The following is a 115,392-nucleotide window of genomic DNA, read 5'->3' as shown; positions in this document are numbered from 1 at the left end:
AGAGTAAGGAACTTTTGAAACCAAACAATGAAACGAAACCCTCAGTAGACAGCTAATAAAGCTGGGAACTGAAGACCACGGAGTCAAAGCCGCGAAAATCCAGCGTAGCGTAGCGTAGCGACAGTGCCCAATCCTCAGCCGAGTAATTACCACTTCCTCCCTTCGATTGTTGTACCTGTTGAACTCCTGTGTGAGATTGATCTTTAATTTACGGCGAGATGAACACATTACCCCTTATTTTAAAAAGCTGTCCTGGTTTGATCTTAAATCAAGGAGAAAATATAAAATGGCTTGTTTGATGTTCAATCTCTTTAAATATGGTAGCCCTCTCTACTTAAAGGATCTTTTTCTCCCCAGTTGTAAACACACTGATGTTGTTACAAGACAAGACTCCTGTTTTTTTATGCCCCACAGTTCCGCACAGCTACAGTTTAGAAATCATTTACTGTTGTTGCCTCAAAGCTGTGGAACGATTAGCCGAAACAGGTAAAAGACAGAGCATCACAGAAAATATTTAAGAAAAGGATTGTCACCCACCTACTTTCTTGTTACCCATGAACACTGATCACGTAATTTAATAATCATTTATCTGCTCTTTGTTGTATTTAATACCTACTGTTGTGTTACAAGTAGTAATCTAGTCTTGTTTCATTTGTTAAGCTAAATCTCCTTTTTTAAGGTTGCGTTATTTATTTCTTGGTATGTTTAATGTTCGTTTTTCTGTAAGAAAAAGAAATTATTCTTTTCCAGTTTTACTATGTTAATTACAGTTTACTATGTTAATTGTACTGCTCACCACTTCAACAATTTCTATGTTCCAAAGGAGTTAAAACTCCTGGAGTAATAAATAAGTTAATTATTGCTTTTTATTATTACCTATACCCAAATAAATTTTCTGTGCTGAACATTGGTTAGTTAGTTATTGTTGATTTTAGGGTGCGTCGACATCTTAGGTCATTTTGCACCGCATCATTCCATTCGTAAAAATTCATTTTGGGAGGATCACGTCATAAACCTGAACCTGAAGGAATCTGGATATTTATTTCCTCGGAATATAAAATAATAGGTGAGAAAGGTGTGTGCGAGAATACAAATTGTGTGAGGAGGTTAGATTTCATTCAGCAGACCAATAGTTTTCAGAAATTTTATTACCCGACTAAGACGTTCAGGGTCGTCACGAAGCATGTCGTTTAGTCCTCCAACAAGGTTCATCCTATATCGCAATACCCGATATAGGTCACATTCCGTCAGGATATGTCTCACACTGATTATAGAGTCACATTCCTCACAATGAGGCGGGATTTTCTCTTCTGTGAATAGATAGGAGTGAGTCATGGCGCAGTGCCCTATCCTCAGTCGTGTGATGACTACCTCCTCTCTCAGAGTATTCCTGAGTATTCCTGACCGAAGAGGCCCACTCTGACAAGTCAGGTTTCACGCTACGGAGTTTATTTCCCGTTTGGGAACACCAGCGTTCTTTCCACTGATTTAGAACGATTCTCTTCCACGCTACCTGGAGATCACCTGCAGGTACTGGCAGTGTATTGCGTTCTATACCGGATAGAGCCTCTTTCGCCGCTCTGTCTGCCTTTTCGTTTCCGCGTATTCCCATATGCCCTGGTATCCACATGAAACTGATTTTCGCACCCCTCATTTGGAGGGAGTGGAGGGCAACATGAATTTCGTTTGCAATGGGGTAGTAGTAGTAGTATTTGTGTTTAGGGTGCCTCGACAACTAAGGTCATTTGCACCACAGACAATCTATAAAAACCAAAATTTAAAAAGATGCATTAAAAAAACATTTAAACATTCATAAAAGTTTTGAAATAAAAGGGGTTGTCAAATTATAAAAAGGTTGGAATTTAAACACTGTTAATTAGCCCGGTCTCTATTAAAAACTTTATCACTCGGCTGACACTATCAGGGTCGTCTCCTAGGATGTGCCCTAGGTCTCCTCCGATGTTCAGCCGATGGCGCACAGAGCGGTATTTCTCACATTCAGTCAGGAGATGTCTCACAGTAATGGGAGAGTCGCAAACATCACATAGGGGTGGAATTCTCTCTTCGGTGAAGAGGTACGAGTGGGTCAGAGCGCAGTGCCCAATTCTCAATCGTGCGATTGCGACCTCCTCCCTGCGGTTCCTCCTGACAGACGTGGGCCATGCTGAAATTACCGGCTTGATTGCGCGCAGTTTATTTCCGGTAAGAGAGCGCCAAGTCTCTTTCCACTTTTCTAAGGCTATCTTTTTTGTGGTCGCCTTCAAATGTTCATATGGTACCAGCACAGAATCAGCAACGTCGTCCTCGCTGGCTGCCTTCGCGGCCGAGTCGGCTTTCTCATTTCCAGCAATACCCACATGTCCAGGAACCCACAGAAAACGGATTTTCACTTTTTTCCGAGCAAGGGAAAGTACCTAGTCTATTTTGAATTTCCTGGACGATTGGGTGACTGGGAGAAAAACTGGAAATGGACTGCAGGGCGCTCATGGAGTCGCTGCAGACCATAAAGGACGCGTTGCTACACTTAATACCATCCAGAGCCATCTTTATGGCGAACAGTTCTGCCGTATAGCCGCTACACAGCGGACTGAGCTTGGCCTTGAGGGTTCCATGGTGAGACGAGATCACTGCACACCCGCACGCACGCTCCGACTTCGATCCGTCCGTGTAAACAGGAATGTGGCGGTGCATTACTTCCTTGAAGCTATGCTGGTATTCCGCGGCAGTTGTCAAAGATTTTTGATTTTTGTGGAGGACAAAGCTGACTTGTGGAAAAGGTACCTGCCAAGGTGCATTTTCCGAATTCCCAATGGGGTACACTTCTGGGAGTATGAACTCACTGTCCAGGATAAAATTATTAAAAGTAATACTTAGGGGTCTAGTTGCCCTAGGCCGCCGGTTAAAAATATTTATAAAGCGTGGGTTAAAAATAATATTAAAACTAGGGTGCCCTCTCATTGTTAGAATTTTAGCAACATAGTTGCACATAAGGATGTTTCGGCGTGCAGTCAACGGGGGCTCCCCAGAATCTGAGAAAACACTCAAGACCGGAGAAGTCCTGAAAGCTCCAGTTGCCAATCGAAGCCCCGCATTGTGAACCGTGTTCAAAGGTCTCAAATAGCTTTCACGGGCAGAGGAGTAGACAAAACATCCATAGACTAATTTCGAGCGCACCAATGCTCTATACAATAAAAGCATCGTGGAGCGATCGGCACCCCACGAGTAATTACATAGATATCGCAGGATATTTAAAACTTTCAAACATTTGATTTTTAAAAACTCAATGTGCTCACGCCAATTAAGGCGGCGGTCAAAAATTAAACCCAGAAAGCGGGCTGAATCCGTATAAGGTAGAATTCGGCCGCTCAGGCGAAGTTCTGGTGGAGGAACTTGTGCCCGCTTACGATGGAAGTGGACACATTTCGTTTTTTCAACGGAAAAACGAAATCCACTTCGATTCGACCATTCCCCAAGTCTGTTAAGGGTCAGCTGGATGACCCGTGCGGCACTGGCAATTGTGGATGATCGACAGAAAATGGCCAAGTCGTCCACGAATAAGGAGCCCATCACTGGTGTTCTGACGCATTCTGTAACGTCATTTATCGCAATGGCGAAGAGTGTGACGCTGAGTACAGAGCCTTGTGGTACCCCATTATGTTGTGTAAGAGGTCCGGATAAATGATTACCTATTCTTACTTTAAAAACACGGTCTGCTAAAAATTTTTTGATAAAAATTGAAAGATTTCCTCTTAGGCCCCACTCGTGTAACGTATTCAGAATCTTCTGGCGCCAGACTCGGTCATACGCCTTCTCCAGAAGAACACGGCTATGACATGCTGGCCCAGAAGGAAAGCCTCCTGGATAAAATTTTCGGTTCTCACGAGGTGGTCTGTGGTGGATCTACCTCGCCTGAAACCGCACTGGATATTGGAAAGAAGGTTCCGACGCTCCAACCACCAAACGAGCCGACGGTTCACCATTCTTTCCATGGTCTTGCATAGACAACTGGTCAAGGATATTGGCCTATAATTATTTGGGTCTGTTTTATCCTTTCCTTGTTTGGGGATAGGGACAACTACGGATTCCCGCCACGCTGTAGGGAAGCTTCCCTCAACCCAAATTTGATTGAGGGTATGGAGAATATCCATCAACGCGTTCTCCGGTATATTCCGAAGAAATATGTTTAGGACACCGTCCACTCCTGGCGCGGTGTCTTTGGAATCCGCTATGGCGGACTTCAGTTCCCATAAGGAAAAAAGATCATTGTATCCGGCTGCTGCGTGCGATTCGGTGAAGTTCAAGTGTGGGGAGCGTTCCCTTATAGACAAGAAGGTTGCTGAGTAGTTCTCGTCGCTGCTGGTCTTGGCAAACGCTTCCCCGAGAACGTCGCATATCTCCTTCGGTGTGTGAAATGTCACACCTTGAAATACAAGGCACGAAACGCCGTGAACATGCCGTGCTCCCGATATAACCCTCACCTTGTTCCAGACCTGAGTTAGTGGAGTCCTGTTGTTGATGGAGGATACATAATTTATCCAGGAAGCCTTCTTTGACTCCTTTATAATTAGTCGAGCCTTTGCTCTGAGTCGTCGAAATGAGGCAAGATTAGAGGCAGTTGGAAACTTATTAAAAATACGGAGGGCACGTTTCCGTTTCTTAATAGCTTCGGCGCATTCCTCATTCCACCATGGTACCGCTGGTCGACGGATTGCGCCCTTAGATAAGGGGACACTACGTTTCGCTGCGTCCACTATGCTAGCGGTTAGCACCTCAACGTTCTTTGTTCCGCCCCGAAGAGCATCGTACGTGAAATTAAAAGAATTTTTAAAAACAGACCAGTCGGCTTTGTGGACAATCCAGTTTCCCTCGCGGATAAAAATCGCATTGTTGATCTCGTCAGATTTGATTAAAATCGGGAAGTGGTCACTACCACAGAGATCCGTATGGACAGACAGTTTCAGTCTTGTAAAAATGCTGCTCGTGCATAAGCACAAATCAATGGAGGAATATTCTCCGTTAAAGGAGTTAAAGCGTGTCCTCTCGCCATTGTTCAATAAAAAGAGGTTAAAATCTCGGAAAAAGCTGCTTAAAATCCGTCCCCTTCTGTTGCGTTGGGCAGAAGGGCCGCCCCACAGAGGATCATGAGCGTTAAAGTCACCCAATAAAATATAGGGTCGCGGCAATTGACGTGTGAGGGCTTGAAGGTTATTGTCATTTACCGGAGCATCTTCCGGGAGGTACACGTTGCACAGCGTTACCTCCATGGGTGCATGGACGGTGACGGCCACAGCCTGGAATGGGGTGGTTAGCCGCACACGGGAGGTGTGTAGGGTATCCCGGACCGCTATTGCTACACCACCTTGGGCTCTTCGCCCACTCAAGTCATCCAACCTAGTCACACTATATCCCTTTAAAATTCCTTGTCTGTCGATTTAAAATGCGTTTCTTGTAGACATATACATAAAGGGTTAAAATCATTTATTAAAACAGCATCCTCCTTATGCCGATAAAATCCATTACAATTCCATTGTAATATAAAGGTCATAAAAAGGTTTAAAAAGGGTGAAAGATAAAAACAGAAAAAAAAATTGATGTAAATATTGAACCTTGGAGCAGCATTAGCCCGGAAATCTGTGGAATCATCGCTTCAAGCGACTTTTCCTTCCCTTATTCCTGACCTTTTCAATCTCTGTGTCCGAAATACAGAGATCTTCGTCTATGTCCTCCTGCATCGGTTCCATACCTTTGCCGGAGGGACCAGGAGAGGGAGTTTTCTCTCGCTGGTCAGGTTTTCTGGTGGTTTTCTTTGCTGTATTTTTGGGAGACACTACGGAGGTGTTAGGGGTGTTTTTTTTATTGTTGCTACTGTTACTCGCATTTGTTTTTTTAAATACATCTATCTGCTTTTCAGGTTCCGTCTGTGTAGAAATGGTGCACTTCTTAACTGGAGCGGAGGCGATTGCGGCAAAGGAACGCGAGAAAGAGGGGGCACTAAGGGCTTTGAACTTTTTCCTTGCCTCTAGGTAAGATATTTTATCCACAGTTTTAATTTCCATAATCTTCCGTTCCTCTTTCATTTTCGGGCAATCGCGAGAATAAGCTGCGTGCGTACCCTCGCAATTCACGCAGCAGGCCGCTTCAGCACATTTGTCCCCATCGTGCTTGTCCTTGCCGCAGCGCGGGCAGGTGGCCTTGCCCTCACATCGCGGTGCGATGTGGCCGAATTTTTGGCACTGGACAGATAATAAAAGGACAGATGCTGTGACCTTGTCTGATAAGGTACGATGCTGGCGAAATATTGAAGCTGAATTCCACGGAAATTCACAAGTCGTGAAGGTAGGTAATACTAGAGTTATTGCTGGTAGTGTGCATTAGTAATACATTGTATTAATTGTTCATAGCAATGTTGTTATTTATTGACAAAGTGTGTTATAGAGCATTAATATAATCTATATTATATATATTATATATATTATGCCAAATTACTAATTATTGGTGTTCCCTCGCAATAACAATCAAAATTCAATCAATCGGTAAACTAATTCCGCAGAAATAGACAGACGCAAACGAAATGGAGAGGATGACTGTTGTGGAGAAAGATTTACTTGTATCATTAGTTATTAAAAATAGGGATATACTAGAGAATAAAAGGACAGATGCTGTGACCTTGTCTGATAAGGTACGACGCTGGCGAAATATTGAAGCTGAATTCAACGGAAATTCACAAGTCGTGAAGGTAGCCGTGTGGTCCCCACACACACTTGGTAACAAGATAAGACTGGAGGCCCTACAAAGACGTTTTATTCGTCTGGTTGGTGTACGAATAAGTTTCGGCTATATGGATGTTCCTGTGGAAGACCTATCCAGGGATCTCAATCTTCCACCTCTTGCCCTGCGGCGTGACGTAGCCGATGTAGTCCTGTTAGTCAAAGTTATTAATGGCTACGTAAACTGCTCAGATCTCCTAGCTGAAATCGACTTCAGAATCCCAACTACTACAAGATCCCGTGACATTTTCAGCCGCAGATCCCATGCAACCAATTTCGACTTCAACAGTCCTCTTGCAAGATTTACCCACCTTGGAAATCAAGTAGCGTCCGAATGCGACCTCTTTTTTGACAGCCTCCATAAAATCCGCAGACGGGCCTCCATTCTCCTGGTTCTTTGACATGTCGTTCTCTTGTTCTTGTTTCTCTTGTTCACTTTACTTTGTCTAACCTTCTTCGTTGTCACATTCCCCTGTGATATTTTACAAACTTTATACCATCTTATGCTTCATATACCACTTTATATTATTACTGTATATTATCACTGTGTATTATTACTGTATATTATTGTAAATTATTGAATTACTTATCGTAAATTATTGTATTTCTATTGTAAATTGGCTGCTGCCGTTGGAAAATAAATAAAAGAATAAAAGGTAGGTAATACTAGAGTTATTGCTGGTCGTGTGCATTAGTAATATATTGTATTAATTGTTCATAGCAATGTTGTTATTTATTGACAAAGTGTGTTATAGTGCATTAATAGTAGTAGTAGTGTTTGGATTTAGGGTGCGTCGACGGCAAGGTCATTTTGCACCACTACTGTGCTATTTAATTTCAATTGTTATGTATAAAGTAATCTAATGCATCTGATGTCTTCGTTGAAAGTGTACATAATTAGACTTTATTAAAAATGTTTATTTCTCTGAGAAACCGAAATGTACAGATTAAGTTGGTAGGGTGGTCTCCTAAAAGGGTTTTTAGGTCTCCCCCTAGATTATTTCGCCTTCGCGCTTCGCGGTACTTAACACAATCTAGCATGATGTGTCTAATACTTAATGGACATTTACAATCCCCACATTGGGGAGGTTCCTTCTCTTCAGTAAAGAGATACGCATGGGTCAGGGGGCTGTGCCCTATCCTCAATCGTGTAAGTACTACTTCCTCTCTCCGATTACTACGAGCTGAGGAGGGCCACGCTGCTACCGTGTCCTTGATGCCACGGAGCTTGTTATTATTTAGAATCCTCCATGACTCCCTCCATTTTCCAAATACCACGTTTCTTAGAGATGCTCGTAAGTCCTCGTAGGGAACCAGCGTTGAGACTAGAACTTCGTTATTCAGAGCTTCCTTGGCCATAGCGTCTGCTATCTCATTCCCGGCTATCCCCTCATGTCCCGGTACCCACAGAAAATGGATATTCAAACCCTTTCTCGAAAGGGTCAGCAGGAGAGAGTGTATTTCTTGCACGATCGGGTGCACGGGTGAGAAGCCAGAGATGGCTTGTAGCGAGCTCCTGGAGTCAGTATAGTGCATTAATATAATATATTATATATATTATGCCAAATTACTAATTATTGGTGTTCCTTCGCAATAACAATCATAATTCAATCAATCGGAAAACTAATCACGCAGAAATAGACAGACGCAAACGAAATGGAGAGGATGACTGTTGTGGAGAAAGATTTACTTGTATCATTAGTTATTAAAAATAGGGATATACTAGAGAATAAAAGGACAGATGCTGTAACCTTGTCTGATAAGGTACGATGCTGGCGAAATATTGAAGCTGAATTCAACGGAAATTCACAAGTAGTGAAGGTAGGTAATACTAGAGTTATTGCTGGTCGTGCACATTAGTAATATATTGTATTTATTGTTCATAGCAATATTGTTATTTAATGACAAAGTGTGTTATAGTGCATTAATATAATATATTATATATATTATGCCATATAATGGCATTAATTTCCTTCACTTAGTTAAATTTTTAATAAGGTGCAATGTTTTCGATGTAGTTTTATGCATAGCGCGTAAAAATGAAATGCCGATGATGTGCGAATAAATATATGCGGCGATGTAGGAAGTACTCTTTGTTTAACGGAAGCGAATTTCATTTTAATAGCGAAATTGGAAGCAACTGAGGAAGGCACGGGACAACGTGAAAACGAAGAGGAGGAAGGCCCAAGCTCAGGCTCAGGAAACCCAGCGGAGGTTGGCCACAGGCGGTGGGCCATATGTACCGCCTGTGTGCGAGCCCAACCCTGAGTTGGATATAGCCATCCCATCACTGTCGCACTGTGAGCAGAATGTTGGGGATATGGATGGCGATTGCCTGGATTCGCCTCCTATCCCCAACACGAGCAGTGGGCACACGGAACTGAAGTATACAACAAGTAAGTATGTGCGATATTTTTTGTGGTGATGCATGACCTGTCGTTATCGAAATTATAGAATAAATTTTTCTTTTTTTCTTTTCGAGGTAACCGTCAGATGTTCCGTGTGCCACGACAGTGATGGGAGGTCCGATAAGGACACCACCCTCCTCTGGTGGCATGACCAGAGGAGCTGCTGTAGAGAGAGAGTTGCAGGACCGGCTTGAGGGCTTGAAATCTTACAACGCACACCGCGATAAGATTCAAGCCCTCAGGCAAGAGACAGCACAAGTGGAGCTGGCCACAGCCAAGCTGGTCCATGACTTACAACTGCGGAAAGTGAAGCGAGACGAAGAGACACTGGATCTGGAGTTGGAGGTCTTGAGACTGCAAAGGATGCAGCAGGAGCAGGCTCTGGCGCACCAAAAAAGAATGGATGACATTCAAATATAGATTAAGGAGCAGGAGTTGCGCCAGATGATGGTTTGCTTTACCATATTTTGTTTTGTACTTTAGTTGTAGAAGTTGTCAGGGTAATAATTTCTGTAAGGTATTTTAAAACATATTTAAAAGGAATTAGAATGAAAATTTTGTTGCTCAAGTCCATACCTTTGCTAATGTATGTTGTGAATTTAATGTGTTAACATCAATGGAAATATGGTTTCAGGCTTCATTTATCTTTACCTTCATAAATGCCTTCACTACAATAATATCCGCATTTGAGACAGGCTGTGATACCGATTCCTTTCCATGTTTACTTATTAAAGGAATATTGCATAGTTCCTATGAAATAGATGCAAAGGACGAAGTCGCATTCAAACAAATGAAAATCAATGATTTTAGCAATATTAAAATAATTGATTATTAGGTCTTATGCCTCATCCTTGACGTCCACCATAATTTATATGCATGGGTTGAGTGATTATGTTAGCTTAACGACTTCATAAACGTTTCTGATGGGCAAGATGGAACTTTTCTGTATTTCCAAAAATGAATTATATCAATATTTTGCTTTCTTTACTATGACGGTAATTATTTGGTCCTCATATTTGACGTCCGTTACAATAATATAGTTTGAGTGCTTTTATAAACTTAATGATTTTTTTTTATTATAAAATTTTATGATGGGCAAAGAGGAACTTTGCGATGATTTTCTGGAATTAAGCGTGAAAATATGTTGCTTTATTTACACTGAAGGAACCTAATTGGTCTCTATTATATTTGTACTGAAGGCTATCACCTTTCCCTACTGGTTGGCCTGTGGGACCTCATTCCGGGTTATTTCAGCTACATTTGATGTGCCTCGTAGTTCTGTGCATACTGCTGTGCGGAGGATGTTGGCTGTGATGGAAGGTGTATTCAGGAGTGTGATTACACTGCCCACTCATCAGGAGCTGGAAGGAATCGGCCTTGATTTTACGGCCAAAGCCGGCAGTAAAGCATTCTCGAAATGTGTTGGAGCCATTGATGGCAGCCATGTCGGGGTGTTCAGCCCTCGAGGCATGAACGAGGCTTATATAAATAGAAAATTGTTTTACTCACTGCAGATGCAAGTGCTATGCACAGGCAACGGTAAGATTATTGACTTCTATGCAGAGAGTACTAGTATCTTACACTCTCTAAATTACTAACGTAACTTCTAAATTAAACACGTAGGTGATCAGGACGCCAGATGTTTCGGCTACTCAGAACAACAGAGTCACCTGCTGTCTGGACACTATCCGAGCGAGCGACGGAGTTTTTTTAACGAGGTCTCCTCGGTGGGCTCGGGTCCGCGGGGGCGCGGCTCCCCAAGGGAAGAGATCACCCTCTTCCCCCGTACGGGGTGCTCTAATTTCGAGTTCGCATTCTCGCAATTTCAACATTTTTTCCCGATAGATGTCGCAGTGGTAACATCCGGAGGAAAAGTGAATGACGATACATTCGAATGATGGTGGATTGTGTTGTGAGAAGTTGTTGTAGTCACTAGCGATTTTTTTGTATCAGGCGGCGAATAACAATGAGCTAGTAACTATGACGACCCGGTGGGAGGGGCGTGGAATGTCTTTCGAGGTGACAACCTTGCCCCCGGATCTAGATTCTGCTTTGACTACGCTGACCCTGGACCCGCCGGCGCTGAGTCCGGACGCCGCAGGATGATTGGATTCAACTTCGCTGCCTTGTCCTCCTGGGCTCTGCCTGCAGCCTCACTTGTGCGGTCGGTGCAATCGCAAGGAGACAACCCGCTCGGACAGGGCCTTACTACTAATATGGACACTTTGGGGCACTTTTACCCAGATGACGTAACCCCACCCCTAGCCATGGGTGTGACCCAACTCAACCCTCGTGGGACTCTTTGGGGCACCCACCCCACCCCTACCGCCCCCACCCCCTCCATACCACTCCCTCCCGCCCTAAACCATCCCCCTCCCACCTTAAACCACCCCCACCCATAGGTAGTAGTAGTAGTGTTTGGATTTAGGGTGCGTCGACGGCAAGGTCATTTTGCACCACTACTGTGCTATTTAATTACAATTGTTATGTATAAAGTAATCTAATGCATCTGATGTCTTCGTTGAAAGTGTACATAATTAGACTTTATTAAAAATGTTTATTTCTCTGAGAAACCGAAATGTACAGATTAAGTTGGTAGGGTGGTCTCCTAAAAGGGTTTTTAGGTCTCCCCCTAGATTATTTCGCCTTCGCGCTTCGCGGTACTTAACACAATCTAGCATGATGTGTCTAATACTTAATGGACATTTACAATCCCCACATTGGGGAGGTTCCTTCTCTTCAGTAAAGAGATACGCATGGGTCAGGGGGCTGTGCCCTATCCTCAATCGTGTAAGTACTACTTCCTCTCTCCGATTACTACGAGCTGAGGAGGGCCACGCTGCTACCGTGTCCTTGATGCCACGGAGCTTGTTATTATTTAGAATCCTCCATGACTCCCTCCATTTTCCAAATACCACGTTTCTTAGAGATGCTCGTAAGTCCTCGTGGGGAACCAGCGTTGAGACTAGAACTTCGTTATTCAGAGCTTCCTTGGCCATAGCGTCTGCTTTCTCATTCCCGGCTATCCCCTCATGTCCCGGTACCCACAGAAAATGGATATTCAAACCCTTTCTCAAAAGGGTCAGCAGGAGAGAGTGTATTTCTTGCACGATCGGGTGCACGGGTGAGAAGCCAGAGATGGCTTGTAGCGAGCTCCTGGAGTCAGTGCATATCACAAAGGAGCCGCCGTGGTCATCTAGGGCTTCTAGAGCTGTCCTTATGGCATAAAGCTCCGCCGTGTACACACTGCACATCGGGTGAAGCTTTGCTCTGATGTTCCCGTGGATAGGGGAGACCACTGCACATGCACAAGCAGAGTTATCTTTCGAACCGTCAGTGTAAACGGGGGTAAGGTTGGGGTGATTCCATCGGAACATGGCAAACAAACGCTGGTACTCCGAGGGAGTTGTGGAAGACTTCGGTCGAGATCGTGAAAGAATATTCACCACCGGAGTGGGAGTAATCCAAGGGGGGTGTTCCGAGAATGAAACAGGATACACTTCAGGTAGCGTGAATTCGCATCCGCGAATAAAATCGTTAAAACGAACGCTTACTGGTCTGGTTGCTTTAGTCCTTCGGTTAAAAACATTAATAAAACGGGGTTTAAAAAGTAAACTATAACATGGGTGACTCGTCATTGCTAAAATTTTGGAAACGTAGCTACAAAGAAGCCAGGTCCTTCGGTAGCATAGAGGAGGCTCGCCTGCGTCGGTATATATACTGGGAATCGGGCTGGTCCTAAACGCCCCAGTGCATAGTCGCAGACCTGCGTTGTGCACTGAATTAAGTGCTTTCAAATACGTCTCGCGTGCGGACGCATACACGAATGAGCCGTAGTCTAATTTCGACCGCACCAGTGTGCGGTAAAGTAAAATTAAGGTGGTGCGGTCTGCTCCCCAAGATGCGTGGCTTAAAAACTTTAAAATGTTTAAAGACTTCAAACAGTTTACCTTGACAGAATTAATGTGCTCCTTCCAGTTGAGTTTGTGGTCGAGGGTCATCCCCAGAAAACGGACTGATTCCACAAATGGGAGGTTTCTACCACCTAGGTGTAACGTGGGATTTACATGGACGCCCCGAGTGCGAGAAAAGTGAACGCACTTTGTTTTCTCCAAAGAGAAAAGGAAGCCGTTATTTTGGGTCCATTTGTGAAGTTTATTGATGGTGAGTTGCGCCATACGCGATGCATTCACGACCCTAGATGATCTGCAGAAAATCGCGAGATCATCCACAAACAGTGACCCTAACACTGGCTCCTTGATGCAGTGAGCTATGTCGTTGATCGCAATAGCGAACAACGTCACGCTCAGAACCGAGCCTTGGGGAACTCCGTTGTCAAGAGGGTAAAAATTTGACAACAACTGTCCCGTCCTTACTTTAAAAACACGGTTGGTTAAAAAATTTTGTATAAAAATGGGCAAACAGCCTCTAAAACCCCACTCGCGTAATACGCGTAGAATCTTACGTCGCCAGACCCGGTCGTAAGCCTTCTCTAAGTCGAAAAATACACCGACTACGTGTTGGCGGAGAAGGAAGGCTTCTTGGATGAAATTTTCAATTCTGACCAAGTGGTCCATTGTGGAACGGTTCCGTCTGAATCCGCATTGTATCCTAGAGAGGAGTTTTCGACGCTCCAGCCACCAAATGAGACGTCGATTTACCATTCGCTCCATTAACTTGCACAGGCAGCTGGTGAGAGAAATCGGCCGGTAAGAATTCGGGTCAGCTCGGTCTTTTCCATGTTTTGGGATGGGGACAATGACGGACTCCCGCCAGGACGGAGGAAAATCCCCATTGGCCCAGAGCTGATTAAAAGTTTCAAGGATTTCCAGCAACGCCGATTCCGATAGATTTCGGAGGAAGGCATTGTGGATCTCGTCGGGTCCTGGGGACGTGTCGTGGGAGTCATGAATGGCAGATTTCAGCTCCCAAATGGTAAATGGCATATTGTAGTCTGCCGTTGTTTTAGGCTCCATAAAGGATATAGGGACGTTCTCGAGCCTTTTCTTGAGGATCGCAAAAGAAGGGTCATAGCATTCGTCGCTGCTCACTTTGGCGAGTAATTGGGCGAATACGTTCCCTATCGCAGCTGGAGAAGTGATAACCTTTCCTTCGACTTCTAGGAAGGATATACCTAGATTCTGGCTGCTACCCGATATGCTCCTCACCTTACGCCATACCTGTGCAAGTGGAGTCCTGTGGTTGACACCGGAGACAAAATTCATCCAAGAAATCCTCTTTGCGTCCTTTATTACCTGACGCGCTTTCGCTCTTAGTCGCCGAAAAGCGGAGAGATTATTTGCTGTAGGATACTTGTTGAAAATTCGGAGAGCTTTCTTACGTTTTTTAATGGCTTCTGCGCAGGTTTCATTCCACCATGGCACCGCATTTCTTGGAAGGATGCTTCGAGATCGTGGTATGCTAATTTCGGCGGCTTGAATGATGCTGGATGTCAAAAGATTTACGTTTGTTACACAGTCGTTGTTTTTATCCCACACGTAGTTAAAATTTGAGTTAAAAAGATGCCAATCAGCTTTCCGGACAATCCAACAGCCTGGTCTAATAAAATCGGGGTTTATATTTTGCTCCCTTTTGATTAAAAGGGGAAAGTGATCGCTCCCACTAAGATCCTTATGCACAGAGAGTTTGAGTTTATTGACCAAACTAGTCGATAAAATACTCAAGTCAATGGAGGAAGAATCGCCGCTATAAGAGTTAAAACGGGTTTTCTCGCCGTTATTGAGTAAAAAAAGGTTAAAATCACTAATAAAACTTGATAAAATACGTCCCCTGCGGTTGCACTGTTCCGGGGTGCTTCCCCATAGACGATCGTGAGCATTAAAATCTCCGAGTAAAATAAAAGGCTGAGGTAGCTGGTGAACAAGGGATTCTAGATTAAAACGGGTGACGGGTGCACCCTCCGGCAGGTAAACGTTGCACACCGTTATCGCCTCGGGAGCGTGCACCGTCACCGCTACCGCTTGGAACGGTGTGTTAAGATTTATTCGGGAGGTGTAAAGAGCCTCCCGGACAAAAACCGAAACTCCACCATGGGCTCGTTGGCCACTAGTATCGTCCAGTCTAAAAGTGTTAAAATGTTTTAAATATCCCTTGTCTGTATCTTTAAAACGCGTTTCCTGCAAACATATACAGAAAGGGTTAAAATCATTTATTAAAACAGCCAGCTCCTCCTTATGCCGATAAAATCCATTACAATTCCATTGTAATATAAAATTCATAAAAAGGGTTTAAAAAGGGTAAAAGATAAATAAAAACAGAAAAAAAAGGATGTCAATATTGAAACTTGGAGCAGCATTAGCCCGGAAGTCTGTGGAATCATCGCTTTAAGCGACTTTTCCTTCCCTTATTCCTGACTTTTTCGATCTCTGTGTCCGAAATACAGAGATCTTCGTCTATGTCCTCCTGCATCGGTTCCATACCTTTGCCGGAGGGACCAGGAGAGGGAGTTTTCTCTCGCTGGTCAGGTTTTCTGGTGGTTTTCTTTGTTGTATTTTTGGGAGACACTACGGAGGAGTTAGGGGTGTTTTTTTTAGTATTGCTATTGTTACTCGCATTTGTTTTTTTTAATAAATCTATCTGCTTTTCAGGTTCCGTCTGTGTAGAAATGGTGCACTTCTTAACTGGAGCAGAGGCGATTGCGGCAAAGGAACGCGAGAAAGAGGGGGCACTAAGGGCTTTGAACTTTTTCCTTGCCTCCAGGTAAGATATTTTTTCCATAGTTTTTATTTCCATAATCTTCCGTTCCTCTTTCATTTTCGGGCAATCGCGAGAGTAAGCCGCGTGGGTACCCTCGCAATTCACGCAGCAGACCGCTTCCGCACATTTGTCCCCATCGTGCTTGTCCTTGCCGCAGCGCGGGCAGGTGGCCTTGCCCTCACATCGCGGTGCGATGTGGCCGAATTTTTGGCATTGGAAGCAGCGCATCGGTTGAGGGAAGAATGGTCGCACAGTTACAGATTCGTATCCTAAGAAGACTTTAACGGGCAGTTTGTCTAGAGCGAACGTGAGAATTACTGACGTGGTATTTATCACTTCACCGTTTCGCTTCGTAGTCAGTCTGCGGCAGTCGATGACGCCCTGGGGGGCCATCTCTCTCTTGATCTCTTCTGGTTCCACGTAAAGAAGGTCGTAGTGACTTATTACTCCCTTAGAGGTATTTAGAGTGCGGTGGATCTCGACTTTAACTGGGATGTCGTGTAATTTTTCAGTTTTAAGCAATTTTTCAGCTTGGATGTTGTTCGCAGTCTCTATTAGTAGGGTACCATCTCTTAGTTTTTTCACCGAATTTGGCTCTCCAGTAATTATCGATTGCATAGCTTTTTTTATGAAAAAGGGAGACACCTTTTTCAGAGTGTCACCTTCTTTGGCGCATTTCATAGACAAAAAACGCTTCGAGCTTTCAAAAGACTTTTCTCCTCCGCCCGTGTCCGGGCGGGATCTTTTTGGTGGAGGAAGAGTAATCGTCTCCATGAAAGTAAGAACATAATTCATCCCCTGGGCTCCCCACCCACCACGGAGCCACACATTCGGGACGCCACACCGAGATCCGGTGTGGTCGCCAGGGCTACCCAAGGGATATAGGAACCTTTGATAGGGGGTCTCTTTTGGGTTAGAACCTCCAGCGCGGGGGCCCTCCGAACCCACGCACCTTCGGCCGCCCTACGGAGACCCCCATATCTCCAGCACTAACCCGTCCTGGCGTACGCTCGGAAGGAGCCGCCAAGCTCCCCAGCCGCCAGGAGCCGATTGACCGAGCTGGGCTCTTCTCGGCCGCCCGTTTTTCGGGGAATCCAGGGCCGAAGTGGGGTATTGAACTCCGGCCCATACCGGGTTTCCGACGCCCACCTGGGAGCCGGAGAACTCACCCACCAGGATCCCCTTCTCCCCCTTGTACGGGTCTCCACGCACGGCAAACACGTGGGTGAATCTGGACGCCAGATGTATCGGCTACTCAGCACAGCAGAGTCACATGCTGTCTGGACGCTATCCTAGCGTGCGAAGGGTTTTTTGACGAGGTTGTCTCCCCGGTGGGCTCGGGTCCGTGGGGGCGCGGCTCCCCAAAGGAAGAGATTACTCTCTTCCCCCCGTGCGGGGCCCCCCCATAGGTGTGTCGTCAACCCAACCCTTGTGGGACTCTTTGGGGCACCCACCCCCACCCCCCTCCATACCACCCCCCTCCCACCTTAAACCACCCCCACCCATAGGTGTGTCGTCAACCCAACCTCTTGGGACGGTTCAGGGCACCCACCCGCCAACCCACCCGGAATGGACACTTTGGGGCATATACCCACCCCCACCCATAGGTAAGTCATTGACCTAACCAGCGTGGGACGGTTCAGAGCAATTCGGATATGCCCCCTAATTGATTATGCCTTTGTGGAACTTGTAGCAGTCCTGCGACTGAGATGGCACCTGTGGCAAATTCATCCTTTGGAGGTTCGGCAACCCCTGCTGTTGGTTTAGTGCAAACTAGCCATTGTTACCCTTTATAAGTGATATTTAATGGAGGAATAGAAAATTAAGGATACTTTTGTTTTCTTTCTCACGCACAGCTTGCCTCTTCGTGGTCGGAGTTAGGGGTACATTGACTCTCGTGCAATAGTTTCTGATAGGCTCTAACGAGGGTTGGTTATTACCAATTCGTGCCATTAATAATAGTGAAAGGTGTTTCTTTGCGTTCACGTACGCATTGTGTTTCGCACGTGATGTGAATTTTGCAACCTCAGCCCAAGAAGAGTTGGAATTTGATTTTGAAAAGGATCGGGCATTGAAATTAAATTGGTTATGAGGTGCGAAAAGTGGAATCAATAATTTGTGGTTATTAAATGATCGATAATGAAGGGGTACGCTTGTGAGGCTAAATCCGTTTATATAAGCATGCAATATTTCTCTAATTAAGGATCGATGACAATGATTAAATATAAAGAATGCATGTAAATTTTAAAAATTATTTTATTTACTGAGTGGATGAATAACACAGTTCAATTTGGGATAAAGTATTAAACAAGATAGCAGAGCAGTGGCTACAAAGGCAAAGCATATCTTCCAATGCGTGTGGCCACACATCGAAAGAAGGCCATTCATCAGGCAAACTTGGAGCAATGCTGGCTTCTGAAATGTCTGAATAAACTGTTTGCTCGTGGTTTAATATTACAGTCTCTGCTTGTGAATCCACGTCACTGTCTTCTTGGAAACTATTGTCGGTACTCACAAAGTTATTTGGCACAGTAATAAGGCTAGCGTCTTCATCCATTTCCAGCTTCTTGGGAGACCAAAAGTGTTCCGGGAAATGATGCTCTTGGATAGGTGTTGAGGTTTGCAACTCCCGCGACGTATCCGTTTCTATTTTGGTCTCCCACGCCAGGTAATTCTCCCAGAATGAATCTTGAGAAGAATAATCGTATCCGTAGTCGTAATTCTGTATGGAAACGAAGCACATGAACATAAAAATTTCACATTCGCATATGAGTATCATCATTGGTTATATTAGTAGTAATTACAATTTTATAACAAATATATTTGAATATTGTATGATAAAATACCAACCGAAATATCATCCTCGCAATGTGTAATTTCTTCATTTCCACGCTGCACCTGTCCTCTTGCATCGGGAGAGGGTCGTGGCGACATCGCTTCCTTGATGGTTATACTAATAATGAGGGGTGTTATTGTGAAGGTTGTGTTCCGAGTTGTCGCAAAGGGTTGAAGGCGTCACGCCCCGCTCTAGCCAATCCTGCCGGTGAAAGTGCGTTTGAAGAGGGGTGGGGGGTTTCGTGCCTCTCACGTTCTCAACAATTCCTAGCGTTGTCATTATTTACGAAAAGAGGGATGGTGGTGGAGGCCGGGTCAATGAATTTAGAAGACGAATGAGGAAGAGTGGCTATTTCCCTAGGGGTATTTCCACGTTTGTATTTTCCGAATGCTATTTTCTGAATACCCAATATTTCATAAATTAGTGCCTACAATTCTCAGGAGAATGTATCCAAGAAGCCTCCCACGGTCATTATGCGACGTAAGAGAAGTATGTTGCGGAAATTTTTAAAACTTACGAGGTGGTATATTAAGAATGCTGCAAATGATTGCTAATGTCCTCTTGGTCGAAGTAGCCCGTACCATCAGGAAAACTATTCAGAGATCAACACCCTTAATATTTCCCCCCGCCTCCATCTTGAAATTTTTCGGCGTGGTTATTAGTTATAAAAGGACTCGTCCCAGTGGTTACTCTGTCATTCTCCAGACTACAATCGTTGTTCTGCAGTCCGATTCTTCACCGTGGTGGAAACTTCAAACAATATCTCTCTGGCTTTGGTCTTTTGGCTCTAAGTGTACGAATTTGTTGTTGAGAAGAAGAGGAAGTGCAACGGAGGAGCAAATTCACCTAGAACTTCCAGAGTACCTGTCTCAGCGTTCTCTCATCTCGAGTTCTACATCATCCTTCGAGCATCTGAGCACCCACCGAGGAGGAAGCAAGCAGTTTTGAGTCGGCCGTCCGGAAACGCATCCAGAGGTTCCGCCCGGATTCAAGTTAAGTCTGAAAAGCGATTTATTCATCTTGGATTCTTGTGAACTGAGTTTAGGACGCTTCCATTGTCTTTCATCGTGATGGATTCAATTTTCAAGCTTGTACCGGGTGTTGAAATTGTACGCGCTCATCGCCTGGGAGCGTATAACACATTAACGCTGTTGCAAAGCGCACTCGACGGGCTAGTCCACCGTATGACCGAGTTATCTGAAAAAGTCCCCATGTCGGATTTTATTAATTTAATTCAAGATGTGAAGAACGCTCAAAATGCTTCTGCTTTGAAATCTTCCAATGTTCCGGTTGATACTGACCCCAAAGTTGTGGAGGGAGCAACTCTTTTGCCGGAAGTAGCGAGTGTCGAGCTGCCATCGTCTCAGATTCTAGACAATTTAAGTCAATCAATGTTTCCCGCTGCTAATTTCCCCTTACCTGAGCTTACAAGGGATGTACTTTCTACTCAATTTGCTGGAGTCCGCTCGCAACCAAACTCACCCGAAATTTTTTCTTCTTCGGTTATTCGACCGCCGCCTGGATTCGAGATGTTTCAACCGCTCGTTGTTTCACCACTGTCTACGGTGGGTGAGATAGGTGATGGTGAGCGAGAAAAAAATGATTACAAGATTAGCGTGTGTGAGTCACTCACGGATGATCATGTTCTTGCCGAAATTACAAGTTTAGAAAATTTATCGGATGAGCTTTTCACTGAATTCGGAGAGAGCTCGCAAGTCCTCGAACATTGCAACTCAGGCGTTGAGGCGAGAGACTACGATTTGATTGATTTTAACGAAGATGGGAAGTGCTTACCTTTAGCGGTCAACGTAGAGGTGTTTGAAGTGCAGCCATCGTTGTTAGATGAACCTTTTGACATTAACTCTCTACCAGTTCCAATGCTACCATGTGCTGAAAACTTGCAAATCGGGGGCGGGGAGACTGATGACATGTATTTCACCATATTGTCCGAAAATAGGAGTTATTTGAAAAATTTCAAGCTATGGGAGCGCGAAATTTCCATTGTTTTTCGCTCCGTTCCCGCGGGGGAGAATCCTATGCGCTGGTTTGAGCGCTGCATGTTGAAATTGTTAGATGTGCTAAAACGGGATATACCTCAATCCAATAAGGCTGGAATGACGATTAAGAGTGGTAGTTGTCCAGACAGACCAATCCACGTATCATACCGGAGGGTAGATCAATTTGACGTTGAAGTAATACTGCAGAGAATTGAAAAAGTCATTCAATCGAATGAGAACTTCCTCTTGGGCGGAATAATGAGCATTTCATTCACGCATGTGGAGCAGGCTGAGGGCGGCAGGAAGAGACGGGATCTGATCTCATCCTTTCACGATTTTTGCAGTGCAAAGAAAGCAATAATTGTAATAGACAATAACGACAACTTGTGCCTCGCGAGAGCTATATGTGTCGCCATTTCCAGACATACTGATTCAGCAGGGGTTTATATGGATATGCGGAAGGGGCGAAGAATTCAAACTCAGAGGGCCATCGCATTGTGTGAAGAGGCAGGTGTAAATCTGGAAAATGGCGGGGGAATAAATGAGGTTAGAACATTCCAAAACCACGTTGATTTCTATCGTATAACAGTTTTTGGTGATCGCCAAGGGAAGGAAGTGTTATATGAAGGCCCATCGACGCCCGCTCCCGATGGTTCAATTCGGAAGGATGTGAATCTGATTTATGGTGAACATCATTTTAATGTCATTACTTCACTCACGGGGGCCTTTAACTGTAGATACTATTGTAGACCTTGTAGGCATCCATTCAAGACAATGTTTCTTCATAAGTGCCCTAGCGAGTGCTCCAGATGTATCAACTCCCCACCATGTGAACCAAGCGAGCAGACGATTGCATGCCATTCATGCAACAGAAATTTTTACGGGGATGTTTGCTATCAAAGGCACTTAAAGCCGAAGGGTAAGGCAAGAGCGCCATGCGAAATTTTTAAATACTGCAAACAATGTTGTAGAGTTTACAGTACGCTCATTCAGCGGAAAAAACACGTCTGCGGCGAAATCTATTGTCAGACCTGCAAGAGTCGCCACAGTAGCGAAAATAAATGCTTTATGAAGCAGATCGTCGAAAAGAAAATTCCCCATGAAAAGTTTGTGTTTGTGTTCTACGATATAGAATCACGGCAGGATGAAGCGATGCTAGGGAAAACAGACACATTTCTACACAGGGCAAATCTGCTGGTGGCGCAAAGATGTTGTAGTGTTTGTTGCAGAGATGAATCACTTGAAGACTGCGAGAAATGTGGGGAGCGGCAGTGCATATTTGATGGTTCAGACCCAGTGTACTCGTTTGTAAAAAGTCTTGTCTCCCTGCGACGAAGAGGGTTTGATCAGATAATATGCATTGCCCACAATTCAAAGGGGTATGACTGTCACTTCATTCTAAAGGTTTTGATTGAAGAAATGAAGTGGGCCCCCAAGCTTATAGCGAACGGGGCGAAACTGATGAGCGTCGAGTTTGACAACTTAAAATTTATTGACTCTCTAAACTTTCTGCCCATGCCCCTCGCCAAGCTACCATCGGCACTTGGACTAGATACCTCGATGGTGAAGGGATATTTTCCCCACTTTTTCAATACAGAGGCAAATTGGAAATATGAGGGCCCCCTGCCTCCGGAGGAGACCTATGGAACCGCTGATATGTCAACCACTGAACTTTCAAAATTTTAAAAATGGCATTCGGAACTGCGGCGTGAACATTACGTTTTCCAGATGGAAAGAGAAATTAAGAAATACTGCGTGCAGGATGTGAACATTTTGAGACTTGCGTGTTTAAAATTTAGAGAGGAATTTCTCGCACTAAGTGGCGTTGACCCCTTTAGGGAGTGCCTTACCATCGCGAGTACGTGCATGCGAGTGTTTCGAAAAAAAATATTTGAAGGCTGAGACGATTGCTATTATGCCCCCAGGTGGATATCGATGGGCAGACAGGCAGTCGCAGAAGGCCATCCAATGGTTGTTGGCGGAAGAGAGGAGGAGGGGTGAAAAAATCCGTCACGCTCAAAATGGCCGGGAGATTAGAATTTTGGGTAGAAAAGTAGACGGGTACACGAGAAAAGAACAGGAGGAAGTTATTTTTTAATTTTACGGGTGCTTTTTCCACGGCTGCCCCAAGTGTTTTCCCCAGAGACATGTTCCGGTTTCGAACAGTAAGAGCGAAACGATGCAAACGCGTTTCGAAAGCACCGAGAATAGGAAGAAGATGCTCACGTGTGCCGGATATAAAGTAATAGAAATGTGGGAATGCCAATTTGAGAGGGAGATTGAGCGCGACTATGCATTGGCAAAGTTCTTGAAAGAACAACCAATACATAAGGAAATCCCACTGAATCCTCGCGATGCATTCTACGGAGGGAGGACAAATGCTTTGCGTCTTTACCACAAAGCTTGTGGGGCAACAGGAGAGAAAATAAAATACACAGACATTTGTTCACTATACCCATTTGTCAACAAATATGGCGCGTATCCAGTCGGCCATCCAACCATCTACGTCGGCGCCGAGTGTCCCCCTCTTAATGATTTGGAGGGAGTTGTAAAATGTGATGTTCTTCCTCCAACAGAGCTATATCACCCGGTGCTTCCTATGAAGGGTAACGGGAAGCTGTTATTTCCACTCTGTAGGACCTGCGCGCTGGAAGAAAATCAAGGGGACTGCAGACACGAAGAGGCGGAGCGAACGTTGACGGGTACATGGGTGACCTGCGAGTTGAAGAAGGCAGTGTCTCTTGGCTACATCATCGTAAAAATGCACGAAGCTTGGAGTTATGAAGTGACCCAGTATAATCGCGAAACCGGAGAGGGTGGGTTATTCGCTGAGTATGTAAATGCTTTCCTTAAGCTTAAGCAGGAGGCAAGCGGGTGGCCCAGCTGGTGTGTGACGGAGGAGAAGAAAGAGGAATACCTAAGAAAGTTTAGAGAGAGGGAAGGAGTGGATCTTGACAAGATCTCAATCAGCCACAACCCTGGAAAACGATCACTAGCGAAATTGTTGCTAAACAGTTTTTGGGGGAAACTGGGACAGCGCGATAATTTAACGCAAACCACCGTCATAAAACAGAGTGACGCATTGAATTCTCTTCTCACGGATCCAAACGTTGACGTTCAACGTCTTGTTGAAGTGAATGAAGACACCATATACGCACATTGGGTGGAAAAGGAAGAATCTGTGTCACCATCCAGCTCTAGTGGTATTATCATGGCCTGTTACACAACAGCGCAAGCCAGATTGGAGCTCTATAAATACCTGGAAAATCTTCAAAGGCGGGTGTTATATCACGACACAGATAGCATTATCTTCACTGAAAAACCAGGGGAATGGTCTCCACCAATCGGTGATTACCTCGGTGATATGACCGATGAGGTTGCTCCGTTGGGACCGGACTGCTACATTAGTGAATTTGTATCGGGCGGTCCTAAAAATTACGCTTATGTGGTTCGATCTTCAAGCAATTCGAAGTTTAAGAAAAGCGTCTGCAAAGTGCGAGGAATCACAATTAATTCCTCAAATGATGGAGTTGTGTGTTTTGAGACGCTGAAAGCTATGTTGCTGAATGATGAGCCTGGGAGAACGGTAGAATATAGCCACAAAATAGCACGCATGAAAAACCATGACATTGTGTCCAAGCCTGAAAGCAAGCTCTTCCGCATTGTATATACCAAAAGGAAACGTCTGGAGAACTTCGACACACTTCCGTATGGTTACAAAAAACGACGTCTCCTTTAGAAAAAGGAAAATGTATAACTACAGAGGAGAAGAAGCATAGTCCCGTCCACATTTTCCATTCCTAATTTTTCCAATCCATATTTTCCCTTTTCTTCTTTGAATTTCAATTTTATCTTATTTTCATTTAGTTTTGTTTTATTTCCATTTTATTTTATTTTTTCTTTGATTTGTTTAACTTTCATTTGTTCTACTTTAAAACCATATAACCATTCACTTTTTCAAATAACTTCATTTTTTATTTTATTTATTTTTATTTTATTAACTTCCAACTCCCCACAGTTTCGTTATGTTTTATTTTATAAATTGATGTTCCAAAGTTTTTCAAATAACTTTATTATTTTATTTTATTTTATTTCAGTCCCCAAATTTTTATTATGATTTTATGATTTATGTAAATTATTATTTTTCCCTTCCGAGGACTACCGCCTTGTCGTGGCGGAAGGGCTTATGGTTTCCAACGTACCATGCACGCGGTGTACATAGTATGCAGTGTTCAATGGATGCGTAAATTATGTAAATGGGAATCCAACCGAGAGTAGTCCACGGTATTTTATATTGGTATTAATTTCTTTGTTTCTTTTGGATACAATTAAGGTATAAAACTCAGGAGTTGTCGCGTTATAGTAATGCAAAACTAGTTAAATAGCAAGAGCGGACATGAATCTGTTCAGTTGTTGGGATGGACTTTCGGCTAAAACACCCGTTTGCTGCGTTAGTGGCTGGACCTAGCGCTTGCGGTAAGATATTTTTCATAAATCGTTTGATACAATTTCAGAGGGAGATGTTTGATGTAACCTTCCTTGAAATTATTTGGTGTTATTCGGAGTGGCAGCATTTCTACGAAGGTTTAAAGACATTAGGCGTCTCTTTCCATGAAGGTTTGCCTGATTTAAAAAACACTTCCCACGTAACTGGTGCGAAACTAGTGATCCTGGACGATCTTATGGTGGAAAGTTGTGATAAAGTAGTCGTAGATCTGTTCTCTAGGGGTAGCCACCATAAGAATATCAGTGTTATTTACCTGACGCAAAACTTGTTTCATCAGGGAAAGGGTGCGCGCGATATTTCTCTCAACACCCACTACATTGTCTACTTCAAAAACCCGAGAGATAGAAGTCAGATATTGAGTTTAGCGAGGCAGATATACCCGAAAAATATCCGTTTTCTTCAGGACGCTTACGATGATGCGACAAACAAGGCGCATGGTTATTTATTTATCGATCTAAAACAGACAACTCCCGACATCTTCCGATTTCGCACCGAAATATTTCCGGACGATGAAACTCCTTATTTTTACCAACCGAAAAAATAAATTCCGGCTGACAGAGAAATGAAATGAAAATGAGAAATCTATCGTCCGAAAAAGTGAAATACTATTTTTAAGAAATTCACGCATATATATATATAATATAAGTTCAATTCTGATTTCTCACAGTTACAAAGATGCATCGAATAGCAAAACACGCCGACGTTCTACGTTATTTCGTTCGTTGCAAACCGGCTATACGCACCGCGATACTCAAAGCTGCAGACCCTGATCTCATTCGCGCCCTCTGCGAAATCGTAGATAATACTCTGGAAGGGTGTGTAAGCGTGACCCAGGCACAGAAAAAGCGTCTGTCGCGGCACAAGGGCGTTTTACGTAAAATTGCCAAAGGAAAAGGTTGTTGGAAGAAAAAGAAAAAGATAATCTTGCAATCAGGCGGGGGTTTTATACCTTTACTTATACCACTGATCGGCAGTGTACTATCTAAATTTCTCTAAAAATGGAACACGCGAGGAAAATGGTACTCGTTCCTCATGAAACAGCACAGAGAATGACGAATACGATAGTTCCGATGACGAGTACACAGCAGACACTCACGGATTTGGATCGTGAGATGGAGAAAATTCTTCGCACGCCGATGAATTCAGACCATGAAAAGTGGGCGTTGTACAAAAACTGTCTTCATCGGTTTCTACATTTCGCAGGGGAGGAAAGGAAACCCCTATCTTTTCCTATAGTATCCGCGGTGAGTAGAGAACATGCAAATAATCCGACAGATGGCGAAGGGGCAGTGGGTGAATCACCTGATCCTCTCCGCTCTGAAGTTCTATCTTCATTGCCTCTTAAATTCCGTAAGAAAGCTGAGCTTCTGATCGACCGACTAGTGGCGTCTGGTAAAGTAAACTGGAACGTCGATGGAATTGTGTCCATTTAAGGTGCTGAGATTCCAGGATCGAATATTGTAGATCTCGTCGGAGACGCTATGAGAGCCAGGAAGAATGTCAACCCCGCAGGTGCCCAAGCTTTCATGTCCTTCAATTGGCGCGTGGGACCCCTTTGACAATCCGGATAGAGAACATCATCGTTGGAATCCCTACTGCCCCCTAGTCAGATCAACTCCTAACTATGATTCGCATTACATATATAGGAATCAGATAAGATGGAATTCTTATTCCGAAAAATATTGTCCATCCGACGATGAATTCTCTTCAGTTGACGCGTGCACTCAGCGGCTGCAACGAAACCCGTAATTTTTTCAGGGGTGTATTTGCGGCTGACAATCTTCCACTAAAGTGTCATCATCCATCAGCCATAATAGTTAACACCGATCCAGCGAGAAAATCTGGGTCGCATTGGGTCGGAATATTTATCGATAAAAACGGAAAGGGGGAATTTTTCGATAGCTACGGAATACCACCGAACGTCAAAGAACACAGAGTTCCTGAATAGGGCATGCCTTTCTTGGCGGTGCAATAATAAGAAACTTCAGGGCTTAGTCGAGACGGAAAGGATATTCTTCAAGAGACAATCAGACAAAATAGTGACTCTGTAAACGAAAAATCAATGTGAAAAGTGGCAAAGACATAAATATTAAGTATATTATTTTCATTGAGTGAATCAATATTGGTTAATTACTGAAAAAGATAATGTTTAGAATAATCGTGGTGAAGAGCGATGAAGACTTGATTGTTATGTATATTAAATTCAAAGAGTGATTCATTATTTATTTCTGTATTCATGAACAGGATATATATATATAATTGTATCGGTGATACCTGCAATAAAATAATTTATAAAAGGAAATAAACCGCCTTCTTTATTTCCATTGTCATACCTGTAATCCTCTGTGTGTGTGTGTGTGTGTGTGACGGCACGTTTGTATTAATTGTCGCATTGTCACAATATCCAATATCATCAACCCGCCCAACCAACGAAATCATCCCTTTTAAAGCCTTTAATAAATTAATACGGGAGGAACAGCGATTCCCCATACCAACCTCATAATTTTCCTCATCCAAGAGATTTAGAAGCCGTGGGGTACGCCAAGCGATGATGCCCGAGTTCGAGGCCACTACAAGTCATTCTATTCTAATATCAAAATTTATTCGACAATAGGGGATAGACGGGGCGGCGACAGGTGGGCGGGTGGCGTAAGGACGCACGGTCAATGACATACCTATGGGTGGGGGGTGGGTATATGCCCCAAAGTGTCCATTCTGGGTGGGTTGGGGGTGGGTGCCCTGAACCGTCCCACGCGGGTTGGGTTGACGACACACCTATGGGTGGGGGTGGTTTACGGTGGGAGGGGGGTGGTTTACGGTGGGAGGGGGGTGGTTTACGGTGGGAGGGGGATGGTTTAGGGCGGGAGGGGGTGGTATGGAGGGGGTGGGGGCGGTAGGGGTGGGGGTGGGTGCCCCAAAGAGTCCCACGAGGGTTGGGTTGGGTCACACCCATGGCTAAGGGTGGGGTTACGTCTTCTGGGTAAAAGTGCCCCAAAGTGTCCATATTAGTAGTGGCCTTCGAGTTTGGGCAACTCCAGCCCCTGAGCACTCCACTGACCAGTACACCATCACCACATGCGAGTCACTCACCCGCGTGGCGATATACGTTGGGATGGTGTCGACCCACGAACACATCCTGAAGTTTGACAATTCCAGAGGATTCGCCTCCTGGCACATGTTGGCCGGGGCGATGTCCGCACAAACCTCGACGATATTCACGCAGACTAACATGTCGCTGCAAGTATGGGCCGTATTTGACAACACAAACGAGACAATTCATAGTTCACAGATGGCTCAGGAGTTGGTGCAGTTGGCCACGTCTCAGGTGGCTAATTGGGTGGACTTGGAACCGCTGTACGAGGCGTGGGGTGAGTGGGACTACGAAGTAATCGCCGAGTATTACGCCATGATGACCTTTGGGAATCCAGAGTGGCTTTCCTACTTTCCCCTCCCGTACCATTTCACCAATCAGTGGGTGGAGAAGATGCGTTCCTTTACCGGCGAGGATGTATATACTTTGATTTCGTTGGTCAGGGAGAGACCGTACATGTACGACCCAAAGAATAGCCTGTATAAAAACAAGGGGAAGAGGCTACAGGCGTTGAAGGATATAGCGGAGAAGATGTCCCTTTCAAGGTTAGTGTTTTGTTGGTCCAATGTCATCTAAAATAATTTTAAGGACTAGAGATCAGTAATTTACGGCTAAATTGAAATGCACGACGGTGAAATTTTTTCGCAATTCGGACGTAATGAAGTGTTCATACCACTGTGGTAATGTTTTTGCAAATACTTCGTTTCCGTTGATTGGTGCTCTCATACTGATGGTTAAGTCTATGAACAATGTTAACTTTTATGTTAGTGGTAATGCCCTTAAATATAAAAGTTGTAGGCGTTTGATTTTAAACTGAGTTCCAAAATACACTACTTCTCAGGCCGAGCACGACGGCGGAAGACTGCCGGAAAAAATGGCATTCGATCAGAACAAACTTTATGTCGGAGAGAAGAAAGGTCATAGCGTCGAAGAAGAGCGGAGCAGGAGTAGATTCCGTAAGTATAAAAGAGCAATGTAAATTGATAAATGTTCTGCAGTCATCATTTAGCAATTAACTCTTAATACTGACTTTTCAGTTGTACGTGCTGTCCCTTTTTTATTACGATGAGCTGAGCTTCATCGAGGACCACGTAAGCGCTCGGGAAAGTGTTTCTTCCCTCTACGAAGATTTAGAGATAATTACATGGCGACCCAAGGAATGGCCTGTATAAAAGCAAGGGGAAGAGGCTACAGGCGTTGAAGGATATAGCGGAGCAGATGTGCCTTTCAAGATTACTGTTTTGTTGCTCAAATGTTATCTAAAATAGTGACTGGGTGCAATGGACTGGGTCGATGGAAGTTGTGATGCTTTTATGCCTTATGTTGCTTTGTTCCTTTTATTTTCCATCACATTGGTGAGAAGGTAAAAATATTTTTACATATTATATAATTACAATGAAGGTAGGCCAATTTTGTGACAATTAATGTTAGGGTATATTTTCATTGTTATCCATCAAGAAGTACAATAGTTACTTTTTAAATCTGAAGAATCAGATAATACATGTATATCTATGCAAATTGAGTTTTTTAGAAAGCTATGAAATATTAAACAAAATACCTTGGCATTTCTGGGTGTAAAAATATGGTGGCACTGGTTTAAGTGCCTAATAAGTAATTCATATATTTAGAATATATATTTGCCACTAATACAATACTTCATCTTGACTCTCTCATCTACAGCATACACCTCCTGTGGAAGTGGAGTTAGAGGCGGATATACCGATTTTGGAGGAAATGCATGAAGGTGCAAGAAATTTATCAGGGCCATCATCATTAATGGACATTGTGTTCTTGGAAGACACCCCCCGGCCATCAAGCGCTCCTCTTCTGGTCGTGCACATTAGGAATATATTGTATTAATTGTTCATATCAATGTTGTTATTTAATGACAAAGTGTGTTATAGTGCATTAATATAATAAATTATATACATTATGCCATATTAATGCCATATAATGGCATTAATTTCCTTAACTTAGTTAAATTTTTAATAAGGTGCAATGTTTTCGATGTTGTTTTATGCATAGCGCGTAAAAATGAAATGCCGATGATGTGCGAATAAATATATGCGGCGATGTAGGAAGTACTCTTTGTTTAACGGAAGCGAATTTCATTTTAATAGCGAAATTGGAAGCAACTGAGGAAGGCATGGGACAACGTGAAAACGAAGAGGAGGAAGGCCCAAGCTCAGGCTCAGGAAACCCAGCGGAGGTTGGCCACAGGCGGTGGGCCATATGTACCGCCTGTGTGCGAGCCCAACCCTGAGTTGGAAATAGCCATCCCATCACTGTCGCACTGTGAGCAGAATGTTGGGGATATGGATGGCGATTGCCTGGATTCGCCTCCTATCCCCAACACGAGCAGTGGGCACACGGAACTGGAGTATACAACAAGTAAGTATGTGCGATATTGTTTGTGGTGATGCATGACCTGTCGTTATCGAAATTATAGAATAAATTTTTCTTTTCGAAGTAACCGTCAGATGTTCCGTGTGCCACGACAGTGATGGGAGGTCCGATAAGGACACCACCCTCCTCTGGTGGCATGACCAGAGGAGCTGCTGTAGAGAGAGAGTTGCAGGACCGGCTTGAGGGCTTGAAATCTTACAACGCACACCGCGATAAGATTCAAGCCCTCAGGCAAGAGACAGCACAAGTGGAGCTGGCCACAGCCAAGCTGGTCCATGACTTACAACTGCGGAAAGTGAAGCGAGACGAAGAGACACTGGATCTGGAGTTGGAGGTCTTGAGACTGCAAAGGATGCAGCAGGAGCAGGCTCTGGCGCACCAAAAAAGAATGGATGACATTCAAATATAGATTAAGGAGCAGGAGTTGCGCAAGATGATGGTTTGCTTTACCATATTTTGTTTTGTACTTTAGTGGTAGAAGTTGTCAGGGTAATAATTTCTGTAAGGTATTTTAAAACATATTTAAAAGGAATTAGAATGAAAATTTTGTTGCTCAAGTCCATACCTTTGCTAATGTATGTTGTGAATTTAATGTGTTAACATCAATGGAAATATGGTTTCAGGCTTCATTTATCTTTGCCTTCATAAATGCCTTCACTACAATAATATCCGCATTTGAGACAGGCTGTGATACCGATTCCTTTCCATGTTTACTTATTAAAGGAATATTGCATAGTTCCTATGAAATAGATGCAAAGGACGAAGTCGCATTCAAACAAATGAAAATCAATGATTTTAGCAATATTAAAATAATTGATTATTAGGTCTTATGCCTCATCCTTGACGTCCACCATAATTTATATGCATGAGTTGAGTGATTATGTTAGCTTAACGACTTCATAAACGTTTCTGATGGGCAAGATGGAACTTTTCTGTATTTCCAAAAATGAATTATATCAATATTTTGCTTTCTTTACTATGACGGTAATTATTTGGTCCTCATATTTGACGTCCGTTACAATAATATAGTTTGAGTGCTTTTATAAACTTAATGTTTTTTTTTCATTATAAACTTTTATGATGGGCAAAGAGGAACTTTCCGATGATTTTCTGGAATTAAGCGTGAAAATATGTTGCTTTATTTACACTGAAGGAACCTAATTGGTCTCTATTATATTTGTACTGAAGGCTATCACCTTTCTCTACTGGTTGGCCTGTGGGACCTCATTCCGGGTGATTTCAGCTACATTTGATGTGCCTCGTAGTTCTGTGCATACTGCTGTGCGGAGGATGTTGGCTGTGATGGAAGGTGTATTCAGGAGTGTGATTACACTGCCCACTCATCAGGAGCTGGAAGGAATCGGCCTTGATTTTACGGCCAAAGCCGGCAGTAAAGCATTCTCGAAATGTGTTGGAGCCATTGATGGCAGCCATGTCGGGGTGTTCAGCCCTCGAGGCATGAACGAGGCTTATATAAATAGAAAATTGTTTTACTCACTGCAGATGCAAGTGCTATGCACAGGCAACGGTAAGATTATTGACTTCTATGCAGATGAGTACTAGTATCTTACACTCTCTAAATTACTTTCGAAGTAACGAAAGACGTTTCTGTGAATTGTGGTAATCCCTAAGAATGACGATTTCTGACTACACGAGTTTTTCCTTTATTTTGAGGTTGATTCTGAAATTGATTTTTTCAGGATTTCCTGGATCTATGCATGATGCACGAGTGCTCAGGCATAGTTCTCTGTATGCAAATGCTCGATATCCTCCGGAAGGGTACTTCATTGTAGGTGATGGAGGGTATCCACGTAGGTTGAGTCCCATATGCCTCATGGAGCCATTCCGCGCTCCTCGGAACCCACTCGAAACACTTTTTAACAACAAATTGTCAAAGGCAAGATTAGTCGTAGAAAGGGTGTTCGGCATGATGAAAACAAGGTGGAGGTGCATATTCACCAAGACACTGGGATTGAGGGTTGCCCAGGCAGTCAGAGTAATCACATCCTGTGCTGTAATGCATATTATATGCATTACAGCAGGGGTTGTCCTTCTGGACCATCTACGTGTTACTCTATTCTAATTTTCAGTATTGGAAGTAACTTCACTGTAATTCACAATGCAAGTTTCCAAATAGAATGAATATTTTCCCCTTGCAGGAAAACATTCAGCAGCCGCAGCGAAATGGTTTGAGGGTGTAGAGGGTGATGTCCATGGGGAAGGATTCAGAGAAAGACTGGTTGCTTCAATGCAGAGGGAAGGTCAAGTTCATTAGCTGTGTTCATCAATTTATTCTATTTTTATGCATTGCCATTTAATTGACTGATATGCATTTGTGTCAGTAATTGTTGCAGAAATTTAATAACTGTCAAGGAATTGAAAAAATCTTGCTCATATTATTCTTTTCATTTTCTCCACCTAACCGAATTAAAAAAAAGGACTTGCAGTCTTTATAATGCTCAGTCACACCCATCAGTGAAGTACTGAACTTCTTGGATTGTAGGTGAAGTTCTCTTTAAAAATTCTATCAGGCGACGTTCCACTTCAGTAACAAAGGCCACATCATGGTTAAGGATCCCCTTCTCCCCCACGTACGGGTCTCCACGCACGGCAAACACGTAAGTGATCAGGACGCCAGATGTTTCGGCTACTCAGAACAACAGTCACCTGCTGTCAGGACACTATCCGAGCGAGCGACGGAGTCTTTTAACCAGGTTGTCTCCTCGGTGGGCTCGGGTCCGCGGGGGCGCGGCTCCCCAAGGGAAGAGATCACCCTCATCCCCCTGTGCGGGGTGCTCTAATTTCGAGTTCGCATTCTCGCAATTTCAACCTTTTTTCCCGATAGATGTCGCAGTGGTAACAGCCGGAGGAAAAGTGAATGACGATACATTCGATAGATTTTACCGTTAACCTGGTGGATTGTGTAGTGAGAAGTCTTTGTTGTCACTCGCGATTTTTTTGTATCAGGCGGCGAATAATAATGAGCTGGTTACCAAAGGATAAATATACTTTGATTTCGTTGGTCAGGGAGAGACCGTACATGTACGACCCAAAGAATAGCCTATATAAAAACAAGGGGAAGAGGCTACAGGCGTTGAAGGATATAGCGGAGCAGATGTCCCTTTCAAGGTTAGTGTTTTGTTGGCCGAATGTTATCTAAAATAATTTTAAGGACTAGAGATCAGTAATTTACGGCTAAATTGAAATGCACGACAGTGAAGAGTTTTCGCAATTCGGACGTAATGAAGTGTTCATACCACTGTGGTAATGAATTACTCAATGTTTTTGCAAATACTTCGTTTCCGTTGATTGGTGCTCTCATACTGATGGCTAAGTCTATGAACAATGTTAACTTTTATGTTAGTGGTAATGCCCTTAAATACAGAAGTTTTAGGCGTTTGATTTGAAACCAAGTTCCAAAATACACTACTTCTCAGGCCGAGCACGACGGCGGAAGACTGCCGGAAAAAATGGCATTCGATCAGAACAAACTTTATGTCGGAGAGAAGAAAGGTCATAGCGTCGAAGAAGAGCGGAGCAGGAGTAGATTCCGTAAGTATAAAAGAGCAAATGTAAATTGATAAATGTTCTGCAGTCATCATTTAGCAAATAACTCTTAATACTGACTTTTCAGTTGTACGTGCTGTCCCTTTTTTATTATGATGTGAGCTTCATCGAGGACCACGTAAGCGCTCGGGAAAATGTTTCTTCCCTCTACGAAGATTTCGAGATAATTACATGGCGACCCAAAGAATGGCCTGTATAAAAACAAGGGGAAGAGGTTATAGGCGTTGAAGGATATAGCGGAGCAGATGTGCCTTTCAAGATTACTGTTTTGTTGCTCCAATGTTATCAAAAATAGTGACTGGGTGCAATGGACTGGGTCGATGGAAGTTGTGATGCTTTTATGCCTTATGTTCTTTGTTTCTTTTATTTTCCATCACATTGGTGAGAAGGTAAAAATATTTTACATAATTTATAATTACAATGAAGGTAGGCCAATTTTGTGACAACTAATGTTAGGGTATATTTTTATTGTTATCCATCAAGAAGTACAATAGTTACTTTTTAAATCTGAAAAATCAGATAATACCTGTACATCTATGCAAATTGAGTATTTAAGAAAGCTATGAAATATTAAACAAAATACCTTGGCATTTCTGGGTGCACCCATAAAAATATGGTGGCACTGGTTCAAGTGCCTAATAAGTAATTCTTATATTTAGAGTATATATTTGCCACTAATACAATACTTCATGTTGACTCTCTCATCTACAGCATACACCTCCTGTGGAAGTGGAGTTAGAGGAGGATATACCAATTTTGGAGGAAGGGCATGAAGGTGCGAGAAATTTATCCGGGCCATCATCATTAATGGACATTGTGTTCTTGGAAGACACCCCCCGGCCATCAAGTGCTCCTCTTCTGAGGGAGAAAGGTGTCAGGAGTGAAACTGGTACGTCACCAGCACCTTCAAAGAGGAAGATTACTTCCCCCCGGAGTCCTCTCTACTGGTGACGGCAGCAGAGGCCCTGGGGGGACTTTCCGAAAAATTAGAAAATGTCCAGGGTGAGGACATGGAGTCAACTTTTGGGAAATATCTAGCCAACAGGCTACGACAATTAGAAAATGTCCAGGGTGAGGACATGGAGTCAACTTTTGGGAAATATCTAGCCAACAGGCTACGACAATTAGAAAATGTCCAGGGTGAGGACATGGAGTCAACTTTTGGGAAATATCTAGCCAACAGGCTACGACAATGAGAAAATGTCCAGGGTGAGGACATGGGAGTCCACTTTTGGGAAATATCTAGCCAACAGGCTACGACAAATAAAAAATGCTTCGTTAAAACATGAGATTATATTTGAAAGAGAAAAAAATTTTAATGAAAAGACAAAATAAACATCTTTTAAGGAATATTCTGTTGTTGAGTTAATTTTAAATGATTTCCTGGTAGAAATGGTTTTTTGGTTTAGTCCTTGCTTGTAGTGCTTCTTTTGTTGGTGATCACTGTAATCTCAGCCTTCTTTGGACTGAGTTTGATTAGTGTGAGGAAAACTTGAAAACGATTACGGGGGCCAAAGTTTGTTGAAGAAACACTATCTTCTCAGAAGAAATAGACGCAGCACGCCGCCAACGAGGGATCCTCATCGTGGTCAACAGCATCGAGGGACACGCGCCATCGTGTGAGGCGCGGCAACCGGCGCCCGGGCCGTCGAGGACGCTTTCAGCGTTGTCCGGCCAACCCCCGGCAAGCGAGGAAGCTTTGCTAGTGGACCCGCGTCAGCTTCCGGGAAGGAAGCGGCAATAACTCCGGATCCCAGGACCTAAAGAGGGCCATTTTCGTACTTAATCGGCGAGCATCAACAGACTGCTGCTTCAGGGACCAACAGGGGGACCGCGGTTGGCCGAGTTTGTTCCTAATTTCAAGCTCGGCCACTGCGGTTCTCACCTCCGGGTGTCGCCCCCTGCTGCACAAGGTGACCATCCCCGGTCGCTACCCCGGGCATTCTGTGCCGTTAGTATCGCTCATTGCACCGCCCGGGGGAAACGGCCGGGTCCCCACGCTAGGGAATTAGGCCCCTTCCTGCCCTCCCAACGCCAAAAAGGCCGCTATGGCGGCCAACTCCGTCGTCGCTGGCTCCCTGCCGGAGTCGGCGGCGCCGGGCGACAACGGGACGGAGAACCTCATCGCTGACATCCAGAGGCTCTCAGCCATGTATGGGACTGAGGCCGCTGCGGTCCTTAAGGGGACCATTACGAAGCTTCAGCGCATAGCCGATGGGAAAGGAAAGGCAGCCGACCAGCATTCTTCCGCCAGTTAGGAAGCACCTCCCAAGATTACTTCGAAGACGCCAGCGCCATGCCCAATCACTCACGCTCACTCAGCCACTCAATTTACATCCGATTCAAAATCCCGTAAGGCAAGCCAAGCTAAAATTAAATCAGTGAAACCTGTCATTTCAAACAAAGCCGCCAACCCAGAACAATCGACTACTGCTTCCCCAATCAGTCAGTCTCAGGATATGAATGCCCACTGTAATAGCCTGGATAATTCCACTACCATTTCCCCTGCTGTCACCCGCAGCAAAATTCAAAAGAAAAAAAAGACACTCCAGCAAATATACCGATATCTATCACTAATAGATATCAACTGCTTTCCTCCAATGACAGCGAAGCCATTTCGGCTTCCATTTCCGTATCTACCGATTCTTCTTCCAACGACTCTTCTCAAACTAATACCATTTCTGGTACTCCTGTAAAGAAAGTTAAAATTCCGCCGATCTGCGTGGCGGACACGTCCAAATGGACAGAAATTTATCCAAAAATTCTCAAAGCCTGTTCTACGCCGCCGGTTTCGCACGCCACAAGCACCACCTCGGCATTGATCAAATGCTCTTCCGTGAACGATTTCACATCAGTCAAGTCACTCCTAAACAACCTAAACATTCCTTATAGGACTTATCAGCTGCCGGAGAATCGCCGCAGAGAATTTGCTCTCCGTGGCATCCTTCCCTCAATAGGCAACGAACATATACTGGCAGAACTTAAGCAACAAGGCTTCCCTGTCATCTCCGTACACAGAATCACATCAACCAGTCCCACCGACGCTCAACGTCGGCAGGGAATCAATTCAGTGACTCCATACCTAACAAGGGTTTGCCATATCACCGCAGACCCTTCTATCAACATTCAGGCTTTCCACAATATACATTTCCTTGCCGGATTATCCGTGAAAATCTCCGACTACAAAAAACCCGCCATCCCTGTCCAATGCCACCGCTGCCAAGGCATTGGACACACGAAAAGCCAGTGCTCTCTGCAGCCCAAATGCGTCAAATGCGGACAAGATCACTCGCACACAGAATGCACCAAGCCTTCGGGCACTCCGGCAACCTGCGCCAACTGCGGCGAAAATCACACTGCTAGTTACCGCGGCTGTCCCAAAATTAAAGCAGCCAAAGCCGCGATGCTTGCACGTCGCGCCGCCTCACAATCAAACCCTCCACCACAACCTCCTCCGCTAACCAGATATTTTTCAGATGCTCTAACAACCGGCTTCCCTTCCCTTCAACCACAGCCTGATTCCAATCCTTCCCTCCCTCCCTCCCTCCACCGCCGAAAATCAGAATCTTCTGACCTGGTTTTCGAGCATTTCCTCCAACCTCTCCGCTCTCACCTCCGTCAAGGAGAAGAAAGCCTTTCTCCTTAATCAACTGATGCTCCTCCAAACCGAAACATGAACACACACACCAATAGATCTACGCTTAACGTAATCTCTTGGAATTGCAATGGTATATTGGCTAAAAAACAGGAACTCTTCCAATATAGCATAGACAACAACACAGACATCATTTTATTACAAGAAACACATCTTTCACCACACCAATCCTTATACAATGAACACTTTCACGTTTACAGACTGGACCGCATCACAAGGGGAGGAGGAGTAGCCGTATTGGTCCGTAAAAACCTCTCCTATTCCCTTTGAAACTCTCCGCACCCAGACACCTTCGAAGCTCTAGGTATTGCCATTCACACCAACGCCGGTCCTATCAACATCTTCTCAGTATATCACCTTCTCTCTCAAAGGTTCAGCATTGACTCTCTTGAGCGTCTGTTCAACAACTATCCTAATGGCCTGTTCTTCGGCGACTGGAATTGCAAGCATCCCAGTTGGAACAGCAATAGTGCAAACTCAGACGGAAAACTACTATACTCTTTTATCCGGAACAAAAACTTCTCTATCTTAGCTCCTCTACAACCTACCCACTACGCTCCACGTTCATGTGACGTCATTGATTTCGGCCTATCATTTAATCTTCCTTTCTACTTCTCTCCTTCTGTAATTTACTCTTTTACTTCCGACCATCTTCCTCTTCATTTTTCCATTCCTCTCTCCACAAACCGCTGTCCAACACGCACTATTGCGTGTACCGACTGGGAACAATTCACATCAATTCTGGAAAAATCAATAGACAACATCCCTTTCATTAGCATCCCTTCTCCTGATTCCATAGAAACCCAAACCGATGCAATCACCACGGCTATCATCTCAGCTAAGGAGAGCGCCACGAAATCGTTCCCAACCAGAATAAAATATTCTCGCAGATTCCCTGCATTTCTTGTAGCATTAATAAAACAACGCAATACCGCCCGCCGTATCTGGAAAACCTCCCATGACAAGGCGGACAAATCAAATTACAATAAACTGGCAAATTCTGTTAAAAAAGAAATCCAAAAAATTAGCCAGCATCAATGGGAAGAGCATGTCGGTAGACTAACGTTTGAAAACAATCCTGAAAATATTCACGACCCTAACTTTTGCCCCATTTGGCGGACTATTAGAGCGCTAAAAAATAGACAAAAAATTTCTCATCCTCCCTTGTCCACAGACTCCGGTCTTATTTTCGATCCTACCAGAAAACTTGAACTCCAAGCTGACCACCTACAAAAAGTCATGGCCTTTGATACCTCCTCTTCCCCCAAAGATAGAGAAATTAATAGATTCTTCAACAACCTTCCTGCTCCTCCCAACTATTTCCCCATCTGTTCTCCATCTTCCGTTCGCAAAATTCTCTCAGCTCTTCCTTCTAAAAAAGCCTATAAATAATAAACTTTAAATTATAAACTTTCAACTCAAATTTGCCAGCAGAATACCTAAATTCAACTCACTTCTTTCCGACCTTTTCAATTCCGCTTATTTCCTTCCCTATTTTCCCAGCAAATGGAAACAAGCTAAAATTATCCTCATTCCCAAACCGGGCAAAGACCCGAAAATTCCCGGTAACTCCCGCCCCATTTCACTTCTTTCCAACCTCTCCAAGTTTTTGAATCAATCCTTCTTACCCGCCTCGAATCTTTTTCTACTTCTAATAACATTATTCGCCCGGACCAGCTTGGATTCAGGAGGAAAATGTCCGCCATTCACCAAATTCTCCGCTGGGTGGAGAAAATCAGCCATTCCTTCAACAGGAAATACTCTACCGACGCTGTCTTCCTTGATGTAGCACGAGCCTTCGACCGTGTATGGCACAAAGGCCTAATTTACAAACTGCATCTCCTCAACTTCCCTCCCTCCGACATTCTCTTCTTAATTTCTTACCTCAATAACAGACAATTCCGAGTCGCCGAAGGGCAAACTTTGTCCTCACTAAGGCCCATGGAAGCAGGCGTTCCGCAGGGCTCCTTGCTGTGTCCTCTCCTCCTCACTCTGTTTGTTAACGACATGACATCAACACCGAACACATCCATTCATATGTATGCTGATGACACCGCTATCGCGGCCACTTCCCGTAAGGGAGAGGTAAATGTACACAAACTTAATATCCATCTGAAACGCCTTCACAAATGGACTCTTGAATGGAAAATTCTGATCAACGCAGCCAAAAGCACCCATGTCCATTTCTCTTTCCGCAAGAAATTCAACACAACCACATCTCCACACTTCAACAAACAGGCAATTCACCATTCATACTTCAGCTGAGGAAGAAGCCAGAAGTTAAATATTAAAAAAAATATATACGTAACCAAAAAAAATATACATCAAGTAAAGAACAATTTCCTTTACAACGATGGGGAAAAAAATATAATAATAATGTATACATATTAAAAAATTAAGGATAAAAAAAATAATATTATCTTAAAAGCACAAAATATAATGTTCATAGTTTAAATTGTTGAAGTAGATCCTGTAACCAATATTATTCAAATGTTACTCCAAAATGCTCTATTTCTTGTAAATAATTTTTGTTCAAACAATGCAATTATTAGTCGTAAGTTTCTCGTACTCACAAACACTACACTACACTAGCAACAGAACACATACGCCATTTATTGTAATCTCTTTGTAAACTGACTGGTTGGGGTGAGCTTAGGCTCACCGGAACAGTTCCCAAAACGCGCCTACGGCGCGGCCACTGAGTGTCTCCTGTTCCCTTCGAGACATTCGATTCTTATTCTTGAATGATCTCCTCTGCTTACTATTCTCCATTGCTTGGTCACATCTTGGTGTACTTTTGACGCGGCACGCCGCCAACGAGGGACTGAGCGCCAACGCGGGATACTACTCATCGAGGGAGCCGCGGCAACCGGCGCCAACTCGCCCAGGCCGTCGAGGCCACACCCGGCGTCGTCCGGACTACGACCGGCAGTAGAGGACGCTCAGGGCGTTGTCTTGCCGCGTCAACTGCGAAGGAAGCGTCAACAACAACGGGCATCCGGACCTAAAGAGGACCTTTTTGGGGACTTCGTCGAAATCTTCACTCACAGCGATCTCCATCTCGGCGGTCGCTTAGAGGGCCATTTTCGAACTTCATCGCAGAGATCTTCAAAGTCCCTTCCCGTTACCATCAGGGGTCAACCGGGGGGCCGCGGTTGGCCGAGTTTGTACCTAATTTCAAGCTCGGTCACTGCGGTTCTCACCCTCGGATGTCGTCCCCTGTGCACGGTAACCATCCCCGGTCGCTCTCGGCCGCTACCCCGGACACCCTTCTGAGTCGTCAGAATCGCTCATTGCACAGTCCGGGGGAAACGGCCGGGTCCCCACGTTAGGGAAATAGGCCCCTCCCCTGCCCTCCAGCGTCAAGAAGGCCGCCATGGCGGCCACATCCGTAGCCAACGGCCAAGGTGCGTATAATAGGAGGTGGTCTCAGCTGAAAGTGGGGGAGGAAGTGCGTGACGTCACAAGGTTCCTCATTTCTTTTCCGTTCGTTAGAGTTCCTAGCAACTGGCAAAGTATCAGCGTGGCGTTTGAAGAAATTCACCCCAAAGATTCTATAATTGCGCAAAAATGCCTGGAAAAAGGTGTTCCGTTGCTGTGTGCACGAACAGCTTCTACAAAACTCGGGAACTTAGTGGGGAGAAGCACGTAGGATATTTTAATTTCCCGAAAGATCCTCGTCTAAGAAAACAGTGGGTAGAAGCCTGCAAGAGGAAGGATGTATGGAATCCTGAAAACGGCCGTGTGTGCTCCGTGCATTTCAAAGTTGAGGATTTCGAGCGAAATCTCATGGCTGAGATGAATTTTTCGAGGCAGAAGAAGATTTTGAAACCTGGGAGCGTGCCTTCGCTATATTTGTTGCCTCCGAAAGCGTGTAGCACGAAATCACCGAACACTCGAGAATTTTGCCACAGAAGGAAAGAGAACAAGGCTATCGTCGAGGAAGTACTAATGCTTGAAGAAGCAAGTGGAATTACTCGGGAGCATCTTACTGAACCTTGCCTAAGTGATGGAAATGTTAAAAATATCTATGCTAAAGTTCTTGAATGTAATATGTTGGATATTATGTATTGCTTTTATAAATTTTTTAATATTCTAGGAACTTGTTGAGGAAACTGTGGAGCAGAAATATGCGAATATTCTCGAGGACCATACGAAGTTACTCGAGGAATTCAAGGTATTTCATATAATGATTAGTTTTAGGAGATGGTTATTACCTTTTTGATGGCTTGTGTGTTACACATATATTATTGAGAATTAATCGAATTATGCTAATTCCTTTTCTATGCCACGAAAGACAAATTTTGATAACTTTTACCATCCTCTGGGAGGCTGTGTACTCAGTTGAATGTAGTGTGTGAGGAATATGTACGACATGATGGTGTTCGTGATGTTCCATGCTTGTGTTGATGGAAACGAAAAGGTGGTTATCATCGTGGAGATGAGTGTTTGTAATGTGAGGCTACCATGTACTTTGACTTGAAATCTTTGGGTACTTAGGAGATGATGTTCAAGAGACTTCATCATAATGGCGAATATTCCTTATGATAAGTGAGTATTGCTTTTATATAGGAATATGCACTCCCCTTCTGAAGGTCTATTTTAATAGTTCCTGTCTTTTCCAGTTTTCAATGCATCCTGTTTTGTATTGCACTCTGTTGACTGTAGTGCATGAGGAATGTGTACTACACATTCCATGCTTGTGCTGATTGAGACGAAAATGTGGTTATCATCGTGGAGATGAGTGTCGGCAGTGTGACGCTACAATATACTTTGACTGCAATCTGAAAATGTAACATTTGAATGGTGTGGACATTATATAAGTTTGAAAAATGTGAATTATTTTCCTTTTTAATACCTATCTCAGTGATCTCATTTGATGTAGCTGTTATCCATGCTCCAACATTCATGATAAGGACACGCACTGCATGTTAGGTTGTGGTTTCTGTTATTGTTCTTGTCTTCTTTGGGGAATGATAATATTCCTGATTAGTCGATCAGCCCTTAAAATTGACAAGTTTCGTCCTCTATTCTTTTTGTTGCACTGCCTTGATGGAAGTGTACTTGGAAATTATGTGCGGAATCCCTTCGATCTTGTTTCACAGCCTATATTTTACTTTCATAAAGATCAAATTATTCCATTGTAAGTATTGCTACTTTGTGGGCATGGGGTTCATTTTAGAACTTTCAAATTTCAGATTTGATTTTCTATGTAAATATGTAAGTTACATAGCCGGAAAAACGTCCTGTAAAAACGTTAAAACTTGACTGAAGCACGCTTATTGTTTTCCCTTCATTACTTTTTTTGGCGAAATAACTACTGCTGGTGCTCATTTATTTCAGATTACGGTCATCAATTAACAGAGGATATTCATTTTTAGCCAAAATAATTGTCGTGATACATATTTACATTAGATGAAAATCTTTTTTCTCGATTGCAATAGAACTCCATTTGCAACTTTGAAGTGGCCATGAATCTGCAGTCGCTGTTTTCAGTTATGGAAATACTAAAATAAAATATAAGTGTTTACCCATTCTTTACGGTAGCTTATGAGTGTCCTCTTATGAGTTTCGAATTTCAAATATGATGATGCATTACGATATTTTACGGATGAAACTATTGGATGTAAGAAACGATAATTCTGCTTACTTTGCTAGTCTTATGATGCGATTGAAAAGGAAACAGGGTCATTCCGGAAGAGTAAACAACATAATATGATGGCCAATAACGATATTTTTGTTGTAACTCATAAGAATTTGATGCGGAAAGGCGATATCACGACCCGGCTTGTCACTAAATTCAAGTCCAGGCTGAAGAGCACGAATAATACACTACTTACAGACATATGGGACTACGATCCCAGTATCCCTACAAAGTATACACTGCCTCATCAAAACACTCTCCTATGAGTCTTTCCTATTTCTTCCGATTCTTCTAGTTTAAGTTCAGTCACAATTTTATTACCCGGTGTGTAGCTATTAAGAATTATTTCACTGATTTCACTAGATCATTTGTTTGTTGCCAATTAGCCAAACTGGCTCTCTGTAAAAAAATTCTTTATTTTAGTATGCATATGTCTGAAAAACTGTACAAAAAAATCCAAGCAGTGGTTAGAAAAAAAAAGGAATTATAAACATAAAAAAATATATAATCACTCCAAAAAAATAACAAAATAATTATTAAAAAGAAATCTTTTGCAACCACAAAAAAAATATACGAAAGATTGAAAAAAAATGAAAAAATATATAAATATTTATATAAAAAAATCCACTGCAAAGGGAAAAAAAGAAAAAAAAGATATATTATATTCACTTAGACTATGCTTTAGTATTTCTCTATGCTCTGTAAAAATGATTTATTCTTAACTGTTTTTATAATATCCATGTTTTGGCAATAACAATGCCACCAATTCTCAAAGTCTTTTGTATTTTCACATAATCTTAAATTTATGCCATGTTTACTGTTTAGTTTGTAGTTTATTCCTAAATATAAGGTTAGATTTAAGTTTCTTTTTCTCGCGAACAAAACACTACACAGACAACGATACACAGACAACGATACACACACGCCATTACGTTATTACTATGTCAACTGGCTGGTTAGGGTGAGCAACCGCTCACCGGTACAGCTGCAGAGTTCGCGCCTGCGGCGCGGCCATTCCGATGATGGTTCCCTTCGAGAACAGCCTTCCGCGGAGCGCGTGTGGCCAAATTGGAAAAGTACCGCGACCTCGCATCCCAACTCCGTGCGGAGGGGGATAAAAAACCGAGGTCAGGCTAGGAGCATTGATTGTCGGCGCCTTAGGATCCTGGGACGGCAGGAACGACCCTATCCTAACTGGCCTTGGCATCACCCCTCGAAAAATCCGGTCGCTGAGGAAGAAAATGTGCTCCGCGGCCATTACATTTTCAACGGACATATACAGGAAGCACCTTAAGTTGCCAGAGAGGTTTATGCGAACTTAAGTGCTGAAAGTGATTTATATTTTTGTGTATATGTTATATTTCAGTGCAAGACAAGAAATCTATGTTGCGTAAAATTATTTTTAAACCCAAAGTTATTGACCACAGTGACAGTGACACTAATGACTTAGAACGTCATTTAGGGAATTATCCCTTTCTATTTTGAAAGAGGATCATTCGCCACTGGCGACTATATTTGTACATTAAATTATATACATTTTTTCAAAATTGAAAATAAAAGGAAGAGATGAAGATGGCTATGCAGGAGAGGAGGCTGAGGTTACAGGAGAAGCAGGTGGAGCTGGAGAGCAGACGGTTAGAGCTCGAGACTTGCTGAGAGAATACTGGAAACGAACACTTAGTGGCTTAGTAGCCCTCGATCTTCAGTTTAAAATGTCTAAAATCCTAGGTTTAAAAATGACGTTAAAACATGGGTGTCCCTTCATTGATAAAATTTTGGAGACACAATTGCCAGCCTACGAGAAGTCAGATGCAGCTCCCCTGCGTCCACATATACGCTCTGGATAGGAGAAGTTCTAAAAGCACCGGTGGCGAGGCGTAATCCTGCGTAATGGACCGATGTCAACGGTCGCAGATAAGACTCCCGTCCGGACGAGTAAACGAAGCACCCGTAGCCAAATTAGACCGAATCAGAGATCGATAGAGTAAAATCACGGTATTAGCAGTACTGTTAAGTGATTGATTGTGACGGTTATTTTATCTCGTGAAGAACATTGGACTAATGTGTTGATTTGAAATGTCTTTGTGTGTATTCCTTTGTATATTAATTGCAGAAGAAATTGTGGTGGAGGTTGACGGAGTAATTTTGGGAATGTTGGATGTGGGTGTTTATGGGATTTATTTTCTTAATATTTTGTCTGTGGATTTCGTGGGTTGATTGACAAATGCCTGAAACAGGGCGAGTTATTGATTAGTTATTAATTGGGATCATCAATATTTTAATTTTTTGTCAACTTTAGTTTCATTATCTGCCAGTGGAGATTGTACCATTAAGTAATTTTTATTATTTATGCTGGCTGGACTTTCCAATGACATTTTAAGATTGTTGCATTTTTTATAGATAATTTTTCAGTGTGTCAATTTTTCTCTTTGGGTGAGGAGTGATGTAATGACTGCTCTGCATTTTCCCCACCTCTCGCCGACTTCCGTTCGTCGCTCGCTGTTACTGACTCGCAATCCCACGGTAGGAGTGACCGCTCACCTCAAGGGGTGGGGGGTGGGAAGGTGCTGGTGATGGGTCAGCATACACGAGGCGGACGACGGTTGCGCGGACGAGAGGCGTCAGTCGGTTTGTAGAGCGGAATAAAGCATGTCGTAGAATGTACTACTGACTCCTTAATTCATCATCCCGTTCCCTTGATGCGTCTCCGACGAACTCCCAATAGTCAATCGATTTTCAGTACATTAAATATATGTAGAAGTTTTCCTTCACTCCCCTTTCTCAAGCCAGCTGATGTAATTTCTTCTAAGTGGCAGGAAGAAGAATTCCTGGACGAAAGAGGTTATCTGGACTAAAGAGGCAGATAAGATTTGCAGTTAGTTTGAATGAGTAAAGGTGCTTTTCCGAAAAGGATACCATCTTCCTTCCAACAATACTCTTTGCCGGAAACTGAGAAACATTGACATATCTCCAGGAATTTAAAAGATTTTCTTTCTTTTCTGGAAATTCAGGGTCCTGTATTTTCCTCGTGTTTAGAGTAATACTGCATTTTAATGGTGGGTGGGATGGAAATAGATAACGGAATTATTTATGATCAGTCACCCTCCTCATGCGTAGGCAATATCACACTTGATGACAAAAATTCGAACGTTTCAGGAAGTGAGTTTTGTGTGGTGATAATTCGTGGTGTGAACACTTATTGGAAGCAGGTTATCGGCTACCACTTCACCAACAACGCAGATCATCTCTATGGATTTGTAATTGAGTGTGTGCAGGCAGTGGAATGTGCCGGCTTCACTATCATTGGCATTGTCAGTGGCATGGGTCCATAAATCAAGGATTTTGGAGAAGCTATGGCGTTAGAGTGTGGAAATACTCAGAAGTGAGCTACGTCCCTCATGCTGTCAGAAATGATGACACTATTTCTTTTCTGGTGTGCCACACCTGCTCAAAAACTTGCGAAGTGCACTGCAGGCTCGTGATTTCTTCTTGCCAGATGCTGTGGTGAAAGTGTGTGTTGCGCAGCAACATTGATAGTGCCAGTCATTTACGTGCCCTACACCACATCCATGGAAGCGAGGCTTGGACTTTGACAGCAGCAGAGAAGTCAAGAGTGGAAGCATACGAAATATGGTGCTACCGAAGAATGATGAAGATAAAATGGATTGACCGTGTATTTAACGAAGAAGGGCTAAGAAGAGTGGGGGAAAAGAGAAGCCTCCAAAAAACCTTAAGCAGAAGACGGGACACACTAGTTGGCCACACTTTGAGGCACGATGGTTTGATTAAGACTATCGTTGAAGGGCAAGTGGAAGGGAAAAATGGCAAGGACCGCCCCGAATGAGTTTATAGAACAGATTATAAAGGATGTAAAAGAGAAGAAATATGTAGCTACGGAAAGGTTAGCTAATACAAGAGAGAAATTGAGAGCTGCTTTAAACCAATCTTAGGATTTAATACTAATGATGATGATGACACCATATCCAGCAGTAGAAGGAGTTGAAGCTGGCGCCAAATATTAATGACCGCTATCTTAACGCTGGACAATTTGACAAGATGAAGGTCAGTTTGGGACTTCATGTTTTCAGCTATGAAACTGGCTCTGATCTGCACTTCTGTGAAACTGTGACTCAAATCTCACACTGCTGAAACGACAGTGTGGTTTCTTAATCAGGTTTCAGTTTGTTTCAAACTGATGAATGTGAGACGGTTGAGGGGAACCTATAAAGTGGCGAAAAAGTCGGAACTTTTAAAATTTAAAAGTATGATTGAGGCAATAAAAATAGGGACAGGGCATTGGAAGCCAGTACAATCTGGCATCTCCTTGAGTATCCTGAATATGGTGGAAGTTGTGGAGTGGAGTTGTGTGTGTGAACCTTTTCAAAAGAGGCTATAAATCCGTTATGGCATCACGTTTCAATCAGGTTGCTCTTTAAAGCCTTTTCTCCACAATACGTAGGCATTGCAATACGAACCACAGTGCCATGCAAGCACCTAGGGCTCTTAAACTTGCGGTTGTAATGCTTGCGGTGGTAATGCAGTTCACATCGGACTGATGTGGGAGAGAAAACTATATGAATGAGGAGTCGCACCATATGGTGGACGTTTTTGCTAAAAGAACGAGAGAGCAAAACGAGGATGATACTGAGAAGTGCTGTGCAAAATCAAGAGCTCACGCGCTTTTTGGTGAAGATGAGTTGGGGTCATTAGATACTCCGAGCTCCAATTCTCTTAATTATTTATTAGGCTCAGCCACTACATGTGTTGCAAAGAGAAACATGGTGTGTTCAAAGTGTAAATCTATTACAATTGGTGAAAACCAATGTGGTGAGGAAAACACTTTCATCAAAGGAAGCCAGTTTGCGGATACGTCGAGGGCATTATTTACACCGAGCACGGTACTGGTCAACCTTGTGGCGAAGACTGACGTGATATTAATTATTCATCTCCGAAAATGTGAGATACGCAAATGTGTTGGAAAACTTATGGCGCAGGAGATCAAAAAAAGTGGATTTCGCATCGTTGGATACATTCCAGTGCCAGGCTGGTGATTAAGTTGTACAGAAGTATGTGACCCTTCGCTTGCATATCCATGCGAAGGACACAAAAATTGCCATGATACAACAGAGAAAGGCTGCGTACAATTCGAGAAATGCATTTTCGTACAGTATCAAGGAATACTTGATTAATTCCTTGATGGAATTTTTTGAGAAACGTGTGAATCTGTATTCTCCTCCTCCTCCTCAATTACCATTCAATTGCTTTGACGATGGACTCTTCAGTGAGCCGAAACCTCGATGACTGCCACTATATCTTGTGTTTCTGACTTGTGCCTGCTTAATATATTTGTGTTCAGTTTACCGTTCTCTGGGCATCACTTGCTTTGTGATCTTCATGACTGATATTTTTATCTTTTGATATGTAAGTTTTGTTTTTTGTGTGCATACATTCACGGCCATTCTGATATCCCATTTTAAAAGATCCTTCAAATGCTTTGACGCTGGACTCTTTAGTGAGCCAAAACCTCGATGACTGCCACTATATCTTGTGTTTCTGACTTGTGCCTGCTTAATATATTTGTGCTTAGTTTACCCTCCTCTGAGCATCAATTGCTTCGTGATCTTCATGACTGATATTTTTTTAATAGGTAATTTTTGGTTTTTGTATGCATTAATTCACTGCCATTCTGAGATTCCAGTTAAAAAGATATTTCTTTCCAGAAAAAATGATCGCTTTATTCGTCCTTTCACTTCTACACTGGATGTGGTAACTGAGGGATAAGCAGGACACACATTACTATAAAGATGGATATTAAGATAAATTAAAGATTTATTTTTAATTTGCCTACCTTTCATTGATTGTATAAATAATCTTTATGCCAGTTTGATTGTTGTATCATTCTGGAAATCTGAAAGTGTAAAATTTGATGTGTGTGTACATTATACAAGTTGAAAAATGTGATTTTTATTTTTGATACCTCAGTAAATAATTTCATTTTATCCAGCTGTTATCCATGGTGCAAATCACAAGATAAGTACATATACTTCATGTTAGCTATTGGTTTCCGTAGCTGCTTTGGTCTTATTTTGGGGGAAGATAATATTTTGTTTTGTCAGCACTTAAAATTGATCAAACTCGTCCTCAAATTAATAGCATTACATCATTTGCACTTTTTTCATGTAATTTTGCTCGGAAAATGTATGCGAAGTCTATTTCGATCCCGTCTGTCTGCTGATATTTAACTTTCCTAAAGCTATAACTATTCCTTTGATGAGAACGCATCGCTACATGATAGCCATGAGCGTAATAATAGCAGTTTCGGAATCGCTTTCCCGTTTTTTCACACCTAAGTATTTAAGTTTCATGTTCGGTAAAAAAAAGTGCTGTGGAAAAAAAACTTACTGAAGGGGGCATAATTTCTAATTTTTTACGATTTAAATTTTTTAAATAAAGAATTTTTTTTTAGAAAACCAATTTTCAAAGTCCGATGCATTAGTAAATTGCTAAACTGGAAAGGGCACGGGTGCACGTGGAGAGGGTTATTTAGCGGTTGAAGAAATTTAAATTTTATCGGACACAGTCCCTGCGACATTAGTGCATTTTGTGGATGATATTATGATTTTAATTGCTGGCATGACGAATTTGTCATCTCCGATTCTAGGGGACGACAAATTTATCCGAATAAAGTATTTTTATGCTAACGCATGTGGTCAACTCTGGCACTAGCACGACAATTTCTGCATTTCTTTGACACAATTACAATTATAGTTCGAGAAGATCTATGCTCACAGTGTAAGTATGCTGAGAAGATACTTAAAACTTGGTCTAAGAATACATGCTATTTATATGAAAAGGAAATTATTGCCCCAAATTTTCATTCAATCACATACTTGACCGATTATTTTCAAGATTATGGGTTTCTTTCAGCGATTAAGGCTTCAATACTACCTACAAAAATTGGTCTGATCAGACAGAAGTGATAGATTACAGCGGGATTCAAGACTCTCATCATCATAGGAAATTTCATTTCTGTGGACAACAATTTAGAAGTAATGGAAAGAACGTCAATGAAGACTAAAATTGTATGCTCCTCTGCTATGAATGGATGTATAGCAGTTCTTGGTCAAGTTCACAGACACCCTGATTTATAATATGACTATGCCAATGATTATAAAGACCTCAGAATAAATGTTTTTGATAATTAGGATATGCACCTCTCCCAATGATTTCAATGTTAATGAAATCAAATATGAAGGGGTGTTACTGCCATTTAAGAAGAAATTTGCATTCATACCCACGTGAAAACATCAGGATTATTAGGGGGCCTGAAATTTTCTGTGTATTCTTTTTACAGACTACCTAATGTTATGCTTCAGTACTATGTAGGCAACGTTACAATTGCAAAATGTGAACAACTTCTTTGAAGGTACATGTTTTTTACTCAGGTTCTAAGTAAAGTTGAGGACTAACATTCTTTGGTAGTATGTAGTCGCAGAGTTTCCAGATGACTTAGGTAAGGATAGGAGTCTGTCAATACACTTGATTCGGCAAGAGTGGCTGCTTACTTCTGAGAGGCACTTATCACCCGAACTACATCATTTATAAAATTTGTAAGTTTGTCTCTATGGGCAAAGAAATTTATTCCACAGTCACTTATCTCAATTCAACTCAGTCTTCCTTCATATGAGTAATACATTCAAGTGTACTGTCTAAAAAAAGTATGGTGATGGTGAATTTGATGAGTAATAATACAATCCTCAAAATGTCTTTGATTATGTACACAGAGGAATCCTTGCCAATCTTTTGTCTTCTCACTCATTCACTTTATAGTAATTCAAGTAAATTCAATATTTACAACCCTCTTAGTCGCCTTTTACGACAAGCAGGGATACTGCGGTGGTATTCTTAAACCCTCCAACCGCAAGGGTAATGCAGGAAATACATTACTTATTGTCATTCAAGTTACAAGCGGAGTAGAGATGGTAACCAATAGCTTATCTAATTCCTTACCCTCTCAGCCTTGAATGCAGACAGAGAAAATATTTGCTCCTCAAGTACAGAATATAAATTGCAACTTGGCCAAGTCTAAAGGCCGTTTCACAAAGACCAAGTCATTGCACAATCTGACGTATGTACAAAGGCACGGTCAAAATTGCATCTTGTACGGCGATGAATTGCTAGAACCCACGCGAGAATGCATAGATGCAAGATGGCAAAATAGCCCTTGCTCTAATTCCGAGCTTGCATTCTCGCAACTTCAAAAATGTTTTCAGTGCTAACCTGCACACTGACATGCCCTGTGTAAAACTCACGACTCCTGCCATAATTCAATAATGCTAACTCTGGGAATGGGCGAAGAGAAAAAATAAGTAGTAACCAGTTCTTCTTTGTGATCACAGGCAAATTAATAGACTGGAAAAATTCCGAGTAGGACAGGTGGTACACACATGGATGATGATGTCCATAAACGATGCTCTGAATGCATGGGTAAAAAAATGTCACCAATTTGAAGCAAGGAGGCATTATGAAAAGGTAATAACTGCATCTGCAGAAGAATGATGAGGATCAAAGTAGATATCAAGAACGGAAAAGGAAGACCACAAACTAAATTTATGGAACAGGTAAAGAAGGATGAGAAAGGGAAAAAAAAGTAGATGTGGAAGATTAGCTGATATGCTAATTGAATGGAGAGCTGCGTCCAACCAATCTTAGGATTGTTGACCAGTGATGATGAATAACTGAATAAGGTCTGAAACCAAAGGGAAATATGAGAAGTAAGCCGGAGGATCATTGTTTGAATATCAAATAGGTAAGGGGGACAAGTACGGTAGACATATAAACACAACTGAAATGATACATAGCAAAGGCAACCTATAGAGCAGAAAGTGAAGATGGATGGACTTGCATTCCCAACATATACAAAAATTATGTGAAAAAGTAATTAGAACAGGAAAAAACATGGGGTGCAGAATACTGGGAATATGTTGTTATCTATTTAAAAACTTTCAGTCCAAATCAATGCAACTGGACTATGTGGGAGCCTCCAATTTTTGTTAATTTCCTTAAGCTCACTTACATTCACTTACACTTTTGTTGGAAGCCTCATGAGACCAAATTTAGTAGGCCTCCAACACAGATGAGAATCTAACCAAGACGAGAATTTCTAAAGAACTCAACTTATTGCAGGCATAAACACTCAAAAAGGCAACATGCTACGTATTCACTGGCAATTAGGTAATCTATCTTAGTTATAAGGTTATGTTACCTCACATAAAAAATAAATCAAATTAGAAAGACATCAATCTCTTGAAATATATTCACACATAAAAGAGTTAACCTCACCTTGAATGAATACTGTACAAATCACCATTGATATACCTTGAGACATATAATTCAGAACAAGAGACATGGGTGTAAACCACCCAAATTCACTTCTCGTAAAATTACAGTTTCACGGATAAAATTACTTTGACAGCTGTATTTCTAGTGTAGCACATAAAATAAATATTCTTTGATAAAGTATTCCATACTAATTAAATGTTAATACCACCATAGTCATAAACATTTAAATATTATAGAAGAAACAAACTACAAAAGCACACATATTTAATTCATAATAAGTATCATGAAATTTAAACAAATAATTTTAATGGTAGTACACTGGAGTATTTACAAATAAATAAGTCTTATTCTTTTACCTATACACTTATATACAATATATATTGATATATCACAGACTTTTTACATTATCAGAACTTTTTAAGGTATTCACTGAAGAACAATCCATGTCCTGTTCTGATAAGATAGTGTAAATATTCACTTAAAGCATGATGGAGATGTCTCTCCATTGACTCAATAAGGCAACATCAATAACACTCACTCTTAAGAACATACAAAATCATCAATCATTCTTAAAAATCCCAAAGTAGATGAATATCATGAGAAGCAACTTCCCAGCACAGTATCATCCAAAACCTTTCTTTTGAGTCAAGAGGCATGTGGGAAAAATTTGCTACTCCTTGCCACTAGGACTCAAAAAAATCAGATGCTCTTGGCCTTTTTGGAAGATTAAGAAGGTTGTCAGTTAGATGGGTGACATCCTTCCCTTTCACTGAAGCCAATGACCGCTTCCCTCCACCAGGAGTGTTGGTTCTCTGTCTAGGGGTCTTCGATGAAGGTGATGGCAAGATGGATGGCGTCCCTGGAGTTCCTGATCTCTGCCTTGGACTTGGGCTATATGATGCTCGCAATGCATGATCAGTGCCTAAGCGTCCCAACTGGGATGACGCCAAGCGTCGAGCCGCTGGGGACATGGAGTTCAATCGCTCCAAGGAACCAGAGCCAGGTCTTCTGGGTGATGGCCTGCCCACAAAATAAAATAATTAGTTTGGTTATCAGATTAGCTATGACCCTACATTGGCATCATGAGATCTCCCAGTAGACCCCTTGATATACCGTATTTCTCCAAATATGGTCCCCCTCTGAATATAGCCCCCCCCCCCCCTAATTTTGAGGCTTCAGTTTTGGGAAAAGTGAAAAAAATGCATTTGAATATTGTCCCCCCCTTTACTTTTACCACAGGCATTTATGGAAAAAAAGGGGGGACTATATTCAGACATATACCGTATATCTTGCAAAAATAAATCATGGAAAAGGTTTCAATGATACTCTTTCAAGTGCTCCAATTCACCAAGCTCAATATTATCATCAATTTGTTATATGTATTCCAATGTAAAATCACTTCCAAATATCATTTTCCCACCCAATAGATAATACAACAAAATAAAATGGCTTACAAGACAGAGTGAATGACTATTACAAATTATATTTTAGATTGTACTTCAATTTTTAAAAATCATTGTTCACCACAATTCACCCCCCAAATTCATTCCTTGAAAAGTGAGCTTTAATTAAACTGTGATATGGGAGTCATGAAGTTAAAAAAAGCTAACCCAACAGAGCTTGATTCATTCCCGAGTGGCTTTCAAGAGAATTTGGTAAATTCTGTCATGTAAATAATATAATGCGGTCAAAATCACCGTACAAATGATTTCATGTCAACAGTAATTATTTTCACTCTAAAAAGATAGTCTCTTGCATATGTAGGGACTCATGTAGGGTCAAATGACAAATATCTATTTGCAGCAGCCCACAAATAAATTAACATTGTTATGATACACTAATTATTTCATACTCCTCATCATGAATGAACATTGTTTGGAGCCAATGGACTTGAATACCCACACAAAATCCTTTAGCTATGCTTCTGGCATGGATTGCCTCTATGACTGTGAATAATGGTTTCAGGTTATTTTTTTCTGCAAAATTAGAAACTCTTGGTTTATTTGTCAGTATTTATGTTTTATTGTCAATGAACTTGCTAAAGCAGTCTAAACTTTCATTAAGTACGATTATGCTCATTGTAGTTCTGCCACTCTACAAGATGATATTTGAGGCCATATTGGGACAGATCACTATACAACAACTATTGGAGGAGTCCATGTACATATAACAATAAACAGAAATACGCAACTATTGTGTCTTGATATAAAAGTTATTTGATAATGGTTACAATAATTTTATTGAATACACAAGCCTCACAAATATCACCAATAGAAAATGAAGAGTGAAATATGAGCATGTCTAAGTCTATCTCACAAGGACTTAGGAAATGCAAACTAAGTAGAATTAGGAGCTTATTTTTATGTTAGCCAAAAATGATAAAAAAATAAATAATTACTGATAAAAAATTACCATCTAGAAGACAAAACACTCACAATAGAGAATATCGACGTTAATTTGCATTCTCAAGAACACGGAAAAATTGCCAAACCCAGGGATTAGGGATTGAATTTCCATAGAACTCCTTTTTTTCTGATATCTCTACATAGAGCTGGTGGTCATTTAAGTTCCATTTTTGTTTCTTTCAAACCTACATCCCTTAATATGCTACAAAAGTCAGCAACGATCACTGCAATGCATGAGCAATGTAACTTTTCCCCTCCATTCTTCCCAAAGACATGCGGCATGAGCTCATGGAATGCAAGCTGTTCTTGTGTTTGTGCAGAATCACCAGAGACTTTATTTGCATACTAGAGATAAGATTCCCTTTTTATCATGACCAAACTGTGCATAGAGGAGGCTTTCTCCTATCTCATGAAATCATAATTTCGTCAACATAACAAAAATTAAAATTCAACTATTACAGAGGTAATTGTATGAAAATTTTCTATGGTGGAAATAAAGAATTTCCTGAATGCAAAGTTCACTATTAAAAATTATTATTATACCATGACCAAGGTCTCAATAGATCTCATCTATAGGCATCATCCCATCCATATCCCATATCTCAAAAGTTTTTAAACATGTGTCATGTTTTGATCAAAATTTTTAAAAAGTGGAATTTCAAGTTTTGTTCGTTTCCCCGTGAAAAACCTAATTCACAAAATTTTATAAAACCCATAATTAAAAAGATATGTAATTCTATAGTTTACTATTCTTGATAAAAAGCCTTCTTCTGAATTTCACTTCACGGTTCTATTGCAAAATCTCTTCTCTCTACAAAAGAAACACTTATATTGGTTTTGTAAGGTTTACCGGTTGATGTTCTGGTTCTATATTTCGGTACCCGTTCCTTAGTCTTTGGTTCCAATGCCAACCTCGAGAGGAGGAGGAACCAAGAACTGAACCAACTCATCTCCCTTAATCACATCAAGGTACTTTTCAAAAAAAAAGGTTAAGAAATGTAAACTCTAATAACAATTGCTAGTGAACTATAGACCTTAAGCCAAATATAATATATGTATATATAATGCATTTTCACTAGTGATGGGTCGGTTCGATTCCTCGATTCTTCGATTCCTCGATTCTCGACCAAGAACCGGAATCGAAAACGAGTACTTGCCAAAGTGAAAAATCGATTCCGATTCCAGTAGTACCACAGACCACGTTTCCAACAGTCATTCGAATTTTCGCGCCACGTAATCGTAATAACAAAACACATTTCTTGGGATGTGCGAGTACTCGAAAATTCGAGTCGAGTAGTTGGTACTCGACTCGAGCGTTTCGAGTAGCATTACGAATGTCGAGTAGTTAAGGTTACAGAGCTTTCGAGGCTAGTAGGTCCAGCAATCTGCCGACAGGAAGCGCTATCATGAAACTCATGTAATAATGCAGTTTTTAAAGCCGATAAGTCATTCTAATGCCTTGGCCTGGTAGTTTCAGCTTGCCGAATACACAATTGTTGTGGACGTGGGCGCCGAATACCTTTACGCCAGCCACGGCCGCCGATCGTCTTCCTACCCGGCGCACACTGGTCCGAAATCGGAAAAAGCTGGAATAAAGTCTCAAATGACCTTTTTGGGGATAGAGGCTTGAAACTTAGCGTAAATACTCATAAATTATTACCAGATATAGATTTATATGCCATTTTACATAAATACGACCCTTTAGTGAGATACAGTGGCCCAAACATGACCAATTTTTCAATGCCACGCGAGATATCGTTTTTCCTCAAAAAATCTTTGAATTTATCCAATTGGTTTTGCGTTGGTATGAGATTTATGGAATAAAAAACGCAATATTCCTTTGACCTGGTGCTTTGCCTATACTTTCAATGACGTTTGAAGATTTTGGCTCTCATATGTCAGCTTTTACAATGCAAAATGGCCGACCCGTTTTTCACGTGAACTTTGACATAAAGTAGACATAATCTTTCGTTTACGAAAAATATAACTCGGAAAATTTGAATAAAAATATGTAGTAGAGATTTCTAAAAGAGTACTAATTAGAAATCTAGGGAGAAAAAAGTTTGCGACGAAGGGAATAAGAGCGATTTTTCAATCGCGCGTCAAGGCTGAGCTACACGCCGCGGAACTATGAGGCTCGGTATCTCAGGCTGATTTTTCAAGTTTTTTAAAACAGAATAGAAGAATTTTTTATAGAAAATTGGAGTAGAATATATTGTAGTGTGCATTGCTGTATTGCCTGACTCAGAAATTATCATACTCGACTCGACTCGATACTCGCGAGTAATTTCCAACTCGACTCGATATCAAAAAGTGCTACTGGGAAATCCCTATTATATTCCGAAGGAGCAAATGCAGACTAGGGAGCCTGTGACAGGTATATGGTCAAGATACAGTGATGCATTTGGAAAAGTACCCAAAGTCACCATAGCAAACACTGTTGAAGCTGAATAAGTGGAAGCTTATTTATCAGAGATGAATGCACCACCAAATTCCTTCCCTGGGAAATACTGGAAGACTTGTATCTTCTACCCAAGGCTGAAAGTATTAGTGAAGAGGTTTCTTTCCATACCGCCATCCAATGCGTTCAGTGAAAGACATTTAGTTCTGCAGGAAAAATATGTGAAGTAAAATACAACAGGCTTTATCCTGGCAGAGTGAAGATGCTTTGCTTTCTGAGCAGAAATTTAAAGTCTTTAAAGGGATACTAAATTTCTGAGACATTATTGATAATGATAAGATATTATCAATAAAAGGTAGATATTAAAGGAGATATTTTTATTTTAAATTAAAACATGAGTGCTAATATTCTAAAGTAATACCTATCATGTAACAACACTTTTTAGATATGTTCTATTTTGAAATTTAGCTATTATATTTTAATTACATAGTGATGATATGAAAGATGCTTTTGTCAACTGACTCTTTCACAGAGTAATATTTTTTAAAGTGGTTTTCTTGTTGCCTGGAATTAAGTGATTTTTCTTGGAGCCTACGGCATCAGAATCGATGGAATCGGTATCGGTAGAATCGGAATCGAAATTTCAGAATCTGAATCGGGATCGGAATCGATAAAATTTTGGAATCGACCCATCACTAATTTTCACGTATGCATTCATATAATGTAAAAGAGAATAAATATGTATCTATGAAGAGATTAACGGATAGGAGAGAGAAATGGAGAGCTGCGTCAAACCAATCTTAGGATTGTTGACTAGTGATGATGATTCATATAATATAGATTCAAAGTTTTAACCATGGTTTAATGGGTTTTTACTTTGTTTTGTTATTAATAAATGCATTTGAAGGCACTCTTAGTTTTTATTCAACAAACTAATAGTGCCTCCAAATGCATTAAAAAAACAGCAAAACTAAGTAAAAACATGGTTAACCTTGGATAAAACTATGAATCTATGGATACGCTATCGATCAGAATGTACCACATAAGTTGTTCAATAGATGTCTCCACTTGATAAGAATTATTTATATGGATAAATGCCTTATGCTTGATGTTATGCTAGTAAGCAACTTTAAAATAAAATAATAATGAAAATTGGACGGATTCAAATAAACATTTTTTTTAATCAAGAAACAAGGTGCCTCACCATCAGGTTGATCTCCACAAAGACATCAAAACCAAGCAACATTATTTGCCCTTTAAGGAGGAACCTGCGCTTCGAAATACTGCTTTCATTAGTTAGATAAACTCGACAACAACAAGTTGTAATGGCTAAATTTGTCATTCATAAAAATTAAAAGTAATGTTAAATCAATCAAAATAGCTATACAATGCATGAATTTTACTAAAAATGGAATAATCCTGTGATATGAAGAATGGCTGTTATATTGACTCTTAGGTATCGGAAGAATTTAAAAACTTTCTCTGGATATACAATAAAGCTTTATAACTATATCATTTGTGATGAATAAAAAGAACTTAACTAGTGAGAGCTTTTGCTCTGTTAATTTCAAACTAATTTGGAAAAATAATTTATATATAATTGCTGACCACCAACTCGACAACGCTGTCCACATATCGTAATTTCACACCAGTTGAGCACCTTTGTTTGTTTACGCTACCTCGTTGAGTTACGTTGCATTGTGACAATATTACTCGTTTTATTATCAACTTTACTTATCCTTAAGTTATTAAATATACCTTTGGGCTGATATGATGGCTTCATTATGCCGATTTAAAGGCAAATTTGTTTCTGAAGGTGAAGGTAAGAGCTTGGATAATTTGAGGAAATGAAATGTGGCCGAAAGTGAATTCATCAATTCCATCGAAGTGATTCCAACGAGTGCATCTGTTGAAGGATACCGAATCGTCGACGTGCATTTTTTGGCAAAGCAGATGATTTTGACGTTGATGATGTACACGTTGATTTTCAATTTTATCATTATCAACTTCAGATTCATTTAATTTTGATAATGTTATCTTCTATCTTTGCCATGATTTAATTTGCTTAATCCCATATTAATCCAGGTTCATGAATATATTAGTTTTTAGCACATGATGAAATTGAAGACAAAAATGAAAATTCAAATCCTTTCGTCAAACTTACTTAAATTAGGTCTCATCATCGTTGGTTTTTGAAGATGAAAACACATCAATAGCAATAAAATTTCAAATTTTAGAAGATACGATAAGCTACTGATTTTGAATTTCTTAAGACATTTTTGCAATATTTCCCAACAAAAAGTGTCCATAATTGTTTAAATAATCTGTGTTTATGTCTTGATTTAAGAAGATTAAAGTCCCTGTCGAATGACTGACACAAAGCTCTTTAATGTTTATTTCTTTGTAGATTTTCCATTTAGTAGCCTCATCCATACTATTAATAAGGAGTTGATTAGTGACAATTAGAAACTAATGTTTCATTTATAACCCAAATGTAATTCGAATCATTAGTATCAGGATAATTAAATAATACTTGCTCCTAGTGCCGAAGTTTCAGTAAATTTGGAAGGCTGGCATTGCAACTTCTACGGACTCACTGCCACCATGTCAGCTGCCACCAATTGTTCAAGAATGCATCTTAATTTTTATCCTCCTGCAATGACTTCATGAATAGATGTATTTACTGTTGTTTTTCCAAATTATGCTAATAGAAGGGATTACACTACCAAATATTATGCTTGATTTATAGAGCGATGGGTGTAAGGAAGCCTCTCACCAAATTTTACCAATGAGCGCTTAATAATTTCGCCCCTAGAAGAGTTTGAAGTTTCAACTTGAATTCCGCGCCAAAAACGTATTTCTCGGGCGACGCCATGTTGATGACGTGTAAACCTCATGATATCTGCATTGCTTGCATAAGGAGTGCATTATCTTAGGCGTTATTTCGAGTATAAATAAATGGTAGATGAAACGGAGAATTTTAAATAAGTGGGAGGAAACCTTACGTGTTCTGTTGTGTGCCTAATGTTAATCTACCTCTCGTTAAACATAAGAAAAGTATTTTTTTGTTGTGCCAAACGACCCAGACCGAGGAAGGCGGTGGTACGCCGCTGCACGGAGACAGCATATTCCTTCAGAGATGGGATGTTATAGAATTTGTCAGGGCCATTTTAATGTAAGTCTCTTCTGCTTCTCAATGGGATTTAGTTTCCATTACTCCTTTTGTTGTCTTTGGCCACACATCGCAAAAGTTCGTATGTGCTTAAATACAAACGCGCTCAATGAGGAATTTTACTTTTTAATTGCAAATATATCATTATATTTCAATTTATGTTGGATTTAATGATTATTTCGTGTGCATTTACTAATTATTTGCCCCGGTTTTCACTCTTTGTTTCTATCTTGCGCATTAAAAGCCAACTAATGTAACGGAAAGGGTCTTCGATGCTAACCTGGTGATGTGTCAAATAGTACAAAGTAATACATCATAATCACAAATTTGTAATCCAGGAAATAACGAATTACTCACAACAAGCAGAAATAAGCACATTTGAGTCACGGTGCCGCCAGATTTATAAATAGAAGCACAAAAAGTAAATAATAACTTTTCTTTCTTTTTTAACTTTTCTAATCTTACAGCATAACAGATAAACCAAAAGTAAATGCGTACTGAATGAATACTAGCAAATAGTTTGAACTATCATTAATCGAAAAAGAATAAGTGTCAAATTATACAATGTAATGTTTGACTCCTCTCGCCAGACTTCAAACTGTACGTTAATGCCGACGTCAGGATTTCATCCACCATTTTTTTTCATAATTTAAAAAAATTTCATTAGCTTCAATGAAAGCATATTTGCAATGACAGCGAAATTACGAACACAAAAAACCTGTAGGTAAGAAAGAAAACGAGAGAACTAGCTGAAAAAATTATGAAAGACAGTCCCGATCCCTCATCCTTAACTAGCGTAGCTCAAACCAATGCCACTTGGCCGCCTCGGTAACATAAAATTACTCAAAAAATAAGTATTATAAAAAGGAAGGGTGAAAACGGGTTCAAGTATGCAGTAAATGCATACGAAATAATCATTACATCATGCATAAATAGAAGCGGAATGATAAATTTGCAGTATAAAATAATTTAAATATTCACTCTATAAAAATATATATACCGTATAAGCTTGTGTAAGAGGCGCACAAGTGTAAGAGGCGCACCCCTATTTTGAGGATCGAAGCTATAAAGAAAAAAAAATTTGCGACATTTTTTTTATCCTATCGTGCGGTGCTGCAGACGTATGCCTGGAATTTCGACAGTTATCGAAATGTCCTCTTTCAGTACTATTTGAAAGATGAAATTTTGATAACTGCGGCGGCATAAGAGGGAGTAGAAAGAGTTCCGATCCTCTCTTTGCATACGCCATCGCTCTTCGTTGCTTGTCCTACTCACGAACAATTTTGTTTAAAAGCTCTCGCAGAAGTATTGCAATAGAATTGCAGCCGTGGAAAATTTTAAGGCAAAACACGACAGGCAAATGGCATGAGCTTTCCCAAGAGATTGAACAACAATCGGGGCAATCTCAGCGCCGTAGGATAATAACCACGTCGTAGATTTAAGGCCCCTTGCACACGCACCGATTTTGGACAGCCGGTAAAATATCGGCCGTCCACATTCCAATAGTGAACAATGGGAGAGCATTGGAGCTTGCACACGTATCGACCACACGCCGGCACCGGCAAAATGCCGGTTAGCTGCCGGCTATTGTCACTGTGGATCGCCGACGCCGGCTCAAAAACTTAGCAACGTATCGTTTTACCGGTAAAAATCCGGCGTGTGTGCAAGCATCGCTTCGCCAGTAAAATATCGGCCAATATTTTACCGGCCGTCCAAAATCGGTGTGTGTGCAAGGGACCTAATGGAACTACACTCGGCTCTCCATCAGCTAATGCCTCTGCCGTTTTTTTCCTTTCCGAGACTCCACAGGTAAATATCAAGTTACAGGGGAACAATGGTTTTGACACCAATATTACTATATGCAGTATAAATGCCGCGGGATGCCCACTCGTGGCAATAAATTTAGCGCGCGCTCCGGAGCGAATCACCCCGCGCGATCTTTTCAATGTTCACCTCTGGGGTACCGACGTGACGGCGCGATGCTTGCAAGAAATTCAAACAGGAGCATTTTAAAAATACGTCACTAAGGGAGAAACTCCCCTGCCTGCCGCTTTATTTTGACCCAGGGTTTCAGATGACTGACTCACGCTGAAAACCAAGGCCACTCAGTTCCCCTTGGACTTGCAACCGGTGAAGGGGAGGGGGGAAGATAAGAAGTTTGTGTAAGAGGCGCACCCCCATTTTCGGCTGCAATGTCTGGGAAAAAAGGTGCGCCTCTTACACGAGCTTATACGGTATTCACTCACAAGCGGAATGTTAGTGGAGCACAGCAGAAAACTACGAAAGTAGTGTAGGATACTAAATTTCCTTTAGAATCATAAGTGGTGCCACAAACCTTGTCCTAAAACTTTTGAAAGTGACTGAACGTGTAACTCAGATGTAAATATAAGGGAACTAACGGATATTTTCATGTAAAAATCCGCTCCCTCCGTATTTCAAGCTACGAGGCTATAAGCGAAGGAGCAAGGGAAGAACACGTCCGATCTTGCATGTGACGTCATTGCCTTCAAAGCGAAGGGGAGAAGGCACGGCAATGTGATATACGCAGTTTGCGTTGCCTGAAGTTTCCAGTCCGTCTCGTCTTGTTTGAATGCACTTATACTACGCTCGTTTCATCCGAAATTGTGCTGTTTGGACTATGTTGAATATTAGTAGCCTTGTTTTAACACTTTCAATGCTGACCATGTAAAACTCAAAATCGACCCCCGGTGCGGCTGTCGTTTTTTAATGCAAAACGCATGCATGGGTGCCAAAAGAGCTGGAAAAAATAATGAAAAAATTTTCTTGGCCCTAATTTGTTAGCTATGAATTTTTTTATTCATGACGTGATATCACGTCACCCGCACAGCGGGATATTAACGTAATGCGGGTTGCATACTGTCGGATTTTTCCCCGCACCACCGTTTACTTTCAATTTTTTTCTGCGCAATGTATCCAATAAAATACGAGGAAAATAAATTTGTTATGCTCTACTGGTATCGCCATTGGTATTTTGCCACTGCCATATGGAAATTTTTGGCTTAGATGGATGTAATGCAAGTTATAAATACAAGGAATCGCCGTGAACAGCTGTTTGATTATGATGGTAATTCTGCACAAGATATTTCGGCGTATTCCTTGTACTAGTAATCCTAAGTATCGGGGTAGGGTTCGATAATATTGAATAATTTCTACATTTTCTTCTGAAGCCACTATTCTCGTCACAAATTCCTTCACTCGTTTCATGTTTTCAGCTCCAATTCCTTTCTTCCCATACGACCACCCATAAGCATCAGATATTTAACAAAAATGGTTTTCACATACCATTATGTATTCCCTTCACTGCAGGTGGTTGAGATGGGTGGCACTCTGCTTTCGAGATTATTTTCCGACGGTGTATTAGGGTGTTTCTTGACGTGCACCACTCCTGCCGGCTGTTCTAAGGTTGGAGGGGGTACGGAGATGAAGCGAGGGGTGATAGTAAGATTTAGTCGGTCCACTTGTGAGAACTAGGAATAACCTTTTTGGAAGTGCTATCGGAACATCAAAAAGATGGGGAAGGTATGGGGAAATATTTTGCTGATACGTGTCCTTTTAGGGTTATTGGGGTATAGGCTCCGTTGCCGAAATAAAAATGGATGTGGAAACAGAAATAATCAACCTATAACTTCCTCATTACTATCTTCTGAACTCAAGCCAATAACATATTTTTCAATATGATGTTACCGAGTTAGAAATTAATGCATAAAAACTGGAACTAATAGTATTTGTAAGCAAACATCTTACAAGTAATCTTCATTTAGGCCACGTATCGCGGTTCTTACTACGAATATTCTGCGAAAATCTGAAAATGATGTAAATTTTTACCGCAATAATATTTTTTCATTTGGTGCATAATAATATCAATTCGAGCAAACCATTAAATGATACGTATTGCTAGGAATAGATTTGCAGCATCTATGCCCCTTATTACTTACCCGATTACCGAAAGCAACGATACGTTTTATTTCTAATTACACGAGGGAAAGAGTAATTCCATCGCGCTAGGAAATCTCTAGTTACTTCTTATTTATGTAAGATCCCTAGACTATTGAATAAAGGAGCACATAACATGAAAAAAAAATATTTTATTTACCCAAAACAAATTCAATACAATCGAAATGATGACCATTTTTAAATTATATATTATATACCACTACGTACAGTCATGTATGTTTTACCTGTGTAGGAAATACCTCTCTCACAAATTTTATAACAATATAACAACCTACAATACTATTGCAATATAACAAAGCAACTAAACAAGGCAACCTATAATACTATTGCAATATATGATACAAAAATATATAATACTATTTATGCCTTCTTATGAAAGAAAGAAAAAAGCTCGGGACAGAGTAGAGGAGACCTAGCAGCCAATGTAGATATCTGCGGTCTCTTTCCTACGCCCAAGAGTGCTTGCACCGCAATAGTGCAATACTTGCACCATCGATTTTTCTTTCTGCCACCTTCCTCTTGGATGAGTTCAGGGAAGTGAGATTGATATATTGATGGTAAAAGTGGCTTGGGATAAGGAATGTGGGATGGAAGAATAAAGGATCTAATGACAGAAAGACGGAATTTATAAGGGAAATCTTTCCGGCGGGTTCACGATCAATGAAAAAGCGTGCACAGCTTTCGGGAAGGAATTATTAGGGAATCAATGGAGGAGTGAAATGAATCTAAAAGGGACGGATTTTTTTAGAGGAAATACTCAGGCTCTGAATCGTTTGGGCCGGTATTCGCTGAAAAATGTAGGGCTTGAAGAATGCTAAAGAATCCATCACGACTCATGTATATCCGAAAGCAAAGCAGGTCAAACAAGATAGCAATGCTCCATAAGTCGGATATATTGGTTATAGGAATACTTACCTTGTGAAATATTAGGCCTAAGAAGGTAAAACTCTTCATAGGTCAATTGTTTCCAATTCCTAACCTATTCTTTCGAAGATTATGAGAAAGTATGTCTGTATACGAAAGAGGGTGTCTGGGAAAAGGAGACGCAAAAAACACTTGGGTGGAATGGTGAGAGCTGGGTTTTCTATGAAAGTGATATTTTGAGGGGTCACTGAACTAAGGGTCCACCGCAAAGGACGGACGGTATTGTTAGAGGGTTCAGGAAAGAATAGGACAAAGGGGATGGGCCAGTGATTGACATAAAGGGATCTGGCTTAGAAGGAGGCAACGCAGTACCTGACTGTGAGGGTTCAACCTCCTCCCCACCCTCCTCCTCTCTAATTTCTAGCTCGGAGTCTTCAGAGAATGCCTGATCCCGCTCTCTTCCAGGAGCTCTCCCTTCTTCGTGTACATTCTTCTAGAGAAGGCAGAGAGCTAAGAAGGAAATGTTTGTGCCCTTGCGGAGGTTTCCTCCCTCGACGTCGATGGCTGCAGGTCCTGATGGAAGGTCGAAGACTACTGATCATCTACAAAAGCTGATGAATAGAGAATTTCACCTCTTTCAGGCGGCATTGACTACCGGCCAGCATGAAACATTTTCCGTTTTACTTCTCGCTTCCGTACCATCTGCAATAAATACATTGTATTTTTTTAAATTCCGATAAATAACAGGATCAAAGTAAACACTCTCGGTGAAATAGGCCAAAGCTGAAATGCTACAAACAGCTTTACTAATGTAAAACTATGTTTAGGAACTAAATATTCACAATGGCGAGACAAAGAATTGAAAGCACCCATAAGCCATTGATTTCACGGTTATCGAGAAAATAAAAGCATTTTTATAAAGTAACTCCTAAGCACTTTTTCACTAATCCATGGGATAATGTGCAAACAGTTATTTGCAATTGTAATAAGAATGTTTATAAGTGCATAATATACATATATCAACAATAAATATTATAAATAACTTACACTTTTTCCGTAAATAACTTCCTTCACTCTCGTAATATTGCCGCTTGTCGATCCCCTCACTGCTTAGGAGTTGCACTGACAAACAAAGGAAGGGTGCAAAAGTAAGAGATATGTTACGTTGCATAAAAAAATGTAATGGCATTTTCAAATTTACATTAAAGTTTAACTAATCACAGTACTGCATGTATTAATTGAATAAAACTTATTAACGTCAGACAATAAAGGTTCGAAAAATGAAAGGCTCGCAAGAAGAAAAAAGGAAGGATGGAAAAAATCTATATTCTCGCTAAACATTATTAAAACAATAAAAAATTAATAAACACACATAAGTAAGTTCCAGTTAGTAAATACTTTTGATTTGTAAAATAAAACTCAAATAAAATTTGTCATACTCACGCAATAATAGAAATAAATAAAAATAATAGCATAAAATACAGGGGAGAAAATGAATGGAAATTGGCTTACCTTAAGATAAAAGAAAAAATTTCTCCCGATCCTCCCAGGAAAGGTTGCTTGAAACGGCGTCCACAAATGCGCTCCTAGATCCCTGCTGAACAACTTAGGGGGGTAAAATGTCATAAAAGAACTGAACCGAGCTCTTACAGAGGGCCGGAACCCTCGGGGTACACATGACGTGATATCACGTCATCAGCACCAGGGGATAGCGCACCATGACGTGATATCACGTCATGCCGCACTCAAGGTGTTAACTATAAATCTTTGTCAATTAGAGCTTAAAAAACTTAAATTCTGTCAGATATGCGTTGCGTTAGGTCTCATTCTTTTTAGAACCTCATGCGTGTCATATAATTGCTGAAAGCTATCGAGATATCTTCGAGCTCAGTAGGTGACTCACCTAGCATTTGGCCTCCAGAAACTGGGAGAATTGAACCTGTTAGGCGGAAAAAGGTCAGTTGGTGAGATGGGGTAGGGATGAAACACGTTTCCATTGTTCCCCTGTAACTTGATATTTTCCTTTTTTCCTGTGGGATCTCGGAAAGGGCTGAGGCATTGGCTGATGGAGGGCCAAGTGTCGTTCCGTGAAATCTACGATGTGGTTATTATCCTACGACGCTGAGATTTCCCCGATTATTGTCCAATCTCTTGAGAAGGTTCATGCTATGTGCCTGTCGTGTTTTGCCTTAAAATTTTCCACGGCTCCAATTATATTACAATACTCCTGTGAGAGCTTTTAGACAAAATTGTTCATCAGTAGGACAAGCATCGTAGAGGAACGGCATATGTGAAGAGAGGATCGGAACTCTTTCTACTCCCTCTTATGGGACGTTGCATTCACGAAAGTATTGCTTTAAAATTTTGGTTTCAGATTAAATTTCTCCGACTAATTTGGATCCGGAGCATAAGGTGAAGGGCATTATCCGTGAATATTTGGATCCGAGGTATCCGATCCGACCATGCCTAGTAAGCATAATAAGGTTAAGACTACAAGTGAATACATACTTATCTCCGAGCACCATACAAATCGTGTAAATTTAGCTGAAAAAATGCCGCTATCACTGCTGCAGTTATCAAAATTTCCGCTTTCAATTAGTATTGACAGAGGAAATTTCGATAACTGCCGAAAGTCCAGGCATACAGCTGCAACACCACCACGCGATAGGATTTAAAAAAATGCCACAAAATTTTTTTTATTTAGCTTCGATTCTCAAAATACGTACTCCTCTTACACGTACTAATACGGTACTTTCTCTTTTGCATAAGAACCATCCACAATGGGCTTGTTCACCAATTTATATTTATTATTGATTATGATCAGAAGTGATAAGCAAATAGACCTTTACATTTCTGATTTTTGATCCCTCACCTACTTCGTGACCTTGGTGATATTCACAATAAAGAATCAACAACCTAAATCCTTTCCCTTAAAAGTTGATGATGTCACAAAGTACACTGTGCCACTTCTCGGCCACTTTCACCCCTTGAGCATCGGCCTCATGTGATTTGTTTTTAATTGCTATCATGTGAGACATCCATTCTCTCAATGAGTGGTTCTCCCTGAACAATTAAATCAACTAGATCTTCAATTATATCCCTAACTCATGAAAAATGGGTGCCAACTTTTGCATTTTCTACTTTGAACATATGACTGAATGGCTGAAATGGGAAGATTATTTTTCATCACATGCTATCTTTCACATCCATCCAATGAATTCATTTAATGAATTGCAATTCTGGACCATGGTGAAAAACCCAAATGCCAGGTTTAACAAAGCAAATATTTTCAAGCATAAAAATGTTTTGAGCAGCTACATCATATAGTATGGCTATGGTTTATAAACTACATGGAACTGTCTCCCTCTTACTCAGGCATGGACAAAGTCAACATTATAACAACAAAGATATTCCATAAAAACTCACGTTCTCAGCTGAGCCCATGCGGCCTCTATTGCCTTCTGCTTACGGTCACGATGATGCTGGCCAGCCTTCTCTGCCAGCTTTAGTGCCAGCTTCTCCCTCTTTGGAGGCTCTGGGATCTTGAACGAAGGTCCAGGTGTGGCATGCAAGAGACGAGGGGTGTCACCACCATCTAACCGGAATGGTGTGCCCTCAATCTCACCCCACGTCATTAGAGGAGACTCATTCACCCCTAAAACAACAGGGAAAACATCTATTTGTAGAATCTACATGGCACCAGAGAATGTAAAATATCTGTAAACCCTAAACTTTCATATTAAGTGTAAAATAAGTTCAATAGTCATGATCCTGAATAATTGTACAAAACAAAACAAACTTAAACATCTTGAATAACACATAATATAGTTGTATAATGCACTGTTTGTGGTATTGACAGGGCTATTGAATACACTGTGAAAAGATATGATCATTTAATGCAACTAAATGCTATGAGGCACATATATACATTACGTATCCAGCGCATACTTGCAGTTTTATGAATTTGATGGAGTCCAAGGGCTTCACCTATGACCAGTCTACCCACTAACTAAACATTCTCCCTAACTTATTTCAAGCTAGTTTCATCGCAACAAGTTTCTAATCCTAAAAGTGCATTATTTCTTGAGAATAAATACATCAGGATTCATCTTATACACACATGGGAACATCACACACACAATGGGCTATCTAGAAATTGTGTATCCTAATGAAATGTTCAGAAACCAATAGTAACTATTCCTTCGTAATAACCACTATGCTTGGCCCACCACTGTACCTTGCCTCACCCAACTTCCTCCCTGCACAATGGCAAATTTACAATTTTTCTCCATTGTGCGGCTGTTGCCATTTAGCAAAATGATGAACTTCAGAAATAAAATTTGGTGTGTTTATAATGAACATGATAACCTAAGTGGTGTGAATGGAAGTTAAGTTTCATTGCCAAGGATGCTGGAAGGTGCTTACTGTTAAACTCTCCAGACTGAGTGGTGCCTCACACAAAGCCAACCATCCATAACTTGGTCATCACTTATGATCAGAGAAAACCATGCACTGCACGTAATTTTGCATGACACTCATACCCTCCATTATCCCACTCCCTATGGTCACTTAAGCATGGAGTTTTACAATTACATCAAGTTGAAAAAATGTGATTCATCCCACCTGGCTGGTACTCGCAGGTGGCTCCAACTGACACTAGAGTCTAATGCTCGGGTTACAAATGCCAAAAAAATTAGCAGCCCACAAGAACCCAGCAGTGGGTCCATGCCACATTCTTGGGGCACTGTACGAGGAGGGGCTCAAAATTAAGGGTCTCTACGGTACATATTCTCTAGCTGCAGTGGGCTACCTGAGTGTGGCAACATCTCTAGGCAGTGACTAGAAGAAGAGCCTACGCATGACTCACCTGCGGGTCACACCATACAGAATGCAGTACACTTGTGACTCATCAGTGGGTCCCACCACAGTCTAAACCTAGGAAGGGAGATTCAGCTTCCCAATGAGCACGTTAGGTCAATGGAGACAGAGAAGTGGATTTTAAGGTTGGGAGAATTACAGAAATAACTACAAAAGCAAAATTGCCAGGGTTAAGTGGATAGAATTATAACAATGGAGGAGCTCAATTTGTCGAAGACATTGTTTGTATCCGAGTGCCTTTAAGCAATTTGGACCCCCTCAGCAAATGTGGAGTCAGAAAGATTTCTTTTCTGCTATAGCACTGTGTAAACAGATAATAGAACAAATCTAAAAGAAGACAATTTGGTCACAATAGGAATATTTTATTTGAAATTACAGACATTTAAAAGTAATTCCTCTCTCTATGTAAGCTGGATATATTGATAAGCAAAGGATAAAATATATAAAATTGGTGAATTTAATCAATACTCCATGTATATTATTGCTAAAATTATCCCCGGTCAATAATATCCTAAATTTAGGGCAATGGGTAGGCCACTGAAAGCAACGCTCACAATCAACATAAAATATTTTGCCATTAAAAAAACACCAATTTCAGAGCAAAATAAAGTCGCTTTTGTAAAAATATATCACAGACCAAAAATACATAACACAGTCCAAAAAGTATCCAATTTGGTTTCCTCATCGATAATAACCTTCTCTAGTATCACACATCATTTTTAACTTCCATCCACCAGCTCTCACAAATTTGAATTCAATAGAGCCTTAATTTGAATGCAATACTTACCAGGAGCAGGTGATGGAGTGGCCATAAACCCATAACCATTGACAGTGGGTTCATCACTTGCTGTCACCACCTTCCCATCCACTCCTATCTTGCCTTCTTGAGCTCTTGCCTGAGAATGCGCTAACTCTTGTATGACCTCCTTATTTTGCTTCTCATCGAAAGGGTTACCAGCTAGCCTCGTATTGCCATGAACAACTTCTTGCCTGAGCTTGGCCATCTCAACCTCTTCCTCGGCAGTTCTTTGAACCCCTAATTCGAAAAATTCAGAAACACATCAGGTAAAAGAAATGTACCACTCATCCAAACTCATTAAGCATTTTGAACTTGCAACCACGATTTGCCAGCCCCACAGAAGAGGCAACAAAAATCGCAACTGTAAAATTATCCTATGCCTGAAATTCAAGCCTCAGCAATGTAATGTGAATACAGTCAAAAACATTCAGCTTTGATAAGACAAATTATGTCATAGATGATTGGTTGGCTCAAATTTAGCAAATGCCATACTTGAAGGTTCACAACAACAACAAAAATGTGGACTTGCAGCAAAATTACTTGGCATGTAGGATTCTCCTCAGAAATATTTAACAGATATATATTACTCTATAGAAGCTTCAGGCTCCATCATGAGTGTATTGATAGAAAAATATAAAAGCAGTCCTCCACTGCTTACTTAATAGCTGACTTTAATGAAATTCCCAAGTCCTTATTCATTAAAGAGGATATGAACACCAATTCCCAGTTAAGCACAGAAGATAAATCCCAAAAATGTCTGCGATGATGAATTGCAGAACGCTGAAAACACTAGCATTGATAGAAAAAGATAAAGGCAGTCCTCCACTGCGAACTTAATAGCTGACTTTAATGAAATTCAACATTCTACTATAATGAAATTCAACTATTCACAAGGTGAGAAAGTCCAGCAGTTTTACTTGAATCTACTCACACTTAAAGGTAGAGTAATGTAATGAGTAGAATAGGATGCACTGATACCATTAAGAATTTAAGCTCAACAACAATCTCGTGTAGGCTTCAATAATATCTCCTGCCATGTAGTTTTAGACATTAACAATATAATGAGCTAGTATTAGAAACAATGAATCTTACCATCAGGAACAAACATGATGTAGTTTTTATTTTTATAAGTCCACGTATCTAAATTCAGTGGTCTCTCATAAGGTTCAGCTTGGTCTTGAATGGAAGGCAATGCAAGCATCTCTTCTTTTCTCTCATTGCATTTGGCTTCTGCATCATAAAGCCAAGAAAACTGTAAGCAAACATGATTCATTGTAAAAAAATAATAATGACACAAATAACTATGAATTACAAATTAAGAAATGAATTTATAAGTATCATAATATTTATTCACGACTATAGTCTGTAAACGGTAGGGTGGCACACAGGCCCAACAGCTAGCTACCTGGCAGGCCCATGCACCACCCTGTGGTATACAGACTATAAATGAGAAAGGTTCTAGCAGCATTTTAATTGCATATTTTTGTGACTATATCGCTCACCACCCAAGCATCTAAACTCAGCCTTTGATTTCCATCATCTATGGCCACTAAACAAAACTTATGGTGATGAATATTAACTTCAGCTGATCATATGTGTTAGGTATGAGTCCAGAAGAATTAACAACTGATTCTTATTACATGTATACGCTAAAATATGCGTTAATAGCACCAGCTTTGGAGTTCATCTATAAATACAATTTCTTCTCGTCATTCACCTGAGGTCTACATAAGTATTTACATGGATGCCTTATTACCACAAGATACAATTCTTTTCATGCAAATGGCAACAATAACATCTTGTATCAAGTGAAAATATTAATGAGTCATGTGATGTTTGGCTTCATTTTGTTCTTTTGTAGAGTATTTTTTATGATATATTATGCATTAATTTTTCTTCCTTCTTTATTATATTTATATTTATCAAACTGCTGTAGCATGCAGCAGCGGTTCAATCATATCAAATGCCAGAGAAGCAATTATTCGCGGTGAATATATAACAAGAAACTACTTTGGAAAATATCCCAAGCTGATAACAACAATCATAAAGGTAAGTATTAAAAGTTCAAACTAGATATCAACAAATTACTGTCATGAAATAAATGCAGGAAAGCAATGCTCACTAAGACAATGAAGCCGTTACACTGGTTTACTTTCAGGGATTCATTATCAACAATTACTTACCTTTTGCCTGTACTTTACGTCAGCATTTTTCATAATTTCTTGAAAACTTTGGTTGTCCTCACTCGTGTGTGCATTCAAATACTGGTCCAAACTCAGCTTTGACACTGCTAGAGTAAAAAAGAACTTATTAAAAACAAAAGCACTCCAACAATTGATTTATAATAAAACTATTACAAGATGATAAAACTAAATAATCATGAGAAGTCTTCACCATAAATACGAAAAACACACTTTTATAATTATAAAACACGTAGTCACCCAGTATTCACAATATAACTGTGGATTTCACAGCAAGCCACTCAGATCAATGTAGAGTTGTTCCCAAATTTGCTTAATGTGATGAGACCTACCAATTATTAGTGACTACTTTCAACGAGCATATTATGATCCAAAGAACTACTTGGCAACCCACGGACACTGAATTAAAAAGGAAAACCAAATTAATGGTAGCTTTTCTTCATGAATGTTGGACATTTAAACAGGTATTACTTCAAGTTCCCAAAACATGCTCATTGTGAATAAGTTCAAAACCAAACAGGTTTGCAAACTCACATCCTTATTCATCCAAACTAACAGAATATTATGTTGAATAATAATATAGATTACTTATATGTATAATGATCCAACCCAGCAAATTGTTACATGCATTTATTCAGAGATAAAACACTAAGAGTTATTTCCCAAAGCAACAAATATAATTTAAAACTTAGTCTGCTTCATCAAAAAAACAACCTCCAACAAAAATCAAGCCTCCAAGAGTATATACCTAACAAGACCACATCATAAAGAACCCACGACCACGGAAGCAAAAACAAAGTTAAAAAATAATGCAAATTTTGGCCACCGACCAAATTACTAGAATGATGGTTACATGACTTAAAGGGTAAAGAGTATGAAAAATTAAGAGGTCATTTAGGAAAAATTAGGAGAAAATATTTTCAGAAAGAATTAGAGATATGATGCAGGCAATTTTTTATACACACAGGATGGCAAACATGCTTTCTATGGGGAATTATTTGTTATTGTAGCTGTTACCACCATCATTAAAGCAGTAAATATGGAAGTAACAATTGTTTTATACTTTCATCACTTGCCACTCAAGATTTTGGAAACAAATTTTGGGGACTAGGATGCGGTAATAATTAGTGCCACTGAAAGTTAAGTGTCAATGGGGAGTTCTTACCGAGACACGATGTTTAATTGATTATGTCAGGCAACAAAAAACTGAGAGGGTAGAAAATGTCAAAAAAATATGGTTATTTACATCTTGCCAATGTATCTCTCCTAAACATCTCCAAAATGGAAGAGAGGTACCATATCATGCTATATTGTATCTATGTATCACTTTTTGCGGATAGCAATTTGGGTGACAATGTTCAATTTGAGTTTGCCATAGATATTTGGAATGAAAAGAATAGCTTGCATGGGAACATAAGAATAGTAAGCCTTCTAATATTGAAACAGACTTGGTAAACATAATGAACATAATAAGTATGAAAATGAAGGAATATTTTTTCTAAGTTCTACTTTTGAACTGAAGCATTTCTGATCCAGGACAATTGGAGCTAGGTGATCGAGTTGCAAGTTGGTTGTCACAATAGCCCGACGTTTACCTCTATAACCTTTGACCTCCGTATTAACCTCGGAGGTCAATTAGTGGATAGGAAATTAACTTACCTATACGACACATCTTTACTACATTCAATCGACATGGGAAGATTTGGAAGATATTTTTTAATTTTTATTTCCATTTAATCTCATTTCGTTTAAAGTGGGTAGAGCTGATTTTCTCTGTATTCAATGTGTAGAAAGTACATAGCATAATTTTCCCTATTAGAACATTATAAAGCCAACTCTCAGTTATCCGTGCTTACCAATGTAAGGCTAGGTCCAGGTAATAAAAAGCATAGATTACTGACAATATAATGAATTTGGGAAATTGAAGTAGGAAAGACGTGAAAATGTACACAACTGTGCAAACTTTTCTGGAGAATTCAATTACTGTATAAGCTTTACTGTAATCGCATCATGAAGGATAATTTAAGTTTTGGAAATATAAATATCACTATCTTATAAATGTCCACAACTTCAATAACTGAGCACAGCCTGTACACATTAAAAATAATATCCAAATATTATGTCTGGCATCATGAGAAAGAATATTTCCTTCGCAACAGACCTTTCATGTTTTTGGAGAAATGACAACATCATTGTTAGTTATAAATAAACAATTTGTATGGCATATCAAAAATATTTTTCCACTACTAATACAGAAAAAAATTTATTCAAAATAATATCCACACATACAGGTGGAGGAATAGAAATTATACATCGGTAAATAGTTATACAGGTGCAATAATAGAAATTATGTACTTTTGGTAAAAACTTTAGTCAGTTAGTAAAAAAAATATTTGCTCTATGTGTGCTGGGCCTGAAGGACTTAAATTTGGCTCATTCCAATTATTACATTAATTGCTCTTTAGGCTAGAAATAATAATAATGTAATAACCATAAAGAAGGTTCCGCAAAGCCACTGACAAGTTATTTTTTCAACATAATGGAGTATTATTCCATATTCCGCCCACATTCACTATGTTCCCAATGGGGAACTTGCATGAATTTTTTTTATTTAACAGGCGGACAGAAAATTATTTTCTGAATACAACAAAGAAAACCGCATGTAAATCTGAGTTTTCCTTCGCGAGATATTAAATGATAAATATAACGAATTTTAAAGCGCGGGAAAAACTCCCTCACCCCCCAAGCCACTGCCGACGAAGCCTCGATGACGTCAAAGGTGCCTAAACATCACACGAAGCTATTGTTGTGATTGCTTGTAATAGTTGCCTGCCGTTGTGAGAGCTCCGTTTGTGAGACGTGTTGATTGTTTTCAATTTAAGGATAAATATCCGACAATAGAGGCTCGAAAGCCTCATATTTTCTATTATTTATAATATTAATAATTGAGTAAGGACATAAAATATAAAACTGAAGAAGTGAAACCAAATATTTTATAATATCTAATTGTAAGTAACATCGTTGTAGCAGTCTGAGCCACGGCCGTTGGAAGGGGGATACGTTAATTGTAAGTTGATGTTATCGACGGCATATCATTCATTTAAGTATGTAATTAGAACGATGTTGATGTTTACTAATGTCCGCTTAGCTTTTATATACAATAACTTCCTCCGTTTATTCGTAGGTACCGGAGAATTCGTCGTTTAGGACTGTATGTGCTTGTATTATGGGGTGAATTCCAGCCAATGCAACTTTTGATCGCTGATTGGAGACATCTAGGAACATTTTTGTGCCAAAATAGTGTTATTTTCAACGTGACATCTCCCGTTAAGCTACTACTAATAATCACAGTGCCAGTGGTTGTAATGCACAAAGTTTGACAAGGTTGAAAAATATCGGCCAAGAGTTATCAGTGTTCCATCGTGATTGAATTGTAAAAAGTGCTATTACGCTATCGATAAATGTCTAACAGTAGTGTAAAAATTGTCAGTGGCTTGCTAATCTCCGTTGTTCACCGTAGATATGACATTTCACGATCACGCTATTGAAATAAAAACTGTGAGTGAAGTTTGTTATTCCATTATTTCAACGAATAGTATTGAGAAAAGTCACCTGTGTCACTTGTGTGGGCTAATTTAAGGGTTTAAATCAGTGAATAAATAGTTGTTTTCATCATAACGAGTTCTGTTATTGTAAGTTGTACGTGATGAATATAAGAATGTGACAGTGACATCCAGTTTTTGATAAGAGTATTTGCCTATTTCCCACTATATTTTTATGGTATATGCTAGTATATTGTTTCTGGATTTACCTATATTATTGAAATAGGTTATAGCTTGTGTGTGTGTTGGCAGCGAAACCGATTCGCGATCTCACATGTGGATTGTGTGCGGACTGTTTTGCTGTGAATTCGTACCGTAGGACGGTTAGGACTACCTTCTCCGTTAATTCGGTGTTGCCAAATTCAACAGCACAGGTTACTCTAATGTCAACAGCACATCTTACGATCGTTATCCTCCAGTATTAATAGTTTCTTTTACAACTCGATTTGCCGCCGACGTATAGCAATAATTTGTCTTAACAAATTCCATGAGGGTCGTGGTATCAATTTTTGGTGTCCGAAAAAAAGGCTGGTGTCCTAACACCCCATGCCACACGCCTTTTAGGCGGCTTGCGGGGTATTATGTAGATGTAGATGATGTAGATTTCAGGTGTACTATTCGAACGAGTGGCAACGTTATCATCCATTTTTCTGATCACTAAAACATACGAAGTGAAACGCTTGTACTTCATCATCCCGATGCCGCATTATTAATATCCCAAGTAATAATCTAGGCACAATGGCAATAGGAAAACTTGCCCAAGAATAACAGAACAAAATAAAGTGACGATGAGCGGCTAAATACTCCCGCAAAACAAATTTTACACCATGCGCTCAGCGTATTTCCCTACTCCCTACGGTTGTTTAGGCACCTATGACGTCACGCCTGGCCTCGGCAACGCTCGGGTGTCTTCGCGCAGTGGTCGGCTCAGAGAAATTTTTCTCGATTTTAAATGCAATTTTTTTATTTCTTTTGATGTTGAATGGAGAAACTGAAGGTATTTTTGCGAGCTAATGTATCCATTTGACTTATTCAAAATAGTTTTTAGAGCAATCTACGACCCATGCAAGTTCCTCATTTTTATCCATGTTTTTTGATAATCTGGATCTAACCTTACATTCATAATCATGAAAAATGGAGAGATTTATGATCAATTTAGACTACATACTTTCTACCAATAGAATACAAGTAGAGAAAATTTGCAGAGCCAAATTTAAAAGATATTTTACTTGTCGGAAATCAAAATTTGTGTAAAAACCTCCAAATCTTTCTATGTGCAGAGAATGTATATTATATAAATGTTTTGCTAAGAAGTCCTAACTGATATTGTCAGATAGGACTTGTTAGCCAGGAACACTTATTATTTTTTTATCAATCTTTTACTTATAAAGTAACATTGGAAGTTATAACTGTCACTCCTTCATTTAAATTCGATTTCTATGATATACATTCACATGAAAGTATTGCTCACAATAATACACATAATAAATTTTATGCCTCTATTTTCATGTGCATGATAAAATTCGTATATGTGGTTGCGGCAGGCCCTTGAATATCAGCCTGTCTGGTGGTTACCTCTGCCACCCAAAGAATGAAGATGATATCATATTAAATTACCTAGAAGTAAATACAACATGCATGATGTACTGACGATATTCGGACTTACCACTACGATGTGCAGAATGCATTGATACTACACCTCAACGAAAGGGGACTGTTTCTTCGAAGTTTATACTTAAACACACCGGAAATTATACAATAAATCTGAAATTTCAAACTCTAGACCACAACTAGTGGATGAAGCATTATTTCATTTACGCCGTGTTCAGATAATAAACAACTTTCCGGATCCAGATATTTAAAAATCTTACCATTGGGTGCATCATTACATTCACTTTTCCCACTTGTCCCAGGATTCGTATTTTCGGTAAACGGTGCGGTACCTGCGACTTCTTCACCCTCCTCTCTTCGGACATCTACAGGGGTTTCAAATGTGGCAGGACTAGCAGCATCTAAAAATATAAAAATGAGGTTAGCTTATTGTTCATTGTCTTCAAAAACGTTCTTTGTTTTAAAATTAGATAACATACATCTTTCAGTAGGTGGCCTTCTACCGGAACTGTACTTTTCGTAAATCTCCCTTAACTTTTGTATGTCATTTTTTTCAACTGCGTCCAAGTACTCATTCTGGGCCTTCACTTTCTCTAAATCAGGAAAGAAGTCCCTCTGGATGATTTTCCCCATTTCCTGGAATATTATGATAAAAATCGACGTTAGCATCACAAATAACGAGTAAAAATCAATCCAGGCACGCTATGTTGCAACATGTTAAGTTCACCTCAATGTATGCTTCCTCGTCCAAGATTTTCTTTGGCTGGCGAACTTTACGAATGATGCTCTTCGGAACTTTAAATACGGCAACATCTTTCTGAACAGTGGCTAAAGCCTTTTCGCCAGGCTTTGGATCCAAATCTGTCGGCATTATTGGTTGAAACTCGCGTAACTCCGAGCGGGTAAAACTCATTCAGAGATGATGGTGCGCAACATACAAAAAAAGCTCCCAAGCCACTTAAAGGCAGAAAATAAATAAACCAAAGAAGAGGTAAATATTCTAATTAGAGTAGTCTCCCTACATACTTCTTCATACGTTTACGACCGATGAACACGGAATTTTCCACATGTTTCTCACGATTACTCGAGCCCTCAAGCGTTTTTGTACAACACAATAGAAATCATAGAAATCCTTCGTCAACTGTTTATTAGTTCTGGATCCTGGTGATAGATGTCGTTAAACACGCGTGTTTTGGATTTCAATTGGTGACATACGTGGAAATTGTGTAGGTAACCGGTGAGAATAATGCATTTATCATGAGCTATATTTGATTGGATGGGAGTTTAATCATATGAATTTCATGTTCAACGTATAAGAATTGTCACCTGCAATATGCTAATCCAGTGGGTCCAATATTCAATGTGTTTGATTTGCGTTAATTAGAATGGATTTCATCCCCAGTGTATGAACAGCAGTAATGAAGGAAGAGAACGTAGATGAGAAGGCGTTTGAGGCTGGAAAGGGAAGCAAAATTTCCATTTTACTACCTACGTATAATGAGCGAGAAAATCTTCCAATTATCGTATGGCTTATAGTGAAGTATATGACTGAGAGGTAAGGCTGACTTAGTTTCGATGGTTTACAAATATTTACCTATCTGTTATCATTCATATTTCTCTCTTGATGTAGTGATAATGCGTTTGAGATTATAGTCATCGATGACGGCAGTCCAGATGGAACTTTAGATGTAGCAAAGGAGCTGCAAAAGATATACGGGGAAGAAAAGATAGTAAGAGTTTACTGGAAAATTTTTATCTCACTTTTACTTTCTTTCAATGTATCCTGGAGTGTATTTTCATTATAAATTTGTAGGTTCTAAGGCCCAGAGAGAAAAAGCTCGGCCTCGGCACTGCCTACATCCACGGAATGAAGTCAGCTACTGGAGATTTTATTTTGATAATGGATGCCGACCTGTCGCATCACGTAAATTTTTATAGTATTTAGATCATGCTGATGGATGTATTCAGTTGCTTCTTGTTTTTCTGTCTATGTAACTATGTATGTTTCAATTTTTTAGCCTAAGTTCATCCCACAGTTCATTGCTAAGCAAAGAGAAAATGATTACGATGTTGTCTCTGGCACACGCTATATGGGTGATGGAGGTGTGTATGGATGGGATTTCAAGAGGAAGCTTGTTAGTCGCGGTGCCAATTTTCTCACGCAGCTACTACTCCGCCCTGGTGCATCAGACCTAACTGGTAGTTTCAGGTGAGGTATTGTTATGATCCCTGTGCTCTTGGCCAGGTTATTTTTGGTGACTATGCATTATTTTTCTCTATTCTTCACCAAAAAGTCTCCATTGCATTGTGTTTTTCCGGTGTAAACTCAGTACAATAGTGGGATTTTATCAGCATCTGACTGAAGGGTCCTGGGTTCATAATTCAGTTGGAACAATTGGACATCCTCAAAAAATATTCCACTAACTGTGAGGTGGTCCAGAGAAAGCAGCTGCCCCCCCCCCCTTCCCTAAATGTGTGTAATTAATGCATGTAGCCCAGGTGAGTGAGCTGAACCCTCTCATATCCAAACCATCTAGATGGTTTGGATATGAGAGGTTCAGATATATAGATATTGGGTTTAAGTACTGAATGAGTGGGATGCGCCTGTATTTTTTCGTCATAATCTTTATCTTATTATTATTATTATATAATTTATTATTACTATATATAATCTTTATATTATTATTAATATAATAAATTGTTCCAACTTGATACTACTGTCGGCGTAAAAATTATGTGCTGCTGTACTTCGAAAATTTATATCTGGACTTTAGTGCATTCCATAATATTGAATGATGTGTCATTTTAAAGCAAATTTTATTTTTAAACATTGTTTTTTTTTTAAGAAAAATTCAAAAATAACATGCGCGTGCAATACATGACTCCCCACACCATAAAATAAGCCGTTTTTTCAACTTCATGAACTTTGTAGCTCAACCTAGGGAAAGCTACTACGTCTACAACATTCATCTTCCATAATAAGTTGCAAGTATTAATGTAGATAAACAATAAAATAGTTTTTGCGTATTTTTAGAACATGTACTTTGTTGTAAAGTAAAGAAAATGTTTAAACATTATCTCGTCCTACAGTTTACCCCAAAAGAAAAAAAAAATAAAACTGATAGAAACACTTCTTAATTTATTTGAATTTTTTCTATGATCCATAATCTATAAAAATATCGGTATTTGTGAATGTTAATAACTATCATTAATGTCATGTTGCCAAACGGGGCCTCGCCGGGCCAGTGCCGGTTATCAGGAACCAAAGTTTTGCGAGCAAGACGTGGAAACGCAGCATTCGTTCGCTTCGGCATATTTTTTTAATGCCCATTTATAATTTATACTACAAAAAAGTCATGTATTTTTGGATCATATAAAAATTGCAAATAAATTAACAAGTGTTTCTATCAATTTTATTTTTTCTTTTGGGGTAAACTGTAGGACTAGATAGTGTTTAAACATTTTCATTAATATACAGCAAAATACGTGTTCTAAACATATGCGAAAGTCATTTTATTAATCTAAATTAATGTTTTCAACTTATTGTGGGAGATAGATGTTGTAGACGCAGTAGTTTTCCCTAGGTTGAGTTACAAAGTTCATGAAGTTGACAAAATGGCTTATTTTATGGTGTGCAGAGTCATTTGTTGCACTAGCGTGTCTTAATTTTTGAATTTTTCTTAAAACAAAAAATAAATCAGAATTGAGAATAAAATTTCCTTTAAAATGACATATTATTATTATGGAATGCAGAAGAATTTAATATTAAAACTTCTCACTCAATAAAATAACATATATTAAAAACACAAAAATAAATTCCTGTAAAAAAAAACATAATCTAAATCTAATTAAAATAAAAAAGGAAATTTTACAAATATTAGAATGCCAATTAATTACCTAAAGTCCAAATTTAAATTTGCAAAGTACAGTGGCACATCATTTTGACTCATTTATTCCTCCTAGCTGTTGCACCTCATGACTAGAGATGCGTGAAAATCGCAAATGTGATAAATGCCATATAGATGCGATGTGTGCAAATAAATGCGACGTGGATGCAATGGCTGGACTTAGATGATATTTTTACGCAAATTTGCCTTTTCGACGGCAAAGTTCGTACATTTTGTGCCGAGCACAGTTTAAATGCTCAGCTGACACTCACTGCTTAAAGCGTGAGCGACTGGCCAGCTGCTAGTTAGCTGGGACTCTATGTGTCCGTGAACTACACAAGGGCGTGGGCAAGCTACACCTCTGCTACTCATGTCTTATTCCTTAATTTATTATTTTTCTACAACATAATTATTTAAAATATTCTGAATTTTGTCATATAACTGTGTTTCACTACATTTCATCGTCATCTACCTCAATATGAAAATAAAAATAGACTCTACAAAATGCAATAAACTTTTATTGAAAGTGCGATAAAATAAAAATGAAATTGCAATTTTCACGTATCTCTACTCATTACTCACATAGTTTTATGCTCTTTTTTTCAGCTCTGAATATTGCCAACCTCCTTTCCAGGGAATTATCATTCCGTTACCCATGAAACCTATTCTCTTCCTCCTCATTAATATTCCTCCTCCTCCTAATTAATACCAAGTTTCCTTTGCTTCGACTTCTGCTGTTTGTATCCTCTCACCCAGTATCATTCTCTCCGTATTTCAGGGGTGGATCTCACCACAAGGGTTTAGAGTAGGGATGAGTCGATTCTCGATTCCACCAATTCTCGGGCACGGAATCGGAATCGAGAACCGATTACCTAAAGTCGATTCCGATTCCAGGAAGATTTTCTCATAGTATTCTTCTTTATCTTTTCTTATGATGTACATACATTTCCACAGAAATTGTTGGATACCCTTCACATCACAGTGAAGTTCAACATTTTCTTACTTCACGTTCACTCCTCTTGCATATATTTTAGATGAAGTTGAATTTTGGTAATAGTTTAGACTACTAACCTGAAAATTGGGAGATGCCAATATTAGTTAAAAGTAAAAAATAAGTCATGACAACAGACAAAAAAGGACCAGTGGAGCAGAGGTGATGTATCATCCTTCATAGCAGGTTTGCTTTGTATATTTTAATGGGATTGGGTGTATTAAGGGGAGTGAGTGCTCAAGAGCACAACCAAAACGACTGTGGAATTTCCCCCTGAATAAGATGACAACGTTGTAGCTCAGTGTGAGCACTTAAGTTATTTTTCAGGGAGGTCTTTTAAGAACTACTTGCCTGATTACTTGTCCTTGATTAGCAGAAACTCAATTATTGGTTTTAGGTGGCCAATGGTTTGTTGCTTGATGATTCAAAATCCCTTACATAAGGCCCACTCTTTTTTTCCGTTCTGGGCAGTGGAGAAAATACTAAGTAACTGCTAAAAATACTACCATGATGATTGAGAGCTCTGAGTACATATTCCTTCGGAATGCACCAATTATTTATAGATCAACATTGTGGTATGATGGAATGCCACTCTAAATCTTTCATCTAAATTTATTAAATGAGTGTGGAACTGTTCATTTTATTAATTTACTTCGAAATTACCAGTGCCCATTCCTCTGTGGTATATCTATGTTGCTTTTACCCTGACCTATCCTTCTTCCCACATTGAATTTCCTCCTTCAACTCTACCTATTATTGCACTATTACAATCCATTTTTGGGTGTACATCTGTGTGCTTAATATTTAAACTCGTCGTTCCTTCTGCTGGGAACGTCGTCAGGAGACTAAAGAAGTACATATTTTTCTCTCATACTGTTGGAATACTGGTACATTGTTGTCAAGGGTTTGATGTAGTTAATAAAAATAAAATTAAATAAAAACAATTTCTTTAAAACCTCAGCTATAAAATAACACACAGACATACACCTGAAAATGGATTCTAATAGTGCATCTAATCGCTGCGGAAATCTTAAAACCAAAATTCACCTATTATTCTTCATTCTATCCAAATATGCACCTAGTGCTGTTCCTCCTCCTACCCTCTTTACCAAACATTCGTCTTTATGAAGCTCATGGGTATAGGATTTATCTCACATCTTTTCAGTGATATTAGAAATTTAAAAAAATTGAAGTTAATGACTTTAAAAAATATAATGTATTTTATTGCAGGCTCTACAAGAAACCAGTCCTGGAAAAATTAGTCCAATCCTGTGTGTCAAAAGGATATGTTTTCCAGATGGAAATGGTAATTAGAGCAAGGCAGTTCAATTACTCCATTGGTGAGGTATGTTGATCATTTCTTTCACCTTTTTCCAAATTTGATGGGGAAATCGGATAGCACAAGGATATGTAGTCAAATATTTACTGGTGTATCAATGGTCTTGTAATCCTAGATCAAACATCACAGCACTTCATCTCTTTCTGTCATTGTTTGTCAGCCTGCATAACATTAATTAGATTAGGGAGAGATAATGTATTTTTAAATACATACTCACAAAAAATGAAGGAAACTTTAAGATTATTTTATGAAATTAAGATTATTATTTATGTATTCTTTATATACTTAAAGATTATTCTATGAAATTGGTGAATTTTCTTAGCACCAGTTTTTGTTAATCGCTCAAGGTGTAGTCATTCCATTCAGCTCAACACTTCTTGTAATTGAAATCACTTCTAGTCAATTCTGAAAAATTGAAGTGGCATGGAAGAATGTGTCCTTTAGAATGTTCGCTAATTTTTCTTCAATATTTTCCTGGAGCTGGAGATGCCCAGAATTTATGGGTTCTGCAGTTATTTCGAACAATAAACACCCAATTAAGCCATAAAAATATTTAGATCTGTACTTTGATGCTATCCACATTATTGTTGATCTTGTTTGGTGGATCATATTAAGCTTCAATGGAAAATGAATTCATATTTTCTTGAAATAAAGTGTTTATGGGCTCACTGAGATCATCAGACATCTTGTAGACCTGAGTTGCCATTAAAAGAATGAAGATCAAACAATGGAGTACATAATACGTATGTATTGCCGAAACTAGTGGCTTTGTCATGTTTTCAACATTTCAGAAGCTTGAATAGTCATTACTGCATAGTCAAAATGTTGAGAACAGCATCCAAATTTATTTATTTGCTCTGATTGTTTCACTAGGTATATTTTGCTCTTTACCTTCCAAGTGTTCTTTTCAAATATTCTTATGCTAAATTAAGTTTATTCTTGACTATATTTTACTCTTGATCCAGGCTCAATCATAGTCCTTTTTCTGGTGATATTCCTCTCAAATCTTCAGATGATTGACATTTATTCTCACCTCTCTTATCATTAAGTCCTAATTCAAATGGTCCGATCTTTCCTTTCTTGTATTCTTGGAAACACTGGACATTGAAAATGAAAATAAATTAAGCCAAATTGCATTTGCATAGCTGGTGGTTGCCTTGATATCTCCCATCAATTACCCATACATTGGTTGTCTTTCCATAAGTAAACCCTTAGCAATCGCTATCAACTTTCCTTTTTCTTTGTAATATATTCATACTTGCCTCTTCCTCTGGAGTTCATTTGGTTATGGTAAAGGGTTCTCGGGATCGCCACCGGGTCAGGAACTCCATATCTGCCAACGTTTCGATGTCCGACTCGGTCATCGAAACGTTGGCAGATATGGAGTTCCTGACCCAGTGGCGATCCCGAGAACTCTTTACCAAGTCCATTCGCCAGGAAAGCACGAAATCTTTCTTCATTTGGTTATGATCCTCCAATGGACTATCATCGTGCCACATAAGTTCATTTGCCCTTCCTAGCCAGTGAGTCATATTTTTATCTATCTAGTCAACTCATATGTATTCAAAGAAGGCCTATGGCAGAGTGGAGAGTGACCACCTGGTTGGAAGCCCAAATAGCTTTCTTTGACTATTCTCTGGGAAAGCATCAGATCTTACTTTACTCATGTATATGTTTGGGATTTTGAGTTTTCAGGATCTTTGATAGTATAATGAGGGATCATGTCTTTACCAGGCATTACTTTTCAGTACCAAAGAACCCGACGAAGCTGAAACTCTCAGTATTAATTGTATTATAGTTTATTTTTAATTCATCCGTATATGCACAACTTATATTATTAGGATAGATCTTAATTGCATTAAAACTGTGTGCTTGGAAGGTACTTAACTGCAGGGTGAGGTCCAAGGGTTAAAATGCACTTATTGCTGCTGTTACATCATCGATTATAGGCCCCCATGGCAACCACATATTCAGCACCAGTGGGGAATCCAGGATAGGGACAAGGAGGGGTTAGGTTGGGAGCATGGGGGGGTGTAGCCTCCTAGCAGTAGCCGGGATCCGAACAAAACTAACCATTTTATCTAGTGTAAATAGGATACCCCTACCTACACCCTCTCTGGATCTGACACTATCCAACACTATTCACACGGTGTCCAGCAACCAGGAAAATCAAGAATTGTGCGTGAATTTTTAGTCCCTGGAATTATGCATGAATTCTTCATGTATTTTTGCTCCTACGTGGAATTTCAAAAAAATTTATTTCAAATTCATTTCTCATTACATTTTGCCAGTTCAATGCCCATTTTCTGGCCTGAAATACGTTTTTTGTAATTTTAAGTGCAGTAGTTTTGTAGAATTTCTACAGGGGCATTGAAACGTAGAATGTCGGACAAGAAAACAGCATCAAAATTTCAGTCACTCTTGACTCAAGTCAAGAGTCAAAAACACGAAGAATAGATTGCCAGGTGATGTGGACTTCTACTTATGAGGTTGAAGCAGCTTCTTGGCGTGCCTTAAATTGGACATAGAATGTGTCTTAACTAACATAAGTAAATACATATATATGTAATATTATTTAAAACTATTGAAGTAATTCAGGATGTTTTAAAATTCTTATCCATTGCAGTAATCATGTAAGATTAAGTCCAACAGATTCAGGCTGGAACTGGTGGAAGTTAGATACACTTACATAAATAGAAATTTCTTGTGGAAAAGTGCTACAATCTTTAATTTAAGTATGTAAGATTAACATGGAATTTTGTAAAATTTCCGTGGTAAACTGGAAGTGATGCATCAATTTTTCTGTTTTGATTGGCTGGACACTGTATTCAGTAATTTGGTTCCCTTTCGCCTACCTCGTAAATATGTAGACTGGGCTAACATCTAATTCAAAATTTCACTTTCTTTTGCACCGTACATTGTCTCATTGTCTGTGGTACAGCAATGGGTGTAGTCTTTGCCGTTCAAAATATTCTCATGAGACTCAATGTATCAATACCTCCACTACACAAATGCTCAACAATCCTCCACAAAAACATCCGCTCATCTACGAGCCCAGCAATACGAATCTGCTCAGCTGGTACTAGCCGAAGCATAAATGCTCACCTCTGAAGCTTGGAGAATTGAAGGTGAGCATGTATGCTCCGGCTACTGCCAGCTGAGCACATTCGCATTGCCTAGCTCCTAGATGAGCGGATTTGATTCGGTGGGCGATTGTGGAGCACTTTTGCAGTGCAGGTATCGGTATGGCATACCACCGTTTTGAAAGCTATTATATTCTCTACTTCTGATTTGTGTCTTTTGACCATTGAAACAGGATCTAGATTCAGTATCATCATGAAGGAAGCAGATTAAGTCTTAAGACAAATGTACTCTTACGTAAATGCCTGATCAAATTGTATTTTTGGTTTTTAAGAGATCCAGTTTTTAATGGAAAATGTCATTTTCAGGTCCCTATCAGCTTCGTTGACAGGGTGTATGGCGAATCAAAGCTTGGGGGTTCAGAAATATTCCAATTTGTGAAAGCTCTCCTGTACCTCTTTGCCACAACATAACATTGCAGTGAAATTTGTGATAATTTTGGAAAATGTGTATTTTTTGTGTGTAAATTGAATGTGAAACTTTATTTTTGAAAATATCTCAACTCAATATGAAATATTTAATTATTTCAGCAGCGGTTCTGAAAAATAAAATTAAAATATTCCTGCAACATGTGTGTACAGTGCCATTTTATTGGTTTACAAGTACGTACATAATATGCCATTTTATTGGTTTTATTCTGGAAGTTGTTTTCTCTTTGTACTGGGTTTTCCCCATAATGCATGCAATGGTCATTTTCTCCCTCAACATTTTCTGTCTTCTTGGTGTCCTAACATGATTCCTTCTATCGGTGCCATTTCTTTTGTCTGGCCTTTCCTCTCCGATTGAAGTGTCCTCTTTATAGCATAGATCTAATCCTTGGTCAGCTCTCTCAAATTGTAGCCTAAACAAAAATATACTCCATTGTAATGAGGTGCTTTTTTCTGGGAAAACTGGAATTTTATTAATTGCTAGTGAACTTAATTACATGCAGGAAAAGGCATGCTGCTCACAATAACATGACCTGAAACTAGATTTGAAGAGTATTTCATGAATTTCAGACATTTCATTGGTTGTTCATAACTATGTCTCCATGATTATGGCACAAAATTCCATAAACCAGCCAATTTGTTATAACTTTGTTTTGGATGCTGGTAGATGTATGACAAAAACTTAACCATATGAAAGAAAGGTGCTCTGCCACGAATGACTACTATGACTGAACAGTGTGTGTTACATAGGTTTTACATGAAGTGGGCTAGGGGATATTAGACTCAGGTATACATACACAGGTATGTATAGGTAGGTTGGGTATATGCTTGGCTTCCCCCCCCCCGCTACACATATCAGCTTTCCATTTTGCAATACCCTATTTCCACTGCTATGGAGGGGGACGGTTTTGAGAACCTTGAACTCTTGTGTGTTTTGTAGTTTTAAAAACTGTAACCTTCTTTGATAAAGTTTGCAACTTTATTGAAACTTTACAAAAACATTTATGAAAACTTAGAAAGACTTTATTTCAAAGATCTGAGGAAATTATTTTTGTAAGTTTTATATTTCATTTGGGTGTCACGCCCCCCCAGGGGGGCGCGCCCCCCCAGTTTGGGAACCCCTGATCTAGAAACTTATATTCCCAGGCCCAAGAAAAAATGAAATGACATATTTTACCAAATGGATGAATTTTTTTCCTGACAAATGAGGGGCTTTTAATTGCAAGTTCAAACACAGCCAGTTAAGTGTCTCACAATTTGCACCTAAGTTTTTTAGTATTCTCGTACAGTTTAACAGCCAATGCCCAAATAATGCTCGAAGGATGGTACGTAGATGTATACACTCTGAAAACCTGAAGATAATTGCAGTCTAAATGTCAATTATCTTCTGCAGATAACTGCAAAAGATAAATGACTGCAGAGACTGAGATAACTGCAGGAGATAAATGCAGTATATGTGAGTTAATATTAAAAACTGCCGAAAACATTGGAGGATCTCATTAGCCTTAACAAAAAATTATCTTTTTCATGTTATAGATATAGTTTCACATAACCTTCTCGCGAGGAAAGACAGTTTTCCTCTCGAAAAGACTGCTCTGGGTGATTTACTAAGAAAATATATCTTTTGCTTTCTTGAGAAAAAATTAACCTTGTACTTTTTTTTACTTCAAGAGTGGTATAATCGAGACCAATGGCATAACTAGGAATATGCTTTGGGGGTTATGGATGAAGGAGCCTGGAGTGGGGGCTCCCTTCCCCAGGCAATGGGGGTTCCGGATAAATTTTTGAAAAATGTCTTGCCTAAAAATACATTTTACGTCATTTTGGCACTTATGATTTAACTTTAAGCATATGCAGTTATTATATGTCAAAACTAGACAGTAGTTTTCAATTTATTCTTATTTCTCTGAGGCTTGGGGGGGGGGGGAAGAATCTATCCCCTCATCTCCCCCATAGCTAGGTCACTGATGGAGTCTATAGCAAAGAGAACAAGGACTGAAAAATTACAGGACCATGAATCTAGCAGCGTATGCCTCCAAAATTCTTGCTCAGATTAAATGTGGAAGAATAAAATTAGTTTTGAAATAACCCTTTGAGTGCCATGCAGAATTGCCTAATTTCTTGCAAAAATTGTTTGGCTATTTTACAGAGAAATGCAGATCTCATGATTAAGGTCCATAAAACTATTAATATTCCATTTACCAGTATATTCGCTGGAAAAGTATCAGATTTTACTTCAGTATTCCATTTAATTTCCTAATTATGGAACTGGGTTTGGAAAACATTCCCTTCTTATAAATATGCTTTTGTTTCAGAAACTAACTTTTAAAAATTATGCTAAAACTATTTTACTATGACGAAAATTTCAGAAGAGTCACTCAGGGCAATGCCATGAGCACTTAAAAAGTTTCTTTCCATTGTTGCTTACAGTGAAGGATTGGAGGAATCAGAAATTTGGTATGGTTTCTCAGAAGGGTATGTATCGATGGAGAGAATCCTAAGGGGAAGTTAATAGGTAATACCCTTTCCAAATGTTTTGACAAAATTATTCTTCGCCGTTTTATTGAGGGTATCAATTACTTGCATATTTATAAAATACACTACAAATCTTGACAGGTATTTGAATCCCTTGTAACTATGTCAAGTTAAGCATGTGAGCTGTTGCTGTTGTTTGACAAAAGGATTACTGACCCCTGATTTGAAAAAATAAATAGATCAAATCAATAATATATGATCATGGTCTTTCAGGGCAAAGGTTTGTGTGATTGCCCATTGGTAAAATTTTGTTAACCCCACACCCAGATGTATAGCTGTGAAGTTTTTGGGGATATTAAGAAAAACAAATGCTGGCGCACAATTTCTTTACCTACATACCATCAGCCCAGAAATTACATAAACTTGTACTTGAACCAAACTTTGAGATAGGAAACATAATGAAAATACACTTTTGTATGTTCCACAAGAGTTTTTAATACCGACCCAGGTTTCGGCAGTACACACTGTCATTATCAAGGTGAATATACAAAAATTTTGCGAGCTTATATATACCTAAGGGGGAGGGGGGTTAAGACAGGGAGGAGGTGGTGATGGTGGGAGGGGAAAAAGCTAACGAGGAATAGTTTCCTCAAGGTCAGTGGGTTTACTTGCCGAGTCCAGCAGGACTGATAATAAAGGGGAGGAGTGTGAGGGGTACAAAAGGTCGTTAACCGCCCTTACATTTTTGTTTCGACATGCTCTTAAAATTTCTAACTGCTCAAGAAAATCCATCTTTTTACCTTTACACACATTGTGGAGAAACTTGACATTGAAATCACTGCTATGGTTGCAGTCTAACAGATGTTTGGCAAAATTAGAGGTTGAATCGCCTCTTAACCAACACTTCATATGTTCATTTGTCCTAGTTTTTATGGCACGTCCGGTCTGACCAATATACACAGAATTACAATTAGGCTTATTGCAATACAATTTATACACACCGCTTTGGTCCTTGTCAATAAATTTTGGTTTTGAATTAAATAAAAAATTGCCAACAATTGTCATATTATAAAATGTTAATCTTAATTTATCTTTTGGGAACATACCAGTCACCCTATAAGATAGGGGGCAAAGGAATGGTATTTTCCCCCAAGATGTTACAGGTCTATCATTGTTAGGAGATGTTGAGGGTAAGGTTGTGACGGTCTTCATTGCATGCTTTTTAAGTTTCCTATTAAGGATTTTGTCAATTGTAATAGATTTATACCCGTTTTGAACAGCAATTCACTTTATAGTGGATAGTTCTTTTTTAAAATTTTCATTTGACATGGGAATGGCGACCAAGCGGTGTATTAAGGAGTGAAATGGCGACATTTTATGCGTGTGATGATGGCACGAATCGTTTCGCACAATTTTTAGGAAGCCAACTTACAGTGATGTTGTCATACCCAATGATTCGTGCCATCATCACACGCATAAAATGTCGGCATTTCACTCCTTAATACACCGCTTGGTCGCCATTCCCATGTCAAATGAAAATTTTAAAAAAGAACTATCCACTATAAAGTTAATAGCTGTTCAAAACGGGTATAAATCTATTACAATTGACAAAATCCTTAATAGGAAACTTAAAAAGCCCACCATCACCACCTCCTCCCTGTCTTAACCCCCCTCTCCCTAAGGTATATATAAGCTCGCAAAATTTTTGTATATTCACCTTGATAATGACAGTGTGTACTGCCGAAACCTGGGTCGGTATTAAAAACTCTTGTGGAACCTACAAAAGTGTATCTTCATTATGCTTCCTGTGAAAAAGTTCCACCAAATATCGCCTTCCAACCTTAAGCTGATTTGAGATAAGACACAAATAACCAAATAGCAAGAATGCAGTACAGTTACAGGGCGTAAAATAAGTCATTACAGCCTAAGATTCCCTCTGTAATTTTCCCTTATTTTAATTAAATTTAAACTTGTGAATGAATTTTAATAGCTTTATCACCTTGTCAGAAAAAAGTACCCTCTTTTGAGGGTGTTAGCTATCAAAAATGTCAACTTTCTTTACTCATAATGCGGAATATTGTTTACCAATACAAATAAAATGATCTTGCTGACGTTTACATATGAGCATGGAGTATTGGAGTAAGTATATTCTTTCTCTATGATGTTAGTTATGCTGCACAGTGGGCTGACATCGAAAGAAAGGGGATAAAATTATGAAGTGAAGTTTATCGAGGTAGGGACGTGAAAATTTGCATAAATTTTCAACTAAAAATCTGGCTTAGATCGCTATCGAATGAAATACCTGATGTTTTGGTTTTTTGCGGTAGGCAGGGGCGGTCCCAGCCGAGGGCCCTCAGTCACCCAAGACCGCCCATGGCTGTAGGTACTCCTCTTTATTTATTGAATGCATCAAATACGAATGAAGCTTCAGTCACTAATCAATAGGATGGGGTGATGACGAAAAGGCCCTATTCAACACGACCCTTTAGTACGCCCTAAGACGCGAAAAACTAGTTCATAAGTGCGAAAAATGTCAAATCATTCTCCTATTCAAGCTCTAATTAATATGAGCTCTCTCTTTTTAAAACATATACCATGTTGGTTAAACGGGTGTGACCGTGAAATGTGACCAGGAGACGGGGAAGTCGTGAAGAATTTAGGAATAGTGAAGAATGCCTCGGTATGACTTTCGCAGACGGTGAGGTCACAGTGGCCCTTTCAAGGCACAGAGGGCATAGGCAATACCCGAAGTTCTAGTTCACAACGGAATTGTCAGCAGAAAATGTCGTTGCTCGCGCTGGCCTTGGGGACCGACTTTTGAAAGTGACTGTACATATGAACTTGAGAAAATCGAAAACTCACTGTTTATCTCACTATCACTCCGCGAAAACTCACTATCATCATTTAGCCAGTGGCGCAGCGAGGGGGTTTTTTGGGGGATAAACCCCCCCCCCCCCCAGAGCTCAGAGAAACTTTTAAGTTTAATCTATTTTACTTCATTTGATTAATATACTCATAGAAAAGTGTAAGAATTAATAAAATATCCCTCAGAAAGCCATGAAACTCATTATTTTGAAACATTCATCTTAAAAAATTTCTGGGAGAGGGGCCCCGCACCTCCCGCTTATCCTGGCGGGTATACCATACACCCCTGGTCTAGGTGCGCCTACAACCCCCCTAGCCTTATTTCCTAGCTGCGCCCCTGCATTTAGCAATAACTACTTCGAGGAAGAGAAAAAATAAATTAAGTGCCTTGACGGTAGACACGTTTCGCATGGTACAGCGATAGAAGATATACATGTAGTGGGAGAGGGAAAATAACAATAATTCCCTTTTGAATTTGTCTGCAAATTTTATATTTGTACATAATTTGATAGATTTTTATGGAAAAGGACCAGTGGCGAAGCGAAGAGGGAGGGGAGGTTCCAGGGGGTCCGGACACTGGCGTACCCAGAATCAAAGCTGGGGGGGGAGGGGCAAAACTAGCAGTGGTCGTTCAAGTTGTAACTTTTTTTCACAGAAAAGGTTATTGAAACCAAATTTTTAAGGAAATTATGACAGCAATTTATTAGTTTTTATAATTATTTGCTGAAAAAATAATGATTTTTATTTTGAACTAAATTTATTTTCGCTTCTAGAGGCCGTTTTACACGGTACACGGAATTGCGCAATCTGACATACGTGCGAAGGCGCAATCAAAATTGCGTCGTATAAAGCGGTGAATTGCTGGAACACATGCGTGGACGCGAGACGGCAAAATAGCCCATGTTCTAATTTCGTTCAAGCATTCGCGCAATTCCACGTCATTTTAGAAATTAATGCAGCTCTAACCTGCGCAATTCCGTGTACCGTGTAAAACGGCCTTAAGGAGGATGCGCAGTTGCCCCCCGCTGGGTACGCCCATGGGTCCGGGCCCACCTCCTCGAAATACAAAAACACAATTACTTTGTTTAATAATGAAAGAAACCAAAATATTGACAAATCATGAATGTACAACAGATTTAATTCAAAAATTAACTTTTTTGGATTACGAAAAGTGACAAAATTAGTTAAAAACCCTTTACGTAGTATCATATTTTTTATTTCCCCCTGGTTTTAGAACCCCCGAACGAAATTCCCGGCTACGCCACTGCTATTGATGATCCTATTAAATTATGCATTATTTGATTATTTAATGATAAACAAGAATAAACTATTTTACAACTCTAAAGTACCTCTGGTCGTCCACCATTTCCTTTGCTGCGTTGAAGTCGCAGGCAAATTATTGCAAAGGAAAAGAGAAAGGCAGTCCCGGGGGACACATTGGTTCACAGGAAGCAGAGGGAAAGAACGATTTCCGGCTCGAAGACTCCCTGGAAAAGAGCAATCGCCACGAGTCGAAAGATTTAACGGCTCTCTTCCTCCATCGTGGCACGACTGAAACATTATGGTGACTAACTTCCTTGCCACACATCTTGATTTTCCATTCGACCGCCACGTGAAAAATAACGTCAACTTCCACCATATACATTTACCACGCTCAAGTTGAGCTGCACAACGCGCCATTTGTTAAAACGGTAGGTAGGCAGGACTGTAGTTGCTAATAACTTAAACTTGGGGAGTAACTGCAATTTCACTGGTAAACATTGAAAAATGACTGGAAACCCCTCGCCGCCGACACAGGTGAACGCGAGCACGGATGGTAACCGTGACACAAACGACAATATTAACGACAAATATTTCTCGGGTTTGCATCCAGGTTAAAGCTTTTATGCAGTGTGAAATTGAACTTCGATAAAGTAACACAGCCTTGAGGATGGAAGACAAGTCGTCTTCCGAAACGTCGGCTTGCATAAAAGCTTTAACCTGGATGCAAACCCGAGAAATATTTGTCAGAAGTATTCACAAGGAAAAACTTAAATCGTTGACAATATTAACGTTGGCGCAACTATAATAGGAATATGCTTTGGGGAGGGGGATGGGAAGGTCTGGGGGTGAGGGCCCCCTTTGAGCAACTCCGGGAAAATTTTTGAAAAATTACATGCCTGAAAATACATTTTACATCATTTTGGCACTTAAAATTTCACTTGGAACAAATGCAATAATTATACGTCAAAACTAGACAATAGTTTAAAATATTATTTTATTTCTCTGAGGCTTTGGGAGGGGGATCTATGTCCCTCATCCCCCCCACATAGTTACGCCAGTGCGTTGGCGTATATATTTACGTATTTTTCGCTGGACGGTATGGAGAAAAATATTAGAGTATTATGTCCGAAATGCTCCAAAAAATTCATTTGCACTATGTGTGCGGTAAACGTTTTCCAAACGACTCATATATTCCTCTCTCTTCCTCGCGCGATGATTAACTTGCCGGAAAAACCTAAAGTTCTTCTCCGCTTTCCTCGATGGTGGAATTATTTGGGTGGGAGAGGGTTCACGGCAAGGCCGTAGCCGGGGGGGGGGGTCAAGGGGGATTGTTCCCCCCCGGAATGAAAAAAATTAAATAGATACTTTATGCTCGCTTGGTGCTCACACGACGATATTATATAGCGGCGCAGGGACATCTAGTAGTCCAATGCGACTTAAGTCAATAATTATCAAAGCGAATTTGTAGGTGCAGTGTGTGTAGTTGTAGTGCAGTGTGTGAAACAATAGTGCTGTGAATTAGTACAGTGGTGACTTATGAGCCTCCTGAGGGACCGCAGAATTGACATCGACACCGAGGAGTTAATTGATTTGTTCGCTGCAAAGAAAGCTAGAGGGCTAAATTCAATTTTATAATAATGTTTTTATATTTTCCTTTAAGGATTTATAATAAATATGTAGATATATTTAACCGTATACGCTATTTTATTTATCTTATAAACATAATTTTGTTTGTCTACTATTCCATAAACCCCTCCTCCCCCGAAAATATTTTCTGGCAACGGCCTTGGTTCACGGGACCTTCCTACCTCTGAAATCGTGCTCGGGGCTGTTCGCGAGGGTTAAAGTGGTCGAGTTTCACCGTTTGCACAACCCGATCAAGTCAAATCGATCCCTAGTGGACAAGGAACGCGTAAGCAATACGCGAAGGTCGACTTCGGAAAATAACGGAGATGGCTGCGCCGGGTTTGTGGACCGACTTTTGAAAGTGACTGTACTACCTACAATCGTTTCCAAAAATTTGTGTGTATGTATGCTCTACATACCGGTTGAATGACTGGGGCGGATTTCTGGTGGGAAAAAGCTCTGAAGGTTTGGCACACAATGCATAAAAAATTTGGCCCCCGCGGAAGAGTGATGCGTAGTCGAGAGCCGATGAGAACGCCTTGCGACTAGGCTATAATACCCAGAGTCAAATACCTAGGCAAGGTGCCCCAGCGGATGTAGTTCTGAGCGGAGATAACATCGTGTCCACGTTCCCAACGATCGGAGTTTTATGTTTTAGGATAAAAATCAACATTCGTTGCTCGAGTCGCACCATTCATGGAAGGAACTACCACATCCGCGGCGTCAAATATCGATAGCCTTAAAAAGGTAACATTAAATCGGAATCTAGAGAAGGACAGCCGACGTCAGAACGGTCAGCCTGAAAGATAAAACTCCGATCGGTGTGTGCCAACCCTCCGGAGTTATTTTTCCAGAAATTCATCACAATCATTCAACCGGTGAGTAGAGCATATAAGGTGTATTCCATAAGTAATGAGACCTAATTTTTCCTGACGCAACGGTTCGTTGGAGGGTGTTCTAACCTCCTGGTATAGGTGGAGGTGAATGTTAGGTTCAAAACGCACCCGATCTCATTCAGATGCGAGCTGCCGGAAAGTCAGGACATACATTCGCGTGAACCCCGTTATGGGTTCAAGTAACAATGCACAATGAGTCGTTCTGTGGAGCAATGGGACGTAATACATTTTGCGTTGAACTTGAGAAATCCGCCACCAAAACGTTTCCATTAACTAAGCAGGCCTTTGGTATGGATTTCTTTTCCAAATCACCAATTTTTCGATGGCACAAGTCATACAGTCTTTTGGGAACGATAGTAGTTATTATAAATGTTTCTCGAGAAGTGAGCACAAATTGATCTCTTTTTTTTCCATTACGTTTTTAATATTTTAAGCCAAGGGTCCTCTAAAGGTTTCTCATGTAAAGCGCTTTTGCATGGGCGTACCCAGCGAGGGAGGGACAGGTGGGGTCAGCTGCCCCCCCCCCCCCCCGGAAGAAAATATCGCAAATGTCTTTAGGGAAAATAATAATTTTTCAAGCAGATAATTTTAAAAACTAATGAGGGTACTCTGCTGTGCTTAGGGTACTCTGCTACCTGCTAGCAGCCTACATCGTATCGGAGCTCATAGCCTCGCACAAGGTGGCCTCACAAGGCGGCAGGCGGAACCAGAATGGCGTCACACGGGCTTTACCCAGCATTCATACTTAGCCGTCGCGTTTTCGCGCGTTTGGCAATTTTCATTTTTCAATTAATCGCGAAAAATAGATATTGTAATTTAAAAATCCAAAAGCGTGAAATACGTACTCCAGGAGTAATAATCTTTCGATTTAGACAATTAAAAAAATAGGAAACCACCCTATTCTATGTTATGTTAAAGATACCAAGTAACTACTTAAACACGGTGGAAACAATGCGATGATAAAAAGTCTTCCCGTTATTACACAATGCTGTGCGATTTCATAAGTTAAATCGAAGAAGTCCGCAAATCGAGATGGCATTTTACGATTCACTTCACGGAGTGCGCTAAAAATACACGGTTGGAACTGAAAAAAACGCGATGAAACATGGTCTAAACGAATGGAACTGGGGACTTATTTACAACGGGCTATACAACCGGGGAATAGTCAAAGCGGCGGAGAAGTCAATTGGTTACGTTGACAGTAGAAGGATAAAGAAGCCGTGGGTAACGGAGAACATGATAAGGGAAATGGAGGAGAGGAGGAAGTGGAAGAACGTGGACACAGAACAGGGAAAAAGAATGTATAGGGAACTGAATAATCGATTACGACGTGAAACTAAGAGGGCAAGGGAGGCTTGGTGGAAAAGACAGTGTGAGGAAATGGAAAAGTTCCAGAAGGATGGAGAAATAGGCGCGTTGTACGCCAAAGTTAAGTCGCTATCGGGCGGAAAAAGAGGACAAGCCATGTCTAAAATTAAGGCTAAAGATGGGAGGATGCTAACCGAGCGAGAAGAGGTACAGAGTAGATGGAAGGAATACGTGGAGGACCTGTATGACGGAACGAACAGACCAGAGAGATTGACTCTAGAGGAGGAAAGTGCAGTGGAGGAGGATAATATTGGGCCGGGGATATTAGATTCGGAAATAGAGAGAGCACTTCGTGATATGAAGGCTAGGAAAACAGTAGGCGTGGACAATATCCCGTGTGAGCTTCTGAAGAATCTAGGGAAGGAAGGTAAGAAAAGGTTTTTCGAACTAGTGCGCAGGATCTATGAGGAGGGATGCTGGCCGGAAGATTTCGTGAAGACGGTTTTAATTCCGCTTCCGAAAAAGAAGAAAGCTGTGGAATGCGGAGATTATAGGACTATCAGCTTAATATCGCACGCGGCGAAAGTGGTGCTGAGGATATTGAACAGACGAATGGAGGCGAGGGCAAACGAGTATTTGGGCGAAGATCAATTTGGTTTCAGAAAGGGGAAATCAACTCGTGATGCAATAGCAATAATGAGGTCCCTCGTGGAGAGGAACCTAGAATACAACCAGGACGTATATGCGTGTTTCGTGGATTTTGAAAAAGCGTTTGATAGGGTGAACTGGGTAAAGTTAATGGATATTCTCAAGAGAATAGGTGTAGATTGGAGGGATAGACGACTGATTCGTAATCTTTATATGGCCCAGACTGCGCAAGTGAGGGTAGCGGACGGAGAATCTGGGTGGGCAAGCATTGGCCGAGGTGTGAGGCAAGGCTGTCCTCTATCGCCGCTGCTCTTTAACGTGTACGCTGAAGAGATGGTAAGGGAAGCGTGGGATGAGTTAGAAGCTGGGATAAAAGTGGGAGGAATGATGTTCAAATCAGTGAGATTCGCGGATGATCAGGCGCTGATTAGCCAGTCAGCAAGGGGGCTTCAGGCTCTAGTGGATGCGTTATACGAGCGTTGCGAGGAATATGGGATGAGGATTAATCACAAGAAAACTAAGGTAATGCGGTTTTGTAAAGCATCACGAGCGAGGAATGTGAGACTTAAGATGAAGGTGGGTGGTGAAAAACTTGAGCAGGTTGAGCAATTCAACTTTTTGGGCAGTACGTTTGAGGAAAATGGATACAGTAGTAAGGACATCAGGAAGAGAATTGCATTAGCGAAGGAGGCGTTCATGAACAGGAAGGAGCTTCTAAGAGGATCGTTATGTAAGAGTTTAAAGAAAAGGTTAGTGAAGAGTTTGATCTGGAGTGTAGCTCTCTACGGTACGGAAACGTGGACACTGAGGAAAGAAGACGAGAGAAGATTGGAGGCATTCCTGATGTGGGTATGGAGAAGAATGAAGAGGGTGAAATGGACGGAGAGGAAAAGGAACGACGAAGTGCTGGATATGGTTGGCGAGGAGAGGCAGCTCTTAGATGAGATACGGAGGAGACAGAAGGTTTGGATGGAGCGAGTACTTAGTGGTGAGGGGATGTTGAAAATGGTGCTAGAGGCTAGAATGTTAGGGAAATGAGGGAGGGGAAGGAGAAGAATAGGATTTTTAGATAGATTGAAAGAGAGTAGGCCTTACTGTGAGTTAAAGAAGGCAGTGCTGGAAGGAAAGGGAGGCTCCCTGATCACTTCTTGCGTACTCCATGGAAACCTACCTTAATCGGTAGAATACTATAATAATAATACAACCGGGGGAGGTGGTGGATCATGGACATTCATGCGCGGAACATGGTCGTACCCAACGGGGGCAGCTGCTCCCCACCCCTAGAAGCAAGAGTAAATTTAGATGAAAACGAAAAGTTTGAACAAATTGTATTCAAATCAAAGAAAATTGATATCAGGATAAAACGCTTAATTGAAATAAAAATATTTTGTCGAACAAATAATCGGAAAAACTAGTAAAGCGCTGTTATAATTTTCTTGAAATTTTGGGTTCATAAACTTTTTCTGTGCTACGACTTGAACGACAGCGCCTTGCCCCCCCCCCCCCCCCCCCCCCCCCAATCCCCCTAGTTTTGGTCTTGGGTACGCCCTTGGCGCGGAATTCTCGTAGCTGAGAAAATTTCTGCCCAAGCTGATGGATGTAATGGACGCCTGCTCACGAGATTCAGAAAACAACGACATTAGCTTGAAGAATTCCGTGAAACACCACGCATATTTTGAAGGGGATCTCACAAGATTCTCCACCACGGAGTGCGTCGATGACATTTTTCTGGTTAGCGGGCACATGATCCCATTACCACAAGCACTTTCTTTCAGTAAACGGACGCCCTTTTAAACGGCGCCTCATTACCAAGAATTCGGAAGACGAGAGGAGGCTATGAAAGAAAATACAAGCTAATAAATATTTATAAGATTCTTGATTAAGAAGGCGCATCTCACCCACTCGACGTAGCGTATTTTCTTAATTCATAAACGCGTTATTGGTTTTTAAAGGTAAGCTGTCATCTTAAAAATTTAATGATATATTTTTATTTATTTATTCCCATACCACTGAAAACAGCATACATTGGGCTTTTACATCGGGATTTTTTACAGAAATTGACAATTAATCTTGCAAGGACAACAATGCATTGGATAGGGGCAACCTACCCAGGTGGAACTTGAACCCGCGACCTCTTCTTTGGCTGACTGGAATAAAATATTGGCTTCTAAACTAATAATTTTGGTTTTTGTTTGGTTTTTACACCAGAGAACTTTACTCCCCTCCAACGACGCCAGCAATATATAGCGTGGACGCTAATCAACTTTTACCTCAATCTCAAAAATAGAAATTTTACAAATGAGAAAATATTGAGGAAAAATTTAAAATACAGGTAAATGTATTCTTGGGTCTGTTCGATACGCCCTGAAAATTTGAAGTGGATATCTTTACGATTTAACGAGGTAATACATCATGCAAAAAGACCACTAGAGCGTAAGTAACGCGCCCTCTAACGCCTCCTCAGAGATTTAAACTTGGAACTAATGCAAACTTGCGAACAACACGACACAAAAATACTTTTTTCGGTTGAAAATCTTGGCTTCTTCACCAACATTTCTACAGTACACCATTTGGCTTTTACACCTCATTATCAAGCGAAATTGGACAATTTGAAATAGAAAGTTTTTTTTTAAGAAATTACTTTACTCTTCAGCATTCTCCAAATCGCTGGCTCGTACACTAAATATTATGGGATCAATTTATATGAACCCATGTGGCGAGAAATCTTGGAAGAGAGCCTGGTTCATGATATGAATCCTTATAACTGCAAATAGTGCCCCAAAGCAGCAGAATTCATTTTTGTTTAAGTACCAAAAGCGCAAGGGCGTACCCAGGATCAAAACTAAGGGGGGGGGGGGGGGGGCAAGCCATGGTTGTTCAAGTTGTAGGTAAGATTTAAGCTTGGAAAAGGTGGATGAAATCAACATTTTAAATAGCGCTTGGGTAAAGGTAGCGCTTGGCTTAAATAAGGATTATTAATACCCTATCAAACGAAGGAAACTTTCCCGCTATAGGCAATTTTAATAGGTGATTATTAAGAGACCTTTCTCTTAGCTCTGTGCCAAATACATGCATTGATAATCTCAGACGATGTAAAACTCCTGACTACTCGTATAGAAACTAGGTCCCTTGACGTCACGTTGAGTGGCATCGCATGGGCGCCAATCTGGCCTTTTTCAAATGAGGATAAAATTGACCATTGACATTCGTCTAAAATGGGATTTCGAAAACCAAATAATATGTTTATTATGAATACACTAATGTTGGGTAACGAATCGCAATCAATGCCTTTGGTTTTCTTTGATGAAGGAAACTATCCTATTGTTCGTCTATTAGTATTTATGTTTGAATGAGTATGATGACTATTTTACTCGTAATGAAATAAATCATTTTCGTAAAATGCCAGCTCGATTTGCGGTCTTAGATGTGCCAAATAAAATCTTTTAATATAATGTAATTGCGCGAAGTTTCTATCGCTCATTGTTTCCACCGTCTTAACGTTGGTACTTGTTATCTTAAGAATAACGTAGAATTTTCCGTCGTTTTGGTATTCATGTTCCCATGAAGATGACGAGTATTTCACTCGCCATGATCTATATCATATTCGTTTGTTTGAGCCAAAAGACGGAATTTCTCATGGGTCCAGACGTCTCCGCCAGTCGCGAGTCACCCTCCCTATTCTCTCCCCCCCTCCCCCGTACTCTTTTCCCCTTTCAACCCCCTTTTCTCCTCTCCCAGGGAATCGCCCAGCATCCCGACAGGGGTGTGGGCCCATCCGCGTCTCCCGTGCCTGCATTCCATGAATCTGTCAGCGGAGCCAATATCCATTCCGCGCCTTCCTCCGACACCAGTCTTCCTCTACCCTCTAGCCACCACCATCAACCCTCTCCACTATATGCACTCCTCCCTCCTCATCCGAACGCTTTCAATCCCACTCTCCTCACCTATTTCTCTTTACTCCCTCCCTCCCTTATGCATACATCCCGGCTTCCTTTCGTCAGCGCACTGAAGGACTTTATTTTACAAAAAAATATCACCTCCTAAACGCCGAACGCCACATATCGTCCATCTTTTTTTTTACTTTTCAAGAGTGCACTCTAGGCAGCACTACTTCACGCTATTCCGTGTGGTTTATTACTTTTTTTTTTAACTTCCTTCGAGAATGTGTAAAGGTCTGTACTGGTCCACGGTGTTTTTCCAGCAGCCGCGGTGCTGTAGTATCCAATCTATGTCAAGTTGCCTATCTTGAGAGAAATTAACCTTTGTTATGCCCCCATAAATATCGTGTTCACGAGCTTCCGTCGGACCGGCGCTAAGTGCCACCATTCGGTTTCGTCTTCATCGGAAGCGGGACAGTATTCAGGAGGGCGGATTATTAAAGCACAAAGCGGATTATTATGAATTCGATGGATTTAATATCTTCAGTTGTCTTTATTTGAAAACCAGTGATGATGAAGTGCTAGGTAAGGCGATGTATCTTCTTCAGCTCTCGTCACTCCAGCCGTATAGACGGGTTATGACGCTGGCAATGACGCCAACTTATTCGAGATATCGTAATATCTTCGGGGAAATATATCGAGGCTGCCATGAGTATAGTATTTGCTGTTGTGTTAGATAGGCGCGCCGATGGTGAAAATTCAAAGAGGGCAGTAACCGAGACTATTTTTAGCGGCGTGTCCATATTTAGTTTTCCTGTAAGCACTGAAAGTTTTCTTTGCATTTAAAATGTGTTCTTTCCGGCCATAGATGGTAATCAGTGGCGTGAAAAACTTACCTATATCTGATAGTTGTTAAGCAAATTGGTCGCAAACAATTAAAAGTTTAGTTCTGAGGATTAAGCAGTGCAAAAATAAGATAATATAAGGAATGTGCATCCTGGTACCGATTATATTCCAGGAGATTCACGATCTTATTTTCAGCAGACTCGGCGTCAGCGCCGCTAGATTTCGGTTTCAGCACGGCGACGCACACTATATTTGTAACGCTGGATGGGCCTTCCAGCATTTATGTTATAATAATTTTTCTCTCTTAAAAATATGCAGGGCATTTCCAGATGAATGTGCAATACTTCAGGAGGTGGTAGGGGAGATAATTTTACGCATATTTTGTCCATAAAAATTGGGTCGCAAGTCCTTAGTTACTGAGCTTGGCAACTCAAACATTTATTTGGGCGCACATTGCAGTTACCATGAAAACGGTTGTTCTTAGCTATACATCCTTTTAGGCATTTTATTTAATATCTGGATTTCGAAGGAAATTAAATAATTAAGACGGGACGAAAATGTAAGTTTATAGTTGTCTGAAGCAATTCATTTTTGAGCTTAATTAATCAGGAGCTTTCAGCGAGTATTAACAATACGATTGCCCAATCTCACTCATTTTGAGATTGATTTTTTCAATCTATTGTAATTGCACATTTTCTTCCAATCTGAATTATGTAATGTCCTTAAAAATCCGGAGTATTTAATAGAAAGGTCTAAAAGGCTGGAAACCGAAGAAAACCCGTTTTCATGGAGACTACAAAGTGCATTCAACAAAATATTTACGTTGCCATAGCTCAGTGACTAAGGAGTTACGACGTCATGTTTATGGACAAAAAAATTTTGAAATTGCCTCCCCTACCACTTCCTGAGGTACTGCAGATTCCTGTATATAGGCAGATTCTGCTGTTATGTTTCTCCGCCATATGTGACCGCCAACCGTATTTTTTAAAGGTTGGCGGTGGCCTCTGAAAAGAATTGGAATTAAAATTACCCGTACGAGAAATGCCTACGGTACAAGAAAAAGTAGCGGCCTATGAAGGCAGTAACGGATACAGAAATACTCAATGGGGTAGCAAAAGATATTTTGAACTACCTATGCTTTTATCGTAATGAAAAATAATCAAGTTACATGCTGAATTTAAGATAGTTTTATTTAACCTTTCGTCAGGCGCAACATTGGAATTCTGAGTTCAAGCGCAATGTGCTTGAGAGGCACAGATGTGAAAAAAATATTAACTCTTAGCATCGCTCAGTGGTACACCTTCAAACTTTAAAGCACCATTATTAGTGTAGTCGAACACTAACATGATGTATTTTGTGCTCTGCATAGACCCTTTTACATGCCGTCTTATGGCCCCGGACCGATCGAGCAAGGTGCGACAAACGTGCTCTGAAGGCTATGGAGTATTATTATACGTAATGTATTTAAGCATGTGAATTCTATAAGATCTGTGTTTTTTATTTTGCTATCTTATTTATCTAATAATGCCTTTATTTTGTTTTATTGCACCATAATATTGCTTAATTATGCTGAAAATCCGCCATTGATCATTCGGCATATAGGCGAAAAGTGAAAGGCTGCATAGAGTGTGACAAAACAAACGGTTACTATGAGCGTCAAGTGCCTATGCCACCTAGTGTCGCGGAAAAATGAAAAAAAAACTCGCGCTTAGCTTGTCAGATCCATTGCGCGCGACGGAAGATTAAACTGACCATACACACATACAAGACAATGCTATTTTATGATATATAAAAGTTACAATTGTGTTGCTGCTATGTTCGGCAATGCGGGCAGCCCCGTAAGGGGGGGGGCGCACGCCCCCTACACTGAATGAAGGTGGCCGCTTAAAATATGTTTTGGCATGTTTCGCTGTATATTGAAAGCTACATGGAGAGGTAGAGCATGGAGTGTGAGTGTTTTGAGCGTATTGCCGATGACAGGATATTGTTCTCCCATCTCCTAGGCAGCAAATTCCACTCTCTCATCCTCTCCCTTCCTGGAATCGCCATCTTCTTCTTCTTCCTCCTCCTCTGGGAGTCTCGACGGCTGAAAAAAGAAAGCGCGAGATTTATACATCCCTGGGAAATGGCGTCGAAGCAGAGGGTCGCATTTCTGTTCGCACCTCCCTCTTAGGCTCCCTCCATTTTTTTCCGAGCGTATTCCTTCCATCCCCTCTTTGTTTTCCTTTTTCCTCATCCTCCATCCCCATTCCTCGACTTCGATTTTTCTCTCATATCGCCCTCACGTGTTCCACATCTACGTAATAATATGACCTTTAAATGACTATATTGCAGTTGATACCCGGGGTCGGAGTATTAAAAACTTTTTGTGGACGTTAGAACGTAGGTTTCCGCGGTGATGGATTGATCTCTGCATTTCTTCCGGGTTTCCTTCCGCGTCAGCTTGTTTGTAGACAACAGTTTCGCTGGCTATCCTGCCAGGGTCTTCCCACCTTCCCACCCACGTCTTCCCACAATCCCACCTTCGACCTGAAGACGCTGGCAGGATAGCCAGCGAAACTGTTGTCTGCAAACAAGCTGACGCGGAAGGAAACCCGGAAGAAATGCAGACTTTTTGTGGACATTACAAAGAGATTTATTTCGCGCAATAGATATGTGGTTCCAGTGGCGCAGCGAAGGGGGGGGGGGTTTGGGGAATAAAATCCCATCCAGAGCTCAGAGAAATTTTTAAGTTTAATCCATTTCACTTATTTGGATTAGTATTACTTATAGTGTAAGGATTTATCAAGTATCCCTCAGAAAGACGTAAAACTCGCTATTTTGAACCATTATTTTTTAAAAATTTCCTGGAGGAGGGACCCCGCAACTCCTGCTTACCTTTGTGGGTATGCAATACCTCCACACCCGTAAGTATTAATTGCGCCTAAACCCCCCCCCCCCCTTAGCCTTAATTCCTAGCGCCCCTGTGTGGTTCTACCACGTGAAGCCTGAACACTTGATAAACATATACGTAATATCCTGCGAGCCATCTCAGGAGTGTTTGGCAAAGGGTGATCGAACACCAACATGCAGCATGCAAGAGGATTGCCATATGCACACTACACGGTCATAAAATATTACGCAAAGGTAAAAACAAAATATACGTGCACAATCATGAAAATGAAAAACTTGCCAACGGTTGGTAATCCTTACAGCAAATCCATGCAAGATTAGAAAAATGGGAAAAAAGAAAAACCTGCCATGAGTCGACCTAGCGAGTGACGCCATTAATTATATTAATCAAAACACTCTTATCCCTGCTAGTACGAGGAAAGAATCTATACATTTTGCATTCTTTTTATTTTATTTCCTTCTAGTGATCACGTCTACCTTAGTACTTCGGTAAACGAAGGATATGTTTTACCATATATTAAGTATACTCTATGGTTTTACGCCGTCCGAGATAAAATATTCTCCGAATTTACCAAATAAATTTAGCCAATATTTTGCTCTACGCTCCTGTAAATAATCCCATTCTATCTCTCCTAACATATTGGATACGCTACAGTTTTTGTCAAAACTACTCATCACAATCTGGCCGCCCTGCGCTGATATTCTTTTCTATAGGTACTCTATTGATATCTGCCCAACTTCATAAGGGTTCCAGTTGTTCTTCTAAGTCATCAAGGGAACTTTTTGAAATTTTTAACAAATACACGTACGAGTAGGTGAAGAGGATTGAATTTTTCACGAAATTTTTACGGTCGATGGAGTTTTAAAGGTAAAGAAACGCGTATTTTTCCGTTTTGTTTTTCATTCATCACCTAATAGCTAGTCATGGCGAAAAACCGGCGGCCTTAACCCTTTCGTAGATAAGTTGATGACGTCACGAGATCATGCCGAGCGGATCACAGTGTCTTAGGAAGAACTATCCTCCTCGCATCGGTCTCGCGTGATTCATAGATGTATACAATATTGCGATCAGTTTCTTCTCTCAATGAGCGGTCAACCTTGAACAAGTAAATGAACGGAGCATCGAATGACTTCATCAACTGATGAAAAGTTCCCGGCAACTTTCGAGTTCTTTTTAATCTAAACTTATGAGGTAATGGCTGAATGAGGAAAGCCTCTTTTCGTCGCAACTTATCATTCCAACTTGCAAAGGCTTTAGCCGGCAATTTATTTAACAAAATAGATATTCGTCATAGCTTTTAATTACCGTTATATCTCTACTTGCAGAGGAGCCCGTTGATCCTCGACGGAAGTCAAAACACGAGGTGATGAAATTATGGAAGGATATTGCTATTGCTGAGTCAAAACACAAAAAAATATGACTCGGCCTTATCCTTTTCCGAAGTTAAGTTTAAAAAAAATCATAATCTCAATAAAAAGACTGTAAATTTTTAAAACTGTGATTTTAAAAAAACTGTAAATTTAAATGTAAAAAAAATAATTCTGGCCAGTTAACTCATTTTCCATCAAATATTTTAATTCATAGCATAGTCTTCCGCGGGAGAAAATAAAATATAAAACACGTATAAATCGTTACAGTAAACAATTTCCAGCTTCCATGGTTCTCTTTTTGTGAAAAGAGTACCACTGCTAAAACCCATTGAAAGCTGGTCGCTAATGACAGCTAAAAATAATTCCGTCATTTTTAGTCATCACGTATAATAGATTAAATTATCCTAATAGATTTATTATCAATTTCATCTGATATGTTAATGGTGAATATTATCGCCAATTGTGATAACAAAATATTTTCACGATCCTTTTAACAATCTTAGAATGAAAATTCTTTATTTTAACTCGGCAGGCGAAACAGTTGATCTAAATTGGATAAACTATGGGAGTAAGTATTGACTGAACCAGTTCAAGTGCCTAGAATCAGTTCAAATCGGGCAAAGACACCTGGTGTGGTCGGAAGGATATTGTGGTAATTTTCTTTCTTTCATTTTTCATAGTCTTCATTACTTGCAATAGTTCCAAAATATATTCCAATTGATTAATAAATATAGAGAGATTAAATGGCGTTATCTGCATAAGCCTTGAAATATGATCGAGTTATAGAATATCCCCATTAATTTTGACTGAATTAGCCCGGCGGGATACACGCAGATTAATGAATTATTTTCATTTACTTTGTATTAGACCCTTGTTATTTTGTTCTTTTATAAGTAGTGAACTTTAAATTCGTGAATTGTTTGTAGCAATTGGTACGCTTTAAGGTAAGAATGTCAAATCGTATTTTTGTCGAGCACAAAGCGCACAAGTTCTTGGAATTGATTAAAAGGACCTTTGGCCACTATTTCTAAGGATTGTACCGCAGCTATTAACGCAGAAACCTTTAAAATTCGGCGTGCGCTATATGAGGCATCACTCTGGTGACGAATCTTAACTGCAGCACATGCATTAGCTCTGGATTTTCGCATCGGACGTATTTGTGAATTGATTGAAACAGACCCGGTATTGAATTAGCTCTTGTCTACCCTACCATAACTTTACATAACTGATATCGAAAATATAACTTGCTCACTTCATAATTATTTTCTAGGTATGCTCACAAGCTATTCTCACCCAGTCAGAGCAACTTTGTGGAGGCATTTTTTTTCTCCAGAATGATTTTCCTGCGCAATGACATCGCTTGTCTTAAAATACTGGCAAGCAACACGAGTAATCCCCTAATTAAACTGTATGGCAATAATTAAGGGCGTAATAATCAGACCTACACAGCCGCCTTGAGCCATGGTTTTGACCGATGACAATTTTGGCTGTTCAAGTTCATGGAGTAGCGGGGCATTCCTTTCTGTGTAGATGATAATATGGTTGGAAATAGCTAATTTGTTTTTCGTGTAAAATACCTAAGTTGTATTGGCATTGTTGGAGGTTGATTTGTTGTTCACGAAACATGACCTTAGTTCTTTGGCTATGTTTTTTGAAATTCCTAGCAGTTTTTCAAATGTAGCATGAATTGCAGTCACTGCATTGAAGCTTTTATTCTCTGCTGTGTTTTTCTTCCCTCATTATCTCTGTTAGCGCACCGATTTGAATCTCTTTTGAGCTCCGCTATAAATTATTACATGAAATTATCGCCGTTAGAAAATATTTCAACTTCATATTCAATCCATTCCAATTCCTTTAATCGATAGCTCTACCGCGTTGAAAATGAAATGTCTTCTGTTTTCCGTATTGTGTCTGATTCCTCTCAATCGCTACACGTGTAATTTCGAGCAGCGTACGCAAACTATGATTCGGAAATGGATGTTTTTATGACTCATAATATAATTTTTCGAACAAAAGATGTTCCATGTCCGGGAACAACACTCTCAAATATCATCCCTGTCTCGGCTAATCAAAACTATATTTCTTTCAGAGGGAAACGCGACTGTTCTCTCCAGGATACATAAACCGAAGTCCCGCCTACTAACGAAGAGAATAAACCTAAGAGTTCTATTTCGGTGCAGGGGCCCGTATCCCATTGGAGCAAATAAATACGCCATTTGCCTGCTACTTTCCGTTACGGCCGCATACCTAAAAGAAATGTTTGCCTCCGTTTATTTTCAAACATTTCCGATCGAGACGCTAACACAAACTCCACTTCTCCGGCCCTATCGAAGAGGAAAAAGGGGGGACCAGTCCCCCTCTTTGGAACACCACGAAGGAGTCTCTGTTGGACCCTCCCCCCTCCTGTGAACCCCCTCTCCAATCCCCGCCCCGTTTTATACCGTCACGCAGAGAAATAAAAACACAAGTAGATTCGAGACAGTTGCTCTGATGTGGAGCGTATGTCGGTCATCCCACCAGCAAAGAAGCGTGACAGACTATGGTGGAAATGAGAGACGAGGAATTGAAACATTGTAGACTAAATTTTTCGATGAGCGAGCCTTTAAGCTATAATGAGCTCACGATGGTAAAGTTCACTATTAAATTTCCTCGCTTTAAGCTTTATAACTCGAAAAGAACCGGCTGTACAATTACATACGACACCCGGGTACTCTATTGTTGTTCTAGCGAATCGTGCTGGGAGTCCAGCCTAATAGATAGCAGGAAAGATCGAGATATTTCAGGGAATTTAACTTTCCCAGGAAATATCAGGGAAATCTCTGGGAAATATGGAATTGACAGTGGAATTTTCCGTGATGCTTATGTCTACAACATCTACATCTACAAATTACCCTGCGAGCCACCTCTAGGGTGTTTGGCAGGGGGTGGTCAATCACCAGCATGCAGCATGCATTTGGACTCCCACATGCACACCACACCGTCCAAGAAACGTCCCGTATAATAACAAACTATACTACTATATGCTGTTAGAAATAGAATATAGAATAGAAATTCAGAAACATGCAGTAAGTTTTACATAGGTTAGTAGGCTACACTACAAGTCATGCAATCTATTTACGCGTTCTATTGCTGCCGTTATAATCTCTTATTGATCGTGGAAAAAATGACATTCGGAATCTGTCTGTTCTGCAATCTATCTCTCTTATTTTATTTATATGATCTGATCTTCCGTAGTACGTTGGCGTCCGCAAGATATGGTTAACTTCGTCAGAAAAGACACTGCTCTTGAATTTATCTAAAAGGTTTAGTCTATTTTTCAATCTACGGTCCGACAGAGATTCCCATCCGAGTTTATGTAAGAGGTCAGTTACACTAACAAGACTATCGTAACGACCTTTCACATACCTGGCAGCTCTTCTTTGCACGCGTTCTAACTCTGTTATTAAGCCTTTTTCATGAGGGTCCCAAACACTGGCAGCGTATTCCAAATGTGGTCTAACGAGGGAAAAGTAGTTAATTTCTCTCACTTTGTCGTCGCACTTTCCTAATATTCTTTTAACAAAACCCATTTTACGATTAGCTTGACCGGTTATTTCTCGAATATGTTTATTCCACGATAGATCATTATTGAGTCTAACCCCTAGATATTTCACAGATTCAACTGCCTTTAACTGCGTGCCCCGAATGACATAGTTACGCTGTAGGGAGTTATTCTTCTTCCAGAAATTCATTACGACGCATTTTTCCAAATTTAATTCTAACTGCCAAGCATCGCACCAAGCTTGGATAGCAGCAAGGTCATTCGTTAGTTCATCCATATCTTTGCTGGAACGAATTTCTCTGTAAACTACAGCGTCGTCTGCAAATAATCGTAACTTACTCTGCACTACTTCGCCAATGTCGTTTATATAAAGAAGGAATAGGAGTGGGCCAATGACACTACCCTGAGGAACGCCAGAAGTCACTCTAACCTCATTGGAGACTGCACCGTCTAATACTACTCTTTGGACGCGGTCGCTCAAAAATTCTCTAATCCAGGAAATGACATCTTCGTCTAGACCATAAGATTTCAGTTTTAATATTAACTTTCCGTGGGGTACTTTATCAAATGCCTTTTTGAAATCAAGAAAAATCGCGTGTACTGGAATGTTGTCTTCCCCGGAGACTAAAATATCGTGGGCGAAAAGCGCTAACTGAGTTTCGCACGATCTGCTTTTCCTGAATCCATGTTGATTTCCCATTAATAAGTTTTGCGCGTCTAGGTGTTTCATTACCGAGCTGACTACGATGTGTTCAAGGACTTTGCAAGAGATGGACGTTAAAGATATCGGCCTGTAATTAGATGGCTGTTCCTTGTCTCCACTTTTAAATATAGGCGTTACATTAGCGATTTTCCAGTCATTAGGTACTTCGTGTTGCTTGATGGATTTACTGAATATTAACTGCAAGTAGGGGGCAAGTTCTGAGGCTAGTTCTTTATATACGCGAGAAGGGATTTCGTCTGGACCAGGTGATTTATTTGGACTGAGCGATTTCAATATATTTTCTATTCCGAGCGGATTAATATGTATTAAACAACAGCGGATATAACGTGCCTATTTCGGCAAGTTGCTAATCACATTGCCTTTTCAGTATGTTTTCAATCTGGAAAACAGAGAAATCACCAGGAAAAATTATTATCACCGGAAATATTAAGGAAATTTCGAATTCTTTGATGTCCATACACATAATAATGGAAATAGTGTGGTTTTTCGGAAAGTTGCAAAATCAAATTACTATGGTTATATTGCATTTCGTTTTCCGAAAATCACTGAAAGTTTTCTGTGTAATTATAACGTGTTCTTTCTATCCACAGTTGGTAATGAGTAAAGAGCGTGCCTCAATCTGTAAATTGCAAACTCAGATTTCTCTTGCGTTGTCGAATTTTTGGCATATTTTCAGAAGTGCAACTTTTTTGGCACTCTTAACGATTGCTAGAGAAAAAGTCAATTCCTTCAGTTTTCAGTTCTTCATCCTTTTGTATCAATACTGTTAATAAGCAAAGTCTGACTGTATTATGAACTTGTTCATATGCGTCAGCATGGCATTATTGCTAGGTTTATCACGTTTTTGACGCCACTAATTACCAAACATGGGCAGAAAGGACACAACGTAATTACATGTAATTGACATAATTTTAAATTGAGAATGAGCAGTTATTTTATCATATATGATTTTTAAGTTCGTTGTCTCGTGCGTAACTTCATGGAATCGACTTAGCATAATGAAATGTAATAAAAAAAGGAAGCTCCATAAAAGTGATTCGGAAAGTAATTTTTTTCTAGATTAATTAAATGATAGGTGTCCGAGTTTTCATGCATCTTCGCTGCCTTTGATTGATCCTAGTTTGCATCAATTTCGTATAGTCCTCGCCACGCATCGGTTGAAAGATACTGATGTCAGCCAAATGGTATACAGACTAAAGGGGCTCGGTAAAATCGTATTCAACCAATCTGCAAGAAATTTTATCTGTAGAAGCTGTACGCTTTAAAAATATGAGGAAAATCAATTTTAAAAAACTTTTTCATTGCAGGAAAAACACGTTAATTAACGAAAACACGCGAGAAAAAATTCGACCCTGCCAGGATTCGAACCTGGAATCTTCTGATCCGTAGTCAGACGCGTTATCCGTTGCGCCACAGGGCCGATGTTCAACTTAGAGAAAATATTAGCATTAAAAACGGTTTATTACACTGAGAGAATGATTTACATGATTCTTTTACCATAGTTGACCTCATGTTTTGCCTCATGAGGAGAGATTATTGACCTTCCTGAGGTATTCGTCCCAAGCAATGCCGGAGATAGAAATGTAATCTGGAGAGAGGTGAAATCGTTGCAGGAGGGTCCAAAACTAAGACGGCACCTTGCAAAGATTTCAGGGGACCTTGCAAGACCCTATCTCTCCGTCCGCTTCGGCTTTTATGCCGAGCGGCACCGGATTTAATTAGCGAGGGGTGCGAATAGGTTAACCAGATCATAGAGGCGCAGCCAGGAATTAATACTAGGGGGGTTTTTAGGCGCAACTTATACAGGGGGGCCTAGAAGTTTGGAATACCCTCCAGGTAAGAGGTGCGGGGGCCCTTACCTAGAAAACTTAAAGATAAGTGGTTCAAAATGGTGAGTTAAACGGCTTATTATGCTTACGCTTGTCTATAAGTAATATTAATCCAGTTAAGTGAAATAGATCAAATTTCTTTGAGCTCTGGGGGGGTTTATACCCCAAAACCTCCCCCCCCACCGCTGCGCAACTGAACCAAATATGCGAACCATATATTTAGCGTGGGGTGCGAATAGTTTGACCAAGTATGTACGGTCTTCTGTGCTCCCCCTCTAATTGAATTAATGTACCTCCTCCTATTTATAGCCCCCCGAAATTTTCTTTCTGAAAATGGCCTTACGACCAACCAGAGTTATTATAAAATATCATGTTCATTTTAACGAGAATAAATTAGCTGATCAGAGAGAATGTGATTAATAATTGTGGAAGTAAGAAGTGATTATGGAAAAAATCATGAACATTTACTTTTCAACTGAAAAAGAACGCATCTAAAAATTTATATTTGGTTGGGAAATATTATTTGCAAAACCCGACTAGGTTGCTTCACATATTTAATCAGTTGAAATGAGAATTGTTTTGTGATGAAATAGAAGACA

At 40.3% G+C, this 115,392-nt stretch overlaps 4 protein-coding genes and 1 non-coding gene across 8 annotated transcripts; 2 read left to right on the top strand and 3 right to left on the bottom strand.

The window, feature by feature from the left end:
• Positions 1-18,080: 18,080 nt before the first annotated feature.
• On the bottom strand, positions 18,081-20,040 carry LOC124155071. Its single transcript, XM_046528809.1, has 2 exons — positions 18,743-20,040; positions 18,081-18,614 (listed from the first exon to the last, which is right to left on the bottom strand). Exons 1-2 carry the CDS (start codon positions 18,824-18,826, stop codon positions 18,153-18,155), a joined length of 546 nt encoding a protein of 181 aa, XP_046384765.1. The 5' UTR covers positions 18,827-20,040; the 3' UTR covers positions 18,081-18,152.
• A 2,936-nt stretch (positions 20,041-22,976) lies between these two features.
• On the top strand, positions 22,977-24,464 carry LOC124155222 (probable DNA polymerase). Its single transcript, XM_046528938.1, has one exon. The coding sequence runs from the start codon at positions 22,977-22,979 to the stop codon at positions 24,462-24,464; it is 1,488 nt and encodes a 495-aa protein (XP_046384894.1).
• Positions 24,465-52,882: 28,418 nt separating this feature from the next.
• LOC124156192 (splicing factor ESS-2 homolog) lies at positions 52,883-79,941 on the bottom strand. Of its 2 annotated transcripts, none has more exons than XM_046530573.1 (8): positions 79,573-79,941; positions 79,325-79,481; positions 79,106-79,246; positions 73,615-73,721; positions 72,524-72,683; positions 71,420-71,668; positions 69,181-69,409; positions 52,883-53,957 (listed from the first exon to the last, which is right to left on the bottom strand). In XM_046530573.1, the coding sequence occupies exons 1-8, from the start codon at positions 79,756-79,758 to the stop codon at positions 53,621-53,623; spliced, it is 1,566 nt and encodes a 521-aa protein (XP_046386529.1). In that variant the 5' UTR covers positions 79,759-79,941; the 3' UTR covers positions 52,883-53,620. The 2 variants fall into 2 exon arrangements, with proteins under 2 accessions (XP_046386529.1, XP_046386530.1); XM_046530574.1 differs by having other exon boundaries at positions 73,615-73,718.
• A 40-nt stretch (positions 79,942-79,981) lies between these two features.
• LOC124156194 (dolichol-phosphate mannosyltransferase subunit 1) lies at positions 79,982-88,824 on the top strand. 3 transcript variants are annotated; one of them, XM_046530576.1, is made up of 7 exons: positions 79,982-80,071; positions 80,248-80,400; positions 80,476-80,575; positions 80,659-80,769; positions 80,864-81,054; positions 84,954-85,068; positions 88,512-88,824. In XM_046530576.1, the coding sequence occupies exons 2-7, from the start codon at positions 80,264-80,266 to the stop codon at positions 88,614-88,616; spliced, it is 759 nt and encodes a 252-aa protein (XP_046386532.1). In that variant the 5' UTR covers positions 79,982-80,071; positions 80,248-80,263; the 3' UTR covers positions 88,617-88,824. The 3 variants fall into 3 exon arrangements, with proteins under 3 accessions (XP_046386532.1, XP_046386531.1, XP_046386533.1); XM_046530575.1 differs by having other exon boundaries at positions 79,992-80,082; XM_046530577.1 differs by having other exon boundaries at positions 80,059-80,075.
• A 25,487-nt stretch (positions 88,825-114,311) lies between these two features.
• Trnar-acg lies at positions 114,312-114,384 on the bottom strand. The gene has a single exon. It is a non-coding gene; the product is annotated as a tRNA-Arg (tRNA).
• Positions 114,385-115,392: the final 1,008 nt, after the last annotated feature.

Source organism: Ischnura elegans, chromosome 3 (genome assembly GCF_921293095.1).
Source record: "Ischnura elegans chromosome 3, ioIscEleg1.1, whole genome shotgun sequence".
In the NCBI taxonomy this organism is placed as follows: Eukaryota; Metazoa; Arthropoda; class Insecta; order Odonata; family Coenagrionidae; genus Ischnura; species Ischnura elegans.
Note: the sequence above shows the minus strand (reverse complement) of the source record. Positions and strands in the feature narration are given on the sequence as shown.

Coding starts and splice junctions, on each gene's coding strand:
- LOC124155071 (XM_046528809.1), bottom strand. CDS start 18,826: ATGTCGCCACGACCCTCTCCCGATGCAAGAGGACAGGTGCAGCGTGGA. Junction 18,615..18,742: donor ATTGCGAGGATGATATTTCG/GTTGGTATTTTA, acceptor GTTTCCATACAG/AATTACGACTACGGATACGA.
- LOC124155222 (XM_046528938.1), top strand. CDS start 22,977: ATGTGGGAATGCCAATTTGAGAGGGAGATTGAGCGCGACTATGCATTG.
- LOC124156192 (XM_046530573.1), bottom strand. CDS start 79,758: ATGAGTTTTACCCGCTCGGAGTTACGCGAGTTTCAACCAATAATGCCG. Junction 72,684..73,614: donor ACGTAAAGTACAGGCAAAAG/GTAAGTAATTGT, acceptor GTTTGCTTACAG/TTTTCTTGGCTTTATGATGC. Junction 69,410..71,419: donor CACTCCATCACCTGCTCCTG/GTAAGTATTGCA, acceptor CTGTTGTTTTAG/GGGTGAATGAGTCTCCTCTA.
- LOC124156194 (XM_046530576.1), top strand. CDS start 80,264: ATGAAGGAAGAGAACGTAGATGAGAAGGCGTTTGAGGCTGGAAAGGGA. Junction 80,576..80,658: donor TATACGGGGAAGAAAAGATA/GTAAGAGTTTAC, acceptor ATAAATTTGTAG/GTTCTAAGGCCCAGAGAGAA. Junction 85,069..88,511: donor TCAATTACTCCATTGGTGAG/GTATGTTGATCA, acceptor TGTCATTTTCAG/GTCCCTATCAGCTTCGTTGA.